Below are 137,395 nucleotides of genomic sequence, written 5' to 3' on the forward strand. Positions count from 1 at the left end.
ACCGCATCTTCCAGCCCAGAGGGAGAATGGGAGGGGGGGCTCAAAACCTCTTTCACCTTCTCCACTCCCCCATCCACTCCTTGCCCTGCCCCATTCACACAGGCAGCACAAGCAAGTGCTCAAGAAAATAGTGTTACTTTATTGGAGAACGCTCGGGAAGCACCATCCAGACCCGAACGTTGCTCTCACACCTCAACGCACCGCAGGAGAGTTAAAAAATACAGAGATTCGGGGGGGAAATGTTAATGCTACAAAGGTCCAATAACCCAAAAGCAGAACTGCTCTGTGGGAGCATCACAAGCGCAGGGGGCCCACGGCTGGTCCTGGGGGTGAGCAGCATCCTTTGCAAGCTGGGGATGGGGGGTGCTTTGTAAACAGTTCCTACACATCCAGGGTGCTTGCTTGGGGAGGCTGCAGGGCTTTTGTGTCACAGTGAGCAGATGGGAGGTTGCAGTGGGCGTCCTCACCACGAGAGCATCAGGGTTGGTGGTTTAGGACAGTCAGGAGAGGGAAAAGGAGGTGGCATCCCCCTGCGTAACAGTACTGGTGCCCAGTGTGGGGAGGTGGGTCCATGGGAGCAGGAGAGGGCCTGGAGGAAGAGCTGGGATGAGAGGAGATGGTTTCCCCTCTTCTTCTTCTGGACCTTCTCCCCCAGTTTGCTCCTCCACCATCTCCTCCCCACAGCCCCGATGCCGAGGGTCTTCCCGCAGGATCCTTCCGGCCGCATCCCTCCCTTTACCAGGATAAATAAATAATCAAGTGTCCATGGGCTGAGGGCAGCAGCACCCGGCCCGTGTTATCTCACGGCGATGGACATCTTGGGTGTCGCAAAGAGCGGTTGGTTGAGGGGGGGCCAGGCCGGCTGCTGCTGCCTCAGCTCCTTCTCCAGCCGCTTGAAAAGCTTCTTGGATGGTTTCTTGCGGCGCAGCCTGCGGAGGCAGCCGAGGAGGCCGTGGTCCAGGGCGGTCTGCAGCGAGCATGGGGGGAGAACAGGCGTTGGGGATGCCAAAGGGAGAGCGGAGCCGATGGCAAGGTGAGCCCGGCTCCCTCCACGGCTCCTGGAAAAGGGGTTGCTTGGACGGACCCAAAGGGATGACGTTGTTCCTTGTGTGCCCAGTGCCCACCTACCTCCAGCACGAAGGCAGCGAAGAAGTTGAGGGCAGCGATCCCCAGCAGCAGCAGCTTGAAGTTCAAGTCATCGATGCCCTGCAGCTTCAGCAGGGTTTTGGGGAAGCCCAAGGGGTAGAGGGTCAACCATATCATGAGGCCAAAGAGGAGGATGAGGACCACCAAGAAGAGCACTGAGGAGGAGAAAGAAGAGGGCTGAGGAGCAGGATGAAGGTTTGATGTCTCTCTTCACCCTCACGACCATCATCACCCTCACCATTGGTGTAGAGCGGCTCCCGGAATGGGTACCCCTTGGACATGGCGACGGCCAGGATGAGGTACTGGAAGCCCGTGACACAGAAGAGGACTGTGTTCTCGTAGTTGGGCAGGTTCTGGGGAGCTGTCACCGTGCTGTTCAGTGGCACGTACCTGAGCCAGGCAGGGGACAAGGCAGAGGGTCAGCCAGGGCCACGCAGCGTGGCTGGATGCATCCTTGATGCCAAAACCAAGGCCAACCACTTGGGCTTCGTTGTGATCCTTCCCATCACCAAAGCCAGGTGAAGCTGGGTCCCTTACCAGCCCTGTGAGACAGTGATGAAGTAGCTGAGGACCTGCACGGTGATGAGCAGAGCTGTCTGAAGGAGGAGGCTGCCCAGCACCAGGACACTGATCAATGCCCCTTGGGGACGCTCCACTCCCAGCTCCTGGGCAGGACCGGTCCGACCCATCAGCACGGCCACCGTGGTGGTGATGATGAGGTCGAAGAAGAGGAACTGGAAATCGCTCAGGTTGGTGTTGATCTGGGAAGCAGAAAGCTCAGGTCTCAGTGTGGGGATAGGAAAGGGGCAGGATAAACCCCAGGTGGGACGAGGTGACCCAAAGGCATTTGGGCAACCGCAGGACTCACGGTGTAGAGCAGCAGGACGGACACGAACTGCACCAGGCTGTACAGGGCCATGTACTTGAAGACACCAAAGGAGGTGACCAGTGAGCACCTGCCCTCCCTGCAGCGATAAAGAGGGATTCACCCACCAGGCACAGCACCCTTGCCGTGAGCTGTCCCAAAGAGGGGTCGGAGGCACTCAGGAGACCTCCCACCCTGGCTGTATCCCCCAACATATGGGTCCCAGCAGCTCACCGGATCACAGTGGGCACACACTCGATGTTGGCCACACGGGAGGTGAAGGGCGAAGCCACTGATGCCTCTGCCTCCGACAGCGAGATGCCCACGTCGGCCGCCTTCAGAGCCCCACAGTCGTTGGCACCGTCCCCACACATCCCCACGCAGTAGCTGTGGTGAGAAGGGATCATGAGCGGATGGGGGAAAAGCGCTGGGGCTGCAAGATTGAACCCCCCAGGGATCACCCCACATCTGGGAGAGGGCAGGATGTGATCCGCAGCTGCCAACAGCTTCTGCACTAAGCATAGGATCCCAGAGTCTCAGACTGGTTTGTGTTGGAAGGGGCCTTAAAGCTCCTCCAGCTCCAACCCCTGCCAAGGGCAGGGACCCCTTCCACTAGAGCAGCTTGCTCCAAGCCCCTGTGTCCAACCTGGCCTTGAGCACTGCCAGGGATGGGGCAGCCACAGCTTCTCTGGGCACCCTGTGCCAGCGCCTCAGCACCCTCACAGGGAAGAGCTTCTGCCTAAGAGCTCATCTCAGCCTCCCCTCTGGCAGGTTAAAGCCATTCCCCTTGGCCTGTCCCTACATCCCTTGTCCCAAGCCCCTCTCCAGCTTTCCTGCAGCCCCTTCAGGCACTGGAGCTGCTCTCAGGTCTCCCCTTCAGGAGCCTTCTCTTCTCCAGGCTGCCCCAGCCCAGCTCTCTCAGCCTGGCTCCAGAGCAGAGCTGCTCCAGCCCTCGCAGCATCTCCATGGCCTCCTCTGGCCTCGCTCCAGCAGCTCCACGTCCCTCTGGTGCTGCTGCCCCAGAGCTGGATCAGGGCTGCAGGGGGTTCTTCCCAGAGCACAGCAGAGGGGCAGGATCCCCTCTATGACTGCTGCTAATCCCCTCTCCCTCCATCCATGGGGGGACTCACTTGAGCTCCTGCAGGCTGCAAACCAGCTGAGTCTTCTGCTCGGGCAACATGCGGGCGAACACGGTGGCTTGGATGAGGATCTGCAACGACGGGAACGCTCTGTGTTTGTCCCACAGCATCCTCATCCCTGCCCATCCTGGTTATCCTGAGCTTTGCCAGCTCAGCAGGGCAGAGGTACCTTGCACCAGCAAAGAAACCCCCCCATGGCACTCAGTTATGGGGGGTTCCCAGCCATGGGACTCACCTTGGGCAGCAGCTCAGCAAAGTGCTCACAAACCACAGCGAAGGATTTGCCGTTCAGGGCGAAGTGGCAGGGCTGAGGCTGCAGGACACATCCATCCCTTGGCTGGGACAGACCCTGCAGGGGAAAACAACTCCTTTCCTACAGCTCCAGCCCCGGGGCAAGGCTCTGAACCAGCATCCTCAACGCACACGGAGCAGGGGGTAAAGGAACTGCAGGTAAAGCAGTGTCGCTTAAAGCTTCACTTCAGGCATATAAATGATGGGATTTGGGATAAAGAGCTCGTGGGAGCAAGCCCTTCATGTGAGGTGCTGTCTGCTCCTGCTGTTTGGAGCATCAGCTCAACCACATGATGTACCCATAGGGAGAAACAGGAGCAGGGTGTCTCCTAACGGAGGCTTTAAGGGACAGCTCTGAGGGATGCTGGAAGAGCCCCCCGAGCTCACGGGCGCTTTGGGCTTCACACCCCCCCCCCCCGAGACGCTGCCCCGGGACCCACCTCCGACTGCTCCTCGCCCTGGGAATGCTCGGCCGGGATGAACTTGAGGGCAGCGGGCTCGTGGTGGCTGGGAGGGGAGGCGCTGATGAAGATCACCCGCTCCTTGGGCTCCACCATGCGGCAGCTCCGCGCCACGTTGATGGCTGTGAGCATGTTGTCTCCTGGCAGAGAGAGACCCAGGCGCTGAGCAGGCACCAGCAGCGATTGCTGCGCAGGGTCCTGCGAGCCGTGTCCCTGCCAACCTGCCACGGCCCCTCTCCCAGGGAGCCCTTCGCTTCCCTGTGTTTTGGGGGACAGCTCGTTCCTTACAGGCTGGGTGCGGAGTGGATGGAGCAGCCTTGAGGAGAAGGGCTTGGGGGTGCCCCATCCGTGGCAGGGTTCAAGGCCGGGCTTGGAGCAAGCTGCTCTAGTGGAAGGGGTCCCTGCCCGTGGCAGGGGTTGGAGCTGGAGGAGCTTTAAGGTCCCTTCAACCCAAACCAGGCTGGGATTCCGTGATTCCTGGTGGAGAACCCTCCGCCCCTTGCACCACATCAAGGGCTGACCGTGTTCCCATCTCTTCCCGAGCCCTGTGTCCCCATTCCCCCTGCAGGGTCACCTGTCACCATGATGGGGCGGATGTTGGCGTTGCGCAGGAGGTGAATCACGGGCGCAGACTCCGGCTTGAGCACGTTCTTCATGACGAGGAAGCCCAGGAAGCCCAGGCCGCTCTCCACAGCTTCCCTGGTGGACACAAGGAGCCCTTTCAACACCACCTTCAACACAAGCATCAACTGCTACAAACAGCTAAAACCCAGGTGGGTTCAGAAGGAATTCCCTGCAGGCTGCTGGGATGGAGCATCCCACGAAATGCTTGGCGCAAACAAGGTCCAAATGGAGACAGAAGTTGTTGGCACCAACCTGGGGAGCTGCAGGGCCTCCTCGAATGTGGTCACTGAACTCAGGGGTTTGGAAGCCAGACCCAGGACCCGGAACCCATCCGTGGTGTAGTGCCGCAGCATCTGGGAGAAATCCACGGGCACTGCCAGCCACGAGGGGAAAACCAAGGTCAAGATTGCTCCTGGATGAACCTGGGCTGTGTGGACCCAGGGCTCAAGCTCCCAAAGGACTGGAGGGCTTTGGCTGCTCATCCAGCCTCCAGTCCCCATCTTCTAGCTCCTGTTTTCTTCCCCCCATGCGGCTGAAGGTCTTTAAGGGTCCTGAAAGTCCCTTCCAACCCTATCCATTCTATGATTCTATGAAGCTAATCCAAAGCCCTGTGCCTCTGGGGACTGCCCCACAGCATCACCAAGGAGAATTCCCTTTGGGGGTGAGCCGCAGGGATGCAGATTGATGACGGAGCAGCAGGACCAGGGCAGTGACAGTGAACCCCCATCTCCATCACGTACCAGTCTCCTTCCTGCAGAGGCTGGCCACCATCTCTGGAGCACCCTTGACATAGACATGGGCTGAGGCTTCACTGGGCAGCTTCACCAGGACACTCATCCTCTGCAAGGAGGAGGAGAAGGGGAACCGCCGGAGGATCCCCACAGGTAACTGGTGCTTCTGTGGAGAGGGAGAAGGTGTCAGGGCCAGGCAGGACCCTCTCCGGGAGGTACAACCCCCCTCCAGGGGCTGCGGAGCACAACCACCCTTTGCTGTGTGGGGAACCGGAGCGACTGCTCCATGGGCTGTACCCTGTCCCGTGGCTGCTCTTCCTCAGGTGGAGGCTTCACCACAGCCAAGACCTTCATCCCAAACTGCTGGGAGGCAGGTAGGTCGCCTTCCTCCTCCTCCATCATCTCCAGGCGCTGAAACCCAAGGCATGCTGAGATAGAGAGACGCTATCCACCGCATGGATGGTTTCAAACACCCCTTCTCCTGCTGTGTCCCACCTCCTTCTTTCCAGACAGGCACCTTGCCCATCACTTTGCTTACCCAGCCAGTGGACTCCAACATCTTGAGGTCCACAGGGTCCCCGATGGGCTGTGCCCGCAGCACCGACACCGTGTGGCAAGTGGCCAGCGAGTAGAGCAAGGGACCAGCGGGCAGGCAGCGGGGCTCGTGGACGATGGGCATGAAGTGGTTGTTCTCCAGTGGAACCACCCCCCACACATCCAGCCCTTCCTCCGTGAGGGTTCCTGTCTGTGGGGATGAGGATGGAGGGTCCACAGCAGCCCCTGGAGACGGGAACTCCAGCCCCGTGGTGATGTTCAAGCCTCACCTTGTCGAAGCAAACCAGGCGGATCTTCCCGCAGAGGTTGATGCGGGGAGGGCTGATGCAGAAGATGCCCTGTTTCTTCAGCCTGTTCTGGGCATAGATGGTGCCCACGGTCATGGCAGCCGGGAGAGCCGGGGGCACGATGACAGTGATGAGGTCGAGGGCACGGATGATGATTTGCCCCACGGGGACCTGGCAGGTGAGGAGGAGGAGGGGTGGGCATCCTGACAGCGCTCACCCATCTCCACCTGCATGTGCTGATGGTCCCAGGCTGTGCTCCAGGACTCCCAAGCCCCTACCTGGTTTTTAACCAAGATGAGGATGCTGTAGAGCGTGCCGATAAAAGCTGTGCAGGAGGAGGGAGGAGAATGGGCTTGGTTACAAAGCAAAGCAGATGAAGGGTGAGTTCACCCATGGCAGAGGAGTTTGGCTGCTCCTGGTCATGCCTCTGCGCTCAACCTACCCAGGACGGCGAGGAACAGGACGAACTTCACAGCATCCTTGTAGAACTTGAAGCTCACGGGTTTGGGGTAGAGGATGGAGCTGATGAGATCCCCTTTAGCTGTGCAGAACCCTGTGGGAGAGGGGCAGGAGGTAACCATGGGCAAAGGCATAGAATAGAATCATGAAATCATGGGATCAACCGGGTTGGAAAAGCCCTTTCAGCTCATCCAGTCCAACCATTCCCCAGCACTGCCAAGGCCACCACTAACCCATGGCACTGAGGGTGTGTGAACACTTGCAGGGATGGTGCCTCCAGCCCTGCTCTGGGCAGCCTGTTCCAATGCCTGAGCACCCGCTGGGGAAGGAATTGTTCCTCAGCTCCATCTAAACCTGCCCTGGTGCAGCTTGAGGCCGGTTCCTCTTGTCCCATCCCTTGTTCCTTGGGAGCAGAGCCCAGCCCCTCCTGGCTCCATCCTCCTGTCAGGCACTTGTAGGGAGCGATCAGGTCCCCCCTGAGCCTTCTCTTCTCCAGGCTGAACCTGGGCTTCCTCAGGTCCCTCAGCCCTTCCCCATCACACTTGTGCTCCAGGCCCTGCACCAGCTCCATTGCCCTCCTCTGGCCCCAAAGGTCCCTTTCCCAAAGGACGCAGCTTAATCCCGGCTTTATCCCTTAATCCCTTACCTGTGCGGGTCACCACGGCCAGCACTTCCCTGCCCACATAGGACTTGGCTTGGATGACGTGTGTCCCACAGAACAACGTGTGCCGCCGGTGCTCCTCCGGGGAATAGATGGTGCTGCCAGCCGGGAGAGGGGTCTTCATCACTGGCACGCTCTCCCCTGCATGAGGAACACCATGGAGGGAAGAGGAACATCATGAAGGGAGGAGGAACATCATGGAAGGGAGGAGGAACATCATGGAAGGGAGGAGGAACATCATGGATGGAAGAGGAACATCATGGAAGGGAGGAGGAACATCATGGAAGGGAGGAGGAACATCAGGGAAGGGAGGAAGAACTTCATGGAGGGAAGAGGAACATCATGGAAGGGAGGAGGAACATCATGGAAGGGAGGAGGAACATCATGGATGGAAGAGGAAGATCATGGAAGGGAGGAGGAAGATCATGGAGGGAGGAGGAACATCATGGAAGGGAGGAAGAACATCATGGAGGGAAGAGGAACATCATGGAAGGGAAGAGGAACATCATGGAAGGGAGGAGGAACATCATGGAAGGGAGGAGGAACATCATGGAAGGGAGGAGGAACATCATGGAAGGGAGGAGGAACATCATGGAAGGGAGGAGGAACATCAGGGAAGGGAGGAAGAACTTCATGGAGGGAAGAGGAACATCATGGAAGGGAGGAGGAACATCATGGAAGGGAGGAGGAACATCATGGATGGAAGAGGAAGATCATGGAAGGGAGGAGGAAGATCATGGAGGGAGGAGGAACATCATGGAAGGGAGGAAGAACATCATGGAGGGAAGAGGAACATCATGGAAGGGAAGAGGAACATCATGGAAGGGAGGAGGAACATCATGGAAGGGAGGAGGAACATCATGGATGGAAGAGGAACATCATGGAAGGGAGGAGGAACATCATGGAAGGGAGGAGGAACATCAGGGAAGGGAGGAAGAACTTCATGGAGGGAAGAGGAACATCATGGAAGGGAGGAGGAACATCATGGAAGGGAGGAGGAACATCATGGATGGAAGAGGAAGATCATGGAAGGGAGGAGGAAGATCATGGAGGGAGGAGGAACATCATGGAAGGGAGGAAGAACATCATGGAGGGAAGAGGAACATCATGGAAGGGAGGAGGAACATCATGGAAGGGAGGAGGAACATCATGGAAGGGAGGAGGAACATCATGGAAGGGAAGAGGAACATCATGGAAGGAGGAGGAACATCATGGAAGGGAGGAAGAACATCACGGAGGGAGGAGGAACATCATGGAAGGGAGGAGGAACATCATAGGAGGAGGTTTATCACCCTGGGGGGTCAGGATCCAACCAGCCTGCATGGGAAAGGGATGGAGGAGGACACAAGGAGATGCAGGGCTTGCTCCGTGCCCCCAGCTCCAGCTCTCACCCGTCAGCATGCTCTCGTTGACCATGCACTCGCCCGTCAGCAGCGCAGCATCGCAAGGGACCAGCATCCCATCCGCAGGGAGGCTGATGCAGTCACCCGGCACCAGGTCTGCAGAGCTCACCACCACCTCCTCTGCAAGAGAGCAATGGCCACGCTCAGACACCTTTAGGAAAAGGACTTGGAGGAGGGCATTAGGGAAAACTAGGACCTAATGGAAGTTGGAGCCTTAAGAAGACTTTGTGAGGGTGAAATAGAGCTGCTGCTTCCAGGGTGTTGGCACACACACTGTCTGCTCCCCTACAGCTCTCCAGGCAATGCAAGCTGCACCTTAGCACATGCTAAGAGGAGTAATAGAGGGTGGAGTGGAGACCCCACAGCCAGGCTCTGGTGTAATCCCTGCAGGAATGGGAACCAGATGGTACCATGCAGCTGATGAACCACAGAGCAGCTGTCCTGGAATGAACCTGGAAAGGTTTGGGTTGGAAGGGACCTTAAAGCTTCTCCAGCTCCACCCCCTGCCATGGGCTGGGACCCCTTCCACTAGAGCAGCTTGCTCCAAGCCCCTGTGTCCAACCTGGCCTTGAACACTGCCAGGGATGGGGCAGCCACAGCTTCTCTGGGCACCCTGTGCCAGCGCCTCAGCACCCTCACAGGGAAGAGCTTCTGCCTAAGAGCTCATCTCAGTCTCCCCTCTAGCAGGTTAAAGCCATTCCCCTTGGCCTGTCCCTACAGGCCCTTGTCCAGAGCCCCTCTTCAGTGGTTACAGTCTGCTTGCCTGTTGCTCCAGGCTGGTTTCACAGTCCATGTGCTACCACTGACCCTCATCCTGTCACAAACCTGCCTTTTGTATAAGAGAATCCTTCAGCTGAAGCCCTTTTTTGTGTAAATCTCCAAAGATTTGAAGAACTGAAATAAGGGACTTGGTGACGCTGTCACTGCAGGTCCCAACAGGTCGGTTGAATCCCCCCCCCCGACACAATGGGCTGTCCAGTAGGATCCCCACACCAGGTTGTGGACAGACTGGGACACTGACAGGCTGATCCAACAGAACGGGTTCAAGGAACCCCCTGTTAACAGGTCTCACATCATCCCCATCCCAAATCCATGCCGGGAGCCCTCACTCATCGCAGGCATCACACTCACCTCCGCCGGAGCGATGGACTCGGACACCCACTGCCATCTTGGCCATGTTCTGCAGCGTGGTGCTTTGCTGCAAGGGAGGGAGCAGTCAGCTCAGAAAGCACAGCAAAGCATCCATAAAACAGGTCTGGAAGGCTCAGGATCACAGAGGAAGGACAAGGAAACCTGCTGCACCACTGGGAACATGGGCTGTCCTCACCCAGCTGGGCTCAGAGGGAGTTCAACATCAGCACAGAGGTCAACCAGCAGCAGAGAATAGGTTGTTTCACCAGAGCTGCTGGTCCCAAATAAGCCCAGCACCAACCTTCCTTGTCTCGTAGAGGGACAGCCCTAAGGAGATGGTGGAGATGAGGAAGATGCAGGCAGCGTAGTAGTAGTAGGCGTCACAGACCCACAGCACGATGCTGAACACTTGGAAGATGTAGAAGGGATTGAGAACCTAGAAGGGAACAAGGAAGGTGAGAAGGGTTTGGGGTAAGAGCTTCCTCCAGCTCATTGTTGAAGAAGGGGATCCTGCCCCTCTGCTCTGCTCCCACGAGACCCCACTTGCATCCCTGTGTGCAGTGCTGGTGTGCCCAACGTAAGGACATGGAGCTGCTGCAGCAAGGCCAGAGGAGGCCACAAGGATGCTCAGGGGCTGGAGCAGCTCCTGTATGGAGCCAGGCTGAGAACATTGGGGCTGTTCAGCCTGGAGAAGAGAAGCTGCGTGGAGACCTCAGAGCAGCTTCCAGTGTCTGAAGGGGGCTGCAAGGATGCTGGAGAGGGACTCTTCATCAGGGACTGTAGAGATAGGACAAGGGGGTTCAGACTGAAAAAGGGGAGGTTAAGGTTGGAGATAAGGCAGAAGCTCTTCCCTGTGAGGGTGCTGAGGCGCTGGCACAGGGTGCCCAGAGAAGCTGTGGCTGCCCCATCCCTGGCAGTGTTCAAGGCCAGGTTGGACACAGGGGCTTGGAGCAAGCTGCTCTAGTGGAAGGGGTCCCTGCCCTTGGCAGGGGTTGGGACTGGGAGAGCTTTAAGATCTCTTTCAACACAAACCAGGCTGGGATTCCATGACTCGATGATTGTGAGACTTCCAGCTCCTTGAGGACCAGCTGCTGATGCAGAGGAGCAGCTGGCCCTTCCCTGGGGCTGGGGATGCACCAGCTGACTGCTTGCAAACCCTCCATCCTCCCTGGCCTGGTTTATGGCTGATACTCCTGAGGATGCTCAGCCACCTCTGCAGCCAGCTGGGATGCTCCTGTCTGACCTAAGGGGCAGGATGGGTCCCCTCCACCTGCTCTGCCTTCTCTGATCTCCTCCCTACCCAAGAGGAAGGACCTGCAAAGCCCTGGCAGGGAGGGACCTGGAGCAGGATCTGCCCTGGGACAAGAGGCTCTTTGGAAGCACTGTGGATGCACACACACCTCCTCCACCAACAGCCTTGCGTAGGACTTGACCGGCACCTCGATGAGGTTCGCTCCGTAGATCTTCCTTCTGCAAAGGGGACAGGAAAGCAAATCCACGCTAGGAAAAGCTGCATTTCCATGCTGAGGGACCCTCACACTGCCCGGACCTCCTTGGGAGCTTGGTTACATGGAGAAGTCAAGCCAGGGCAATCCAGCCCACTTCTGCTTTGAGGTCTGAATGCAGGAAGAACCCAGGCTCTGGGATTTGCTGGCCCCTGGAAAAGCCTCATCTGTGCTCCCCACATGGCCCATGGAACTGGTAGATCCCTACCTGGTGTTGTGGTCCTGTTGGCTGAGCCCAGCCTGCGAGAGGTGCAGATCTGCGCAGGTCCAGCCTTCATCCAAGATGCTGGCAAGCACCAGGGGAAAGGAAAACAGGGAAACGGAGTCAAAACCAGCAGGAGCCTGGCCCAGAGACACAAACACCACGTCCAAGTCCTTGCTGACAGAAAAGAACCCTTTGGGAACGGGAAAGGATCTTGTTCCTCGGCCCCTGCTGCAGCACGCGGGTGCCAAGGAGCAGGAACAAAAGGGCACAGTTCAGAGAAGAGCATCCAGCACGGGGCAGCTGCCAAAGTGCTTTGCCTGGTTTCCTCTGCCCACAAAGACAGGCAGCACCAACAGACCGGGGGAACAGCAGCGGCTTCCTTGACCCAGCACCCTGGGATGGTTGCCAAAGGCTCTGCAGTGCAGAGAAAAGCTCCAGCCCCAGTGGTTGTGTGACCTCCGGATGGGTCAGGACCACATGGAGGGGGCTGAGGGGCCAAAGGGAGCAGCAGAGAGATCACAGAATCCCAGATTGGTTTGGGCTGGAAAAGACCTTAACCCCTTGTCCTGTCGCTGCAGCCCCTGATGAAGAGCCCCTCTCCAGCATCCCAGCTTTGATGCAAGGAGTTTTGCTGTGGCAAAGGGGACAGGGGAGTACCTGACTTTGCAGTACATCTGCCGCCGCTCGACCCAGACGTAGCGCATGCCCTCGAAGAGGTAGTACCGCAGGATGTTCTTCTGAGGACATGAGCACATGGTGTCAGCAAGACACGAGGGAGAGGCATTGCAAGGCAGAGGTGGGAAGGGTCACCGGTGTTACCTCTTCCTTCTCATGGAGCCGGATGGTGTCCCGGCTCTCCTCCTCTTCCGACACACCGATAGCGATGCTGGTCCTGCGGTCCTCCAGCCTGGCCCCGGGGTGATGCTCCAGGCTGCTTGGGATGGAAAACAAGGGTCAGGCCTTCCCCATCCCACCAGCTCTGCTGTAAACGGCCCCGCTCTCTGGAAGCCAAATGCAGATGTGAGCCCCTCGCCATGTCCAGATGTGAGCCCAACTCACCTGCCCTCGCCCAGCGCCTCTGTGCACACACGCGTGGTGAAGCACTGTCCGAATTTGTCCTGCAACAAAGACACAGGGGCTGAGCAGAGGGAATGGGGGAGCTCCCCATGGATCCCCCCTGCTCCTGCAAACAGGGACAGCAGCCCAGGTAGGGAGCCCCATTCCCAGGTGCTGGCTGGGCTGCAGGGACAATGAAGAGAAACACAAGGCCAGGCTGGTGGCTGCGGAAAGCAGGAAGGAACAAGCCCAAGGACATCACATCCTGGGAAGCCAACAGCAGAGCCCAACCCCAGACCTTCCCAGGACTTACTCTGATGATGACCCAGTCGGCCTGGCTGAGGGCACAGGGTTTGCACTTCACCTGCACCTCCAGGCTTGGCTTCCAATGGAAGAGGACGAGGAGCAGCCCTGCTGTCAGCACAGAGCCAATGTGGCACAGGGCCACCCGCCACGTCGTGGTCTGGTAGCCCGTGACCTCCTGGAAGAAAGGAGGAGACCTGTATGGGAATGCTTGTTCATAAAACAAACTGAAATGAAGGTCAGCAAGCACCTGCATCCTGCACTGATGGAAGCCCTGAGTCCTGGCACGGTTTAACACCAGGCAGGTGACAGCAATGTAAATCTGGGGCTGAAAAACCATTGTCTTGTGCCGGTGTTGGACAGGACAAGGGGAAAGGCTTTAACTGCCAGAGGGGAGACTGAGATGAGCTCTTAGGCAGAAGCTCTTCTTGGACGGGGCTTGGAGCAAGCTGCTCTAGTGGAAGGTGTCCCTGCCCGTGACAGGGGTTGGAACTGGAGGAGCTTTAAGCTCCCTTGAACCCAAACCCAGTTTTGGTGCCAGCCCAGCAGGGCGCTGCCTCCCTCCCCACACCTACCATGCGGGATGTGTCCGTGTCCGTCTGCAGCGTCCCGTATCCCGGCCGCTGGTTCCCCAGCAGCCTGCTGCTGTCTGCAAAGCCAAAGAACAGGGAGGGGAGGAAATAAAGAGATGCTGATCCCGGGGGTTATTTAGGAGCTGCCACGGTGATGGGCTCCCGGCTGCAGCAATGACATCCCTGGATCAATCCCAGGAGGTGGCTGGGCTCCGTGTCCCCTCTTCCATCCGCGCTCCCGGCGAAGCTGCTTTGGGAGGGGGATGCTGCGGGCACGGGGCACCCCAGGACCTCCCAGTCACCTGCCTGTGGCACGTGATGGTCACACGAACGATGTCAAAGGAGCCCAAGGAGAAAAGCTGGCACAAACCCAGTGGCTTAGCAGCCAGGGGAAGGGAGCGGGGCTGGTCCAGAGCCAGGTCAAGTTCAGGGAGAGCTCTCTCAGGCACTTTTCATGCTTGTTTGCTCCTTGTGTTCCTCCCTGCATGGAGGAGGTGGCCACAACATTGGTGTTTTCCAGTTTTAAGGATGCCCAGAGTGGCTCAGCACCTCCAATTGCTGCTGATCCCCAGCTGGGGAGATGGGGATCGCTGGAGGCATCGCCATCATCAGACGGGTTTGGGTTGGAAAGGACCTTAAGAGCATCCAGCTCCAACCCCCTGCCACAGGCAGGGATTATCCCAGGTAGATTTTAATCATTACTCTCCATGCCATGAAGCTGAACTTGCTCATTATCCCTGTATCCACATGGGATTACGAGCTGTGGCGTCCCAGCTCCGGGATCTTAGAGCAGCAGCAGGGAGATAACACGTGGCACAAACACCAACCCAGGAGCGAGCTCCCAGGCCTGCAGCATGTGGATAATTTCCTGGTTGGGGCAGGTTCTTGTTTCCAGGTGACTGGATTAACCAGCCACATGCCAGCTGGGAGCTGTGCTGGGAAAACCACCCCGGATGGGTGGATTTAAGCTTAAACAAGGGAGATTCAGGTTGGAGATAAGGCAAAAGCTCTTCCCTGTGAGGGTGCTGAGGCGCTGGCAAAGGTGCCCAGAGAAGCTGTGGCTGCCCCATCCCTGGCAGTGTTCAAGGCCAGGTTGGACACAGGGGCTTGGAGCAAGCTGCTCTAGTGGAAGGGGTCCCTGCCTGTGGCAGGGGCTGGAGCTGGAGGAGCTTTAAGGTCCCTTCCAACCCGAACCACTCCATGATTCTACAATCCAAGCACAGCCACGTCTCCACCTGCACGCTGCTGTTACCAACACTTTAAGACCTTACAAGCAGCAAAGCTTTAGGGGTAGCCGCAGCCAGCTCCATCCTTGCACCATTCCATCCCCATCGGGCTCCTCACCTCCTGCTCCCATCCCGGGTGCTCCCCAGAGCACAGTGAGCGATAGGGCTGTTGCCTTGACTCACCCCACCGGCTGCACCGGAGCCGTCGCGGCTGGGACGGGATGCGGGGATGGGATCCCTGCACCCGGGAAGGAGCTGCGCCACGGTTTGAATCCTGGAGCAGAGGCCACACCTCGTGGGCAAACAGCGCAGGGCACTCGCTGAGCCTCTATGGAGAGCCCTGGGACAAGAGCTGCTGCTCCCTCTGCTGCTAAGCAGGGATCAAGAGGGATACAACAGCCAGGAGTGGCTGCAAAGGGAAGAGGGGAGCCAGGAACTGGATGCTGGAGAGGGACCTCCATCAGGGTGTGCAAGGACAGAACAAGGGGAATGGCTTTAGCCTGCCAGAGGGGAAACTGAGATGAGCTCTTAGGCAGAAGCTCTTCCTTGTGATTCAGTCTGGGATTCTGTGATGCCCTCACATGTAGCACATGCACTGGCATCCAAGCAGAGCTGGGAACCTCGAGACCACACATTTCATGGCACTGAACACCTCCTGCAAAGCAGCCCCAGCCAAGGACCATTTGTGAACACTGGCACTGGTCCCTGCCCCAGGGTTCTGCCCCCAGATGCAGCCTTTCTCCCCAGCAGCATGTCCATCCTGGAAGCAGATGTGTGCTGGTCACAGAGACCTTCTCCACAAGCTCCCTTTGCAGCCACAGCCCTTTACAAACACCTTTCTTGAAGCAAACAAACCCCAAAAGGACTCCCAGATCTCCCTGTGCTCTTCTGTTCCCAGCTCGATGCTCCATAATGAGCAGCGTTATCCGTCCATCCATCCTCCATCCATCCATCCATCCAGCCAGCCAGCCAGCCACCATCCATCCACCCATCCATCCATCCACCATCCTCCATCCATCCATCCATTCTCCATCCATCCATCCATCCATCCGTCCGTCCGTCCGTCCGTCCATCCATCCATCCATCCACCATCCTCCATTCATCCTTCTCCATCCCTCCATCCACATGGTGCTGCCTGATCAATGGGACAGGGTTGGCAAGGTCAATCTGGGCCCTTGGAGACACAGCAAAAGGAAGGAAGGAAGGATGGGGAAAGGAGAACTGTGCTTGGGTCCTGCAGGACAACATGAGGAACTTCCAGAGCAGCCTTCAGGCTTTCCCCTGGGATGGGAGACGTCATGGGCAGGGGCATGCCCAGACCCAAGGAGGGCTGGGATGAGATGGCGCTGATCCTCCTGCCCTTCCCACCCAGCCAGCATCAACTCATCCACACGAGCCAAGCGATGAGAACACGCCAGAGCCGGAGCAAACGTGTTCCACCAGGAGGTCTGGTCCTACCCGGACCTGGCAGCAGCCACCAGCGGGAACAGACCAAGGCTGAGAGAAGCAAAAGGACATGGCTCCATGCAAGGTGGGGATGTGGAAGAGGGAGATTCGGGCTCTGCCGTCACCGGTAATCCCAGGGGAATCGTGCTCATGCATCCAGCCCTGGAGATGGGTGAGGGAATCAAGTCCTTGTAGGGAAAGTGCTCACCCAGCAGCTCTGTTCACCTCAAACTGGCTCCTGGCTGGATTTGCAGGGAATCATAGACTCATGGAATGGTTTATGCTGCAGGGACCTTAAAGCCCATCCAGCTCCACCCCCTGCCACAGGCAGGGACCCCTTCCACTAGAGCAGCTTGCTCCAAGCCCCTGTGTCCAACCTGGCCTTGAACACTGCCAGGGATGGGGCAGCCACAGCTTCCCTGGGCACCCAGTGCCAGCGCCTCAGCACCCTCACAGGGAAGAGCTTCTGCCTTATCTCCAACCTGAACTTCCCCTGTTTCAGTCTGAACCCATCACCCCTTGTCCTATTGCTACAGTCCCTGATGAAGGTGGTGGCACAACCAGCGTTTGCTTCACCACACGCTGACACCACCAGCTAAGGCAGTGTAATGTGGTCAAACCCTTCCAGCAAGGCAGGTTTCTGCCCCACGCTGGGCAGGGATCACGCTGACCTCTCTTTACCCAGGCTTGCAGGACCTCCCTGTATGGCACAAGCCAAAGAGAAGCACCCAGTGCTTCAGGGAGCATCCTCGCTCAGCAACCACTGGCCATGCAGCAAGAGGTTGTTTAGAGCCAAACCCCACGTCTTCCCCCTATCCTGGTTAAATAAAGGGCTCTATCACACTGAGGAAGAGGAGGGATGTGCTCCTTGCAGCCCAGCACCCCTGTTTTGGAGTGTTAAGGCAGGATTAGAGCATCTCCTGCCTCTGGAGCCAGCATCTGTGGCTGGCAGTGTTCAACCCAGGTGCCCCCTTGAGAAATCTGGAGAGGGGCTTTGGACAAGGGCCTGTAGGGACAGGCCAAGGGGAATGGCTTTAACCTGCTAGAGGGGAGACTGAGATGAGCTCTTAGGCAGAAGCTCTTCCCTGTGAGGGTGCTGAGGCGCTGGCACAGGGTGCCCAGAGAAGCTGTGGCTGCCCCATCCATGGCAGTGTTCAAGGCCAGGTTGGACACAGGGGCTTGGAGCAAGCTGCTCTAGTGGAAGGGGTCCCTGCTCTAGTGGCAGGGGTTGGAGCTGGGAGAGCTTTAAGTGCCTTCCAACACAAACCAGTCTGGGATTAAGAGGGTTGAGGTTTAACCCCCCCGAGTGTTGCTATGCTGTGGATCTGGAGTAAAAGATGGGGCAAAGGGGGTCTGAGGGGCTGGAAGTGGGGTGGCCACACTGGCAGCGACCATGGTGGCAGGGACCACAGCCATAGCACGGCCAGGCACCCAAGGAGACCTGCAACGGGTGCTGCCCTCTTCCCTTTCCTGCCACAAAGCTCTTCCTTTCTCATTCAGACGCTCCTCCATGTCAACCAGGGCAAATTCAAAAGGAAACAAGGTCGGAAGGGCTCCACTGGTTCTACACGGAATGAGAAACGCCAGAGACACAAGGATGCTTCCTCCAGCTCAACACTGCATTCCCCAGCCTCTTCGGAACACCTGGGTGCATTTTCCCCACCTTCTAAAGGGTCTTTTGGCTGTAAAGCCAAGCCACAGCCAGCCCAATCACTGAGGCTTCACTCACCCGACATTGCATTACGTCCGTTCCCGACGGGAGACAACCCCGGGGTGCTCGGTTCGCAGGGTCAGCCAAGCAGCGCGGTCCTTTGTAACCTCAAGATCCACCTCGTCTGCACGATGATCCCACCAAAGGCTCCTCCGCTCCAGCTGCGGGTCCCAGCGAGCTCGGAGGATCCCTAACACCGAGAGGGAATAACCCGCTGGCAGGGAAGCGGCTCCCGCTGTGCCGCAGGGATCCAGCCGCAGGCTTTCGGAGCATCCGAAAGCGTCACTTCGGGTTTCGTTTCCCCTCGTTCCGGGTGGATTCATCAGCAGGAGCCTCTCCACACGGTCCCATGGAGCGGTGCCGGCCGGAGCGGGGCTGCGCGCTCGTGTCCCGACGGGATGTGAAGCCAAACCGGTTCTGCAGTAAGGAAGCACCCATTAAAAGCAGCAGCAGCTCCCCCGTAACAGCACAAGCCCAGACCTCAGGATCCGAGCTTGCCAGACCCACAGCACCCCAGAGTGCGCTAAAGGCTCCTCGGGGGTGATGCTGCGCTCCTCTCTTCGCTCTGACCCCTCATCAAATCCATGCGGGGAGGGGCTGCACCCCGCTCTGCATCATCCCCACCTCCTCCCCCTGCTGCAAAATAAGGCCAAAAAAAGGCAAAATAACGCCGAATAGAGTGAGGGTGCGCTCCCCCCTTGCACCCTAATGCAATCCCCGACCCACACAACCCAAGGCACCCGCACAGCAAAGTGCAACCCCGGAGCCACGCACGATGTGCTAACCCCTATTGGGTAAGCGAGGCGGGGGGGGGTGTGTGTCCCTGCATCCCTTCTGCACCCCTAAACACCCGGCGTGGGACCCCCCCGACCTGAGCTCATGGCGGGCGGACACGGGCGGGAGCCCCGGAAGGGCGGAGCATGTGGGATGCTGGGACTCGTAGTCACTTACCCCCCCCCCCCCCAAAGCAAAGCAGCATCCCAACATAACCTGGGATTAACTCCTATTAGGGTTTTGACCCCAGAAACTGCCAGGAAATGCACTGGCTCTGCCCCCAGAAGGGCTTTGTACTCCCACATCTTTCAAGGAAAGGCAAAGGGCTGCACCCCAAAAGTGCTTTTAAACCCCACATCCTGCAAGGAAATGCACCAGGCTCTGCACACCAAAAAGGGGTTTTCACCCCCATATCCTGCAAGGAAATGCACTGGCTCTGCCCCCCAAAAGGTTTTTTTTACCCCCATATCCTGCAAAGAAATGCACTGGCTCTGCCCCCCAAAAGGGGGTTTTCATCCCCTTATCTTGCAAAGAAAGGCAAAAGGCTGCCACACAAAGGGTGCTTTGTAACCCACATCTTGCAAGGAAATGTACTGGCTCTGCCCCCCAAATGAGGCTTTGCACCCCCATATCCTGTGAGGAAAGACAGGGCTTTGCACCCCCATATAAGGATGCCCCCAAAAGGGGGTTTGCAGCCCCCCCCCCCTTTTCTCTCCACTCATTTGCACACTGGTGCAGGGTTTCCTCCTGGAAAGCTGCTCCAAAGGGGATTCTGAAGCCATGACCTGGGTGCAGCCCCAAACTGCTTCCCTAGAGCAGAGCACAACCTCCCCCCAGCCAAAGCTCTGCTTGTGGGGCTCCAACCACTGCAAACCAATGCTATAAGCAGGGCTGCTCTGACCCCCTCACCCCAAATGCGGCTGTGCCCCCATCCCTACACAAGGGAGCTTTGGTTTCTGTGCCAGGAAGGGAGATAAAGCCAATGTTTTCCCTGGCTCCTCCCGTTCCAAACCCTGCCATGGGCAGGGACACTTCCACTAGAGCAGGGTGCTCCAACATTCAAGACACAGAAAAGATGGGCAATTCAGTGACACAGAATTGCAGCCCCCCCAAGTATTCCTACAACTATGAAGGCAGCAACATCAGCTGAGCTTCCTGAGGCAGCCAGGAGGTTCCATTGCTGTGGGATAGCTAGCTATAGGGAACAACCATGGTCATTTGGGGAGTAAACCTTGTAGACAGCTTCTTCTGCCACTTGTGTCTTCAGCTGCTGCCCGCTGGCAGCATCCTGGGGAGCACAGCACATCTCAGAAGCAGCATCACGACACTTCCAGAAGCGTTTAACTCCATCTAGATACAAATTTATCTATTAGAGGGCAAAACAAAGCACTTCCCCTCTCTCCATCCCCCTAAGACCAAAAACTGCTGCTTCAAGCAACAACCCACCCTGAGCATCACAAGCTGGGGTAATCAGGAGCTACAAAACCACTTGTGCTGGAGCACAGAGGAAGATTCAACCCTGTTCTAATAAATCTACTTCAGGAGCTGGAATAGAAAATAAGCCCAACAAGCAGTGCAGTGGCAAGACACCTCTGTTCTAACAGCACTACCACTGGCCTTTGACCCTGGGAGCTCCAGATCCTCACTAAGGTGCCCAAGGGATTCCCAGGAGATTCCAGAACAGGATGAGATTCTTCCAACATCCCCCTTTCCCAGCCACTTCCATCATTTTCCTGCTCATTGCCACAGGGCTTATGACTTGCAGGTCTCTTCCCACACATGCACTCGCTTTCAAGACATGGGATCAAGGTCACCACAGATATCCTGTCTCCATTCATCTCTGCCATGGGGCCATGTTCATATCCTCATCCACAGCAGAGCCCCAGAGGTGACCCCAACTCCTCACACACTCAAAACCCCATCCCAGAGATCCTAAGGATGCTACACCAGAGGCAGAAGCATCAGTTCAATATTGTTAATAAAGTAACAGCTCTTTTTGGTTCTTTACAGTATTTATTGTACGTGCAAACCTATAGGGAAAAAACCAAACTGCCTGCTGGAACCTTCTCTTGCTCAATCAGGTATAAATTCCTTTCAGGTAAAGCATGTTTGTGTGTTCCACTTCCAGTTAGGGAGCAGCATTACGCAGCAGTTGCCTTCTGTTTGTAAGTTGCCATCATCTTCTTGATCTCAGCAATTGCTTTACCAGGGTTCAAACCCTAAAAAATAGGAAAATCAGCACGTTAAAGCCCCCACCTCCTGCTTCACCCCAATCTAAGTCATGGTAAGGTCACAAATGTGCTGCTACTCACACAAATAACTGGCAGAGGAGGTGCTCAGCATCCTTTCCCCCCCCCAAAAGCTGGAGTCCAGCCTAATCTTGCGCTTCCTTTTCAACGCTGGGAGGTTAAAGCATAATGAGAGGCAGCTCTGAAGAGCTGGCTCCAGGCAGGCCAGGCACCATGGCACGTAGAGCCATGGGTTTCAGCACGCTGCTGCAGGTTTGCTGCACTCCAGCTCAATTTACAAGGGTAAAAGGCAGTGTGGAGTAGAGCAGCAGTGCTGGGAGCTCACCTCCTCTACCTGCAGGCTGAGCCAGCAGCACTGCCCACTGCTCATTTGACTTTGGAGGACTGGTTTTGAATCAGCAACGCGAGGATCAAAGAGAAGTGAGCAGCTGAGGGACAGGAACTTCTAACAAAGCTTAAGCAGGGTGGAATTCAACAGTTTTATAGGGGTTATAATGAGTTCTGGAGACAGGAAACCACCTTGTAAAACCTGACAGTGATGGTACAAGAGACCATAGAATAAAGAATGGTTTGGGTTGGAAGGGAGCCTAAAGCTAATCCAGTTCCAAACCCTGCACAGGCAGGGGCACCTTCCACTAGAGCAGCTTGCTCCAAGCCCCTGTGTCCGACCTGGCCTTGAACACTGCCAGGGATGGGGCAGCCACAGCTTCTCTGGGCACCCTGTGCCAGCACCTCAGCACCCTCACAGGGAAGAGCTTCTGCCTTATCTCCAACCTAAACTTCTCCTGTTTCCTTGTCCTATTGCTACAGTCCCTGATGGAGAGTCCCTCTCTTGCATCCTTGCAGGCCCCCTTCAGACACTGTAAGTTGCTCTGAGGTCTCCATGCAGCTTCTCTTCTCCAGGCTGAGATGGGGAAAAGCTGATGCGGCTTTTCTCCTTACCAGAAATAAAACTGTTTTGGAGAACACTGGGGAAGTAACCAAGAACAAAATTGCCAGCTGTAAATGCTCCCCACACAAGTCAGCCAAGCTTTCCTAAGGAGGTTTTCCTACAGTACAGACACGTCAGGTCACAAAGGCCCTTCATCCTGCAGCACTGCTACCACACTGATCATGGCTAATCTCAAGATAAGAATATGGCTGAGAATGGAACAGGAACTGCCCCTGGTGCAGAGCTCACCGTGCAGTCTGTCAGGGCTGATGAAGACAACTGACAGGATTAGAGCATGTGAGGGGCAGTGTGTTATCAACCACAAAGGTGTCTCAAACTGAAGGCCAAGAGCTGTTTCCTCACACTGTGTACATTCCTACATACAGCCAGATCTTCAAGTTGAACCTTCACCTTCAGCTGAACAGCTGACACTGATCAGGAGCTAGCTCCCTTTACAAAGGGGGAATTGTCTGTAGTCAGGGCATCACTTGAGAAACACACAGAGAAATGAGCATGCACCGTGTCAGCCCAGATCTCAATCACCTCCCCTTCCCATCTGTCATCTGCTCAAATATTTACCTTCGTATTAGTTCACAGCTCAGGAATTACTCCACCACCAGGTGCAAAGGCTGTGCAAAGCACAACTGGCAGGAAAGCAAAACTCACTAATCTGCCCAACAACAGGCACAAGGTCATTGCAAGATGAGGAAGAGGCACACTCTGGTTTGGGAAAGCTTACTCAGTTCTCAAAAGAAATACCAGAGAACCAGACCATCTGGGAAATGTCCTAACAGCAGGATGTCAGCATAAAACACGTCCCTCTGAGGTGTTGAAAGCTTGTTGCAGCCTTCTCCATTACGCAAGTTGCACAATACACCAGGGATAGTTGCTGCTATTGGAGTTTAAGGCTGCACTGTGGAGGGTTAAGAGTATTGTGGTGCTCAGACCACTGACTGGACCACACAGCACAAACCTCCCTGCACCATTTCTGTCAGTGTCCCTCTCATGACCAGCGCCCTATTGTCACACTCTAAAGCCTGGAAACAGGTTCTTAAAGTCACAGCCTTGCTCACAAGGAAGAGATGTTCTTGCAGTGTGTAATACAAACTTTGCCATGTCCTCTTGTACAGCCACTATTGTAAGCACAGCTGCTGGTAACTTGCTGTGTTCCAAGAGGCTGAACAAGCCAAGGCAAGCTTGAGGAAAAAGAGCCAGCTTAAGTGAGTGTTTCCCTGTTGGTTTTCAAGCAGGGTGCTTGGAAACAATCCAGGAACCCTACAAGGGACACAGACAGGACACACACATACCTTAGGGCAAGTCCTTGTGCAATTCATGATAGTGTGACAACGGTAGAGAGAGAACGGGTCTTGAAGCTGAGCCAGACGCTCCTCTGTGTAGTCATCCCTGGAGTCAATCATCCAGCGATAGGCCTGGAAGTCAGAGCCATTGACACACCAAATGCTTCTTCAAGGTGTTGTAACCAGTGGGAAGCATTAAAAGCAACACCTCCCTCAGGAATTCCAGCCCAAAATGTGGACTGTGCAATACTGTCCCACCTATCTGTCCTGCTTTTAGGCAGCCCCATGTGACAAACAGGATCCATCCTTACCTGCATCAGCACAGCAGGACCCAAGTACTTGTCCCCGTTCCACCAGTAACTGGGGCAGCTGGTGCTGCAACAGGCACACAGGATGCACTCGTAGAGCCCGTCCTGCATGGGGTAGGAGACCGCAGCCAAGTCACTCCAGAAACCCATGACAAAGCCCTTTTAAAGAGGGGATTTACAGGAGCATGTGCTTCCCTCGCCACTTTTCCCCCCTAGTGACTTGGTGCAACAGAGTGGCTCTGAAAACCTTACACTGAAGCAGCGCTGCTGGAAGAAAGCAATTCCTACGTGCAGGTCCTCCCCACGTTCCATCCTCCCAACTGAACCCATATAATAAACCAGGGGTTTGTGACAACAGGGGGGAAAAAGCATAAAGTGAAGAAAACTGAGGAAATTGCTTCATCCTCTGGCATTCACATTCCATCCTTCCAGCCTGTCCCAGAGAGTGGCTAAGGAAAGGAATAAATGTGCTACCAAGTAATGATTCAAGGCTGTGTTGCAGAAGAGAAAAGAGCACCGTCTGCCCCACAGCCTCAGGGAGAAGAGCTCTAGGTTAGCATGTGCTTCAAGGGCATCCCCAAGCACTTAGAGAATGGGAATGGTGCGAGCCTTGAGCCATGTCATCATTTATACAGAGATGAAGGCACTGAAGACCTACATGGAAGTGGCACTGGGCAGAACACAAACTCTCCCAAGCCTCCTAGTAGCTCAATCAACCCCCCAGGGTAAGAGCCAGAGTCGAGTCCAGCTTAATTTATGTACCTGAATGTTGTTTTTCAGACAAAAGTATCATTACATTTAGCTTTGAAAAGTACCTGATGCCAGAACTCCCAGAGCTTTAACAAGTCACCTGCATTAGTCTTTCAGAAAGCTTTGCCAGAACTCTGCAAGCCAGAGTTACCTTCTCACCTCAAATTTGTCTTATTTCTCACTGTAACATTTCAAATCACTGATGATGCAAAGGAAAAGGTGAAGGTTTTCCAACTGTATCCACACTTCTCCTGCACTGTTCTCACAGCAAGAGGAACTTCAGCAACAAGATAAAACAGATCAGATAACATCATGAAGTGGTGCAGGAGAACTATCTGTTGCCCTCAGATAAAGATTCTTTCAGACTGTAAAACCCTGTGGCTGTTGAGAATGTCACAGCACCAGTCTCATGACACCGCCGACATCTGGGGCACATGATGGGTCTATTCACTGCCCTGTAGCTTTGCAGCAAGCACACCCCTCATAGAAAACCTTCAAGATGACTGCAGCTCATGGGTTTTATTGCATCTCCTTTCATCAGCCTTCCTCTCTGCTGTTCATATTCACCTTTAACCACTTGCCAAAACGGAGGCTGCCTGCCCGCTTTGTGCCTACGCAGCGACAGGCTGAGCTTTGATCTGTGAGGCGATGGATCAAGACGGGTCAGAGGCAAAAGAGAAACTGCTGATTTACTGCTACCTCCTGGGGCAGCCAAGGAAATCCAGACAAGAACTTACCCACACTATCAGCCTTTTAAAAAGGCTGCTATGTCTCAGCTGTTCCTCAGACACCCTTCAGCTTTCTGCAGAAGCTTTGGATCAACACCACTCTATTTCCAGAAAAATCCCCTCAAAGGCCAGACATTTAACTCATGCACAAACACATCATGCTTGTGCCCCACATCCAAAAGGGTTTAGCTGTTTGCCATTAGTTTTTAGGGTAAAACTGCTTTTAGGGTAAAACCCAGCAAGCAGTAACATGAAAGCACTGCTTAGCATGCTGCAGCTAGACAAGAGAGCGCCAAGCCTGACAGCCTGCATACCAGCATGAACTGCAGTGCCTTATCTCCACTAGGATATTACAAGCCTGTAGCTTTTATAGTGTTTTTACAGACAGTGGAAATGAGATCAGAGTCCCCATCACAACCATGACTGCATTTCATTAGCAGATGTTATCCTCAGCAACACCAGCATGCCAGGATGCTGCATTTCAGGAGCAGATTCCACCCACGTGGCATTTTGCACCAGACAGCTTGGTCATTAAAGGAACTAGAAGCTACTGCATGTTAAGTGTTTAACCCAGGTCTCATCTGGAAAGGATTTCAAGGGTAGAAAAGAAGCAGTGACCAGTTTCTGACGGTCTTCTATGGACTGCAGGTACTGCTCCTTGCCCTCTTTTGACTCATCCTTCTTCTTCAGGTAAGGCTCGATGGATTTGTACTGTGCATAGAAGTTACTCAAGTCCTAGAAGTCAAAAGAGGTCACATTTATTAAGCTAAATTGATGCATGACATTGAACATCTGCTACCCCTCCAATGGAAGGTGGCATTTTCAACCTCAACCTGCCATATTCCTCCAAGTGAGGCCAGACTTAGTCACTGCTGTGAGGCTCCGACCCACCCAAGCCAGAAAACAGGAGTAACATGTGAACTGTGAGACCTGATCTTGTTGGCACCTCCCTTTCCAACCCAATCCAAACCCCATGCTGCCTGGAACAGCACCATCCTGGGTGGCAAGCTGAAGGAGGCAGATACTCACTGGGACAAGGTCCTTCACCACATACATGTGGGGGAGAGGGTAGATTTTAGTGATCTTGTTGAGATCAGGGTCAATTTTTTTGATACAGGCCAGCGTGTTTCCACCAGCAATGTTCATGGCACAGGAGCCACAGATGCCTGTGTGGGAGAAAAAGAGTAAAGCATCAGATATTTACCCTCTTATCCTACTCAAGAAAGATCTCCTTGGCCCCAAGCATGCCCCCAGGCTGTCTTCAGGAAACTGTACGTGACAAGGAAAACGCCAGAAGTTGCCATTGGCCCAAACATGTTGCTACTTAAATAAAGAACAAACACAGGAGTCACTTTCATTAAAGCCAAAACTCATTCTCAGTGTTGAGCTTTCTTCCACAGCAGAAAACAAGTAGCTTGGACACCTCATCCCTTTCGCATCACTCATTAGCTGTACGTGCTACTTAGGGTGGAGAAACCATTCGGCTTCATTCACAGGTTTGAAGCACAAGCTTGTATCGATGCGAAGCAGCAAACACCAAGATTATAACATGGGAACCAGGTGCAGCCCCCATCTGCCCTACAGTGATGGTCTAAAGCATCCCTGAAGGTGAGGAACATAAAACAAGGCCAATGACACTGAGCTGTGGGGTGCAGTTGACACGCTGGAGGGAGGGAAGGGATGCCAGGCAGAGGGATCATGACAGGCTGGAGAGAAGGGACGGTGCACACCTCATGAAATTCAACAAGGCCAAGCACAAGGTCCTGCATGTGGGTCAGGGCAATCCCAGTCACTGCTACAGGCTGGGGGAGACGGGATGGAGCAGCCCTGAGGAGAAGGACTTGGGGTGCTGGTCAGTGAGAAGCTCCCCATGACCCAGCTTCAGTGAGTGCTTGAGCCCAGAACCCCCCTGTGTGCTGGGCTGCACCCCCAGAGCGTGAGCAGCAGCTCAGGGAGGGGATCCTGCCCCTCTGCTGTGCTCTGGGGAGACCCCCCCCTGCAGCCCTGATCCAGCTCTGGGGCAGCAGCACCAGAGGGATGTGGAACTGCTGGAGCGAGGCCAGAGGAGGCCATGGAGATGCTGCGAGGGCTGGAGCAGCTCTGCTCTGGAGCCAGGCTGGGAGAGCTGGGCTGGGGCAGCCTGGAAAAGAGAAGGCTCCTGAAGGGGAGACCTGAGAGCAGCTCCAGTGCCTGAAGGGGCTGCAGGAAAGCTGGAGAGGGGCTTGGGACAAGGGCCTGTAGGGACAGGCCAAGGGGAATGGCTTTAACCTGCCAGAGGGGAGACTGAGATGAGCTCTTAGGCAGAAGCTCTTCCCTGTGAGGGTGCTGAGGCGCTGGCACAGGGTGCCCAGAGAAGCTGTGGCTGCCCCATCCCTGGCAGTGTTCAAGGGCAGGTTTGACACAGGGGCTTGGAGCAAACTTCTCTAGTGGAAGGGGCCCCTGCCTGTGGCAGTGGTTTGGGACTGGACAAGCTTTAAGGTCCCTTCCACACAAACTATTCTATGATACGATAAAGTCTCTAAGCCAGAAGCTTCTCTCTGTGCCTTCTGTAGCAGGGTAGAGCAGTGTCACAAACTGTATTTATTAACTCTCAGAGGTGAGAGGACAGACACTCACCAGAACAAACAGCATATAAATAGCTTAACAAATGGATTAAATGACACCAATAATGATCTCCCAGTAACAGAAGGATCAGATGAAGCCCAGGAAAGGCCAAGGTTTACAAGAAAAAAGCAGCACCCCAGAACTGTCACAGATACTGCTCAGGTCAGGAGCTCGGGTGTCCAATTCCAATCAATGCCTAAATCATCATATTAGAAGAAAGACAAATGTCGAAAGGGCAAAATTCTAATTTCAGGGGATTTGCCACATATCAACTGATATGAGTCAGAGAAATGCCACTGCTCCTCACACTGATGAGCCTCAGACACACTGGCCTTCCCTCGCTGCCAGCTAAAGGCTGGCACTTGAACAAGGTTATTCCTCCCACTCGAGAGATGGTTACAAGTATTTTCCAGTCAACTGGAGAGGGAATTGGGATTGCAGACACAGGCCCACAAGTATGCAACAGGAATGTGGGATCAGGTGGTTTTCTTAACCCCACGTGGCAGAAAAGGGGCAAGATTGAACCAGCCCAGCTTGAAAATCTGTCTTCAGGTTCTCAAAGTAAAGTATTCAGGGCAAGTCAGCTGCTGACTATCTCAACATCAGACTCTGAGAACAACCACACTGCATGGAATTCCTCCACCTGCTATGCAGATCCTAGAGGAAACTGCTGCTTTAAAGCAACTTTTCATTGAGATCCAAGTCAAAACATCTGAAGGCATCAACTGCACCTCAATTTCTCATACTCCCAACCCCACCTAATTAAATCAGAAGTCAAGCTATAAAGGAATCCTCCCTTCTCACACTTCCTCAGCTAGCATTTTAAGCTGAGCTTCCCAACATTACCCATGAATCGGGATAGTTTTTACAGCTAAGTTTTAATGCAGTTTAAGCAGACATGTTGAACTGTACCTGTCTGAGGACCAGCTCTGCCACGGAAAACCACCAGATGGCCTCTTCCTCAATCAGTCCTTTCACTTAGTCAAAGGGCCAAAAAAAGATTCCTGAAGCTATTCCTAGAAGTCCTAAGTACTCTTCCAGTTACACCCTTCCTTATTGCCACAGCAGCCCCTAGGATTCAATCCCACTCATGTCTGCCCCTCCAATTCTGCTGCTGTCATCTCCCTGGCTGGAATTCCCGATGCAGTCTGTCACAGGAGGGCAGCAAGATGAACAAGATTAGGACAAACTGGAAGGACTGGGGCTGTCTAAACACACTGCTCATGGCTCAGTGTGGTGTGATTACACCCTACAAAGATGAGCTTTGACTTTACTACTTGATTCATTGGGAGCTTCATATGCAGCAACTGAAGAGGACAGCAGCACACTGCCATCTGCCCTGGACTTTTCTAGTGGTTACATGGGTGCTGTCACAACAAATCAAGGACAAGCTCCAGTGTAGCAGGGGGAAAATCCTTCTTACCTTCCCTACACGACCTGCGGAAGGTCAGAGTGGAGTCTATCTCATTTTTGATCTTGATGAGAGCATCAAGCACCATAGGTCCACACCTGCAACAAAAAACAGAGTCAGTGAAGCTGTGTAATTCCCCCTCCCCACCTCAGTGCTAGATCTCTGGCACCAACTAAGCAACACTTTTCTCAACTACAATTAAAACCACACTTGTTCTTCCAATTCCAGGCATCAAGATAGAAATCTCTTGATCAGCACATGCCCATGTGCCTCTGGTGGAAGAGAAGCCCTTTCTCTTGCCAATGCACAGAAGACCTGGCTCAGCTGCAGAGGGTTCACAGGGCACAACTGGAAAGCGAGCACCTCTCTACCTGTCCTGTCCTTTTGGGTGAGGTTTTAACAAGCCTGCCTGTCCTTGTTGGTCACGAGAGGCAGTGCTGTGCACAGAAACACACTCCCAGACAACTTACGTGATACAGCAGAGAAGGCACCCCCCACAAATGATTAACTGGTGCAAGTCACCCCAAAATTTGAGCTCTCCACCATGTGCTTCTTAAGCAGGGAGCTGGGTGGCTCTGTATGTGGAGCTTTCAGAAAGGACACAAGGGGAATCCCTCTGGCAGGGGCACAGCAGCAACTGGAGCGCACGGAAATCAAGGCACACGTGCCCATGTGAAGGTGTCTGCACCACAGATGAGATTGCACCCCTTCACAGGGCCACAGAGAAGAGCTTTCTGGGTGACAGCCACACCAAGGTGTGCAGGTCATTACTGCAAGTTCAATGTGATCTACGTATCAGAAGTAACTAAGTGGGAAGAAAACTATGTGAAGAGTTGGATGAAGCTTCCATCTTATCTGCAGGTTTGGGACTGCCAGCTATACATAAACCAGTTTCCCTATGAAACACACCCCAAGAGTTTCCATGTAAATAAAGCTTAACAAAGCCACAAACACCTTCAAGCCTTCAAAACAACTCAGGAACACAGCAAAAACCTCATGGAAGTGACAAAACAAAGTGACCATGTTACTGCTGACAGCTAGAGACACTGGCCTTCAGGGCACAGCTGAATTCATCACACCCAGCACTGACAGATGAGGCAGGGGAAATCATCTCACATGATGCTAGTAAGATTTATGAGGAAACAGTGATGATCTCAACTGTGCTGAGGACAAGGTGCCCTGTAACACAAGCTGAGGCGCTACCTTCCTGCCTACTCCACCACAGTTTAAGCTTAATGAGACTGCTGACACCTTCAGCTGCCAGCTCAAGCGCTGCTCCGTTACCACTTGTCAGGTACCTGCGTGCCCAGGCAGCCCCAGCACGTCTGCCTGGCAGCAAAGCTTCTCCCTCCCGGGCCACACTCACTTATTCAAATCCACTTCATAGGTCTGCATGCGGGGCTTGTCCCCAGGCTTATCGGGATCCCATCTGTAGATGGCAAACTTCTTGAGACGGGGCGATGCCGCGGCTGCCGTCTGCGCTCCCCGGCACACCTGCATTCAACAAGCAAAGCAGCCCTGAGGTCCCTTCGGGTGGCTTTTAGCCAGGCACCAAAAGGACCCGAGGCCACACGGTTGGGGTGAGAGCCGCAGGAGCCATGGCTGCGTTGGATTTGGGCAGTTTATGGGATAGCCTCGCAAGGCTTTGCTGCAGCACTGGATCCTAGCGCATGCAGCTGCCTCCTTCATGCGGGAGAGGAGACAGTGCTAAAACAAGGTGCCTGCAGGCATTCCTTCCTGCCCCAAAACTGCCCTCAGAAGCTCCCAGGCACTTCCCTACCCAGCTCCAGGCTCACAAACCACCTCCTCACGGCACTCCCACTCCAAGCCACCTGCCCCTACCCACCTCTCCCCAGATTAACCCCCATCCCTATTCCTCCTGTTCCCACATCTCTTCCCAACCCCCGTCTGGGCCTCCCACAGAACCCCCATTTCCTGACAACCTCTATCTCCCCATAAACCCTTTCCCAACCCCGCTCCCACTCTATTTTGTCCCCAGATCTTCCCCAACATTCCCACCACATCCTCTTTCCCCAAGGTCCCCCTTCTCCTACCCACTCGGAACCATCTTCGCACCCTGTATTGCGTGCTGGACCTGCTCCTGCTCCACAGGCCCCTCTGTGACCCCTCACAACCCCCAGCTCCCCTGACCCCGCTGCACTCCCCTCTCCCCCCAGCTCCTCCCCGGGCCCCTCTGCACCCCCTCCTGCCCCCCACGCCCCTCTGAGCCCCTCCTGCCCCCCACCTCCTCCCCAGGCCCCTCTGAGCCCCTCCTGCCCCCCAGCTCCTCCCCAGACCCCTCTGCACCCCCTCCTGACCCCCAGCTCCTGCTCAGGCCCCTCTGCACCCCTCCTGCCATCCCAGCTGCTCCCCAGACCCCTCTGGACCCTCTCCTGCCCCCTAGCTCCTCCTCAGACCCCTCTGGACCCCCTTCTGCCCCCCACCTCCTCCCCAGACCCCTCTGCACCCCCTCCTGCCCCCCAGCTCCTCCCCAGACCCCCCTGCACCCCCTCCTGCCCCCCAGCTCCTCCCCAGACCCCTCTGCACCCCCTCCTGACCCCCAGCTCCTGCTCAGGCCCCTCTGCACCCCTCCTGCCATCCCAGCTGCTCCCCAGACCCCTCTGCACCCCCTCCTGCCCCCCACCTCCTCCCCAGGCCCCTCTGAGCCCCTCCTGCCCCCCAGCTCCTCCCCAGGCCCCTCTGCACCCCTCCTGCCATCCCAGCTGCTCCCCACACTCCTCTGCACCCCCTCCTGCCCCCCACCTCCTCCCCAGGCCCCTCTGCACCCCTCCTGCCCCCCAGGCCCTTCTCTGTCGCCCCAAGCCCTCAGCCCCTTCTCCCGTCGCCCCCCACCGAGGTCCCTCCACCCGCTGCCCCGCTCACGGCAGCTCCCCCCCCTCACCGGCCGCGGCCCGGCCCGCAGCAGCCGCGCGGGGACGCCGCGCCTCAAGGAGACTCCCACCACGGCCGCCGCCATCTTGGCGCTGCGCAGTTCCGAGGCGGAAGGAAGCTCCCGTGCTCCCTCAGGCGGGGAAGGAGGGGCCGGGCGCTGCCCGCCGCCATCTTGGGAGTGGCGGCGGCCTGAGGGGAGGCGCCATGTTGAGCGCGGCGCGCCCTGTGGTACGAGGCGGGATGGCGGGGCCGGGATTCCCAGATCCCACCTTTTTTTGGGAAGTGGGAAAACAGTGCGTCCTTCTGTGCATTCCCAGTCTCGTTCTGTTTGCAGGGGAGGCGCTCAGACCCCCCCACCTACCCCAACCCCATGCCAAAGGCGAAACGGCATTCCCCTGCCTCACCATCCCCGAGGGCTTCCCTCCCTTCCCCTTACAGTTATCCCCCATTATTCTTTAACTTCCCTCCTCTTTCCTCACAGCAAATTCATTTATTAAGCAACACACACGGAAGAAGCCGTTCGGGGTGGGAGAAGGAGCAGGAGGAGGCGGCGGAGCGGCTATGGCGTTACGTGCCACCATTTGAAGGCGAAGGGCCGGCGCTGGACGTTGGTGCCGCAGCGCACCTCCCCGAGCCTGCCGTGGTAGGAGCACACGTCCTCGAGGAAGCGGCAGCGCAGCCCCAGCGGCTCCAGGAGGCAGCGGGTTTGTCGCTCCAGGCAGCACTCGCCCCCGGTTATGGGGCCGAAGGGTTTGGGGATGCCCAGGTCCTTGGCCAGGACGATCATGGTGACCTGCGGGGGTGACATGAGAGGGGCCCCGGTGGCGCTGGGGCTGATGGAGCTGAAGGGAAGGTGCTCATCACCCTCCTCCGGCAGCCTCACCCCAAAATGGGGCATCCACAGCGCTCTTTGCAGCTGCTTTCCCCCAGGATTCCAAACCCAACGTTGTTTTCCCCATTTTTTATCATTAAACTCACTCCATGCTGTGTGATTTTCCCTCTTTTTGCCCCAAAATGACACAGTTTAACCCCGCCACGAGCAGATTTGAACTCATCTGGGCCTGGCTGAGGATATTTTCTCTTTCCAGGCAGGTGTCAATATTGTGCTTTATGGGGACAAATTGGGATTCATCCTGACTGAAAAGCTGGGTTTTGGAGAGGACCCAAGGAGCGGGGCTCCCCCTCACCATGTTGGGGAAGTACGGCACGGCTTTGCCCTGCTTGTCAAGCTTGAAGAGGGCCGGCAGGTCGATGATGTCCTCCTCCAGCAGCCCCAGCTCCTTCTTGAGGACATCCCTGTTCCAGTCGATGCAGCGCTGGAGGGGATGGAGAGGGGGACACAGGTAGATATGGTCCCCAAAGCATCTTACCACAGGAGGAGAGCCAGAATTCAACACCTCCCTTAAGGGTTTGCACCCCCCTGGGGCAGTTATTGCAAGAAATAGCAATTCTTACCAGAAATATCACTTCTTACCTGGACGTACTGGTTTTGCTGCATCAGAATGTTGTTGGAAAGGACCTTGTTAATGGTGACTCGTTTTGTGTCTGTCCCTGAGTACCCTACAAAGGCAAACTCCCTTCAAATGAAGCGGTGGTAGTGAAATTCCGGCTTAAAATAGGGAATAGAGATGGGAAAAGTCCCCAGAATCCCTATTTCCTGAGCTTGGGGTCCCAATTCTTAGTTTATTGGGAAACTGGGTGGGAAGAAAACCTTTGGCTGTTGGAAAGTGCATTGGAAAGTTCCTGTCGTCCCACAGGACTCATAATCTGCTAAAGTTCTCCATTCAGCTCCATTCGGAGCTGCCACCTCCACAGAGGTGCTCCTTGTTTGGGGATGGCAGTGACCCAGAGAGACCCATGGAGGTATGCAGACCTTCTCCCCACACCATGCAGGTGCATGATGTTCAAAACCACAATTAAAGGGTGCTCAAACTGGTGACCAAAATGTCATTGCTGCAGGGAGGGAAGGACAAGTGACGTGGGAGTGCTCATCCTGCTCCGTGCTGGCATTTACAGATGCTCCATCCCACCAAGCAAGCATCCCCTCCATGCAGAGGGCTTTATCCCTCCCATCCCACTTGCTTTCCCAAAATAGGGCTTGAGGAGGCTGGGAATGGTGGGCAGGCATCCCGCCTGCCAGCACTGAAGGACAATGGGGTGGGAAAAGGTCCCCATGTCCCCCAGTCCCCGCAGTCAGACAGGCGCTGCCGCCCTCAGCCTGGCTGCTCTATGGGGAGGCTCCAGTTGTCTCAGTTGACATCAAAGCTCAGCCAAAGCCACCCATTGTCCCCTTGCCTTTGAACATGGTGGCTTCACCCTGGCCTTCCTTCTGCTTCTCCCGAAAGAGCTTGTAGCACGCCGCAGGGCTGGCCATCAGCATCCGGAACCGCTGGGGTGGAGGATAAGAGAGGGAGGGAGAGCAGTCACCAAAACTGGCTTCACTCCAGGGACCTCAGGGGCTTATTTCTGCAAGGAACCTGAGCTCAAACTCTTAAAATCAGGTGTCTCTGATGTTATTCAGTGTCTTTTTTTAATGCACGGTGACAGGTTATATCGGAATGAGGTTCAGTGATTTATGCTGTTGGCAAATATGGACCAGATCACACCCTGAGGGGTTAAACTGCTACTGGGGCAGGGAGGAAAACTGCAGCCTGGCTGCAGCTGGGTCCAATCCTGCCCACCTCAAGTGGGGTTTGTAAACCCCCTGAGTGAGTTTGATGGAGGTTTGGGTGAGCTGAGATTGAGGGTGAGGAGCACTGCTGTTGTTAAGCTGGGTTTTGTGTCTTGTTTCTGGCATTGCAGTTCAGGGGGAAGGATGGAACAAATGACTAATCAGGCTCTGACTTCCTCAGGAGAAGCCAACAATCATTATTAAGCTAATCCCATAGGAATGATGGATTTGTAGGGTCTGAGTGCCATGTGTGACCTGACTTGCTTCCTACTAGTTGTAAATGGTCTCCTTAGTGGAGCACTAGAAGCTGCTTACTGCAGTCTTGATGGCATCTCTTATGGGGGCTTAGTACAGTCCTGGGGAGGGCTAAAAGCTTGCATGGAAGGTTTGGGGGTGGATGTGTGTATAAATACTCCCTTTCTGAACCATCCAGGTGAAGGTGGGTTTTTTTCCTCAGGTGGAAAATTCTTGTATCAGAAACACTAAAACCAGTGACAAAGAAAAATGCTTCTCAGAACACCTGGGAGGTGCTGAGCAGCTGAGAGCCCTGGCCAGCCCATGTGGATCCTGAGCTTTAAACTTCTCGGACTGCCTTTGCAGGTGCCTTTTTCTCCTCTTTGTATTGATTATTACCTCAGCAAGTCCCTTTTTACTTTCAGAATCCTCAGTTTTGGAGACAGGAGTGAACCCCCAAGCAAATACTGGCTGGGTCTATCAAAGAAATGTGCTTTGGGGTTTTCCTTAAAGGTGTCCCAATGGGATTAGTATCTCAGAAGAGACAGCAGAGAGTGGTGTGGGGGTTTTGGGGTACCTTTTTGTCAGAGGTGGGCACAAAAGTGACGAACTCATCAACGTGGCCCACAGCCAACCAGTCTGAGTAGAGCTCCACGGGAGCCTGCACTTGCTGGGCACAGAGGAAATCCCGCACTATTCTGGTCATTCTCCTCCCTGCAGAGCTGGAGGGGGGGAAATATCCCCAAGAGAAAGGGATAAGGGGGATAAATATGAATGCATTAATATGTATGTACACATAAATCACTGCTGAGGTGGAGAAGAGAAAGGAATGTGCAATATGATGGCAGAGATTGAGCACTGGTTGTTGAGTGCCCCCATCCCATAGAGAACCACATGTGCAGCTCACCAGGGAATAGCTAATTCAGCCCATTAACATGATTTTGAGGATGTTTAGGAGGTACCTGTGGTTCCTTTGCTCCCAAATGGTTTCCCAGCTCTTACGTGGGGAAGCAGCTGCCAATGAGGATCCTTCCCAGGGGATACTCCTTCCCTGCCACGGTAATGGGTGGGCTGACCTCCAGGTTGCCAAAGGAGTCGAGGCTGGTGATGGCTTCAAAGAGGGGCTCTCTGCTCACGTAGCCAAAGTCAGGGCCCTGCAGGAAGAGAAATCACTGTGAGCTTTGCCCTGGGTCTCCCCTGCTTCCATGTCTTTAGTTTTTTCCTTCCTGCTGGGGTCAGACCTACTCCAGTAGGAACAAACCATGAAGAGAGAAGCCTGTCCATGGATGGGGAGAGGCAAGAAAGTGTCAGAGATGAGGCAAAGAATAGAGGAAAGGTGAGAGGATAACGGTCTCTGGATTGTCTGGGCTCAGTGGTAAGTGGCAAATGCCAGGGGCAGAGGTGGGACAGGTCTCTGCTGTCCCAAAGCCAATGTTTTTGTGTCTGCATTAAGCTAATTAGGTGCTGGGGTAGCCCTGAAGCTGAGTTTCTGGGTGGCTCTTGTTGAGCTAGAGGAACTTCAGCCCCGTAGGGGAAATCCACCCCAGGCATCAGGGCTGCACTTCACTTAAATCCTACTTAAGCTCTGATTTTCAGGACTTAATGTATTTGGGGTTTAAGGCGTTGTGCATGCAGGGGTAATGAACCCTTGTGGTGATGTGGCTGGAATGCCCAAGGGGCAGATTGCAATGCTAAAAACAGGGTGAAAATGACAGAGGTGGGACAAAAATCCTGCCTTGAACCTGTCCTTGAACTCTGGATCAACTCAGTATGGGTTTGGAGCTCCCAGGAGCCTTGGGATGAGATCAGGTGTCTGCTGAGTTTGCATTAAGTCCCAATCACTTGCCAGTGTTGGGTTTCTGTGGGGTAAAACAGATATGCAGGTTCCTAAAAATGAGCAGAGAGAGCTGAAGGTGATCTAGAAGTTGCTTTTTGTTATTCAAAGGTGTTTGAGAAGCTGGGATTGGGAAAGTGCACCAGGATTGCCTTTCCCCAAGACCTCCTGTGCATTTTTGGGGTGCATGTCTGAGGATTAAATCCTTTCCCTGGGTGCTGTAGGGGGGACTGATTATGAAACACAAGCTCTGAGCTTGTATCAGTGTAATAAACAACGGAGCTGGTATGGTTTCAACTGTCAAGGTCCTGGTTCATCCCAGGTTTGTGGGTCACATCCAAGTCCTATCAGTTCCAGACTGATTTTGAGGGGCTAATTCCCTCTCATCTCCTTTTCCCTGGCACAGGGTCCCACCGGCTTTGGGCTTGGCTGGGGTGAGGACAGGACCAGTATGTGTCATGTCTGGCTAAATATTCCTAACTGGAAAATGAGATGGGAAAGAGAAGAGTGGGGATTAGAGAAGCCTTCAGAGCAGCAATTGGAGTATAAAGTGTTAGCAGCTCCAGAGGCTGAAATTGCTTCCTAAATATGAAGCAAAACAATTCCTAATGAGGATGGATAGGAGTGGATCAGTGTGCTATTCCCATCCTGCCTGATGGTTCTGGGACTGGGTGTACTCATTTCAGGGATGAGAAATGATGCATTTCAATGCTTTAGAAAGCTCTTCACCTTCCCCAAAGTGGTGTGCAGCACAAAGTGAGCTGCCCTCTTCTCCCCTTACTGCTGCTGCCTGGCTGGGTCTATGTGGCAGCAATCTGGGGATGCTCTGCCCTTTCTGCATGGTGGTATTCCAAAGGGATCGTTCAATCCATCATTTTCCCCTGCTTGTCTTTCCTGGTCTCTCCCTGAATGCTCACTGCTTTCCCAGACAGCTTGCTTTGCACACTCTGCCCATGGCTGGCCCTTAGCCTTGGCAAAGCAGCCCCACAGGGATGTTTTTGGCAGCTGCCTGCATCTTGTTCTCTTTCAAGGAAGTAAATTGACTCCTCTTGTGTTTTCCCTTCCTCTCCTGCTTGGGAGCTGCTGTATATTCACAGGCATAGAGGAGGAAAAGAAAAACCAGCCCATTGCTGGGATACTTAGGGTGAAGAAATCCACTCTCCTCCTGGAGCTTGGCAGGAATCTTTCATTCCCAGAGGCATGACAGCCTCCTTTTCCCTCTCATCCTGCACCTTCTGGATAAAAGGCTTTCCAGATGGGCTGTGGGTTAGGCTCTGATCTTGGTTTGAGGGGTTGAGGCTGTTGGCATCCTCCCAGCTGGAAATGGGTGGGGTGGTATCTCCATGCAGAGGTGTTAAACTCTCATGTTTCAAACAAATTCACTGTAGGCCCTCCAAGGAGCCAAGTTCAAGTAGGGTTTTAGGAGTGGTGGAATAGGCTCAGCTGCTGCTCAGGGAATACAAGCAACTGTCCTGCTCTTACCAGTAGATCCTTGATGGGGAATCGCTCCAGCCCTCCATCTTGAGGGGAGTCCAGCACCACTGGGAAGCTTTTGTGGGGAGCATGGGTATAGCCAAACTCAATCTCATCCTAAAAAAGGGAGGAAAACCTGTGTGGGGCACATCAGCAGGTTGGGAAAGCTTTGTCCCCACTCCAGTGCCCACCTACCTGCATCCAGCGGTCCCCACGGTTGATGTAGCCAAAGCAAACCTTCAGCTCGCAGCCAGCCTTGTTCACCAGGTTTTTTATCTCCTTGATGAAGAGGTAGTTATCCTTCATACTGGGAAAGTGGATGGCAGGAAGGATGGGGATGAAGATGCCTTTTCCCCTGCCCATTGCCTCCCCACTTTTCCCTTGGCCTTTACCTGCAGACAAAGACGTTCACTGGTGCCAAAGTGTTGGGGGTCATGATCCACGGTGCTACCCTGAACACGACTGTGTCAGTGAAGATTGGTGCATGAGGGATACCCTGGGGGAGGCAAGCAGAAACTGGGGAGCTTTCATACCCTGTTTACCACTATCCCCCCTAAATAGAATCATGGAATAGAATCATAGAATAGTTAGGGTTGGAAATGACCTTAAAGTCATCTAGTTCCAACCCCCCCTGCCATGGGCAGGGACACCTCATACTAATACCCAATCCCTGAGGTCATTTTTGGGGTAAATTAGTGGGGACCATTCTCCATTCGATCCCCATCCCCTTCTCCATGCCCCTGTTGCAGCCTCCCACTTTCACCCCTTCCCTGGAGCCCCCAGACCTCAGCCAGTGTCTCCAGGAGGCTGACATGGATGGAGATCAGCCCAGGAAAGGTGTCATCAGGAAAGCGGAGCCCCTCGACAAAGAAGTCGAGCTCAGCAGCCCCACCAGTGTACTGCACCGTGTGGTAGAGCTTCCTGCGGCCCAGCACCTGCACGTACCGCTGCCCGAAGAAGGGGTCTGCAAGAGGAGAAAGGGGATGGTGGCAACCTCCAATGTTTCTGTGGTGGTTTCAAGTGTGTGCAAGGAGGTACCGCGATCCCTCTGTGCTGGATCTTCTCTGCCTCTATGGGTGGATACAACTTCACCTGGAAGAAGGACCTTAAAACCTTAAGGGGCTTTCAGTTTGGCAATCATGCACCAGAAGGGTGAGGAAGAAGTGTCTCAGCCTTTCCTTGGATGGAGCGGTCGCTGGGAAGGTGTTTTCATGGGGTTTCTGCTGTTTCAGCCCCCACTGACAATGCCACCACCCCTCCTGATGAAGGACTACCTCTGCATGGAGGGAGAAGACCCACGTTTCTGGGCTGGATGAGGGCTTTGGTCACAGGAAATAAATCACTGTGGCCACAACAAGGAACAAGCAGGGGAAATGTGTTGTAGAGTGTGTTGTGATTGTAATAAAACATCTGGGTGGCAGGACACATGGCTTTTTCTGCTACTCCTGTGCTGGATGAGCTTGATAAATGGCTTTATGGCTCTGGGCCTCTGCTTGTTCATGTCCAGTTTTCCATTTGGTAGAGAAGAGAATATTCAGCGCTGGAAAAAAACTGGAAAAGGGATGCAGAGGCCTTCAGAAGTGCCATTTGAAGAGCATGGAGAGGACAAGGGCAGAGATGGAAAGCAAAGGGCTTGCAGGAGTCTCAAAAGCACCACAAGCAAGGAGGAAGGGATAGAGGAGGAGGTGAGGAAGGACTTACTCTGCACATAAAAGACCCCAACTTTATCAGCTTCGGAGACAGCAATATAGAGAATGATTTCATACCCCCGGGGCAGGCGCTGGGGCCCTTCAGTCCTCAACACCATCCGAGACATGTCCAGCAAATCTGGGTGCAAAGAAGAGGAACTTGGATGATGGATTGTTGCACCATGCAGCTCTGGCTGGTCTGCACCCTCCCTCCTGGGCTTTGCATCTCCCCTACCAAGCTCTTCCCTTGCTACCAGCCTTTGCAAGCTGGAACAACAAGCTGCTAACAAAGCCTGGGGCTTGTGCTTTGAAACAAGTGCCCCTTTCCCTCCCCTCACAGCCCTGGCACAGCCAGTCCTTGGCCTCAAAAAGGTGATGGGCATTGGCTCCGTGTGGTTGGAGTTTTCCAGGAACCTGGGTGTGTTCCTGCCTCATGCCTTGCCCCAAGCTCCTTTCACCCGTGTGAAGCATCCCTGGGCCAAGCTCTGCTGTCAGTGGCACCTCTGCTGTGCTTCTGGCTGGGTTTCGTGCCCTGCTTGACCGCAATTAGTTTGGATGGCATTAAACAAGGAGAATTCCCATGTAGGAAGCTTACTCAGCAGCTTGGTAGAGAGCAGCTCACGGACAGCTGGTTTCCAAGCAAGATTTCACCTCCAAAAGGGTTCAAGAGGGGGAATAACATAGCATTTTTTGCTTTCTATGATACCTTCTTTATATATATATGTACATAGAACGTTGTAGTTACCTTCTCTGCTGAACACCCTTTCATCATCGCAGTCTGATGCCACAGTGAAGGGGTTCTCCTTGTCACAGCTGACGAGTAGGATGGCCCCATGGCCCTCAGGACCCCAGGTCCAGCTTGCCTGAAACACCTCACTGGGCTTTAGTGAGCTCAGGCTCTGCAAGCCCATGGACTTCCCATGCAGTGCAAGAGGGTGAGTTACCTTGTTGGGGCTGTTCTTCTCCACCACGCCATCGCGATCCGCGTCGACATCCAGAGAGATCCCTGGATGGAGAGACCTCACCCTCATCCCAGGGTACAGCAAGGTTGGGTACAGCAAGAGCTCCCCAGATCCAGTAAACTTGGGTCCATCTCTGCCCCCCACATCACAGCACCTTCCTCCAAGGGATCAAGGGGGTGAAGATGGATTGCTCCACAGAAGCCTTTGTACTCACCAATGCCAGTGAGGAAGACCCCAGCTTGGTTGATGGGCTGCCCTCCCTCTGCGTAAAAGCTGACTGTTACCTGCAAACCCCCAAATCCCTGGTTTGGGAAGGAAGTTCTCCCTCTGGAGATCCCACACCCCAACACCCCACTTCTCACCTTGTTATCATTGACCTCAGTGCTGGCCCGGCTCATGCTGAACCTCAGCACCGTCCCCTTGTCCAGCGGCCACCGCGTCCCACTGCCAGGGGCTGGCCCGACCTCCGCTGGGCTCTGGCATCTCACCTCCACACTCACCCCCTCCGTGTGCTTCACACTGAAGGAGACTGCCCCGGCTGGGGCCGCCCTGCCAAAACCACGCTGGTGTAAGTGCTTTGCACCAAAATCACCTGGTTCTCACTGCAATTAATTCCACTGCCCAGAACACAACCAAGACCGGGCACGCTGGCGTCGCCACGCTCCCCGCTGGCACCTTCCTGCCCTTTCTCCCTGCCTGGGAATGCTTCAAGTGTCTTTATACTTTTGCTTTTTAGGACTGAACATGCTATTTTAACAAAATGAGGGTATTTTATAGCCACGGGTGCAGATTACAATCTGTAATAACCCCAGTCCAAAGCACTCAGAGCTGTTGGAACTGACCTTGGGTTTGTACTTCAGGGGAGAAATCCATGTTTATTTTCCAGCTGAGACAAACCCAGCATTTAACAGCTCATCCTGACAGTGGGACAACCCAGCTGGACTTCACCATGGGAAACTCTAATTGTGGGGGTGATTTTGGTCAACCCTGAAGCAGGAGTTGCACCACTCCCAGTCCAATGAGCCCTTGCTCTGCACATCTCTTTCCCCTCTCCTGGCTCCTTTTCCCTAATGTCCCTATCTTTCCAGGGTTGTTATTTGCAGCTCATGAGGTGCAGGCTCCCTTTGATCCCAACACCCAAGGGCTAACACTGTATCACTGTTACAGCATCATTTATTGGGTTTCTGGATGCCAACAGCCCCCCTCCCCCCAGCCTGCACTGGGAGTGGGGAGAGGAAATCTGAGTGCTCCTTTGCTGCTGCCTGGGTGTTTCTGAAGTTATTAAATTACATTTAATTATGCATGGAAAAACTGGTTTGGTTTCCTTGTTTCTGGGTTTTGGGAATCCCACTGGGAGGAGATTTCACCTGGAGAGGTGCCAGATGAGTTGTAACTGTGCTGCTTGGCTTGAACATTGAGGGTAAGCTTTGCAAAAGCAGCAAAGACCAGAAACAACCTTTGGAGAGGGGGAAATATATCTGGAGGTAGAGGGCTTGGTTTGACTTAGGGGAGCAGGGTTGGTGGTGTGGGGGTGCTCCTTGGTCACTAACTACATCTTGTTTCCCTCCCCTCTCCCAGCTGCATCTCCTGCTCTGCAGCCCATCCCCTTGGCTCCTGCTGCAGCAGCTTTCCAAGATGACACTGGATCAGTTGACCACAAATGGCTCAAACCCATCACCATCAGGTAAGCACCACATCATGCAAACACTGATGCTTGAAGCTTTCCTGGGTCTTGTCCAGCTTTGCAAAGCCCAGGGAGCATTTTGCCCACAAAATGCATTAAATCACAGTGTTGGGGCTGTGGAGTTTGGGGAAGCAGAAGGAAAAACGAGGAGGGGGGATTTGCAGAGGGATAAATGGGGGGTGAAGACAGGCAGGAAGGTGGGGTGCAGAGATGGAAGAGGACACGGGGGGTTGGGGTGTGCCACTCACCCATAGACATCAGCTGAGATGCAGGTGCCCAGCACACACAGGGCCTCGATGCGGTTCCCGTGCTGCAACCGGAGCGTGCGGTCCCCCGGCATCTCCCCTTGCAGCCGCCCAGACACCCCGACGATGGGCACACACACCCTTTCCCACCTGCTCTGTGTGGCACTGAGCCCCCCAGCAGCACCCAGCTGCTTCTCCTTCCCCCTTAGCAACGCCTCCCTCCTCCTCCTCAAGTGACCCTGGAGCAAATCAAGCTGCTTTGGGAGCCCTTCAGAGTTTGGAATGACAACTCTGCAGCCCCCACCATGCTCCGAAGGAGAGAAGCAGTTGGATTGGACCCTCTAAAGCCCCATGAAAATGATCTCCAAGGGGAGGGAAGGGATGGAGGGGGTGGGCAGCCAAGCCCAACCAGCTCCCAGCGCTATGCAAGCAGCTCCCCCAGCTGTCCCCGGCTCCCCTCCAGCATCTCCCTGACCCCAAACAGGGACGAGCAGCCCAACACGGAGGTGATTTTGCAGTGCTTTGGCTGGTGTTTGCACCTGTGGGTTACCCATTCTTTATATACACTTTAAGAAGCAGCTCTGGCTGCTCTTGGGAAGAAAGAAATACAATTTTCCAGCCCTTAGGCTAGAGCAGGACGCTCCTTTTGATTTTTTCCCTGCTTATTTGCAAAGGGAAGCAGGGAAGCACCTGCTGAGGTGGGGAAATCAGAGGTGGTTTTCCACACGTCAGGAGCAATTGCTGCCCACGCAGGCCTTTGCATTATATATTAACATCAAGCTAAATACTTATTTTAAACCCCAAACTTCTGCCCCAGATTTGGAAAGCCACAAGCAATTAGTGAGGAGCAGAAATGTTCAGGTTGATGTTCCCTATTTATATCCCTTTTGGGCTTCTCTTCCCTCTTCCTCTTAGTGCTCTCTCTTCCCTCCGTGGCTGGGGTGTAGGAAGGAAACTCAAACCCTGTTTCCCATCTGAAGCAGATCCTACTTTATTGGGTTTGGTTGGTTTTGGAGGGTGTTTGCCATGACCTGAACAAATGTGAATGAGGACTTTGTGTTGCTAAGCACAAAAAGAGGCAGTTTCGCTGGGTTTCTGCATGTGAAAATGGAGGTCTGGGCAATGGTGGGGGGTGCATGGGGTGTGTGTTAGTCAAGGCCATTCCATTCTCCCTGAGGAATAGAAGAAAATAGAAACCTTCTATTAACCTTTTATTCTTCTATAGAAGAAGATAGAAACCTCTGTGCCTTCCATGGAACATCATGGTCAGGGCAGCATCACTGCTGTGTATCTGGTTTAGACACCATAATCTAGCTGGAAAATATTCCTTCTTTAGAGAAGCATCATGATTTATCTATTTACTGCCTATTTAAACCACCAGTAGTAAAAAACACTGGTGAAAGAGGAACCAGGAAGAGAAATCATTGAAACTTAGAAAGAACCAAATGAAACCAAACCCACATAATGTTTGCACAAGCAGGCTCTGTTTCCAGCACTCTATGGGCCTTATTTTCCCTCTTTTCACCCCAAAGCAGAGAGAGCAGCTGGCATTGCATGGGCTGGGGAGGCCTCACCTCCCTCTGCTCTGTGGGGACCTGTGGGCTGGGAAATCAAGGTATAAACCTGTCCGTTGGGAAGAAGATGAGCAAAAAGCAGCTTCTCTTTTGACCATTTTCAGTTCCTGATTTCTCTGGTTTAGTCTTTCAGTTGTCAGTGAGGAAAACACATGGTATTGAAATCCTTCTTTCCTTCAAAAACAACCCCAAATGCCTCCTATCTTACAGAGAGATGCCAAGGTCACTGTGACTTCTAAAGCAGCATGACTGGGGGGTTGTTTTATATATCCTATGTAAGCGTATTTATATCCCCATGGCCTGGCTGGTGTGATGGTGCTGGCATGGGTAGAACCCCTTGGAACTTGCCAGTAGGAGGAAACCTGTGGAGCAAGTGTTATCTGCTGGCAAAATGGGATTGAAACCATACATGCTCTGGGGATTTTTGGGTGGCCCTGAATTCCCAAAGGGAGGAGCCAGGCTTGAGCTCACCTGCACCTCCTTGGGAGCACACAATGAAACAAAGAAGAGGGGAATGCCCTGTTTTGGGGGAAAATTGGAGGAGAGCTGGACTGTGTGGGGAAGGGGCTGCCAGAGCCCATTTCCCCTCCACTGCGCTGGTCTCTGTGTTTGAGACATTAGTGTGGAAGTAAGATGAGGTCTTTACCAGCTTCCTGGGGTTTTTGGAAACCAGGTTTGCTCTTTGCAAGCCATATGGGGTCTTTCAAAGCTTCTTGGGGTCTTTGCAAGCTTCTGGAGGTCTCTATGGAGCTGCTGCAGCTTTGGCAAAGCACCCACTCATTGCAATGTCATCTGTGGGGAGGAAGGAGAGAGGTAGATGAGGTATCCTCTCCATCTGGTGTTGGGGACAAGTGCAAGGACCTGCCTGTCCCCATTGTAATGACAGCCTGGGTGACTCCCCTGTGTGTTGCTAAATAAACCTTGGTTTATGCTGCAAGAATGGGATTTTTCAGGAGGCAGAAGTGCCTCATAGCAATGCAGGTTCTGCCCCATGCTATCAGGTAGGAGATCAGCCATGGTAAACCATCACAGGACATGTATAGAGAGAGCTATATTTATACACACACACGTAGATGTCTGGAGGCTCGTGGTTTCATGGCTGGAGTCAATCTGGTCAGGGGAGTTCTCCCCTTTCTTTTTAAACATCAGATCTGGCAGCTGACGAGCTGCTCTGCAGAAACTGCCCTGTGCTCATGGATCCCTGCTTGCCCTCATTTCATCCCAGCTCTGGTGCTTGCAAACAACCCCAGCGAGCTGCTTCCTGAGGGTTTTCACATGCGCATCACCCAACATCTCCTCCCCAAGCAGCACCAAGCTGCTGGCTTCATGCAGGTTTGAAGCTCCATGGGTGCTTGCTGAGAGGTTTTGGGGGTTGTTTTGTGGCTCCTTTCTTGCAGGCACGTGCCTTCTTGCGAAGAGTGGGAGGGAAATGTTTCCCCTATGGAGTCCTTTCAAGCTGACCTTTCATGTTTAGGAGGTGCAAACAGGTGCCTGGCCTCATTGAGCCACGAGGCACTGCCCGTTCCTGCCCATTCCTGCCTGTGTTGGCTTTGTTTTGGAGGCGAAACCAACCCACTGGTGAGGATGAAGGAGCTTGGGTGAAGTAGATCCCATCCATGGCTTTATTGCTCTCTATGGAGGAGGCATCCAGCACGCCTCAGTGAGGCAGATATTTATAGGGCAGCACATTTAATGAAAAGCTGGGGGGAATGTGGGCGGGAGGAGCACAAGTGAAAGAGGAGTTTTATGGGGTGCATTGCTCTTGCATTGCTAGCTATGAAGTCTTCCAGCAAGCAAACACCTTTATTTTGGGAAGAAGAAAGGATAAAAGGGGATTTTTTTGTTGCATTTAGCAGCTTTTAAAACATTTTTTGCTGGTCCAAACTAATCTCCTGCCCTTCTTCCGAGTGGGATGGGGAATGCAGGTCCTCGGGAAGGAACTGCATTGGATACTCCTGCTCTGCTGTTACAGCTACATGCCTAAAGCAAATAAACCCTCATGTAAACCCAAGCGGGACTTGATAACTGGTTTGATGCCTTGTCCTATTGCAAGTAATTAGGCTGACATGGCTCTTAAAAGTTCCTGCCTGCAATTACACATGCAGGGTAATAAATAAGGTGTAATTATCAGCTTAGGGAGACTATCAAACTTTCCTTGACAGAGTGGTGGTACAGGATGGGTGAGGAAGGAAGAATCCAAATGGGGTCTGGCCTATTAGTGGGGCTCCTGGGGAGCACTGGGGCATCAAGTCTTGCTCCATTATGGTTAGAAACAGGCTGAAATTGGGGACAAAAAGCTGAAAAGAGCTCCCAAACTCAAGGCTGACCAAGCTCACTCAATCTGATGGAGAGGCAGGGTCCCATCTGTCATGTACCAGGGATCTAATAGCAACTTTCTCAGGACAAGGTGTTATTAGGAAGAAACACTCAGCTCTGAATGGGCCAGATGACTTAAAATCATCATTCTGCCTGTGCACGGGCATGTCGGTGCTAATAGCAGGTGGAGGAGGAAGAAGAGGTGAGTGTAGGTACCACCCAATGAAGATGAGGTGCTTTGGGCTGGAGCGAGCATCCGCAGTGACCGTGGTGGCTCCAAATGTGCCATGACTAAACTTGCCGAAATAAAACCCCAAGCCCAAAATGAAGATGAGGTTTCAGCACTGTGTCTCCATCCGTTCTGGATGGGTGTGATCCTGTCTGGGTTTGGAGAAGCACATGCTCTTAAACCCTCTGCTGAAGCCCTCATGCTCGCTGAGAGTCCGAAACCACCATCCTCCACCTCCCTCCAGATTACAGACCATACCAGCCTGACCCCGTGAGGATTAAGGTGTGTTCCCTGTCCAGCACAGGGCTCAAACCAGCCGAGCAGGATACAATGCTAAAATCACAGCAGGCAGCAAGCTCAGCACCATGCCCAGTCCAAACCAGTGTGACCAGCAGCCACGAGTGGGAAATCCGACTTGCAGCTCTCTTTGGTAGAGATGCTGCCATGGCCGGCCTCTTCCTGAGGGGATGCAGGTAGCTCCTCACCCACCGTGCTGGCTCTGCTTCGTCCCAGAAGGGTCTTAGGGATGAAGCAGAGGCATGTGTGAAGGCTCGTGCACCCCTAGAATGGCTTGAGAACCAACAGAATTCCCAACTCTAGGAACATCAGCAGTTTGGCTCGTGCTGGGTTTCGCAAAGCAGGTTTTTATCTTAATCTCAAGCAAGGATTGGTTCTGGAGGGCCTGGAAATGCCACTCTTGTTCCCCACTAGAGCATCCTGGCAGGCTCCCAGTGTTATTAAAGCCGTTCTCGTGTTCGAGACACGGTGCTGAGTTTGTTTTCCTGCTGCAATTAAAGGTGGAAGGAGCCCTTTAATGTAGACAGGAGATGTTTAAAGCAGGTGGTTTGATCTCACAGGGGGTGGCTGCTCCTCTGGCTGAGGACGTGCAGCTTGGTGCAGTGGTGGGGACCAGCCCTTCTTGCTCCACTCAGCTTGCCTTGACCTTTTCATCTTCAAGGGGTCCTGCTGCTCACAAAAGTGTGATTCTCCTGGCTCCAGCTCTCTTGGGCCCCTTGCATCACTGACGTGACCATGTCACTCCATATCCTCCTTGCTATGAGGCTGAACCTTGCAGTGATGGGGTTGTTGGTGTGTTCTCCATCCCTGTGTTGCCTTTTCCCTCCATCTTTGCTGCTGCACCATCTCTGAGTTCAGCAAAGACCTCTTTCCTGGCTTCAGCAAGATTAATTCCACGTGGTTTCCTTCTTCACAGGCAGGAAAAGCCTCCTGGGATGGCCTGGAGAGAGATGCCTATCTTCTCTTCCAGCCATAGGGATGTTTCCCGTGGGAGCTTTGCTGCCTGCCCCAAAAACCCCAATACCCCTGAAACACGAAGTCCAAACAAAACACTGTGGACTTTTAATTTCCACTGAAAGGCTCTTGTTGTGTTGTTGTTTGTTGTTTGTTGCTTTCCCCTTCCCTGCCTGCCAAATAACCAGTTTTCCCTGCACTCGTTTCTGCCCGTCGTGCTCTCAGGAGTTGTTATGATGGGAAGGACTGACCTGAACAAACATTTCCTTTTGTTAGGCTTTATTCAGGTATTGCCCTAATGGGATAACTGAGGCCATGAGTCACCTGCAGAGCGGCCAGATGGAAAATTTGGGTTGTTTTAAGGAAAATGCTTTATATTAATGATAGCATGTATTGTAATAACCCTAAACAACCATATTGCACTCCAGGAGGAGTGGAAATGTTTAATGCATTAAGCTTTGGAGTCCTTATATGGAGCTGTAAGGGAATAAAAAGGTGAGAATAATCCCCCATGCTAAGCATCCCACGTCACCCACCCCGTTCTGCCCCTCTGCTCTGTGTCCCCTCCCCAAACCTGCCTGTCCCCCCCTCCAGGGGCTGCCTTATCACCTCCATCTCCTTGAGCGGGGCGGCAGCTTGCTGGGTGGTGGAGGTGGAGACATCAGGGTCCCCTGCCTAAACCCCGTCATTGAGGGAAGGAGGAGTTAAATTCCCCTGCCTTTTAATCCAGTCCTGCTGGTTTACCTACCAAGCCAGGCAGCAGCTTCCTTCACATGCGGCCGCAGTCCCCGGCACATCATGCCCCAACGTCATGTCATGCAGATGTCCACCAGCCACGCCACCTATGGCGTCTGCGTGTTGGGTACCGAGGTCTTCCTTGACATGCGCCGGTAAGGCTTGGGATGGGGGGATCCCTATGGTTTTCCATAGGGTTGGTGAGTTTGGGGAGAGCCCAGTGGTGTTTTCCCTCTTTGTTTGGAGGAGAAATGGGTTCTGGAGGGAAAATCAGTGCTCATTTTGAGCCTGCATCATGAATTCATCCATGGGGTTTGGGAGATCCCAATGGTGTTCTTCCTCTTTGTTTGGAGGAGAAATGGGTGCTAGGAGGAAAACTGGAGCTCATTTTGATTCCTCATCACAAGTTCATCCACGGATGAACTCAAGCTCATTTGTTGCGTGGTGGATATATCCCACTGGATCTGGTTTAGGAGATGATGTCCCATGGGAAGCTGCACCCAAAGAAGGGATGTTGGCTCTGGCACACAGGAGGTGTCAAAGCGTAGCCGAGCCGTGACGATTTGCAGGCAAAAGCCCATGCACACCCTGGCTAAGAGAGGTCTATTTCTGGCTTTGAAAACATTAGGCAAGAGCCATTCAAGACGAGCAACTTGGACAGAGCTAAAACGGGGTAAGGAATAAAATGTGTGGCTCAGGCAGAAACAATCCAGCAGCAGCAAAAGAGATTTTTCCAGCATGAAATCTGGGGGTTGCTTTATTGGCCAGATAGGAGGCTGTACTTACCCTGCTCTTACACTGTTATTATTTAATAAATCATATTTATAATGATAGAGACTGCAGGACAAGCCAGTTGGCATAGCATGCGGGGCAATTACTGGGGTTGTGTGTTGGAGCTGGGCCAGGATGTGCTGCTGTCCCCCCAAAGAGCTTTGCGTTGAGCTTTAACTGCCCTAAAATAGTGTTATATTTCCCATCTAATGGGTGGGAATATATAAACCCTATTATTTGCAATTATTTCCCCTGGATTTGGACTTGGAGCAAGCTCAGACCCGTTCAAACATGGAACCTGAGCCCCAGAATGGGCTGATTTTGCTCCTTGGTAGCAAATTTGAGGTTTGGTCTAAAAAAGCAGACAGAGGATGCTCTTTCAACTAAAAGAAATGGATCATTTTATTCCTGGAGAGCAGTGACAAGGGGGAATTTGGTGCTGGATGAGTCAAGCTTTGACTGTAGTTTGGGCTGGTTTGGGGCAGATCATGGAGTACAGTGGGAATGCGGTGGTGATGCTGAGGTGTGAAGGCTGTAAAATCAGGGCAAATAGACCCAAACTGGAGAAGTCTTGGTGTGCAACAGTGTGCAGGTGGATTTATGATGTTGCATGATGTTCAATACACGGGGCAACAAGCGAGATGACATTTTAATCTCCCCTTACAAGCCACTGCAGGCACCAGGAATCCCATGCCAAGGGCAGCACCAGGAATAAATCTCTTGTGTGGGTGGTTTTTGATTCTCACTGTAAAAATTTACCACCCTCTGTCTTTTTGCACGGCTGGCTCCTGATGGCAGACAGGTCGGAGCACTCATGCTCCTGGGATGGAGGTACTGGGCCTGTAATGAGCAGGTAGAAAGCACTTCAAAGGCGAGGGATGTCATGCAGGTGGGGTGCAGGTTCTCCATGCTCGGATTCAGGCTTCGCTCCAGTTTGAGCCTCTCTCAGGTCAGGGTATGGTCCTGCAATACCCATCTCCCTGCACAGCTGGCATAAAGAACCATCCTGGCTCTTTGTTGGGGTTTTGTTGTGGGGTGTTGAAATTCTGGGGGTTTTCTTGCTGTTGTGGAGGGAGGTTGGATGTCCAAACTTCAGCAATTCACAATCTAGGGCTTAACCACAGCCAGACGTGCTGAAGCTCCAGTGGGAGCTCTGCTTGCTCAACACCACCACAGAGATAATACATATAACATCCAGGCGATGCATTTCATCACCCAAAGATGGTTTGAGTCCTTTCCATCCAGTTAAAGCTGGATTTTAATTCCAGGTTCAAGGATCTGGCTCCACAGAGGAGAACAGGAGGGACAACTTGGTCTCTAACCCCACACTGCTCTCTGTTTCAGATCTACCCCCAGAGGTGCCGCATCATTTGAAGTCCATGCCACCTCTGGGGTTACGGTCCACATCATCCACAGCCCCATGACAAAACCTATGATTAACTCCAGATGGCCCCTGGATCCCGATATAGAGGTCATAGTGACCATTGATGTCATCAGCAGGACTGTCAATGACAATAAGGTTAGTTGTTTTTCATGTACTAAAACTGAAAAGTCAGGCTTCCTAGGAAAGAAAGGAGGATTATGGGAAGACTCAAGAACTTCTGAGTAGTGCTAACATCATGCTTATTTTCAAGGGAAAACCCTCAAATTTAAACAGAATTGTGTAATTAGCGTGTCCGAAGAAAGAAACTAAGAAGGAGAAGGAGATCATGTTTCATGATTGCAAAAGCTGCTGCCAGCAACCTTGTGCCAGGCAGCGAAAAATACTCCAACCTTGGCTTTTTCTGTGCCTGTTTTTGTGCTGAAGCAGGCAGAAATGGTTCAGCTGAACTATGATTAATGGAGAATGGCTTGGATGAACCCTCCAAGAGCTGGTTGTATAGCGTTGGTTGGTCAACCCAATGAGTGGAAAGACCTACTCAGCATGACGGGACATGGGACTTGGGTCATGATCTGGTGGTGTCTTCACAGGTTAAGATTTCATACTACGGATGGGAAGACAATGAGCTTTCAGTGGCTTGGTTGTACCTCACCTGCGTAGGTAGGTATTACAGCAACGCTTGTCCAAACCCAGCCACACTTTTGGATGCCAAGATCTAGTTGGGTTCCTGGGATGGGAGTTAAGTGGGGGGCGCGGGCTGCCCATCTGTGATGTGCAATGAAGGGTTTGGGTGTTGACTGATGCTGACAAGCAAGAGGGAAATAATTAAAAAGCTATTATACTGCCTTACATGGTGCAAAAGAGACAGAGGCTGGGCCGTGTCCCCACCCAGTGCACACACCAAGCATCCTCCTCTGCTTGCCAACACCATTGCGTTAGCGGAAGAGGAGACAAAGGGGACCATCTCCCCCAACTTTGCCTGGTGTCCTCCTCATCGACCTGTATCGCAGTTAGGGGAGAGGAATAGGCACCAAAGTGTAGTTGTCTGACCTATTTTAGAAGTTTAGGATAGAGATGAATCATTCCCTTGAAATGCCTATTTTCCTCTGCTGACTACAAAGGGAGTCTAGACAACCAGTCTGGATACAGAGCCTTACACCTGGATGGATTAATTACCCTAAACTTGGGATTTTCACATGGCAGACAGACCTGTGTCCTGAAGTCATGCATATGCCTCCCAAAATTGCACCCGAAGATGGTTTCCCACGTCCCATGACTGATGGCCTCATCCAGAGCCACCGCTGTCTGCAGGGCTTCTGCCTGATAAATGCTCTTTGCTTGCTTAGATGTTGAGCTGCATTTCCAGGTTCTCTGTGTCCTCCTCTCTGTATCAAGGATAAAGACAATCTTGGTTTCCATGCCTGTGTTTTCCACATACTATAGATCCCATTTGGAGGAATTTCTCTATTAAGATAAGCTTAATACAGATTTAGGTAGGGTTTGGATGAGGTTGCTGCAGGTAAACCTCTACTTTGTTGCAGCAGAGGCAGAGATTTGGGGCAAGAAGAGCTCTCTAAAGAAAAGTTCTTCTCAGACATTGCATCAAGCCTAATTTTGGTGCCCACTCACCCATGGTGGAAACACTGTCATGTCTTCACCATGTTTTGGGTTCATGAAAAACACTACAGTCAATATGAAATTGGTGAAAACACAAAATATGCCATGAAGTGGGTATGTCCCTGCTGGTGAAACAAGATGCATGAAGACAGCTGGCAATCAAAGGGGAAAGCCATGAAAAAGCCGTCAGGTTGGCTTCTCTATCAGCAATTTGACTTTCCTATCAGCATTTTGGAGGTCTGCAGCAGATTTGGGGTGTGAAGTTGGGATTGCTGTTGCTAATGCCAAGGATGAAGCAAAATGCCACCAAGAGCTCATTCCCCTGCCAATGGCTTCCTTCTCTCTTGATATTTCAGATGTATCCCTGGACGTGGACTTGAGCCGTAGTGGCAGAGTGAAGAGCAAAGGGAAGGACAAGGTAATGAGAAGCTTTGCTGTAAGCAACGTATAGAGGGTCAGTGTTGGGTGTACCCATTTGCAGTCTCTTCCCTAACAACCTCCAGGAGGGAGATGGACTTGGCTGGTGTTACTGGCGTCTGAATTAGGGCAAATAACCTCACAAATGCTCAACCTAAACATTGAGGAGGAAAAGGTTATTTTCTTACTCCATAATCTCCTACATTTCCAATCCAGCCCCAGGGATCATGTAGGAGAGAACAGTCTGCTTTTTTCCTTTTCTTCTTCTTCCTTTTTGAACTTGAAACATGCCACTAAATGAGTCAGCTGCAACTTTAGCAGAGCTTTCCCCCTTTGGCAACAGATCTGCATCTGCCCCAGCACTTGCACCCGGGTAATTACCTGCAGCCCAATCAGCACCGAATTGCGCATCAGATGAGATGCATTTCTAGAAACAGCACAGTGTCCGTATGAGTCCTGGAAGGTACTTTCTGGCTTGTTAGAAGATAAGATCTGTTTGAAACAGTCTTTGCTGGCCCTACTAGAATCTGAGATTAGGAACTTCAGTGGCTTGAAAGCATCACTACTATCTCCCCACCAGCCTCGGCTGCATGTTGCGGGTTGGCCTCCAAGCCTGGCTGCGGTGGTGGGGTTTTCCCATCCGTGGTTGGGATGGGGGAAATCTAACTTCCATTCCCTTTGGGTGTTTCTCCTCCAGGCCAAGTGGACGTGGGGTCCGAATGGGCAAGGTGCTGTGCTGCTGGTCAACTGTGACCGGGACAGCCCCGGGACGGTGGGGATGGACAGTGGTCAGGCAGCCATACGGACCACTGCAGGTAGGGTGTGATATGCAGGGCTCACTGGGGTGTTTCCCCCTTGCAAGACCTCCATGGTGTCTCTGTCTTCATCCTTCCCTTTCAATGTAGACCTTCAGGACATGTCTGTCATGCTGCTGCGGACTCAAGGTCCCAGCGCTATCTTTGCTGACTACCAGGTGGTTCTGCACGTCCCCGAGTCGGATGCAGATAAAGTGAGAGTTTTCCATGCTATCCGTAAGTATTCCTTCCTTCCTTGCCAGATATCCCTGTAGATATCCTAGATATTCCAGACCCTGAAGCAGATGAACCCTGAAATAAAAGTTCATTGTGGCTAAGGGCTGGGCACCTCCAACTGCTGGAAACACTCGTGTACCTCCAAAGCAGTTGTAGAAGATGGGGTTATATGGGAAAAAGGGTTAAATAAAGCTTTTCTCAAGGAGCTTGCTGAGATTTTGACATTCCCACGGGGTGGATAACTCCCACGTGGCTCCCGGCATCTTTTTGGCTTGGGCAATGACCCAGCCACCAAAGCAGCCCATCTTGTCAGGCAGCACCTTTTGACTTTGAACACCCTGGCAGCTGGATCCCCAGCAGCTCCCTGCCGAAAATCAGGTCAGGGAACCCAAGTATATCATTAGATGCTTAACTCGAGCCGTGCACCTTGAAAGGGTTGGACCTGAGGGTACAGAGTCCTCTTTGTACAAGAAAGATCAAGTGTGTTCCCCAGAGAAGAAGAGACACACCCACTCCTCTGCAAACCATGCTGGCATCAGCCACCTCCTTGCTGGTGCCTCCTTCCAGTCTGGTGGACAGGTTGGTCACCCCATTTTGGGTTGGGTATTTCGGTGTTTCTCCAGGGACTGACTCGCACCCCCAGTACATACCCGTGTTGGGCCCGGACAGGCTCTCCTACGTGCTGGACCACTTTGGCAGTGGAGAGAACACCTTCTATGTTGAAGGCTTGGCTTTCCCTGACAGAGGCTTCTCTGGGTTGGTTTCTTTCAGCGCCAGTTTGCTGGAGGTCCCCCATAAGGTATGTGAGATCTGCCCCATCTCCTGCCAAGTCCCCTCGTGGTGGGATTTTAACCATGACTCCTCACTGGTTTCGCCCCTCACAGAATTCACCAGGCACCCCGATTTTCACGGATACGGTGGTTTTCCGCGTAGCACCCTGGATAATGACGCCCAACACCCAGCAGCCTACGGAGGTTTTTGTCTGCAGGTAGGAGGGATGTCACCCCACTGCTCTCCTGCTTTGGAGGACTCTCCCAGGAGGAGTTTTCAACCCTTCCTTGCTATGTAGCTGCTGTAGGGTAAGCCAGGCTTTATGCGTGTTATACTGGAGGCAGTATTTGGGTAGGGACTGCTGCACTCATTGCAACCCCAAGGAGAAAGGCTGGAGGATGCTCTCTAGGTCTAACCTCATGCAGGACTATTGCCCAGTATAGTTAGGAATGAGGAATGGGCTGCATGGTTGGAGATTGGGGTGCTTCTCATGATCCCCTATTGCAGCCTTCACTCTTTCCTCTTCCTCCAGCATCCAGCGAGGCTCAGATTCCAATGAAGTCTTTTTGGAAGGACTCAGGGTCCTGTTAAAGAAAGCCAACTGCAAACTGACCATCTGCTCGGAGGTGGAAACCCGGAGTGACCGCTGGATCCAGGTCATCAATTGATGCTTGTAATATTGCAGCTCTTCTGATCCTTTACAGGCTCCTGGGGCATGTAAGGTGCCATCAATGGGGGTGACAGTCCTGGCAGGGACTGGCTGAGTTGCTGAGGGAAGCACCTAGCTACTAAGAGATGAGCCAGGCAGCCATGAACTAAAGCATGGGGAATGCTGGTGGTGGTGGCCACTGGCACAGACAGGGATGTTGCAAGAGGGATCCCAGTGCAAGAGAGACTCCGTGAGACACTACAGGAGAGACCCAATGGGGGCATTGCAAGAGGGACCCTATTACAAGACAGACTCCATGGGACATAGACCCAGGGGTGACTTGTGCCAGGCACTGTGGTGTCACCCCCCAGGACAGCAGGGCAGCTGTCCCCCTTGGGTTAAGGGCAAGAGCCAGTCTTTGCCAGGTTTGCCCCATTTCCTGCTCCACCCTCACCACATGCCTCATGGAGATGGCTATCACCCTGCCAGGAGCCTTCCTCTTCCTCTTCTTCTTCCCACAACAGGACGAGCTGGAGTTTGGCTATGTGGAAGCACCACACAAGGTCTTCCCCGTCGTCTTCGACTCACCCAGGAACAGAGGCTTGAAGGATTTTGCTTTTAAAAAGATCCTGGTGTGTTGTTGTGATGCCAACCCCTCCTCCTCCCCACAAAATCCCCCATCCCGGGCATCTCTGTCACTGCTCCCCTCTCCCCCAGGGCCCGGATTTTGGCTACGTGACCCGTGAGCCCCCCGGGAGAGAGATCACCAGCCTCGACTCCTTCGGCAACCTGGATGTCAGCCCTCCAGTGACAGTGCGAGGGAAGGAGTATCCCTTGGGCAGGATCCTGATTGGCAGCCCCCTGCCCTGGTGAGATGTGAGGGGGCTTGAGCCCTTTCTCCCAGGAGGTGGAGAAGCACCAAAAATCCTTGTAGGAGAAAGGGTTGGACCACTCAGAGTGGGAATGTGGGGCCAATTCCCATCCAAATGGGAATTTGAGGCCACTTCCCATCAAATCCCAGTTTTACCATGCAGACCACATTGTTATCCCTTAAAAAATCATGCCACAGCCCTGATGTTTACCCCTTCCCAAACTGCTGGTGCTTCTGCTTGGATCTTACAGCACTATAAGCATCTGGGTCCTTAATTTTTGTATTTCCTATTAAAAGGAAAAGCAGGGAAATCCAGGAAAGGGTAAAATCCTGAATAACTGAAAATTGTTTTGCTCTGGGCAGGCAGTGCTAGGCAGCCCTGCAGCAACAAGAGCACCCTGCAAAATCCTCCACAAAGGAGGTTATTTTCCCAGAGAAATAACAACGAGGGCCAATCCAGATCAATGAGGTCTGAGCGGAGATAACAAACGGGATGCTCCCATCCCGGTCCCTCTGCAAGCCGGGGGGGTTGCTTTGGTTACAGAGGAGGGTAAATGGTCTTTTCCCAGCCTTGCTGGGACTGTAATTATCCCTTATTAGCAGAGGTTTAATTAATGCTTTCCCAGCCTGCTGCTGTCTGTCTAAGAAAAGTTCGCCCCCACGCAAAGCACTGCTTGCAGGAGTGAGTTAAGATGCACCAGGACAGGGGACATTAAACCCAAAGGAGCCTGAGCAGAACAGGGCACAATTGCCTATAGATGTGTTTGACCTAGATATATATGAATACATAATATAGGGATATATTAATACATAATATAAATATAATAATACATAATAGAGGTATTAAGATGGGTATCTGTCTTATTAATATATCTAGGTATTACATATATATATATATTAGATATTATATATAATACAAAGATATATTTCTCAGATGAAGAGAAGCTGAGTGGAGACCTCAGAGCAGGTTCCAGTGTCTGAAGGGGGCTGCAAGGATGCTGGAGAGGGTCTCTTCATCAGGGACTGTAGCGACAGGACAAGGGGTGATGGGTTCAAACTGAAACAGGGGAAGTTCAGGTTGGAGACAAGGCAGAAGCTTTTCCTTGTGAGGGTGCTGAGGCGCTGGCACAAGGTGCTCAGAGAAGCTGTGGCTGCCCCATCCCTGGCAGTGTTCAAGGCCAGGTTGGACACAGGTCCTTGAAGCATCCTGCTCTAGTGGAAGGTGTCCCTGCCCATGGCAGGGGATTGGAACTGAATGATCTCTATGTCCTTTCCAACCCAAATCAGTCTGTTATTCTGTGATTCTTCCTGGTGTTTCCCATAGGAATGGGATGTGTGAATGCGCCTTCTCCCTGTGGCGTGATGTGTGGGGGAAGGATGGGGGTAAATCTTGGGGTGGGGTATGATGGCCCCCTGCTTTCTCCTCCTCTCTCTGCTCCAGGGCCTCTGGCCGGCGGATGTCTAAGGCTGTCAGGGATTTCCTGTATGCCCAGAAAGTGCAGGCACCGGTGGAGGTTTACTCGGAGTGGCTGAGTGTGGGCCACGTGGATGAATTCCTCACCTTCGTCCCAGCCTATGATAGGAAGGTACCAACCCCTGGAGCCATCCCTGCTCCTGCAAATGCAAAGAAAAAAGCTCTTTTGCAGTTGCTTGTCTTCCCTCCTCCTGCTGGCTGATGCTCCTTCTTTTTGGGGTGGCTTCCCTGGGTAGCACCCCATGCAGCCTGTGATGCCTGAGGCTGGCTTTGGGATCTGTGTGGTGTCTCTCAGCACGGTGGTGGGATAAAATATGTCACCAACAGCAAAGTGATGACTCCCAGACTCCCTCCCACAGGGTTTCCGGCTCCTTTTGGCCAGCCCCAATGCCTGCTACAAGCTCTTCAAGGAGAAGCAGAGGCAGGGCCACGGTGAAGCTACACTATTTGTTGGTAAGGATTTGAGCATCCCTGTGGTGCAGTGGGGACCACCAGCATCCCTTCCTGTTGTCCCTCACCTCTCTTCTCCTATCCCCATGCAGGGCTGAAGAATGCTGAGAGGAAAAGCATCGATGAGATCCTGGCAGATGAGCCGTTGAAGAATGACAACAGGCACGTGCAGGTGGGTCTCTGCAGCTGTGGATTTGGGTGCATTTGCTCTCTCCATGTTTGCATGTTTCTGCCGGATAATTTCTGGATCCAGGGAGCATTTGGGGAGATCCTGGGGAATAGCAAGAAACTGGGGCATGAGTTGGACCATGCTGTCTGAAAGCAGGCAGGCAAGAAGAGCAGCTATGAAGGAGCAGGCACCCTTGGGTGCTGGGTCATCCCAAGCTCGTTGTCCCAGTGGGAGATCATAGAATCATAGCATAGTTTGGGTTGGAAGGGACTTACAAAGGTCATCTGGTCCAACCCTGCTGCAAGGAGGAGAGAGATCTTTAACTAGATCAGGGGAGATGCCCCAGGTGACTGCAGAGATGTCAAAACCAACGGAAAAAGAGGTTCCTTGAGTTGGGAATGGGTCAAGGAGTGGGATGTGATGGAGCAAGTGAGGATCCAAACAGGATGCAGTGGGGCACGCAGGGATCCATGCGTGGCCAGGGGTGGCAATTCCAGGTCCCCTCTCTCCACAGCGCTGCATTGACTGGAACCGTGACCTCCTGAAGCAGGAGCTGGGGCTCAGTGAGCAGGACATCATCGACATTCCCCAGCTCTTCATCCTGAGGGGCTCCCGTGCAGATGCCTTCTTCCCGGACATGGTGAGACCCTGGTACCTCCTCCCCTCTTTTTCCACCCACACCTGATACAAACACCCCTTTTGGGTGGAAAACACTGGCTTTTGGTCTGGCTGCAGGTGAACATGCTGGTGCTGGGCAGGCACTTGGGCATCCCCAAGCCCTTTGGACCGCAGGTGGGTGGGCAGTGCTGTCTGGAGGAGCGGGTGCGGGCGCTGCTGGAGCCCCTGGGCCTCACCTGCACCTTCATCGATGACTACTTCTCCTACCATGTCCTCTCTGGGGATGTCCACTGTGGCACCAACGTCCGCCGTAAGCCCTTTGCCTTCAAATGGTGGCACATGGTGCCTTGAAGCACCCGGCAACGGGCCCAGGTCCTGCAACTGGAGCATAAAGGTGCATTTGCTGCATCAGGAGATGCAGAAAAATCGAGGGTCTCACCAATAAAGCTGCATTAACACCAAAGGTGCAGCTCTTCCCTGTCTCCCATCCTTTATCTCTTGGGTTGAAAGTATCATTTGAAACCTGGCTTTTCTTACAGGAGTGCTGGTTTTATGGGGTAGGGACAGCACTTTGGGAGCATGGTGCATGCGAGTCAGCAGGCTTTGGGGTTTTGAGACCCCATGCTGATATTAAAGGGTCTCATAGTCCCAAGTTTGTAGCCAATCCCTCCCAAATTCCCCTATATCCACCAAAAATCCACCTCTGGCAGGGGAGACCAGCTCTCCAGCATGACAGGGATGCAGAGCCCCCTCCCTGTGCAAATCCTTTTACACTTTCTCCCTTCGCAGCCGCCCCGACTGCTCCAGGACACCTTTTCATCACAACCCAAGCACAGCATTTCCCTGTGCCAACCTGGCCCCTCTGCCCTCACCCAGCAGGAGCCAGCACCAGGAACTGAAACCTGCCCCTGCCTGGGGCATCACTTAGCCCTGTGCAACCCCGAGGGCTATTATAGGGCTAAAACCACGCTTGGGGGGGGCTATTTCTTTCTAAGCAACACTTTCTTGAGGTGTGAAAGCGCAGCTGCACCAGCTGCTGTGACGCCACAAGGATGCTGGAGATGGAGAGGGAAATGCTCCCAAAAAAAGGTCACACATCCCGCTTTACACCCCTCTTTTTGCCCCAAAGATGATTTCTAACCCCATTTCCCCTGCAGTTATGGCTCTGTTGTGTTTCCCCTGCCCCAAAGGAGCGCTATTGAATTCCAGCAGCGCATGACCCTGCAGGGAGTTGGTGGGGGACAGCTGCATCCACAAAGGGCATCCCATGCCAGGACAAGACTTTCATGAAAACAAAGGCAATTAAAGCCGTGGCTGTCCCCACTGCAGGTGACTTACCCACCCCCTGGCCCATGCAGCACCCAGGGGATGGGGCAAGCACCCAGCTTGCACCTTCCACCCTCCCTAAAACAAGAATTAAAGCCACATTTCCCAGCTAAGCAAATGCAGCCCTTCAGGAAGGGAAATAAAACCCCACCGAGCCCGGCGCTGGCACGGCCCCAGCTCGGCTCCTGTGTCGCACTGAATATTTTACAGCGTGGGTTTATGGGTGGTTGGTCACATCAGTGTCTCTTTGTGCTGAGGGGGAAAAAAAAAACACACCCCCGAGGTTCTTATAAAAGCAACCCCCCCTCCCCTCGTAGGTGTCTTGGGGTGCTTTTCCCCCTGCACTGATTCATGCTCCATCACTGGGAAGCACGGGCGGGCATTGCTCACACCCAGCCCGGAGGCTGAAAGCCTGGAGGTGGGATTAAGCCAGGCTTTGGTTGATCTCCTCCCAGCAGCCAGGCTTTATAAATCCCCTCGTGCCACCCGTCACAGCACCCAAGGGTGCCCCAGGGCCCTGCCAGCATGGCGCAGCAGCGCCGCGTCCAGCTTTCCACCCAGCGTCCCACCAGCACCGTCTGCGTGCTGGGCACCGAGCTCTCCCTGGATGTCTGCGGGTAAGCTGGGAGGGGGGAAACACATTAAAACCTTTTGCTTTTATCCCATTAATCAAGCTGATAAATCAGCTCAGGGCAAGGAGGGGGGGGGGATGCTCCTGCGTGGGGTGTTTTTCTCAGGGGATGCTGAGCTTTGGGAATACAGGGATGCTCAGAATTGCGATGCATCCACCAAGCAGTGACCCCTCCAAGGGGGATTTTGTGTTGCAAACCTCCCTGGGAGCTTTAAGTGATGCCTCGAGCTGAGTTTCACATCCCAGCCCCAGGGCCTCCTGCAATAAGGAATTATTTCCCTGTTTCTGGGGAACATGGGGTGAAACCACCATGGAGCTGCTGGCCGGGGTGTCACCTCCTGGCGCTGGGTGTTTCAGCTGCCTCACTGGCTCCAGCCCAAGCTCAAGTGCTTTTCAGCAGCTGGCTTTGCTTTTTGTTTCCTTAAAGCCCTACCCGAGCTTCCTCAAACCCCAATTTGAGGTCTGAGTTTTCCTCTAACACATCCAAACCCACTGCGCCACCACTGCTGACAGCTTCCCATCCTCTCCCGCTGCCCCTGGGGTGGGTTTTGCCATGCTTCCCTCCTCACAGGTCAGGATTTATGCTCCTTGGCCCATCGCCCGTGGTCTCTTGCACCGGGGAGGAGCCATGCGAGCTGCAGCCTGCGCGGCCATGCAGCGTTGCTTTGCTCTTAAGGGGATGCAACTGCTCAGGGCATGGAAATGTGACTATTTGGGAAGGCCAATGCCATAAAAAACAACTCCCAAACAGCTCCAAGGTGCTGCGATGGGAAACTGCAGGATTTGTTGGAATTGCATTGGAAGTTGTTGTTGCATTTGATGCAGTTGAATATTGCAAGGTCCTGTGTGTGTCGCAGGGGTTGTTGCAATGTGCATTGTGGGATTTGCTGCTCTCCAGGATTTGTTGCCTCCAGCAGGATTTGCTGTAATCCCCTTTGCTGGGATTTGTTGCAGTTGCCTTTTGCGGGATTTGTTGTAATCACGTTCTGTAGGATTTGGTGCATATTGAAGGACTTGGAGCACTTGCCTGTTGCAGGATGTGTTGTGTGTTGAAGAACTTGTTGCAGTTGTGTTTTGCATGACTTGTTGCCATTGCACATTGCAGGATCTGCTGCTTATTGAAGGGTTTCATAGAGTCGTAGAATACAGAATGGTTTGGGCTGAAGGGACCTTAAAGCTCCTCCATCCCCAACCCCTGCCACGGGCAGGGACCCCTTCCACTAGAGCAGCTTGCTCCAAGCCCCTGTGTCCAACCTGGCCTTGAACACTGCCAGGGATGGGGCAGCCACAGCTTCTCTGGGCACCCTGTGCCAGCGCCTCAGCACCCTCACAGGGAAGAGCTTCTGCCTAAGAGCTCATCTCAGTCTCCCCTCTGGCAGGTTAAAGCCATTCCCCTTGGCCTGTCCCTTCAGGCCCTTGTCCAAAGCCCCTCTCCAATGGTTACTCTGTGGGATTCCTTACCTAGTGCAGTATTTCCTGCTTGTGGCAGGATTTGCATCACCTGCAGATGGTCGCACACTGCAGCATTCCCTCAGTGCCCCATGTGGGGCTCTCACTTCGCTTTTCCCTCCCCAGATCCGCACCCAAAGACGCCGTCACCTTCCATGTGCAGGGAACACCAGGAGTGAAGGTCTATGTGGTGCATGATACACAGAGCGTCAAGATGCCCTCCAGCGTGAGCCGCTGGCCCTTGGCTGCCGGTGCCGAGGTGCTGCTGTCCATGGATGCTCTCAGCAAGGATGTGGGTGATGAAAAGGTGGGTGCTGGTGCCCCCGCAGGATTCAGTCCCACTTTGCATCATGCTGAGCATCACGCTCCTTGTTGCAGGTCAGGATTTCCTATTTTGGGGAGGCCGGCGGGGTGCCCGTGGGCAGAGCCATGCTGTACCTCACCTGCGTGGGTAAGTGAGTGTGGGGAACCCCAAACTGTGGTGCTGGTGGGGATGTGCCCCCTCAGCACCCCTCTCCCTGCAGAGGTCTCGCTGGATGCTGACACCACCCGTGGTGGTACGGTGAGCAGGACGTTGCTGGATAAGGTACAAAGCGGGCTGGGAGGCCCCAAGGACTGCTGTGGCATGGGGAATGTGATGACTGACCCCCCAAGCCCTGCTTTGCCCATCCCTTTGCCAGGCAACATGGACATGGGGTCCTGATGGACATGGGGCCATCCTGCTGGTGAACTGCGACCGAGATGATCCCACAGCCAAGATGCTGGATAACAGTGACACCGCCATCCGCTCTTACGACGGTACCATCCCATGAAACAAACCTCCTTTTCCTACTTTTTGCCCCCCAGATTTCCCTTTCTTACACCCCTTTCCAACCCCAGACCTGAAGGACATGTCACAGATGGTGCTGCGCACCCGAGGGCCCCGCACCATCTTCACCGGCCACCGCCTCGTCCTCCACGTGGACTACAGTGATGCTGATAAAGTCGGTGTTTTCTACGGCGGCAGTGAGTGCCCAACACTGGGGTTTGGGGAGGGGAAACACCCCTAATTATTGGGGTTCAAGCAAAATCCTTGCAGCAGAGTGGGTACCACTTCTGCAGCATTCATCCTACATCCCATGCTGGGTTTATCTGATGCACTGGGTGATGCTCCCCACTGTGCATTGCTCCCTGGGATCAGATGCAGCCTTTTGGGAAGGTTTTAGCAAGGAAAATAGTGCTAAAATCATGCAGAAAAGGAGGTTCAGCTGCTTAAAGGGGTTGTACCCACAGATAGTGTTGCACTGGAGGAGTACAAGCACGTCCTGGGGGGCTCAAAGCTCGCCTACACCATCAAACCCAGCCGGCATCAAGAGGAGAGCATCTTCTACGTGGAGGGACTCGCCTTCCCTGATGTTGGCTTTTCAGGGCTGGTGGCTTTCCATGTCACACTGCTGGAGAGCCCGGAGAAGGTACCAGCAGTGGTGGGGTTGGGTTGAGCCGTGGTGGAGGCAGCAGAGCCCAAACACTGTCCCTCTGCCATGCAGGGGCTGCTGGAGACTCCCATTTTCACGGACACTGTGGTATTCCGCATGGCTCCGTGGATCATGACCCCCAACACCGCAGCACCGCTGGAGGTCTTTGTCTGCAGGTGGGTGCTGGGTGGGTGGCCGCATCCTGCCTGATGCTGGATCAATCCTATATGCTGTTTCCCTTCCCAGTGTGGACAACAATGAGGATTTCGTGGCGGCTGTGGGTGCTGTGGCCGAGAAAGCCAAGTGCCCGCTCACCGTGTGCCCGCCGCTGGAGAACCGCCAGGACCGCTGGATCCAGGTGGGTGCAGGATGATGCCCAGCCCCAGCCCTGCTGCAGCAGCTCCTGCCCATCTTCTCCATCCCTTCCTTCTCCAGGATGAAGTTGAATTTGGCTACGTGCAAGCTCCCCACAAGACCTTCCCTGTCGTCTTTGACTCACCCCGTGACCGGGGGCTGAAGGATTTCCCTGTCAAGAGCATCCTGGTACCTGATCCCTTCTTTCTTCCTTCCCAGAATGCATAAAGCTTTGCAAATCCGTTAAAAAAATGTGACCAATCTCGATTCTTCTGGCAATTTTGGGAAGGGAAGAGCCAACACAGAGGATGATTTGGGAGTGATGCACTTTGGATGCTTACAGACTTTTCCTTTTAACCTTTATCACCTTTTTTCCCCCCTATCCAGGGCCCTGATTTTGGTTACGTGGCTCGGCAAGCACCGGAGGGTTCTTCCAGCCTGGATTCCTTTGGGAATTTGGAGGTGAGCCCACCCGTGACAGTGCAGGGCAAGGAGTACCCCTTGGGCCGCATCCTGATTGGCAGCAGCTTCCCCAGGTGAGATGCAGGATGAGGGGGTCAAAGCAAAGGAAAAACAGCTTCCAAAAAGACTTTTATGGACCGTTTGAGGTTGGATACAAGCAGAGCATCCCCTTGGGCACCCCAGAATGTCACCTGCCTCCTTGTGCCCCCCCAGATTCGGTGGCAGGAGGATGGCAAAGGCTGTCAAGGACTTCCTCACTGCGCAGAAGGTGCAGGCACCGGTGGAGCTGTTCTCGGACTGGCTCGCTGTTGGCCATGTGGATGAGTTCCTCAGCTTCGTCCCTGCGCCCGATCGGAAGGTAACGAGTCCCATGATGGGGAAGAAGTGGGGTGGAACCTTTATATCCCCCCCCAACCTCATCCCTTCTCCCTCCTCAGGGTTTTCGGCTGCTCCTGGCCAGCCCCAGCGCCTGCTACCAGCTCCTCAAGGAGAAGCAAGAGGAGGGCTTTGGCGAGGCAGCGATGTTCCATGGTAGGGGAAGATGGAAAACAGGGCTCAGTGGGTTCGTTTTTCCCTTTTCCCTGCAATGTGCAGTGAGATGGGTGCACAACCCCCCTAAACCCATCTGATGGGTGGGAAGTGCTGCCAGCAGCAAGGATGGGGACAGAACTGAGTATAAAGCTGCACAGATTTGATGTCCTGGGTTGGGATGGAACTCACTACAGTGACCCTGAAATGGGGGAAGCTCCTGGATGAGAGCCGGGAGTCTCATCCCAAAGTGTTGGGGGAGGAATTCCTGCCCAGTTATTGTGCTGCAGGGCTGGAAGGGGTGCCCAGGACAACCATAACCGAGATCCTGGCTGATGAAGGGCTCCGGAAATTCAATAGTTATGTGCAGGTGAGCAATGGGAGCAGGGGGCTCCTTTCCACCCATCCCTATCTCCCTCTGTGTCCTTCCATCCCTCTGTCCATACTTCCATTCTTCCCTCCCTCTTCTACCCATCCTTCCATCCATCTCTCCATCCCCTCATTCGTTATTGTCCATCCCTCTGTCCTTCCACCACCCCATCTCTCCGTTTGTCCACCCATTCTTCTCTCCACCTCTCCATTCTTCCACCCGTCGCTATGTCCATCCTTCCAACCCTGTATCCATCCATCCATCCATCCATCCGTCCATCCATCCATCCATCCATCCATCCATCCATCCACTTTGTCCATCCATCCATCCATCCACTTTGTCCATCCATCCATCCATCCATCCATCCATCCATCCATCCATCCATCCATCCATCCACTTTGTCCATCCATCCATCCACTTTGTCCATCCATCCATCCATCCATCCATCCATCCATCCATCCATCCATCCATCCACTTTGTCCATCCATCCATCCATCCATCCATCCATCCATCCATCCATCCATCCATCCATCCATCCATCCATCCACTTTGTCCATCCATCCATCCATCCATCCATCCATCCATCCATCCATCCATCCATCCATCCATCCATCCATCCATCCACTTTGTCCATCCATCCATCCATCCATCCATCCATCCATCCATCCATCCATCCATCCATCCATCCATCCATCCATCCATCCATCCATCCATCCACTTTGTCCGTCCATCCATCCATCCATCCATCCATCCATCCATCCATCCATCCATCCATCCATCCATCCATCCATCCATCCATCCATCCACTTTGTCCGTCCATCCATCCATCCATCCATCCATCCATCCATCCATCCATCCATCCATCCATCCATCCATCCCTTCACTTCTCTGTTTCTCCCTCTAGCCCTTTGTCCACCCATTCCTCCCTTCATCTGCCCATCCCTTTGTCCCTCCATCTCTCCATCCCTGTGTCCATCCCTCCCTCCCATCAGAGCTGCATCAACTGGAACAGGGACATCCTGAAGCGGTCTCTGGGTCTATCCGAGCCGGACATCCTGGACATTCCCCAGCTCTTCCGAGGTGACACTGCCCATGGCGCTGAAGCTTTCTTCCCAGACATGGTGAGACCCTCAGCACCCTTCTCTCTGCTGCAAACACCCGTTTTGGGTGGAAAACACTGGCTTTTGGTCTGGCTGCAGGTGAACATGCTGGTGCTGGGCAGGCACTTGGGCATCCCCAAGCCCTTTGGACCGCAGGTGGGTGGGCAGTGCTGCCTGGAGGAGCGGGTGCGGGCGCTGCTGGAGCCCCTGGGCCTCACCTGCACCTTCATCGATGACTACTTCTCCTACCATGTCCTCTCTGGGGAGGTCCACTGCGGCACCAATGCCCGCCGTAAGCCCTTTGCCTTCAAATGGTGGCACATGGTGCCTTGAGGTGGCTTCAGCCCCCGCATCCCCATCCCCATCCCACAAGTGCCTTCAGCGGTGGTGGCCGTTGGCCTGTCCAAAATAAAGCAGGGCTGCAGGTTTCTCCTCTTGCTGGTGCAGGGTTTGCAGCTGGGGCCTCAAGGGGAAGGTGTGCTCCTGGGGTGACTCTTGGTGGTGGTGCAGCACGTGGGCATCGCGCTCCCGGTACAGCCAGGAAGTGAGGATGGTTAAAGGGGGAGATGAAACGTGGAGAGTGGGGTTAGGGTGCCCTGGGTGCTGCTGCGGTGCTGCAGGTGCAGAGTGCACATGGGTATGTCCCAACACATGTGTGCAAGGCTGCGTGCATGCCAGGAACGTGTATGTACAGAATGCACATGCATGGGTGCACAAAACCATGTTCATGCACTAAAAAGCATGTTCATGGTGCACAAAACCATGTTAATGCACCAAAAAGCATGTTCATGCTGCACAAAACCATGTTAATGCACCAAAAAGCATGTTCATGCTGCACAAAACCATGTTAATGCAGAAATGCACGTGTGCACAAAACCATGTTCATGCATCAAAAAGCATGCACATGGGTGCACAAACCCATGCTCATGCACCAAAAAGCATGCGCATGGGTGCACAAAACCATATTCATGCACAAATGCACATGCATGGGTGCACAAAACCATGTTCATGCGCCAAAAAGCATGATCATGGTGCACAAAACCATGTTAATGCACCAAAAAAGCATGTTCATGGTGCACAAAACCATGTCCATGCACCAAAAAGCATGTGCATGGGTGCACAAAACCATGTTCATGCAGAAATGTGCACAAACCCATGTTTGATGTCCTCAAATGCACGTGCATGTGTACAGAAACAAGTGCATGCACAGAAATACACACGCCTGTGCACACAAAACCATGTGAATGCAACAAAATGCACATGCATGCGTGCACAGATCCATGTTCATGAGCTGAAACACACATGCATGTATGCACAAGCCCACATACATGCAATACAATCACCTCTGCACAGAGCTACAGGCATGCAGAAATCACTTGTGCATGCAAACCCACCATGCATGCATGCATGCAATCATGCCTGTGTGCCCTAAAGCCAAAGGCATGCACAGAAACACGCACATGTACATGTGTGTAAAGCCACATGCATGCACGAAACCACGCGTGCATGCATGTCAATGCTCAGCTGTGTGCGCAGGATGTGTCTGCATCCTGCCCATGTAATATTACAGGGCAATACAGAATATTGGATGGGGAGGGAGTATTTTGGGATGGAGGGTGCTGTCCGCAGCAGGATGATGCCCTCTAATGGTTTTGGGGAAGAAAAGGCATCCCCCTGCCCCTGTCCTTTGGGTTCAATGCGCTCCATTGAGCTCTGCTATCACAAGCAGGGGGGAGCGGGGGGTGTACACAATGACAGCCTTTATTTAAACATTTCCTCCAAGAAATATAAAAAACCAAACCATGAAGAAGACAATTCCAGCACTAACCCAGGCCCTGCTGCTAAAGGACGCGGCATTCCCACATCCTCCTGCCTTGGGATCACGGCTCCTTCCCGGAGCCTCCTCCGACCCGTGGCCGGAAAGGGGAGTTTAACCAGGCTAAAACCATGTCGCCGTCGGGCAGGATGGAGCCAAAACGATGCTTTTTGGAGGGGTAAAATTGGGGTTTGGGGTGATTTCTTCACCCCATTTTACTGGGGCTGTGGCTCCACTTGTGCCACAAGCCCCCAAAAATGACTATTGCTAAAAAAGTGGAATATTTCACTTTTCCACCCAACTGCAATCCCAATCCCGGATCTTTGCTCTCTAACCCCCCAAAACAACCCCCAATCCCAAAGAAAATGAAAAAAAACCCACTTTGCTTTACTGTAAAACTCCCCAAACAGGGCAAATGCTGCCCCTGACACCCCCCTCCCCCCCAATAACTCAAAAGAACCCCTAAAAAGACAGAACTCAAAGTTAAAATCACCCTTGGGTTGCGCGGAGGCAGAGCCAGGCTCTGCTAAAGGCACCTCGTTTCTCCAGCACAGTGCACAGCGTCGTAGGAGGGGCTTTGGGCTTGAGACCAGGCAGAGTTAACAGGAATTAAACCCTAATGAATCAATAATGCCAAGAACGAGCTTTTAGGGGCTCCCCTCTTCATACCTGAGATCTCCCTGGGGTGGGCGAGGGCTGCGATAGCTGGAGGGGAGCCCCAAAAGGATGCTGGGGATGGGTTTGACCCATTGCGGGGGGTTAGATCCGTATCCTGAATCCCTCCGGGAACAGGGATGCTGGAAGAGCAGGGGGGGGAATCCCCCAAAATGAAAGCACCCAAAGCAGGGGGAATATGGGAAAAATGCTAAAAGATTGGGATATTAGAGGGGGGGAAAGAAGCATTTTGCTGCTGCTCTTCAGGTCCCCAACGGTATCCTGAGCCCGCAGCCAGGGAATGTGGCGCAGCCAGGGAATGTGGAGCGGGGAAAAGGGAAAATAAAAAAAGGTGGGGAAAAATACAAATAAAAATCAAAATAATTACAAAAAAACAAAAAAAATAACCCCCCCGAAACTAAGCCTGGATGTGCCAAAAGATCCTGCTACGGTCGGGAACGCAGAAAGCCATGGGAAGGGGGAAATAAACCCCCCAAGGCTTTGGGAATGGGATAACAGGTAGTTAAATCCGTGGCTGGCTTGGAAAAGCGGGGTTTGGGGGGGGTCCCGGTGAGGTTTGGGGTCCTGGCTGGGTTTGGGGGGTCCCGGCAGGTCTGGGGTCCCTCAGATGGTGCGGGGGTTGTACTCGGGCAGCTTGCGGAGCTTCTCCTTCTCGGCATCGGTCTCGTCGCGGGCGATCACCAGGGAGTGGGCATAGCCCATGGCCACCTGCGGGAGGGCAACGGGGAAACTGAGGCACGGGGCCACGGCCTCCTGCCCCCCCTTTCCATCCAGGGCCATGTCTGAGCACCCCATCGCTGTGATGAGCTGTGCATGGCCTCAGCTGACACGTTTATGTACAGGGAGGCTCCCACACACTCTGCCTCCGGCACCCCATGGGTGCGATGAGCTACATACAGCATTGGCTGCTGTATGGATTTCAAGGGCCGCCCCCCCCCCCCCTTTAATGCATCCCATGGGTGTCATGAGCTGTGTATGGCCTCAGCCCTCTTTATTTAAGGGGAGGACTCCCACACACCCTGCCTTTAGCACCCCATCACTGTGGTGAGTTGTGTATGGCCTCAGCGGACACATTTACTTAGAGGGGAGGCTCCCATGTGCCCTCCCTTCAGCACCCCATGGGTGTGATGAGCAGTGTGCTGCCTCAACTGCTGCATTCATTTAATGGGAAACCCCCCCACCTCCCTTTAGCACCCCATGGGTGTGATGAGCAGTGTGCTGCCTCAACTGCTGCATTCATTTAATGGGAACCCCCCCACCTCCCTTTAGCACCCCATGGGTGTGATGAGCAGTGTATGGCCTCAGCTGCTGTATTGATTTAAGGGGAGGCTCTCACATGCCCTCCCCTCCAGCACCCCATGGGTGTGATGAGCTGTGTACGGCCTCACCCACCACCTTTATTTAAGGTGAGCCCTCCCACATGCCATCCCTTTAGCACCTCATGGGTGTGAGGAGTTGTCTCCAGGCTCAGATGACATTATTTAAGGGGAGGCCCCCCCACACCCTCCCTGCAGCACCCCATGAGTGCGATGAGCTGTGTACAGCCTCAGCCACTGTAGCTATTTAAAGGGGGCCCCACACACCCTTTAATGCATCCCATGGGCGTCATGAGCTGTGTACGGCCTCAGCCCTCCTCTTTATTTAAGGAGAGGCCTCCACACACCCTCCCTTCAGCGCCCCATTGCCGTGATGAGCTGTGTACAGCCTCAGCCACCTTATTTATTTAAGGGGAGGCTCTCATGTACCCTCCTTCCAGCATTCCATGGGTGTGAGGAGCTGTGTATGGCCTCAGCTGCTGTGTTTATTTAAGGGGAGGACTCACACAGCCTCTCTCCAGCACCCCATGGGTGTGATGAGTTATGTACAGCCTCAGCCACTGCAGTTATTTACTGGGGGCTCCCCCCGCTCACCTGCTCTGTGTAGATCCCATCCAAGGTCTTTACCTCCTGGGCAGCCGTCGAGGATTTGGGCTTGTGGTCCCCATAGCCCTGTCAAGTGCATCCCATAGAGAGGGGGGAAAATCAATGCAGGAGTTGTGGGAAGCACCCAGCCCCTCCCACTAGTGGCTGAGGGGGGATTGGGGATCAAGGGGGTGGGGGGGTCCCCACTAAACCCTTCTCACCAGTTCCCCGAAGGTGGGTGAGGGCCCCCAGCTGATGGTGCTCTCATCCGCTGCCACGATGATGCTGCTCTTCCTGCAGTGGAGCCGAGGCAAGGTGACCCCGTGTCCCCCCCATTCCACCCCACACCCCCAAACCCCACGCAGCTGGGGTGGTTTGGGAGGGGGCTGGACTTACCCACAGGCCAGGCTGCGGATCTTCCAGCCACAGAGGTCCTGCACAGCCTTAGGGTACATGGTGGACTCCCGGGAGGTGTTGGTGGCACCCCAAAAGAACAAGCCGCCTGCAAACCCCAACATCAGCGGTCAGCGCACCCCCAAACCACCCCAGATTGATGCTTTAAACCCCCCAAGGCCTGACCTGTCTCGCTGACGGCGAAGGAGCACGTGTACCCAGCGTAGATCTGCGCTGCTCCGCGCCCTGGGAAGTCGAAGAGCTTGACCAGGCGAGGCACCATCTCGTCCTTCTGCTCGGCGTGGCCCAGGCGCCCGTAGCCCCCAAAGCCCCAGGAGAAAACACGCTTCTGAGAGTCCAGGACGAGCTGGGGATGGAGAAACATCACCTCTGAGCGTGAGCAGCTGAGACCCAACCGGCTCGGTGCAGGGAAAGCTGCGGCAGCCACAGCAAACGGCATCGACGGCAGAGTATGGCAAGGGCTGGATGCAGGCTGCAAATCCCAGTCCTTAAACACAGGCTGCAAATCTCAGTCCTTAAACGCACGCTTCAAATCCCAGTCCTTAAACGCAGGCTGCAAACCTCAGTCCTTAAATGCAGGCTGCAAATCCCAGTCCTTAAATGCAGGCTGCAAATCCCAGTCCTTAAACACAGGCTGCAAATCTCAGTCCTTAAACGCACGCTTCAAATCCCAGTCCTTAAACGCAGGCTGCAAACCTCAGTCCTTAAATGCAGGCTGCAAATCCCAGTCCTTAAATGCAGGCTGCAAATCCCAGTCCTTAAACGCAGGCTGCAAATCCCAGTCCTTAAATGCAGGCTGCAAATCCCAGTCCTTAAATGCAGGCTGCAAATCTCAGTCCCTAAACGCACGCTTCAAATCCCAGTCCTTAAACGCAGGCTGCAAACCTCAGTCCTTAAATGCAGGCTGCAAATCCCAGTCCTTAAATGCAGGCTGCAAATCCCAGTCCTTAAACGCAGGCTGCAAATCCCAGTCCTTAAACGCAGGCTGCAAACCTCAGTCCTTAAATGCAGGCTGCAAATCCCAGTCCTTAAACGCAGGCTGCAAATCCCAGTCCTTAAATGCAGGCTGCAAATCCCAGTCCTTAAATGCAGGCTGCAAGTATTTATACTTATATGGACAACACGAATCTCTATCCATAAATGCACACAGCAAAACTTTATCCTTAAATGCAGGCTGCAAATCTCAGCCCTTAAATTTATGCTGCAAATCTTCAGCCTTAAATTCATGCTGCAAATCTCTGTCCTTAAATTTGTGCTGCAAATCTTCAGCCTTAAATTCATGCTGCAAATCTCTGTCCTTGAATGCAAGCCGCAAGAATGTAGCCTTAAATTCATGCTACAAATCTCTGTCCTTGAATGCAAGCCGCAAGAATGTAGCCTTAAATTCATGCTACAAATCTCTGTCCTGAAATGCAAGCTGCAAATCTCAATCTTTAAATGCAGGCCTCAAATCTTCAGCCTGAAATGCACACTGCAAGTATTTACACTTATACGCTCAACACAGATCTCTATAAACGCACAGTGCAAATCTTCATCCTTAAATGCAGGCTGCAAACCTCGACCCTTGAATGCACCCTGCAAATCTTAAGCCTTAAAAGCACCCTACCAATACCTATCCATAAATCCACAGCACAAAACTTTACCCTTAACTGCAGATCTTCATCCTTAACATGCTCGCTGCAGAACTTCCTCTTAACTCACGCTGCAGATCTCCAGCCTCAAGTATGTGCTGCAGATCTTTATCCTCCCATGCACCCTGCGGATCTTTATCCTCACATGCCCTCTGCTAACGTTTAGCCTTAAAAGCTCCCACAAGCGTTTTCCAGGCCTCAAACCTTTATCCACGCCATCCCTTAGTGCTGCAGCAGCCAATGCCTACCGTGTGGTTGGCCCCGCACGCCACGTCCCGCACCACCACGTTGGGGACGGGCAGGATCTGCCCATCTTTGGTCTTCTCGATGAAGATGGCCACGCGGCGCGGCACCAGCTCGCAGTCGTACTCGATCCGCTGCGCCCGGGCAATGAACTTCCCATCGGAATTATGCCCTGGAAGGGGGGATGAGTACTGGGATGAACACGGGGTATCCCCAACCCCGCATCCCACTACTCCCAAACCAGCTGCATTAATCCTCTTCTCTTGCAAACCCCTTTTTATTCGCAGCTCCCACCCCACTGCTTTTGCTGGGGGTGAATGGGAGGAGCGATGCTTTGCTTGCCCAGATGGGGAGCTTTTCCCCCTCTTCCAACCCTGTAATAGCCCAAGGAATTAGCAAACCCCACCCCAAAAGAGCACCGTACCCAGCTGCCCATACTCAGGGCACCCAAAGGAGTAAAGGTTTCCTTTGCAATCCATGATCATGCTGAATTCGGCACCACAGGCCAGTTTGGTGATGGGCTGCCCGTTGTACATGATCTGCGGGAGAAGCCAAGAAAAGAGGGTAGGAAAAACAAGCAGAGAAAGGCAAAAAGCTGATTTCCACACAGAAACCCCCAATTCCTCAAACCTTGGGGAGTTATTTTAAATTACTGAAGTTTATTCTCCAACTGCAGCTGCAAATGGACCTCTCCCGCAGTGGGATGCCCCAAAAGGGGGTTGGCCTCTGCTAAGGCTATTTTTCAGCGGAAAAAAAACCCAAATCTGCTGTCTTTTCACCCAAAAAGGTGAGGGAAAGCACAGGAAGGGGCAGTGATACCTGTGTGGGGCTGGGCACGGCGTCTGTCTGGTTCCCCAGCCCCAGCTGCCCCATTTTATTCTCCCGAAGGCAAACACGGAGCCGCTCTCTGCAAGGCAAAAACCCAACTGAACACCCAAAAAGCAGAGGTGTTTGGGGCAAAATGAGCTGATTTCAGCCAACTGATCCTAAACACGAGAGGGTTTTCCTTACCTGTGAGTGCCAGGGTGTGATTTCGACCACAGGCTGCCAGCACGATGGCTTCACCCCCCAGCACCTCGATGAGCTTTGGCGCTTCCACCCGCTTCGTGTCCCCATGTCCCAGCTGCCCCTTTTCATTGCGACCTAACCCAAAATCAGTGTTTTTTGCAGCAAAACGGGAAGACGAAGCCTCCTGGTGTGCCCAAAGGGGAGGCTGGGGGTGGTTTTGGGGTACCGGTGCTCACCCCAGCTCCAGAGCTTGCCCTCGGTGGTGATGAGCAGGCTGTGAGCAGCGCAGGGTCCTGACACCACGCTCCGCACCTGAATACCTGAGAGGCACCCGTACCTGTGCGGCCCCCACAGGTTCTGGCCCAGATTCCGATAGGCAACTGCAAAGGGAACCCAAAACAACCCCAAAGCCATTAATTAACGAAACAATAATTCCAATTAAGCGCATCAAAAAGGAGCAGGGAATGTACAGTTCAATCGAAAAGCATCAAAAACCAGCAGCGCCTTCATCCGGCTTTGGAGAAGATGGGTGCACCCCAAGTTGTGGCCCAGCTTATGACATGCAACTGCAACTTCCCCTCCCAATTAGTTAATCAAGGAATTAATCAGGTCTAAATGCACTAAAAATAAGCAGAAACAAAGACATGCAACCGAACTGCACTAAAATGCAGCAGGAAAAGTAATGAACTAGAAATGCCCCCCAAACGAGCAGCGCCTTTAGTTCACGCTGCAGGGGATGTGGCGCACCTCAGCTTCTGGCCTTAGGCTGCAGCTGTAAAACAGCCCCTCCAAGATGCTAATTAATAAAAGCAATTAAATAGAAGCACATTGGAAATGAACAGGACAAAGAATTCCCTATGAAGGCATCAAGAAGCAGCAATGCCCCCGTTTTGCTCTGCAGGAGCCCCAAGTGCTGGCCCTGACTGCAGCAGGAACAACCCCCAGGTATCAATTCAGTCACAATTAACCATCAATTAACAACAGCGAGCTGGGAAACGGGACCCAGGCACAGCCCTCACCTTGCTGCTTAGGCACTTCCTTGCGGCCGATCAAGTCCCAGTTGGTGGCCCCGAAGATGAGGAGCTGCCCCCGGCTCTTGGAGCCCTCGAGCTTCTGCAAGGAACCAGGAAACCATCAGTGCCCCAGGGAGAGGGGACATGGGGGACATCGGGGACATGGGGGACATCGGGGACATGGGGGACATCGGGGACATCGGGGACATGGGGGACTCGGGGACATCGGGGATGGGGGGACATCAGGGACATGGGGGACATCGGGGACATGGGGGACATCGGGGACATCTGGGATGGGGGGGACATTAGGGACATGGGGGGACATTGGGGATGGGGGGACATCGGGGACATGGGGGACATCAGGGGGGACATCAGGGACATGGGGGACACTGGGGATGGGGGGACATCAGGGACATGGGGACATCGGGGACATGGGGGACATCAGGGGGGACATCAGGGACATGGGGGACACTGGGGATGGGGGGACATCAGGGACATGGGGGACATCGGGGGGGACATCAGGGACATGGTGGACACTGGGGATGGGGGTACATCAGGGACATGGGGGGACATTGGGGATGGGGGGAATCAGGGACAAGGGGGACATCGGGGATGGGGGGGACATCAGGGACGTGGGGGGACATCAGCGACATGGGGGACACTGGGGATGGGGGAAACATCAGGGACATGGGGGACCAGGAGGACACAGGGGACATGGGGGACACTGGGGATGGGGGGGGACATCTGGAACATGGGGAAACATCAGGGACATGGGGGACTGGGAGGACACAGGGGACATTGGGGACATTGGGGATGAGGGGGACATCTGGGACATGGGGACATCAGGGATGTGGGGGACATCAGGGATATGGGGGACTGGGAGGACACAGGGGACATGAGGGACCATCAAGGATGTAGGGGACATGGGAGACATGGGGATTATTTGAAATATGGGAGATATCAAGGATGAAGGGAACATGGGGGACCACAAGGGATGTAGGGGTAGGGACATGGGAACAAAAGGGATGGGGGGGCATGAGGAACAATCAGGGACATGTGGACATTGGGGATGTGGGGGAACATGGGGGATATCAGGGATGTGGGGGACAAAGAGGATGCAGGGGACATCTGGGACAGAGGGGACACGAGGCACATCAAGGACAAGGGAGATACTGGGGATCTGAGGGACGTGGGGGACATCAGGATGTGGGGGACAGAGGGGACACGAGGCACATCAAGGACATGGGAGACACTGGGGATCTGAGGGACATGGGGGACATCAGGATGTGGGGGACAGAGGGACACGAGGCACATCAAGGACATGGGAGACACTGGGGATCTGAGGGACGTGGGGGACATCAGGATGCGGCGGACACCAGGAGACATCTGGGATGTGGAGGATGTAGGGAACATGGGGGGAAATGTGGGACTCTGGGGACAAGGCAGATGCAGGGGATGCTGTGGACATGGGGGATGTAGGGACATGGGGGGGGGAACATTCTGCAGTACCATCCCCAAAGCCAGGGCACCCCATTCCTCTACAACCCGGCTCGGGGGGGGGCAATGAAGTGGGTCAATAAGAGGGAGCACTGGGTGCAAAAGAAGGGGTGCAACTTTGGGGGTGCAACTTGGGAGAGGGGCTGGGGGCACACGATGAAAGGCAGGTAAAGGGGGGGTGTATTAGGGGGGTGTTGGAAGGTGTTAACGGGGTGCAGTGGGGGTGCAGGGGGAGGTACATCATGGGATGCTCTAGGGGAGAGCTATAAGAGGGTGCAATGGGGGATAGGATGGGGGTACAATGGTGGGATGCAATGGTGGGTGCACTGGGGGTGCTAAGGGGGTGTCATATGGGATATTAGGGTGCAATGGGGGGGTGCATTGGAGAGTGTATTGGGGTTTCAGTGGGGGGCTGCAAGGCAGGGGTACAAGGGGGGCTGTGCTAAGGGGTGCATTAGTGAGTACAGAACAGGGGTGCATTAGGGGTGTGCAAGGGGGTACAATGGGGTATAAAGGAGTACAGAGGGGTATAAGGGGGTGCGGGGGGTACAAGGGGGGTTATGAGGGGGTACAGGGGGGATAAAGGGGAGACACAAGAGGTATAAGAGGGTACAAGGGGAGTTTCAAGGGGGGAGATGCGGGGGGTACAAGGAGTGTGCAGGAAGGTACAAGGGGGGGTACCAGGGATACAAGGGGAGGTACAGGGGGGGATAAGGGGGTACAAGGAGGGGTTACAATGGGGGGTGCTGGGGGTACAAGGGGACGTTACAAGGGGGGGGTCCAGGGGTCACCAGGGGGGGGTGCGGGGGTCACAAGGGGGGTTCCGGGGGTCACAAGGGGGGGGTGGGGGGGGTCACAAGGGGGGGTTCCAGGGTCACAAGGGGCTCCGGGGGTCACAAGGGGGGGGTGCCGGGGTCACAAGGGGGGGGTGCAGGGGTCACAAGGGGGGGTGCGGGGGTCACAAGGGGGGGTCCGTGGGTCACAAAGGGGGTTCCAGGGGTCACAAGGGGGCTCCGGAGGTCACAAGGGGGGGGGCACGGGGTTACAAGGGGGTGTCTGGGGGTCACAAGGGGGGTGTGGGGTCACAAGGGGCTCCGGGGGTCACAACGGGGGGGTGCGGGGGTCACAAGGGGGGGTGCGGGGGTCACAAGGGGGGGTGCCGGGGGTCACAAGGGGGGTTCCAGGGGTCACAAGGGGGGGGTGCGGGGGTCACAAGGGGGTTCCGGGGGTCACAAGGGGGGTTCCGGGGGTCACAAGGGGGGTTCCGGGGGTGACAAAGGGGGGTTCCGGGGGTCACAAGGGGGCTCCGGGGGGTCACAAGGGGGGTTCTGGGGGTGACAAAGGGGGGTTCTGGGGGTCACAAGGGGGGTTCCGGGGGTCACAAGGGGGGGTTCCGGGGGTGACAAAGGGGGGTTCCGGGGGTCACAAGGGGGGTTCCGGGGGTCACAAGGGGGGGTTCCGGGGGTGGACAAAGGGGGTTCCGGTGGTCACAAGGGGGGTTCCGGGGGTGACAAAGGGGGGTTCCGGGGGTCACAAGGGGGGTTCCGGGGGTCACAAGGGCGGTTCCGGGGGTCACAAGGGGGGTTCCGGGGTGCCGACTCCCTCACGATGCGCTCCTTGCTGTGCTCGGGCTCGCAGATGACGACGCTCGGTCCCCGTCCCGCCGCTCCCGCTCCCCCTCCGCCGGGCCTGCCGGGCCTCCTCCCGCCGGGGCTCCCGTCCCGGGGCCGCCGCTCCCGGGGCGCCTCCTCCTCGCTGCTGCCGCCGCTGCTGCCGCCTCCTCCTCCTCCTCCTCCTCCTGCGCCGCCGCCGCCGCGCTCAGGCCTCGGCCTGCGCCGCGCTCCCGCCGCCGGGCCCGGCCGCCGCCTCCCCGCTGCCGCAGCCCCGTTCCCCGGGGCCGCTTCCCAGGGCGGCCCCGCCGCCTTCCTGCGGGGCATGGAGCCTGCAGCGGGAGCCGCCGTCACCGCCAGGCCCGGCCCGGCCCGGCCCAGGCCGTGCGGAACTGAGGGGGAGGGGGGAACCCCCAGACCCCAACTGCACTGGGGGGGAAGTGGAAAGGGGGGGAACGGAGGATTTTGGGGGGCAAAGGCGGGGTTGGGGGTACGCTGGGAGGAAGGGGATGGGGGGGTTAACGGGGGGATGGGAACAAAACGTCCCGGAGGCAGCGATCCCGCCCCCCAACAGTGCACGGTGTGGGGGGATGGTGTTGGGGGTCCCCGCTCCCCCCAAACCCCACCTGCTCGCGGGGGGGACCCCGCTTGTGCTCCGGCTGCCGCTGCCCTTTGCTATTGGCTTGGGTTGGCGGAGGGGGGGGGTTGGAGGGGTTGGTGTTGGGGGGGGGGGGGGGGTCCAAACCCGATCGCGGCCCCGCTTTCTCCTCCCCCCCCCCCCCCTTTACTTTAACTCTTTGATTTCCCCTTTATTATCGCTGGGGAACAATGGGATCCCTGTCTGGCCCCAGCACCACGTGGATCCGCCTTCCTTCTCCTTTCTTCCCTTCCCCATTCCTTTTCTTTCCCAGGATTTTACCCCATCCCCCATCCCTTCTTCCCCCTCCTCCTCCCATTCCCCCCTTATCCCCCCCCCAAATTCCAAACCTGATTTTAGGGCGATGGGCGCAGCATAAAGCAAGCAACACCTCGGGGCCTCGGCAATGTTTGTGGCGGTGTTTCCTGTCGTAGAGAGAAAGGAGGTAAATCTTCCCCTCGCCTTCCCTTTTTCCCCCTTCGCCCTCCCTCAGCGCCCACCCACCAGATGCACTTGCAATGTAAATACGAGCCTGCAGCGCAAAACGCTGCGATACAAAACAGAAACACATGTACGGGCAGGAAGGGGAAGGGGAAAGGGAAGGGGGGGGCAAAAATCGCCCTGCTTTAGGGAAGGAAGAGATGCAGGGTCCGGCGCGGCACGCACAGCTCCATCTTTAGGACAGGAAGACTCGGCGAGGACGAGAGCGGAGGAGGAAAGAGAGCGAAAAGGGGGGTTCGCAAAGGGGAAAGCGCAGGAGTGGGTTTGGAAGGGGGAAATAGGCTCTGTTGCAAAGGGATTTCACACACCCCCCCCCCCCCAATGAGCACATTGCCCCTAGTGCAAAGGGGTTTTCTCCCACGACATAAATGGACATATCGCCTTTATTGCAGTGATTTTTCCCTATAAATAAACGTGTATATTGCCTTTATTGCAGTGATTTTTCCTTATAAATAAATGGACATATTGCCTTTATTGCAGTGATTTTTCCTTATAAATAAATGGACGTATTGCCTTTATTGCAGTGATTTTTCCTTATAAATAAGTGGACATACTGCCTTTATTGCACTGATTTTTTCCATATAAATAAATGGACATGTTGCCTTTATTGCACTGAAGTTTCCCTATGAAATAAATGGACATATTGCCTTTATTGCACTGATTTTCCTTATAAATAAATGGACATATTGCCTTTATTGCACTGATTTTTCCTATGAAATAAATGGACATGTTGCCTTTATTGCACTGATTTTTTTTCCTATAAAATAAACTTGATATATTATCTCTATTGCAATGTTTTTTTTTTCCCTATGAAATAAATGGACATGTTGTCTTTATTGCACTGATTTTTTTTCCCTATAAAATAAACTTGATATATTATCTCTATTGCAATGTTGTTTTTTTTTTCCTATGAAATACATGGACGTGCTGCATTTATTGCACTGATACTTCCCTGGGAAATAAATGGGCATGTTTCTTTATTGCACTGATTTTTCCCTATGAAAGAAAATGGACATTTTGCCTTTACTGCAGAGTGTCCCCCCCATAAATAAATACACCCACTGCTGTTATTGCTGAGTGTTTCCCCCCCCAAGAAATACACATTTTGCATGATTTGCTTTATTGGAGGCTGTTTTAGAGGAGCAAAGTCACGTTCATCTCCTTGCAAAGCAAGGGAAGATTCCAAGAAAGCTGTGGCTGCCCCATCCCTGGCAGTGCTCAAGGCCAGGTTGGACACAGGGGCTTGGAGCAAGCTGCTCTAGTGGAAGGGGTCCCTGCCCGTGGCAGGGGTTGGAGCTGGAGGAGCTTTAAGGTCCCTTCATCCCAAACCTTCATCCATAGGATGGATATTTGATGCATTTGCACTTCGTGATGCATTTTCAAACGTGAAGGCCCAGGCCCACGGGATGCTGGTGGGCACCATTTGCGAATCCCACCCTGAAATTCCCAACCGCTGGAAAACCCTGGTGTGACTTCAGAACAGAACAACCTCCTCAGTGCTTTTAAAGGGGAGAAATAAATGAACATCTACTCACCAGATCATCCACGAAGCATCTCAGCGCGGCAACCTCCGATGCTCCGGCTGGGTTGGGAAGATCAAAGGTTGGATGAGGTAAAATCTGGGATGTATTCCCAAGGGAAGGAGGGAAAGAGGCGCCTCAGACCTTCAGCATCCCAAAAAACCTGGTGGATTTAAAAGGGTTTTTGCTGCTGAGGAGTAATTTGGTGGTGAGGATGCCTCTCACCTATGGGATGTGTTGCAGCCTGCAGCCCGAGCGCCCGGCCAAATTCCCCTCCCAGGCACCTCCTTGCCCCTTTCCCTGAAAATCTGGGATATTTTGGGAATTACTTGGCAGCTTTTAGCCCTAATTCTGGCCAAAAAAAGAAACTTAAAAGCGTTGCTCCCAAGTAGCAGATGGGGGACTTGCTTTATTTAGGGGTTTGTCATGACATCGATAGCAGCACGGTGTAACTCAAACGCTGCCAGTGCTGCAACCTGGGCTGTTGTTCCTAAAAATGGGATTCCCCCCCCCCCCGAATGGCCACTGGGTTGGACAGGGTGGATGGGAAGGTTTGGAGGCGGTTGCATCAGGCTGCGGGTTAAACTGGTTTGTAACTTGGATAAGGAAAAACTGGTCTTACCTGTCAATTCCCAAGGGAGTCTGGGGTGGGGAGCGACTCACCTTGGGTAACCTTGGCCTTGTTTCGCCTTCTGCAATCCCCGATCCGGCCGCGTTTGCATCCCCAGCCAATGGTATTTGGGGTATCCCTGGGGATGGGGGTGCTTGGATGCGCCCACAGCAATGGGAAAAGGGGGTTTGCAGCAAGAGCTCTGCAGGAATCCCGCTGTCCAGGGGAGAGGGTGCGGCGTGGGAATGGGATCCAGGGGTATTTGCATGCCCTGCCCGCAGCCAGGGAGCCAGAAACGGGCTGGTGCATCCCATGGGAGGTGCTGCAATGAATCCAGGTCCCTTTCCAGACTCCTTTTGCACCGCCGAGGTCTTTAAGCGAGTGTTTTGGGTGCTTTGGGAGGGGATTTATCCTCCGGGTGAAGCACACCCCGAGCTCTTAGGTGTGAGAGGGGAATTGAAGGTCTGGTTTGCCTCCGGCCAGCGGGATGCTGACGGGAGATGGGGCTCCAGGAGGATTTTGCTGGGCATTGCATGGCTGGGAGATGTGGAGGAAGCAAGGGATGGGCTGAACGGATGAGTGCGTGCTCCCAAGCTTGCATCCACACGCCCTGCAAGGCGGGTTTGTGCACCTCCGAGGGGGTTTTCTTGGGACACCGGTGGGAGAACCAGTCCAGCTGCTCTGCTGCGTCCTTGTGCCATGCACCGAGAGCTCCGGCCCCTTCATGGGCAGCAGCTTTTGGGGCCTCCCTGCAAGGCTTTCCCAAGGAAAAAGCTCTGGAGAAGCTGGGAAACCTCTTGGAGAAGGTGTCCCAAAGCCTTACAGGGGAGGATGCCAGCAGAGGGCATCCCTGGACCGGCTCCATCACCCCAATTACATCGATCTCTATAAATATATATATATATATGTATGTATTCACACGGATTGATTACATTTAAGCCACCACCTCCCTCCGTGCACATCACCTGAGTCACACACAGCACCCAGTGCGCTCCAGCGGATATTTAAACACCGAATACTTCAAGTTCCTTGAAAAAGCCTCTGTGCCCACCCATAAAAACAGGTTTATTGGGTTCCTCTGCTAGGTATTGTAAAGCTTTATGGGGAGGGTGTGAACCTAGCGAGGGAGGAGGGGTAATTTACATGGGGTTTGCATTTTAAACCCGGAACCAGCAGCTGGGGCAGGATGGGGGCAGGATGAGGGTCCATCAGCTGGGCTCCATCAGCATCACTGCAAGAGAGGGAGGAGGCTGATGCTTATTTAAGGGCTGAGAACGGGTGTAAGCTGTTTGCTTACCTAAATCTCCTATGGAGCCGTCTCTGGAGGGGTGAAGGTCTGGGTCCTTGATGCAAAAAGCACCCTTTGGTAGGCAGGGGTAAATCACTGGGGGTGACTCCAGCCCCGCAACCTCCATCCCTGGTGTCTTGTGGGGTGCATAAAACTGAGTTGATAGACTCCTTTTGGCTAAAAGGAGGTTGCTCTGTGTATAAGCAGGAGGTGCATGAGATTCCTTCCATGCAAGGAGCTGGAAAAGCACCCTTAATCCTTGCAGGGTGCAACGATGCAGCCCTGCAAGTGGGGTTTGATGGGGCTCTTTGCTGGTCCGAGCCCCTTGGCTCGCAGAGGAGATGCTCTGCAGGGTGATGGTTTATATTTAATCTACTTTGATTTAGAATGGGTTTATTCTGGGGGGGTGTTTCAGCTCCCAGCACCCCAGGGTGGCCCAGCCCTGCTGCCACTGGCACCCAGCCCTGCCTGACTCAGTGCTCCCAGGCACCCACACGTCGGCTGTGAGCACCCAAATCCCAACTTGCTCCCAGTTTTGCTGGGCACGGGGTGAGTGTTTGGGGGTTCAGGGTGGTGAATGCACCAGGGTGCACCCTGGTGAGGGGGGTTGCAGGGTGCTGCTGCGGGTGTAGGGCACCCAGGTGGGGGGGGATGCAGTCTAAATCGGTGCATGCATAAACTCACTCCTTTTGCCAATGCAACCATGGTGGCAAACTGAGTAATTGCCAGCCAGCAGTGACTCACTGGAGGGTCAGTCCCTGTATATCTGCATAGATCTGTGGGTACATGGTACCTATGTAGAGCTGTGGGTGCACTGAGACCTTCCTCGGTGCTGTCTGCACCCCATGGATGCATTTCTGCCTGCAAAAGGGGTGGGCGCTTTGGGTGCTCTTTGCTCCCTCCTCTTTCGCTGTGCAGAGCTGGTTTTGGGGTGCAATGCCCCCCCTTTGCTCCTTTGGGAGGGCTTGATTCACGATTCAAATGCCACCTGAAAACCTAGAACTGATCGCTTCAATTTCTATCAATCATTGCCACTGAGATGCTTTTCCTGCTACCCAGACCCCAAGAATGGTCTGTGGAGGGCCTCCCCTTTCCAGATATTGGGATAGGGGGGATAAAGCCCTCTCCACCATGATGCTGGGGTGCTGTTCCCTCTGGCAAAGAGGTTTTCCTGGCAGGGCTCAGCCCCTCCATAAGCAGCAATCCCAAAGGAAAAGGTGGGCTTTTCCGGCTACCTGCAAGCCATGCGAAGGGCACCAGGATATAGGGATATATATATATATATGTTTATTTATTTGCTTACTTCTGCCTGGCTTGTTTGGCTGGTTCCAAGCCGGAATAAACCTGACAGCTACTGAATGTGTTTGCCAGGGGTGTTTTCCAGCAGGGCTGGGCAACAGCAGCTGGGGTGTGCTGGCCTTGGCAGCAGCAGGAAACTCCTTTCCCAGTGGGGAAAACAGCCCCAAACACCGATGAAATAGGTAAGGTGGGGGCAGTTTGTAGCCGGGATATTGCCTTTAAGTGCATACAAACGGGGGGTCCTTGCGCTGATTTAATATATAGTGTATTTTGGGGTCTTTTCTTAGTGGTGTGGGGGAAATGCAGCTGAATGGGGATGTGGAGGCACCTTCCGGGACTTTGAGCCCTGCAGCTGATGGCTTTGGTGTAAAATATCCCGGGGAAATGCCTCTTTTCCTGGCCATTTTGGAAACTCCTGCTGCAAAATCCCCCCCCCTCGGTCCAGGCTGGTTTTGCACTGTTGGCAATGAGAGGGTTAACGGGTTGCTCTGGCGTATAAGGGGTTAAAAGGCAAGGACGGGGCTGAATCCTGCTGGGGGTTATTTATCAGGATAGGGAACACCAGGGGTGTAAATCAGAGCTGGTTGGGAAGGAGGAGAAGGCGGGGGGGGAGATGCCCAGAATCCCGGCATCCCTCGGTGCAGCCGCTGGACCGCGGCTGCCATCCGGCTGCGAGCCCTCGGCCGCTGGGATCTGGGGGTGCTGGGGTGGGTGCGTGGGTACCGGTTGGGTGTCACCCACCCTGGGCACCCCATTGGAGGGGTCTGTGGGATCCATCCCTATCCAGGGGGGGATTTCTCCTTGTTCTCCCTGACGCTGCCTCCCCGCCGGGGGCCTGCTCGGCCGATGCGGATACAAAGCCGGAGGAGCCGCGGCCTTCCCAGGTCAGCCAAACCCCATCTCCCCTCCCTTGCTTGCCCATAAAGCCCTCTCTCCATATGCATAAACCTCATATCTATAGGGGCTCACATCCTCTTGCAGGAGGAGGAGGTCGCCCTTTGCCTCCCCTCGGCCGCCAGGGCTTCAGGGCTTTGGTTTTCTATAGAAATACCTTAAATCTGTTAAATTGCTATTAAATACCTAAGCCCAAAGCAGCAGCAATGAGAGAGGAGGTGGTTCCTGCTGCATCACCCTAATTCCACACCCATTCCTGGGCTTTTTCACCCCAAATCTGCAATGGGTGCAAATCTCTCCTGGGTTTTTCCCAGCTGGGATTTGCGGCACCTGCGGGAAAACACGATTTCGGGGGGGGTTGAGCTTCCTCCTGGATAATTTTGATGGCAAATCATGGGAATTTCCCCCTTTTTGGTGATTTATTTGGATATTGGTTGCACTGGGGCACAAGGTTGCGTTGCTGGAAGGTTGCAAAGGGGGTGAAGTGCCTGCAATATCATTTCCCATCTGTTTCAAGGGGGTTGTAATGTATTACATGTGGTTTAGGGAGATGGCAGCTTGCAAAGAACAGATTTTGCCCCAAAATACCGCCTAAAAAGGGGCACAAATGCATTTTGAAGGTGAAAAAAACAATATTTGATAGTTCAAGCAGAAGGGGGTTCTGCCAAACAGGGTGAGACATGAAGCATAGTGGGGTCCATGAGCTCAAATCTGGTGGTGCCAATGCCTGGTGCTGGGTTTTGCGTCCCTTTTTAGCCATAAGAAGGTGACCCCTGAGCAGTGGGAGGAGTTAAAATCACTTTTAAAGGGTGCAAAACCTTTTAATTTGGTGCTTTGCAATAAAGCAGACCCCAAAGTGTTAGGAATTGTTTGGGAAGCACTAATAAGGGGGGGGGGGAACCCCATTTTTTATGCGTTTGTTGTTGTTTCTGTTTAAATTCTTCCCCTTCCAAATTCCTTTCCAGGATAGTTTTGCACTGGGTGAACTTTGCAATTGCTTTGCAAAGCATTAAAGGGCGGAGATTGGGATAAGCATCAAACTGGGGAGGTTTTTGGCACTAAATTAGGCTTTTTCTTGCTTTTGGGGTTTCTTGATAAGAAATCTTTGCGGAATGGGCTCTTTTTTCTTATTTAAGTGCTGTAATTCTGAATTTTTACTGATTTTTTTCCCCCCTTTTCCCCTGCATTTGCACTCACGGCACGAGCTGGGCGAGGGATAGATTTTTTCCGGTTCATCAGTGATGTTGAAAAGGAAAATCAGGAGGAAAACGGTGGCAGTTTTCCAGGGTTTGGGTCTTTAGTTGGAGTATTTGCCCAGAAGAACCATTTTGAGGTGAAAGAGGGAAACACGGTGTTGAGGAAAAGCTTTTCCTGGAAGATGATGCCTTTTGGTGGGAGTTTTTCAGATATCATCACAAAATTGCCTTGAATCTTGAATTTTCATGGAGTTTTTTAGTGGGAATTCCCTCTTTTGGCTTTTTTTTTTCTGGGTAACCCCCTCTTTTTTTTAGGGAGGAAAAAACCATCTTTTGGCTTATCTTGGGGGGAAAAACCCCATCACTTTGCTCTTGTTTCATTCCCACCACCTGCTGAGCCATCCCTTATCGCTGCCAACCCCAACTGCATCAAAATGCCCAATTGGGGGCAATCTGGGGGATTGAGGATGACTTTTCTTCATTGGAGCCCCCATTCCCGCTGTGCCAACTTCAAATCTCCACAACTGATTCCTTGGAAAACTGGGAAATAAACCACTCAGCCCTTGGAACACAGATAACGCTGCCGCACAGACCCGCGTGGGCTGGGGAAACAACTTACCTTGGAGCAAATACTTGCTGGCTTATTTAAAATCATTAATGTAAAGGACTGGGATTTAGGGAGAAAACATTCCTGCTTTACCCGGGCTCTCCCTGGCACCCTGTGTGCTGGAAATCATCCAAATAGTATTCCTATGGTCTCTATTCCTATGGTCTCTATTCCTATAGTCTCTATTCCTATAGTCTCTATTCCTATAGTCTCTATTCCTATAGTCTCTATTCCTATAGTCTCTATTCCTATAGTCTCTATTCCTATAGTCTCTATTCCTATAGTCTCTATTCCTATAGTCTCTATTCCTATAGTCTCTATTCCTATAGTCTCTATTCCTATAGTCTCTATTCCTATAGCCTTCTTTGGCTAAGGTGATGGTAGAAAGTCATCCAGGTGGGGAAATAAGCCTTGAAGCTGCCATTGGGATGTGAGGTCATCGTTTGGAGAAATTATGAGGAATTGGGGGAAACTTTGGGGAGAAAAAAGCTAATTCTTATTTCTATTTCCTGCCCCCCCCCCCCCCCCCCATCTGTTATAAATAGCGCCAGGGTTATTTATAAGGAGGGATTAACGTGGCGGGGATGCAGACAGAAGCAGGGGGCATTCCCAGGGTAAATCCTGCTGTGTTTCCCTGCTCTGATTTTATGGGGTTTTGAACCTGTTTTGTCTTCTGGGAGCCCCTTTATTAAAGAAAAAGGGGATTTGGTGGGAAGATGCTTTCCTGGGGGATGACTCCTCAGGGCTGGCACCCATCCCTACCAGTTGGGACCTGTCGCTCTGTCCTGGTGGCTAAATATAACCAAACTAAAGCCAAATAGTTGTTGGTCGCTGGGCTCTGCACATGCTCCTGCTTTTCTGCTTTATTTAGACCGGGATCTATTTATTTTCCCTCCCCACCCAGGTTGGGAGGGAGACGGGGCTGAACCAGGGCTCGTGATGCTGCCTCCAGCTTGCTGGCAACAGGGTGAGGACCCAGCAGCTCCTGCTGCCTTGAAATCCGTATTTCCGAGGATGATCTCATATCCCCACATCCTTCTTGGGTTACAATTGCATCCCCACGTCCTTCTCGCATTATTCTGCATCCCTTTTTTGCTATCTCAGCCTGGTTTGGAGCAGCTCGCTGATGTAGGGCACGCCACCAGCTTTCCCCCCACCCTTCCCCATCCCATGGGATGCATTTTACTACTGGGATGTTCCTGCCCCTCATAGCACTTTTGCTGTGACAAATGATGCCAAATAACCCTTTTCCTCTTAATTTAGCCAGCCCCAGTTAAAGGTCATGGGGGTTGTTTTGGAGACCTGGTGATTCTCCTTGGAAGCAGCCGGGAAAATAACCAGCCCTGGGACAAAATTGGGCTGATGGGAGCTTATGTCAACTGTCAAAATGGGATGCGACCTTCTCCTGCCCTGCTAGTGGGATCAAATCGGGATCGAGCTGCAGGGACCTGGCTGTGCCTCGTCCTCCTCTTCCCCTCTCCGAACGCAGAAGCCATCGTGTTGCTGGAAGGGTGACCAAAACCAGTAAGCAAACTGGTTTCTGGATGAAGCCCGTCAGAATCCCTCTGCTGGGCTTGTTTTACCCATTTATTAATGCTTTTAACTTGCTTTGCTCTTTTTTTTGGAGGCACTGCTGCGGGAATAGTGCCCCTCACAGTGGTGGGTTTATGGCTTGGGTGGCGTCGCATCCATAGGGATAAAACCCGGAGCTTGCGAAAGGGAGGGTGAAGGGAATGGCCTGCTCCCACCCTCATGGGAGGCAGGTTAGGTGACATCTGAGAGCAGCCTTGGCTGCCAGCTGCTTTCTGCTTCGAGGGGCAGGCAACAGCGTTCAAGGAGGAAAAATAAGTGTCCCTGGGTCCTCCTCCCAAACAAATCCCTATTAATGTGTTTGTGGAGGCAATGGGCTCATTGCAAGGGTGGCTGGAAGAGGATTTGCAGCAGTAACACGGGTCGAGGAGGGGAAGAAGAGGTTTATCTTTAATTTGTTTGGTGTCTGGGCAAGGGTTGGATGAGTTTTAGCTCGATGCTTTGGGGGGTTTGCAGTGGGATGGGGTTGGGGTTGCAGCATCAGCTTGTGCATGTGCAGTGATTGCAAGGGCTTTACCCCTTTTCTAGGGGTAGATGCATTCTACCTCCCTACCTGCTTTAAGGGGTTTCAGTACAGGGGGAATAAATAGATCCTTTTCTTAAGGATCATCCTGGGTCAGTGCATCCCCTCTATCCACTTCCCAGAGGGAATGAGGGTCCAGGCAAGGGAGAAATGGTTGCTGGGGGTCAGGCTCTCTGCAGCAGGGAAGTGGCATCCATCGTGCACCAGTTCCTGCTTCCAGTAGGAACAAGTCAGCAGAGTTTGGTTCTTTGCATCCCCTCTCAGGGTCATTTCTCTCCACTGCATCCTCCCTTGGGCATGGGGGTCCCAGCTCTGTCCTTCCTCTTCCTCTTGGTGACCTTCGTGCCAGGCGTCTCTGGTTACGGGAGCGGATGAGCCATCGATCCCAAGGAGGATTTGTGGCGCTTCCCAGCCTCCAGGACCTTCAAGCTTGATGCTCGGAGCTGGATTTGCCACGCAGGGGATGGATTTGCTGTGTACAGGGTGGATTTGCTGCACACGAGCTGGATTCGCAGTGAAAACTGCGACTTGGGACTGACTCTTCTGCTTCCTTGCAAGGTTTTGCAGCAGCTGGAGCCGGTTCCACCACACTCGCAGTCTCCCCATGTTGACTCCTCTTGCAGGGATGGATTTAGGGGTGTTGATCCTCCCTCACAACCCATTTCTCCTTCTCTCCCACAGGAAAGCCTCAGGGAAGGGCCCAGGTGGAGCATCTGGACCCCCTGCGCTATGGCATCATCTGAGCTGTCCCCTCACCCTGCAGTAGGTACTGTCAACCCATGGGAGCTGGGGTGATTTTGGTGGGGGGACACCCAGGTTTGGGCAGATACAGGGTGCATCACCATGGGGCACCTTCCACATCCCCATTGGAGCCTTTGGGGATCATGAAAACTTGAAGGGCTGCTGAATCTTGCATGCTTTGGGGATGATGCTCTTTTCTGTCCGCTGCAGCCCTCCATCGCTGTGTCCCCACAGGGGGACAACAAGTGACAAGGTTTCTGCTCACAGGTGACCATCTCGCCCCAGAGACCCCCAGCCCCCTGCCCCACGGGGAGGAGGACCTCGGTGAAGCCTTTGACTTTGAGGATACTGAGGAAGAGGAGGAAGAGGAGGACTCAGCGGCTGATCCCAGCAGTGAAGTTGTCCTCCGGGCACCCCCTCGCAGGCGCCGTGCAACCAGCTCTGGAGGTGGTGAGGAACACAGGCCGGGGGGGTCCTCAATGTCCCCACCATGTCCCCTTCGGATGCCCAGGGTGGCACTGCTGCAAGCCTGGGTGCCAACACCATTTCTCTTCCCTTTCCCTCTCTGCAGATGGGCTGGTGCTGGAGACCCAGGAAGGGTATGTGGGGGTTTTGGGGGAGAAAGATGCATGCATGGGGTTGCAGGAGGAGGGGCAGGACCCCACCAGGGATGGGGGGACCCTCTCCCTGCGCTCCCCGATGCTGATGCATCCTCCTGCCCTGCAGCAAACGACACCGGAAAAGCTGTTTTGGGGTCTTGTGTCATTCCCATGTGGGATGCTTGGATCTACTTAAAAAGCCGCTGTGAGCCTGCAACCCAGGCCCCCCCAAATCCATGAAGAAGGAGGCATGCAGTTGGGGGGGGGGGGTGTGTCACAAATACAAGCTTTATCTTGTGCCTGTGAACCCCAATAATAGGGATAGAGGGTTATGGGGGGGGTGACGGCTTGGGTGCACCCCATTTGCACCCTGAGGGGCTCCCTGACCCCTTCCCTGCAGGCTGCCAGTGGGGGTGAGCAATGGGGAGGCTGGTGGAGACCCCCACATCGGTGCCCAGACCTGGAAGAGGAAAAGCGGCCCCGAAGGTGGGTAAAATGCTGGGAAAAGGAGGCTGCCGAGGCCTGGGAGACGTTTCTCCATCCTGGTTTGATCCTTGGGCTCTGACCTGAGTCTCTGGGGTTGGATTTGTCCCCCCAAAGGTGAGCGCTTCGAGTTCCCGGAGGTGGAGGATGATGTGATCTACGATGATGTCCCCTGTGAAAACCTCGATGCTGAGCAGGATGGTAGGGACAGACCTATCCCCTCACCTTGATTCCCCATTTTCCGTGGGTTCCTGTGGGATCACGAGCCCATTTTCCAGCTGGGAAAACCGAGGCATGCTCTGCGAAGGAGACGCACATCCTAAAGGAGGATGCTGAGGGGGATAACAACGGGAAAACCACTGGGGTTTGGGTGGGATGAAGGCAGAAGTGTTACCAGCAGGGCTGCAAGACCCTGAGGATCTGGGGTCCCTGGGGAGAGGGAATTGCCTTCCTGGATGGAAAAGGAGCTGGTGTTTGCTTGCCAGGCCTGGGGACGGAGCACAGCCTGATCTACGAGGAGGTGCAGCGCGGCGAGGGGACGCGCCTGGGGGAGGACTTGGGCTGGAGCTCCAGCGAGTTCGAGAGCTACAGTGAGGATTCAGGCGAGGAAACCAAGCCAGAGGCCGAGCCGGCCAAGCAGCGGGCGTCCTTCCAGCCCAAGGTAACACTTGACTTTATTTACTGTGATTGTTTCCCTTCTATTCCCCTGGGTTTGCTGTATGAAGGCACCGGAACAGCCAGGCTTGATGGTGACGCAGAGGATGCTGCGGTTCCCCGGCTCAGCCGGTCTGAAGCCAGCCTCAAACTTGGGGGGTTCATTTCTTTCTGTTTCTTCTTCCTTCCCTTACTCTTTTCCCCTTTGGTTCCGCATCCTGGCACTGCTGGAGCGTGGCTGCTGCCCTTTCCCTGCGCTTCCTCCTTTCCCTGCTCGAGCGAAGCTGGATTATGGGGAAGATCTGCCTGTACTGTGCTGCTTTGGGATGATTTCTCCTCCTCTTTTTTGTGTTTTGGCTGCTTACCTGGATCTCTTCTCTGCCTCCTCTGCCTTCTCCTCCTGCCTGGTTTGCTTTGGGCTCAGCTTTCTCCAGACCTGAATAGACTAAAGGAGAGATACGCCAGGACTAAGAGGGACATCCTGGCTTTAAGAGTTGGGGGGAGAGACATGCAGGAGCTGAAGCAGAAGTACGATTGGAAGGTACTGTCCCTCCTCTGTCCCTTGTCCCCCAAATCTTCCCAGGGGTGGGAAAACACTCTCATGGAGATTATCCAGGCTGAATTCATCCCGTTTTATCCCCCAGAAGAGAAGACCCTTGAGTTAAACATCACAGAGCTGCCTCTCGTGTCCATCTGTCTTGCAACTGCCCAAACCATTTGCTTTTTGGGTGTTTGTCTTTTTCTTTTAAGGGGCGTTTGGACCAAGCGAGGTTTCCTGTGGGATAGATGGATCTGAGAAGGTTTTTCCCCCTGATAACAGGGTGGAAATCAGGTGGGAAAGGAGATTCCTGAGCCTTTCCCAGCCCCAAACCATCCAGGCTGGTACTTCACGGCCAGTTTGGGGTTGGGAAGGAGACGCTGATGTCAGCTTGGGCTAAACCTGCTCTGATTTGAGGTGTGAAAGTCCAACACCCCCAGCCTTTGCTCTCTCCCACATAAAACCCCAGCCAGGAGAAGGGGATGGATGCACTTGTGCCTCCCTTCCCTCCCTCCTCTTTGCTTTTGCTGCATGCTCATGCTTTGCCCATGCCTGCTTGCTTGCAGTTGTGTCCCTGCAGAGGGAGGAGAGATGCTGGAGCCATCCTCCTTCCTCAGCCACGTGCCTCATCTTCCTCCCCATCGGGCTGCATGGGAAAATGGGGATGATGCTCAGAGGGGATGTTCCCAGGAGGATGATACCACTGTATCAGAACCCAAAATGGGAATGATGCTCGAAAGGGGTGTCCCCAGAGGAATGGTAACAACTGCATACGAACCCAAAATGAGGGATGATGCTCAGTGGGGATGTCCCCAGGAGGATGGTACCACTGTATCTGGACCCAAACTGAGGGATGATGCTCAGAGGGGATGTTCCCAAAGGGATGGTACTGCTGTACCCAAACCTGAAATGGGGGACTATGCTCGGTGGGCATGTCCCCAGGAGGATGGTACCACTGTATCTGGACCCAAAATGAAGAATGATGCTCAGAGGGGATGTTCCCAAAGGGATGCCACTGTACCCATACCTAAAATGGGGTCCTGGTGCTGCCTCAAGCCCTCCTGCTCCCTCTCATCCCCCTAACCTAGATGACCCAGCTGATGAAAGCAGCCAAAAGTGGCACCAAGGATGGTTTGGAGAAGACCAAGATTGCAGTGATGAGGAAGGTGACATTCCTGCACCGGAAAGAAGCGCCAGGTAGGTGGGATAACCCTCCCCTTGCTTTTGAGAGCCAAAAAACTCCCTTTTTGAGGGTATTTTCTTAAAAAAACGCATTACAAATCCTATTGCTCTCATCTTTGCTGACCTGTTCTGGGCATTTTAAGCTCTTACTCGATATCTTTTCACTCTTTGCCATCCCCATGCAAGCTTGGTTGGTTTGTCTCGCTCCAAACACCCTTGTCCTTTCGGGAGCAAGGCAGTGACCCCTCCACGCAGCACCCATGGGTGCCCCCTTTGGACACAGAGCAGGATCTGCCCTGAAACCCTGATTTTTGGGGGTGTTTTCCTAACCCTCCTGCTGTCGTGTAGGGGATGGGGAGCGGAGGAGGAGGGTGGTGGAGGCGGAAAAGCACCGCCGGAGCTCAAGGGTCTCCCTGGAGCATCACAGGGGAGGTAGGATCCTGGTGGGCAGCCTCATGGCTCAGCTGGGGCTGCCCAGGGTATCCAGTGTGTGTGTCCCAGCCTTGCTGCATGGTCCCAGCGTGGCTTAGCTTAAATGCTTTTGGTGTCCCTGGGATGCTGGAGAGCATCTTGCCCCCAGAGTGCTGTAGGGCATGGGAATGCCCTGTGCCCAGGGCATGGAAATGGGGAGAATCAGAATCATGGAATCAATAAGGTTGGAAAAGACCTTTGAGATCAAGTCCAACCTTAAGCCCAGGACCAAGTCTACCACTAAACCGTGTCACTAAGGACCTCGTCTACATGGCTTAGAATCATAGAATAGAGTTGGAAAGGACCTTGAGATCACCCAGCTCCAACCCCTGCCACGGGCAGGGACCCCTTCCACTGGAGCAGCTTGCTCCAAGCCCCTGTGTCCAACCTGGCCTTGAACACTGCCAGGGATGGGGCAGCCACAGCTTCTCTGGGCACCCTGTGCCAGCGCCTCAGCACCCTCACAGGGAAGAGCTTCTGCCTTATCTCCAACCTGAACCTCCCCTGTTTGTTTGAACCCAACACCCCTTCTCCTATCACTACAGTCCCTCTCCAGCATCCTTGTAGCCCCCTTCAGATGCTGGAAGCCTATGTGAACACCTGCAGGGATGGTGCCTGCAGCCCTGTCCTGGGCAGCCTGTTCCAATGCCTGAGCACCCCCTGGGGCAGGAATTGTTCCTCAGCTCCATCTAAACCTGCCCTGGTGCAGCTTGAGGCCGGTTCCTCTTGTCCCATCCCTTGTTCCTTGGGAGCAGAGCCCAGCCCCCTGGCAGGTAGCTGCAGGATCTCTGTGGAGCCGAGGGCAGTGATCCTCCCTGCCAAAATTAGGGAAGGAAAAAGGTCACCCGGCACCAGCGCCCTCCCCTCCAGCCCGGTCGTCCCCGTTACCGGCTATTTATAGGCGCCGGGATGGGGCCGGGGCGGCCGGTTGGGGCCATGTGGAAGAAGCGCCCGTCCCTGTACCGCGATGCCGCCCTGGCCCGCTCACCCTCCTCCTCCTCGGCTGCTTCGGCCTCGGGTAAGGGGTCCCCGTGCCGGGCACCAGGCACCCACCTCTCGCCTTCCGTGTTTCCTTCTGCGTGCTGCTCTTGGCTCCTTCCCCCCCCCCGTTTTCCTTGCTTGCACCCACCCTTGGAGCGAGGACGAGGGCGCTCTTCCCCCATCCAGGGTGGTCTTTTGGGGACAAGGAGCCTTTTTGTCCCCTCCCTGCAGGGAGCTGGCTCGGTCCCTGCTCGCAGCCTGACTCATGCTGGTGTCCGGTGACAGTGGCCGGCCCTTGGGTAGGGACATGCGATGCTGGGAGGACGCTGGGTCCATCTCCAAACCCGGACGCATCCCCAGCCGAAGCAGCTCATGGGGCTGCAGGCTTTACTTTAGACCCCAAACCAGGCTAAACCGGGGTTTATTGGGTGTGTGGTTGTGGGTGTTTTCCCTGCAGGGGACTCGGAGGAGGAGGACACGGGTTTCCTGGAGGTCACGGTGTCTGACATGAAGCACCCACCACCGGAGCTGGGCCCCATGCCCGAGGGGCTGAGCCCCCAGCAGGTCTGTGTGGGGCGGGTTGGAGCTTTGGGAGGGTAAACCACGGCTTCCCCTTGGTCCCATGATTGAGCAACCAGGGAAAGGGCAAGTCAGCAGAGAGCGATGCTGCTGTGTCAGCACTTCTGCAGCACGCTGTGCCCCTCTTCCATCCTGTTGTTTGGGGCTGGCTGGGGGGGGGGGGGGTGCATCGTGGCTGAGCCCCACTGTTGTTGTAGGTGGTCCGGAGGCACATCCTGGGCTCCATCGTGCAGAGCGAGCGGAGCTACGTGGACTCCTTGAAACGCATCCTGCAGGTGGGAGACCCCCTTGTTTGGGATGGGGAGCACAGGGGCTCAGGGATGCTGATGCACCGGCATCTCCCACAGGATTACAGGAACCCGCTGATGGAGATGGAGCCGAAGGTGCTGAGTGCTCGGAAGTGCCAGGTGGTGTTTTTCCGCCTGAAGGAGATCCTGCAGTGCCACTCCATGTTCCAGATCGCCCTCGCCTCCCGTGTGGCTGAGTGGGACTCAGCAGAGAAGATCGGGGACCTCTTTGTGGCCTCGGTAGGAGGGAAAGTTGGGGGACCACTGCTAAACCTCCCCCTGGACCGCTTTCAATGATAGCGGGATGGGTTGCAGGGTTTAAGTGATGCAATCACAACGTGGGGTACAACCAGCATCCTCAGCATCATATATATGTGTGTGTATGCATATACATATATATATATATATATATATATATATATATATATATGAAGTCATGTAATGGTTTGTGTTGGAAGGGACCTTAAAGCTCCTCCAGCTCCAACCCCTGCCATGGGCAGGGACTCCTTCCCCTAGAGCAGCTTGCTCCAAGCCCCTGTGTCCAACCTGGCCTTGAACACTGCCAGGGATGGGGCAGCCACAGCTTCTCTGGGCACCCTGTGCCAGTGCCTCAGCACCCTCACAGGGAAGAGCTTCTGCCTAAGAGCTCATCTCAGTCTCCCCTCTGGCAGGTTAAAGCCATTCCCCTTGGCCTGTCCCTACATCCCTTGTCCCAAGCCCCTCTCCAGCTTTCCTGCAGCCCCTTCAGGCACTGGAGCTGCTCTCAGGTGTCCCCTTCAGGAGCCTTCTCTTCTCCAGGCTGCCCCAGCCCAGCTCTCTCTGCCTGGCTCCAGAGCAGAGCTGCTCCAGCCCATCACCTCTGGGCTCACTCCAGAAATAGATGAGAATCCCCTACTTTGCCAACCCCCATTTCTGGGGGAGCCCCACGTTATCACAGCTCTCCTCCCTCTCCCCAGTTCTCCAAGTCGATGGTGCTGGACGTCTACAGTGACTACGTCAACAACTTCACCACTGCCATGTCCCTCATCAAGAAGGCTTGTCTCACCAAACCCGCCTTCCTTGATTTCCTCAAGGTCAGCAGGACCCACACGTGGGTGCACGGTGCTGCTGGTCACCGTTAGGGGTGACAGCTCCTCTCTATTGCCTTTTCCCCCCTGCAGAAGAGGCAGATGGCCAGTGCCGACCGGGTCACGCTCTATGGGCTGATGGTGAAGCCCATCCAGAGGTTCCCTCAGTTCATCCTGCTCCTGCAGGTACAGGTGATGGGTTCCTGCACACATCCTGTTTTGCAGCCTGGGTGCTGTGAGAAAGGGTTTAGCAAGGGATATGCTTTGGGGTTGGCAGCTTGGTTGTGTCTTTGGGGACCATCCCAAGGATCATCTCCCACGCTTTGATTTTGGAGGTGCTGAAGGTGCCTCCAGTCATCGCGTCCTCAACAGGGCTGATTTTCCTGGGGTGGCTTTTGTCCCCCATCCTTTCCCTGCTCCAGGACATGCTGAAGAACACCCCCAAGGGCCACGCAGACCGCTTGTCCCTCCAGCTGGCCCTTACCGAGCTGGAGACGTTGGCAGAGAAGCTCAATGAGCAGAAGCGCTTGGCCGACCAAGTTGCCGAAATCCAACAGCTCAGCAAGAGCATCAGTGACCGCAGCAGCCTCAACAAGGTGGGTCCTTCAGCCTCGCCTCCTCCTCCTCCTGCTGGGTGGATTTTGGAGCTGGTGGTTGAGTTTTGCTGCTTCCACCTTCCTCTCCGTGTCGGGGGCTTCGGGAAGCCGGGACCCCTGTTTTCTCCAGCAGGGCGTTGAGCTCAAGCAAATCTTGAGGTTGGCGCAGGGAAATTCCTCTCCACGGAAAAGCAAGGACCAGCTGCTTGGTTTTGCAACCATTGGTGGAATAGAAGTCCCCTAAATTAAGCTATTGCGACACATCCTGAGGCTGGGGACTGCCCTGGTGGCAAAAACCACAGCAGGGCACCCGTGGAGCTCATCCTGGCACCGGGATTTAGGGTTGGGGATTGAAAGGAGACTCAAGAGGGGCTGCAAAAAGGGCTACGTTGGTCTTTCATGGCTCTGCTCTCTTGGTGGTTGGACATCCAGGGTGCAAAGGAGTTTGGCATCTTGTGGCTTCAGAGCATGTTGCACACCCGTCCCTGTGGAGCTTAGGGATGTGCATGCTCCTGGTTGGAGGAAAACCCTTGCAATAGGGGAAAGGCAACCCAGATGTGGGGCAGGAGGCTCACAAGAGCCCCCGGGCTGACCCTCCATCCCCCCTGCAGCTCCTGAGCTCGGGGCAGCGGCAGCTCCTGCTCTGTGAGACGCTGACGGAGACGGTGTATGGGGACCGCGGGCAGCTCATCAAGTCCAAGGAGAGGAAGGTTTTCCTGCTCAACGACATGCTGGTCTGCGCCAACATCAACTTCAAGTACGTGCTGGTGGCCCCAGACCCCCAGAATCACTTTGCAAAGCCACCAACATGGGTTTTGCTAGTGCTACCCAAAGGACTTGTAAACCCACTTCACCTTACAAGCACAGCATCAACCAGGTTGGAAAAGACCTTTAAGATCATCAGGTCCAACCATTACCCAAGGGACCACCAAGACCATCACTAAACCATGTCAGACCTTGTTTTGGGGGGGAAGCTCACTTGGTTTGGGGGTTGTTTGCCCCCCATTTTTGGCATACCTCCACACAAAGCCTCCATCCCCTGGTGCTGTGGGGTCCTGGAGCTGGTGTGGGGTTTGGGAGCCTGCTGGGACCTCAGGGCTTGGTGGAGGTTGATGCTGCAAAGGGGGAAACCTTTGAGTTCCCCATAATACCTCTTTATTAATCATTTTTTCCCTCTTCCAGGCCGGTGAACCGAGGGTAGGTGCTGAGCGTGGTCTGCTGTGGTTGCGTGCCCCATGTCTGGGGGTTCAGGCATGGTGTGGGGTTGCAAATGGGGCTTGGCTTGCACAGTGCATTTTGTGAGGGCTTTCAGGACGAGTCATGGTGTCTGCTGGTTTACTTACGTGTATCTTTGCATCCTCCCTTGGCAGAGGGCAACTGGAAATCAGCAGCCTGATGCCCCTGGGTCCCAAATACGTGGTGAAGTGGAGCACGGCCCTCCCGCAGGTGCAGGTGGTGGAGGTGGGACAGGAGAGCGGTGCCTATGACAAGGACAACATTGTCATCCACAACGCTGGTGCCAAGAAGCACGCTCCAGCCGGGCAGGCTTCCCACAGTGAGCACCCATCCTTTGAGCTGGTGTTGGGCTGGTTTCCATGGGGTGGGATGGAGCATCCATCACGGACCTCATTTCTCTGTTTTTCCACCCAAGATAAAGTCTACCTGGGGCCACCACGGCTCTTCCAGGAGCTGCAGGACCTGCAGAAGGACCTGGCGGTGGTGGAGCAGATCACCCTTCTCATCAGCACCTTGCATGGCACCTACCAGGTATCTACATGCCAAAACATGGTGGAACTTGTGGATTGGGTAGAACGGAGCTTGGATGCTTTGCAGTAACCATGTGGCTCCTCAGAGATCGCTGGACACTTCATCCTCCTGAGCCCCATGGAAGGTTGGGGATGATTCAGGCTTGTTTTGAAGGCACTTCCATCGTTTATGGCTTTTCCCTTAGAACCTGAACATGACGGTGGCCCAAGACTGGTGCTTGGCCCTGCAGAGGATGATGAAGGTGAAGGAGGAGGAGATCCACTCCGCCAACAAGTGCCGTCTCCGTCTCCTGCTGCCTGGGAAGCCGGACAAGTGAGTTTGTGGATCATAGGTGGGCTCTTCCCACCCCGAGGAGGAGGCTGAAGATCAACCTGGTGATGCTTTCCCTATGCAGATCTGGCCGCCCCATCAGTGTCATGGTGGTCTTCATCACTCCAAACCCCTTAAGCAAGATCTCCTGGGTGAACCGCCTGCACTTGGCCAAGATAGGACTACGTGAGTAGCTCTATGGGCATCACCCTTGCTTTGGAAAGCCAAATTTGGGAGCTGGGGGGAGCTTTGCATCCCTTCAAGCCTCCAGATGCAAAATGGGGTGGGGGGAAGAATCAGAGCAAGGTGATGGAGAGCATTTTGGGGTTTGCACACTGGAAATCACGGGGATTGGTTCATTCTGGCTCAAAATACTTCGCGTTTTGCTGCTGTTGGGTGGCATCTCCAGGTTGGCATCACAGTGATGGATTTCTGTTGGCTCTCATGCCAATGGTGTCAGGGTGACCTGTTTTCCATGAAATAGGATGAACTTGTGGCTGCCCCATCCCTGGCAGTGTTCAAGGCCAGGTTGGACACAGGGGCTTGGAGCAAGCTGCTCTAGTGGAAGGGGTCCCTGCCCGTGGCAGGGGTTGGAGCTGGATGAGCTTTAGGGTCCCTTCTGACCAGTCTATGCTTCTATGAATAAGCAAGGGAGGAGCCATCCCTCCTGCAGCTTCCCTATTCCTATTTAACTCCACCAGCCACTGCAGCAAAAAAAAAAGAGAGATAAGTTTAATGGGAGACCAAAATAAATCCTTTGAAATCCTATTTGAGTGCTCGGGTGCCTCCGGCCTGGAATGATTTTTGATTCTCTTGGTTTAAACAGTTTATGTGTTGTTTGGCTTTTTGTTTTCTTCTTTAATCTGGGATGCCTCAGGGATAATCCTGTAGCCGTGAGTTAGAAATGAAAACACATTAAAGCCTAATGTGAAGAAACACATCAGAGTGATTTCCCCCCCCCCCCCCCCTTTGCATATACATTATCTGGGTTTTGGGGGCTTTTTCTGCTGCTGCTCAAGGTGGTTGCTTGGCTGTGTGCTGCTGTAGGGTTCAGTTGTTGATGGAAAGGGGTGAGATGTACCCCAGGTCCACAGATGATGGGGATTTGGGGCTGGAGATGAGAGCCTTGCACATAGAATTCCTCATTTTGGGGTCCTACCAGGGAGGGAAGGGATGCTGGGGGGTGTCTTGGCCATCCTTGATGTCCTTTGCTTGCCGCAGGGGAGGAGAACCAGCCGGGCTGGCTCTGTCCTGATGAAGACAAGAAGAGCAAAGCTCCTTTCTGGTGCCCTATCCTGTCCTGCCACATGCCTGCCTTCTCCAAGGCCCTCGACCTCCAGGTAGGAGCGATGGCCAACCTCTTCTCCACCCTCTCCAGTACCTCCTTTCCCTTTTACATCCAGCATTTTGGGACATAAAGGCAGAAATCCCATGATGGATGGGCCGGATGGGGTGGCCATGCTGGTTGCAAAGGCAGAAGTTGGCGTGATCCACCCTGGAAAACTGGAAATGCTGTGGCTGGATCCCAGATTTTGAGGCACACACTGATACCTTGCATGTGTTGGGGTAATTTGGGGGTGCTACAGCCCCCTGTATCCTGGTCTCTCCTGCAGCTCAGCGCTGCGGTGCACAACCCTGTTCAGTCCTCACTGCTGGGCTTCTCCGCCGTCAGCACCTCGCTGCCACAGGGCTACCTCTGGGTAAGCAAAACCACCCCAAAATGGGCCAAAACCCACTCGGTTTGGGTCACTCTAGTTGCAGACCCTCTCTGCAGCACTGGTGGCTGGTGCTAACCTCCCTTCCCCGCTCCACGCAGGTTGGAGGGGGGCAGGAAGGGGCAGGGGGGCAAGTGGAGATCTTCTCCCTCAACCGCGCTGTGCCGCGCACGGTGAAGTCCTTCCCGGTGGCATCACCGGTGCTGTGCATGGAGTACATCCCTGAGCTGGGCGAGGGGGACCCATCGGGAACCCAGGAACCCCGACTGAGCACCGAACAGCCCCCTGGATCCCTGCATCCCACCGTGTGCTTGGGATTACAGGATGGCAGGTGAGCCCGCGTCTTGGGTGCCATCACCAGCACCGAACCTTGAGGACCAGCATATGATCTCCTGCATCTTCCCCTGTTCCCTCCCCAGCATTGCAGTCTATGGCAGCGTGGACACGGGGACACCGTGCTTGTTGACCTGTAAAAGCCCAGGACTGCAACCCGTCCTCTGCTTGAGACACAGCCCTGAGTACCTGTTTGCGGGGTTGCAGGATGGGACCGTGGCTGCATACCCCAGGAGCAATGGTGAGGACACCTCTGAGTGTGCTTTTGGAGCAGGCTTCTTGGTGGGACACCCAAAAAACATGAAACGGGAGGTTCTTCATGCTAGTGAGAGATGCTGGCTGCTAAATAGTGCTAAATCTTAGGTTTTAATGTGTTTTCCCCTCTGTTTCATTTCTCCTCGCAGCCCATGCTAAATAATAGCCCAGGTATTTTGCATTGCCATGATAAATGCAAGAGGGGCTTGTTTTTGGGGGAGAACATGGAAAACAGTCGTGGTGTAAGGGCTTGATGTGGCAGCAAAGGGTTTGCTTGTAGGGTGGCTGCACGAGGGGGCTGCAGGCTGAGTCTAACAATGGGATGAACAAGGTCTCACAGCTTTTGGCTTTAAACCCCCACCTTTTTAGTGCTATAAACTGAGCCCCTCCAAACCCCATGCATACAAAAGCCCTCTCCTTTATTAGCTTCACATTGGGTTTGTTTTCCCCGGCTCCAGCTCAGGCCGAGGCTTGCAGCTTGCAGGGGCTCCTCGGCTGTTAAGTACCTTTGCTTCATCACTAGAGGGTAGGAAAGAGCCTCAAATCTTGTGTTGCACCGGCCTGATTTTGGACAAAACCCCTCATTTGAGCTGCGAGGACCTGCAGCGAGCAGCACCCAAGTCAACGCGAAGCCAGTAAAGCCACTTAAACTGCATTTTGGGGTACTGCTCATCCCCTTTCCCACCAATTAAAGCGGCTTTCATTTAATCTGTGTTGCGTAAATGCACATTGAAGGCAGCAAGCGGCTGGCAGGGCTGCGGGGTGGAGGTTTTAATCTTATCCCCATCTTTTTGGAAGGCAAAAGCTTTCCCAAAATAGCTGGTTTTGACGATGGGAATTGGGATGTGCTGAAAGGCGGCTCGGTTGCAACCCCCTGCGGATGGAAGCAGAGGTCTGAGCGCCCCAAAAGGGCCCTTTTATCCCTCAGATCTTACGGTTTTAGAGAAAGAAAAACTGTATTGGAGCTAAGAAAATGAGAGCAATTATCTATTGAAGCTGCTCAGCCACTGGTGGTGGTGAATTCATCCGCATCCAGGTTGGATGCGGTTCACAGGGACACTCCAGATCGGTCCCGGATGAATCGGCTCTGGAGAGTCACTTCAAGAGCAACTAAATTTAAAGGGGAAAAAGGGATTTTTTGGCTTTTCCTGCAAAGAACATGCCCAAGTGTTGCAGGTGGCCAGTTGTTTGCTGCTAAAAAGCTGTTTGCATGGGGGCAAAGGAGTTTTGGGGGGGTTGAAGCTTTGGCTGCGAACTCCCCTCATCCTTTTGGTTGTGGCATTGGGATGCTCGGAGGCATCCTGGGTGACACTGGGGACATTGAGGGTGGTTTCAACTGCATCCGAAGATGCTTTTTCCCTTTTGCTGATCATTTTATGCCCCTCATCTCTGCTGCAGGGGGGCTGTGGGACCCAGCGGAGCAGCCCACCCGCCTGGCTGTGGGTACCGGCCCCGTGCGAGCTCTCCTGACGCTGGATGAGACCCTCTGGGCCAGCTGTGCCAATCAGGTCACTGTCCTCGATGCCACCAGCCTCCGTGCCCAGGTAGGGAGCATCAGCAGGACCCCTGTGCCACATCCATGTGGGGTGGCTTTGGGGGGGAAGTCACACTGGGTTAATGCACGTGCATGGGCACATCCCTGCCTGTGTGATGCCCAAACCAACCCTTCTGGGCTGGTTTTCGTCACTTTTGGGTCCCTTCCCTCCCACGCTGGGTCATAGGAGGAGGATGCCGAGACGTCTCCCGCAGCTGCATAATCAGGGAACGCTGAATAGTTGCTTTTTGCTTTAAAAAAAAAACACCCTCTTTCTCCACCTTTAATTTTCACATTTAGTGCCCAAATTTAGTTTGCATGTATTAGCTGTCGTAAATCCAGCCTAACGGCGGTGCCGGGGATGAATAATGCATCGAGGGCTGGATTCGTTTCCAGTCTCTGGCTTTATTTATGACAGGTGGGAATTTCTGCAGAATGAAAGTGATGGGGGGAGGCAAAACTAGGGAAGGGGGAAGGAGTAAATAGTGTTTGATGGAGAGCTGGGGAATAGGGTCTTGGGTCTGCCTGGATGGGATTGGTGACTTGGGAATAAGCCGTCAGGGGGTAAAACCCATGTGGGGTGGGGAACAAGGAGGAATAGAGACTTTAAGGTATGTTAAAGGTGTCTATTCACCCCTGTTTTGGGCAGGATTTGGTGGGGAGAGGGATGCTGTATGCTGGGTCCAGGGGATCAATGCCAGCTCCTGGTTTTGCTGCTGCTTTTAAATCCTGAAGCAAAACCACGTCTCAAAGCCATAGGAGAGAGGAAGGTGAAGTTGCTCCATGCAGGTTTCTCCCCGAGTGGTTCAATTCTTTGATGCCAACATGAGTTTTTACAATGGGCAATCCCTCAATCCTGCCCAGGCTGCAGCAGGGGGGATTTTTGATGTGGAAAAGGTGGTTTTCCTGCAGGCTGTATCCTGTATCTGACAGGGAGATGCTCAGGCAGGGAGCTTGGGAAGCAGACGGATCAGTCTGTGATCCCCACATAGCTCTTGTGGAAGGGCTGAGCCTTTGATCGCTGACTTTTGGGGTTCGAATCATAGAATGGTTTGGGTTGGAAGGGACCTTCAAAGCTCATCCAGTCCAAAGAGCAGTGACATCTTCATCTAGATCAGGCTGCCCAGAACCACATCCAGGCTGGCCTGGAATGTCTTCAGGTATGATGGAAGCAGGAAGGTCCCGTCGCATCTTGGGATGGGTTTTACAAGTACATTTAGTCTGGCAAATGAATCTTTTAAAGAAGAAACCAGCCCTGGAGGGGTGGGAATGACTGTGTCCTTATCCCAGAACCACCCAAGAAGGGTTTGGGGATGAGCTGCTTTCAGTGTCCTTGGCCAAAACCAGAGCTGGCGAGGTGGGATGGGACCTCAAAGTCACTCTGGACCCCTCCCCATGCAGCTTTGTAGCCCTAAAGCTGGAGACAGCCCCAACCAGCAGCAATTTTAGGGAACAACCCTTTGATTTCCTATTTGCCATTCCCCATTGGCAGCAAACCTTCGAGGCCCATCCGGACACAGAGGCCAGTGTCACACACATGATCAAGGCAGGCAGCGGGGTCTGGATGGCCTTTTCCTCGGGCTCCTCCATCCGCCTCTTCCACACCGAGACACTGGAGCATCTGCAGGAGATCAACATCGCCACCAGGACCACCTTTGTCCTCCCAGGTGAGCTCCCCTTTCCCTCTGGCTCTTAACTGCAACGAATGGGCATATTGGGGCATCACCCCATAGGCATGTTGCTTTGCTTTCTGGCTGTGCTGAATTGCAGAGGAACTGTGCAAGGAATTGACCTGGTTAATGGTGTAAAGCTTGGACCAGTCTCTCACTGACTGCAGAGGGAACTGGTGGCATCTTTGCACCCACGTGTACATCCATGCATCCTGTCTGCACCCATGCTCCTATGCTTCTTATCCATACGTCCCACCCTTGCACATGTGAGTGCATCCCATCATTGCATTTGTGCACCCCGTGCTTGCATATGCGTGTGCATCCATGCATCCCATCTTGCATCCTTGTGCCCCATCTTTTGCACTTGGGGGCATCCTTGCATGAATCTTCATACCCTATCTTTGCACCCATCTTCATCCCCATATGTGCATCCATGCGTCCCATCTTTTCACCCTTGCCTGCATCTATGCACCTCAGCTTTAGACTATGTGTGCATCCTTGCGTGTAGCCTTGCTCCATCTTCATCCCCGTGCATGCATCCTTGCACCCCATCTTTGCTCCTCTGTGTGCACCTTATCCTTGCACATGTGTGCATCCATGCACCCTTTGCACCCTTCATGCACCCACACACCCCATCTTTAGACCGCGTGTGCATCCTTGCATGTAGCCTTGTCCCATCTGCATCCCTATGTGCGCATCCTTGCACCCCATCCTAGCATTCATACATGCATCCTTGCACCACATCCTTCCATTCATACATGCATCTTTGCACCCATACATGCATCCCTGCACAAACCCCACTGCCATTGCCCTGAGCACCCCTATTTCCTCTAACTCACCATCCAGCACCATCTCCCATGCTGCTTTCACCCCTGCCGGGCTCACAAGCTTGTCTCCCTCCTTGTTCCAGCTCCATAATTGTGTAATTAGTCAGGAGCACGATACTCCTGTACAGTCACTTTTCCTCTTGCTTTTTAGGGCCTGTTAAAATATTTATCACTTCCTTTTCTTGCTGGGCAAGTGCGCGCAGCTATTAATGCGCTTTTGAACTTGCTCTCCCTCATCCTTTTTAACTCGACAGGTCATTAATAAAGTCCTCCCAGAGCAACCAGAGTTGCATCTCCACAGATAGATTGCTCTGACGAGGCTGACGCCGTGCAGCCTTAAGTCTTGGCAATAAAATATTCATTTGCCGTTAGAAATCTTGCTTTATTATTTTCCTCCTCTTCTTTTGATTTATTTATACCTGGAACGCTCTCCTTGGTGTGAAGACCTTCACCCAAAGGCACTGCTTGGTTTTAGGGGGCTCTGGAGTATGTTCTCCATGAAGAACCCATTGGTGATGGGTTATGTGGGAAGATGCTGCTGTAAAGACATCCCTCATCCTCCTTTTTATCCCCACAGGTCACAAACATGTCCGTGTCACCAGTCTCCTCATCTGCCAGGGTTCGCTTTGGGTCGGCACTGACCAGGGCATCATTGTGCTGCTGCCCGTGCCTCGCTTGGAGGGCATCCCCAAAATCACTGGTGAGCACCCAAGCAACCCACCCGACATGGATTCAACCTGATTTAAGGGCTTGTTTTTAGCAACCTCCCTCTTCTCGTTGGCAGGAAAAGGCATGGTGTCCCTCAACGGGCACGGTGGCCCCGTGGAGTTCTTAGCGGTGGCATTGAGCACGTTGGCACCTGATGTGCTGAAGGGTGACCAAGAGGAGGAAGAGGAGGGCGAGGAAGAGAAACCCCCGGAACTGGATGGACCCCCTCCTCGGGAAATGAGGAAAAAAGGGATTTTATTACAGTATCGCCTCCGGTCCACGTCCCACCTCCCGGGGCAGCTGCTGTCCGTGCGGGAAGCGCCGGTCGGCGGCTCGCCGGCACACACCGAGGAGGATGGCTCCATCTATGAGATGGCCGATGACCCCGATGTGTGGGTGCGGAGCAGACCCTGTGCCCGTGACACCCCCCGCAAGGAGATCTCCTCCGTGGCCATCATCTCGGGGGGCCGGGGTTACCGTAACTTCAACGCCGAATCGCCGCGCCGGGGCAGCGATGCCGACAGCACCCTGCTCATCTGGCAGGTCCCATTGATGCTATAGCACCCCAGGACCGGCCCCCTCCACCTGGCACCTACCTCAAAAAGCCACCCAAAAGCTGCCGGGGGTGGTCCTGCCCTGGGGGCATCACCCTGGATGTTTTTTAAAGAGGAAAACTGAAAAATGGGCTTTTTTTCCCCCAAAAATCCAGCTCTGGAAGGGGAGTTTTTAACGGTGGGAACGGTGACCTCCCTGCAGGCTTTGGAGGTGCCGGTTCTTCAGCCGAAGGCGTCTGTGTGTCTGCGTGTGAATATCTCTCTATATAAATATATATATAAATATGATGTATATTATTACCTGTATAAAGACAGAATCTGTATATATTGGGGCACCTGGAGATGCAGAAATAGTGGTGGGAGCACTCAGTGGGTGCTGGTTGCGCCAAAATGGGGGCTGTTGCTGAAATAGGCATTTTTTGACTGTGAATTTGAGGAGATTTGTTAGAAATCCCCTGCTTTTGGGAGCTGAGTACAAGTGGCTTCCAGAGGAAAGGAAATGTTGGGAGCGTGGAAATAAACCCTATAGGAATCAGTGTGTTTCTTTGCAGTGCTTTTGGTGCAAGTGTTTTCTTACTCTTGTTTCAGCGACAGCATCACAAGGGCTTGTTGAGATGTTCACATTTGAGGATGTGCAGATCATTGGAGCTAAGTAGCAATAGGAAATCCCCAAATGCCTTTTTCTCCCTGCAGAAATGATGTGGGATAGAGGGGAAAAGGGGGAGAAGGATGTACCCCATCGCCTCCATCCCTGGTACCCAGACTTCGCTCCATCCATAGTGGAGAAACCCAGGGCCAGGGAGGTGGAAACTTGTCTGAGGACTAAATCAATTTATAATGCCATCCTCTAACTGGCTTCAATTTGATTTTCATTTGTAGCATTACAATTATCAGATTGATATTCCTGACTGCTCAACCTTGAAATGGGACCGCGTGGCTCCTGCTGCCAGGGAGCTGAGATTATCCGCCTCGCACTGATCTCAGTCGTTTTCTAATTAGCCATCAAATGTGCTTTGCTGGGGTTTTCTTTCTTTGCCCTTAAAGTCTTTTCTGATTAAGTTTTTCCCCCATCTCAGCTGCATGAACCAGCACAAATTGGGTGGTGAAGGCTCTGGACCAGCCATGGTTGCAGCCGAAGGACCGTGAATACCCTCGTCAGCATCCGTGATGCCCATGGGAAGGGTGGCAAGGAGCTGGTGGCTTTTCCCATCTGTTTTTCTCTTTTCCTTTGCAATTTTGGTACCTTTGGGGTCGGTGTGTGGGAAAGCAGCTGGTTCTCAAGGGATATCAACCCGTGGCATGGTTAGGAGGGAGTTTTCATGCTCTGTGATTGCAATTGCAGAGTTAAATACATACATACTTATTGCAGTGCTGTATGTAATGCAAACCATGGAGTTTGCACTTGATTTAGCAGGGGGACATTGTAAAAAACAAGTTAATATCCTTCAGTTAATGAGGGTGCTTCTTGTGCTGCCTGCCAGTGGTGGGTATTGTCCCAGAAGTCCAGGGGCATCACCAAAGCCAATGGCTTTTGTTGCTGCCACCGTAATGAGCCACGTTATTAACCCAAGTGTGGTCCTATGCCAAGCTCACCCCACTGGGGGACAGCCTCAGGCAGGGTCACCACCTTCTCCTATGCACGGGAGGCAAACCTTCTGGTTTAACCACAGATGGCATTTAATTCATTAAATATATATCTTTATTATAAATATATCTTTATATCTATTTCTATGCTGGCATCCTTTAGAAGATGCTTTTTTTTGCAAGCCTTGAGCCCTCTCCCCTCATTCAAGCTGTGTGTCTTGCCCCAGTGCTCACCTTCCCAATCTGCTGCTTCTTATTATTCCATTTTTCTTCATTATTCCCCCTTTTTCTTCTCGATATTCTCTGTATCGATCCCTTTCCCAGCCTCATCATCCCACCCGGATGCTAACGTGCCAGGGCAGCTGGTGAGCTTGTTGCAGGTGGTTGTTTGCAAACACCCAGCAAATGCTGTTAAGCAGAAGCCTTCCTTTAATGACTGTGCAGGCAGAGGAAGATAAAACCCCAGGACACTGGTTTAGAAAAGAGAGTTCTTTGCTTTATTCTCTGATAGATGCTGCCTGGGGTGGGGGTGTCTGAGGGGCTTGAGGCAGCCCCTTAGCTTCCGAGAGCTTGCAGGAGGAGGGTTTGGGCTTAAAATAGAGCTTTTTTGCTGCCTTGAAGGGTTAGAACTGGTTGGGGTGTGTTGGTTTTTACTTTAGGGAGGACCAGGCTCAGAACCCTTATCCCATGGGGATGCATTGTGCATGGTGCATCTCGCACGCAAGCATCATTGTGGTTGCATTTGCAGTTGTTCACAAAGGATTAGAGGAGGCATTTGCCAGCTATGGGTAACTGGGAGCTTCTTCCATCATGCTTTCAAGCCTTGAGGATGCAGAGCCTCTACCCAAATCAGGCTCTTTCCCCATCTGTACACAGCTGGAGTTCTCCTTTCCTACCTTCTTCCATCTTGTTTGGTCTCCACCAAGTGCTGCCCACAGCCTGGTGGCAAACAGCCTGCCGGGCCCTCATCCGTATTGCAGAGGATGGAGAGCGATGGCTTCAGGAGCAGCCCCTGTTCCAAAGCCCCTCTGAGTGATCGAAAAGCTCCTCCTGGTTTGGGGTGGCTGATCAGTGGGATCTCTGTGGCTCTTTCTTCCTCTTAAAGGCCCTGCTCTGCTCACTGCACGTCCCTTTGCAGAGAAAGAAGTGTGGCTGAAGCAACTGTGTCCTTCAAACAGGCAGTGCTTGGGTGGGGGATAAGGTGCATTTATGAGGTTCCTGAGCCTCAGGAGAGGAGAGATTTCCTTTATCCCCTGAAATCTGGGAGTGGAAATCAAATCTGAGAGGGTTCTAGGAGGGGGCTGTGGTCCAGCAAGGGGAGAACAGTCTTGCGGTGCTTCCCCTCTGCTTCTACCCCAGAAGATGCAGGCAAAGCTGGTTCTCTATCTCCTTATCCATCATCCCCCTCTGTTGCCTTTAATCAAGCTGGTTTGATTCCCCTTGGATTCTCCCCCCCTCCTTCCTCTTTGCAAGATGTGGGTAGAAAAGAAATAGAAATAAATATATAATAATAATCATCATCATAACAAGCAGCGTGGGAGCCTGGGGGGAAAGGAGCAAAGAAGAAATTGCTTTGAGCTCCAAAGGCAAGGCCCCGCTCTGAAGATGGGCTCGCCTGAGATTTGGGATGAGAAACCTGCCTTGAAAGGAGCAATTAAAAGAGGAAAGCAATTAAATTGCTGCAGAAGAGCGGGGTCCAGGAGATGGGGTGGGATGGAGAGGGCTGGGGGTTGCGCTGGGCACTGCATCTTTCCTCAGCCTTTAGGAACACTCAGATGCTGCATGTAGATGCATCATGTGCTTTAGATATATACGTATGTATGCAAATATATATATTTTGCATATATATAGTGTATATTTGCATATAGATAATCTTGCATATATGTATATGAAGCAGGGAAGGAGAATATTGTTTCCATGGGATGAAGTCTTTGAGGGTCTTTCTGAAGGCATTTGGTTATAAAGCCCTGAGGAGCCATGTCTCCCGGAGAGCTTTCGATGTAGAAGTTATTCCATCAAACACAAGTGGCTGGACAGGAGGAAAACCAACCCTGCTGAACTTTAATACTGATCAAACCAGACCCCATCTGGGAATGTTTTCCTGCCCCCAACAAGCACTGAAGTCCCCTGGGCACAGTTTTCCTTCCCTGTTGGTGGGTGCAATCACCACTGCAGGGGGATATTTCCCCTTTGCTGGGCATGGGAGGGATTTAGGGCTTAAAATCCTTGCTATTAAAAGGATTATTATCCTTTTTGGTTATTTTTAGTGTTGCTTGGTTTTTGCATGCCCCTTCCTGGGTTATAGGGCACTTTCCCCCCATCCCTTTGCTTTTGGGGGATGTGACCCCATCTCTTGATTTCTATAGATCTCTTAGCACTACTTAGACCACAATTACAGCAATGAATTCATCTTGGGTCTGGTATTCATCCAGTCCCTCTCTGCTCAGTGCAAGGAGCCTGGAGCCAGTATATACGCGTCTATAATTATATATATATTTATAGACTTACTTATAAATATATATATATATTTATATATTTGGGACATATTCCTCCAGAATTCACCCAATTTAGGGCAAATCCTTCAGGATCCTTCCCTTAAACCCCCCTAAAGCCAGGCTCTGGGGTGGCAGAGGCTCCACCCTGCTTTTTGCAGTGGCCCTAGGGGTAAGGGCATCGTCACACACATGTTCCCTATGGCAAAACAGGGATTTGTAGCACTTTACATGGGAATCACCTGGGGTTTTAAAAGGAAAGCGTATCCTAGGAGTGGTTACACATGTAAAGCAGCACTAGAGAGGCTTATGCAGCGCTACCTCCCCCTATATATAGACTTATATATATTCCATGACCATAATGCACAAATGAATAGGCTGGCAATTGTCATTCAGAGGGAGAAGAGCTCAGAAAGACTGGGAAAAAAACCATCAAATCCCTTTTTTCTTATTTTCCCTGGAATGGGAGCTCTGCCAGAGAGGAGAAATGGCATTTCCTCTCCTCTCCCTCTTCCTTAATGCCATTAAAACAGGTCGGGAAAGCTGCAGCATCCCTATTTTCCACCCGCACCCCGCTCTTCTGGGGGGTTGCAACCCCAGTGTGTTGACCCCCCAACAGCACCTTCCCCACAATAGCTCAAAGCATGATGATTAGCCAAATCAAACTTCCATCTGTGGAAGGTTTTCCGGGAGTTATTACTGCAATAAAACCCATAAGAAGCAAATGATGTATTCAAGGGGTAAGTGCCTCCATTACAAGGAAAAATGACTTTTAAATAAGGTTACATCCTTCCTTAGCAGCCTGAAAAAAAATCTATTTTGAGCTGACTGGAAGGGACATTCCCTAAATTCTGGGGAAAATCCCACCGGGAATGGCTATCCTAGCGTGGAGTGTGGAGGAATGCAAGGAATGGGTTGCTCCAGCTTGCTGGAGGAGGTTTTGGGTGTTGGGATGCTTCTGCAGCTCTGGGCTCCCTTGGAATGCAGCACCTTTTGGGAATGGAGCTTGCAATCCGTGCCCACGAGCATCGCTCCATCCCCTGAATCTTATTTCCCTTCATAACAACTCAAGGAGCCGGCGTCCTTCCTTCATCCCTTATCTGACGTGATTGAAGCTGCTGGGTTGGATGTGCAAATCCTCACCCCCCTGTTCATTGAAGAAGAGGGTTAATGGCTACAGCTCTTCACATGCTCTCCCGGCGGAGAAATAGCTGCCTGCTTAGAAAGGATGGGATGCAGAGCTGCTTCCCAACCCCTTCCTGCTCCACAGGAGCAGGTAGCAACATGCAGAACCCCAGAAGGGCGGGTGGATGCTCCGTGAAGCCTTTGTAAAGCAGGAGGAAGGACTGCATGCAGCAGGATGGGTGCCAAGGTGCAGAGCCTGGTGCAGGTGGGTGCTGGGTGCTGAAGCCAGCTGTATTGCAGGGCGATTTGCTACCCTGCAGCTAAAACAAGAGGGATATTAAAGGATGCAGCTGCATCTCCAGGTTGTCTCCCCTTGCACATGTGCACACATCGGGCCGTGCTTGGCTTGCATCGTGTCAGCTTAAGTAAGAACTTAAGATCTCTCAGGGTGTTTGCACAGAAAGGCTTCAGGAAAACAAAGTTGGGAAGGGGGACACACACCGATAGCACTGAGAGCAGTGGGATGGAGCCGCCTCCTGCGGCTAACAGGCAATATCCATGCCCCTTTAATTCCTCCAAGTGCATTTTGCCTTAGCAATTTGGAAGGATTAAACCCAACGGAACGGCAGGTAATAATCCCAGCACTGTCAAAAGCTGGACCAGCCCGTAGCTGGCTGCAGCCTCAGCCTGGCAAAGGAGGGTTTTCCCCTGCCCAGGGCATCTCCAGTGCAGGCACGTTGTATCTTAGTTTGCTCCCAGAAGGGAGCTGTGTGGGATGCTGCAGTTCCCAAGGATGCTCTTTACATGGACCAAACAGGGAGCAATTTCTATCTCTACACCTTCAGTTTCTCACCTTTGCAAGAACTGAAGGGCAAAGATGCTGCAGCACGAGCCATGTAGTGTGGTTGGGGGCTGTTGGGCATCGCAAAGGGGACAAGCAAAGGGAGGTGGGGTTTGGGGTTCATCCCCCAAACCCCACCTTAGGAGGTGTTTGGGGGCTTGCCAAAGCCACACTGAGGCTTGGTGCTAACCTGGTTGGGGTTTGGCTGCCAGCCTGGTGCCTGGCCTAGCTGGAATGGCATAGAGACCCTGCTCAACTCAATCTGATTGCCTTGAAACTGTCTTTATCCTCCCCTTGGAGTTGGGCTTTGCTCTTCCAAAGGAGCTTAGGCCTGCCCGGTATGCCTCATTTCCTTCAGTTGTGCCACCTGCATTGATACAAAAGCAATTGGGGCTCAACCAAGGCTGGGTTTGGGGGTTTTAACCCAAACAAAGGGTTGGGAAGGGGGGGGGAAAGGGATAGCCCTAGGAACATTGGAAAACATGGACTAACCTTCCCCATCAAGCTATGACCCCTGCCAGCATCCTCAGCAAGGTATTTATTTGAGCTTTAATGTGGTTGTGACACGCCAATGGCTCTTCATCCTGCCATTGCCCTGCCTGGGACATTTCCAAAGCCAGTTTAAGGCAAGCTTTTTACCTTGTAGTTTCTCTCCCCATGGCAATGGGGGTTTCTCTACATTACTGCTCTGTGGGAGACTGCAAGGAGCAAAAGCAGAGCCTGGCTTTTAGTGGACCAGAGCCCTGGAGCCAGGCTGGAAGGGGTTTTACTCAGAGATAACTGCTACCACTGGTGTTTGCAAGCCCCATTGCTGTGAACACTGAAGTCCCCTTTGCAGAGGGACAACCTGGAGCTTTGCTCCACGCTTTGACAGCTCTCTCTGCTTTTTGTGCCTGCTGTTAGGGTTAAGGCAAGGCCAAGTGCAGCTTGAACACTCCCTCCTTGCGCTGACAGCCACGGAACCCAGCTGCAGGCATCGCCGGGAGCAAACGCAGATGTAAAACATCCCCTGTGGTACCTTTGTGTCTGGCTTCTAAAGCAAGCAGGGGAGGTAGCGACCTGCCGGGATGCGGCTTCCGCTATCAAAGCCCAGCTACACGGCTCCAGCACAGAGAGCAGCCGCCTCAGCCCTGGGAGCGATGATAAAACACCTCCAGACATCCGTGCTCATCCACAAGCTTTCCTCCTGGCTCTGACCCTGGAGAGCTGATGAGTGAGATGTCAAATATAGCAGCAGAGCAGAGGAAATATGTTCTTGTGAGGGCTGAAACTGAGTTTGGGTTCAGGTATAGCAAAGCTGCCGTAGAGATCCGCTGCGGCAGCACCTGGGATGGAGATGGGGCTCTGGATGTTAAATCCTGATTTTCTGCCTCATTTTTCAGCTAGGAGCGATGCAGCACAGGTAAAATAAATAGCATTTGCTAATTGCCTCTGCAGTGCAATAGTTGTATTTAAGCCTTAATGAAGTGACTAATGCTGGAGCAGCAGGACAGACCTGACCTCTGTTCTCAGTCGACTCCTGCCATCAATAAAGGATTGAAGGAGCATCTTTAGCACAACCTCAGCTGATGGGGCTGGTTTTATCACTCACCATTGATTTTTGCTTTAGAGACACCTGACCACCAATACTAACCCTTCCCCAGCTGCTGCAGCTTCAGTCTTAGCTTAATAAAGTGCAGTAATGGGTATAAAGCAGAGGGAGAAATGAGTTCCCATCCTGCGCATCCTCCTCTGGTTTTCCTGCTCCATGTAAGATGGGTTTTGCAGCCCCAAAAGTGGCTCCAAGGAAGGGATGGATATGAGGGAGGTGATGGGGTTATCCCTATTAGCATAATTCCTGATGCCTCGACTGGCTGTTTCTCAAAGCAAGGGAAAGCCAAGCTCCAAAGCTCTTACTTTGCTCTTGGCTTGGAAACAGTCACCTTGAGTTGGGCAGAAGGGAAGCAAAACACTTGAGAAATGTCAAAACACGGGCTGTTCAAAAGTAATTTGCTAAACTAACAATTTGGGCTGCGAGAAGAGCCGTGATTGCCCTCTTCAGATAGCTTGGATGGGTTTGTTTTTCCTCCTGGCTCGATGCCCTCCAAGTAGGATTTCAGTTTCTGATTCCTCTTCCTCCAAAACCATGGGGATGAGGGGAGAGTGCCCCCAGTTTCTTCCCTTTTTAGCCAATAAATAAAGGTTCCAAAGCCACCGTGACCCTCTTGGATGCTCATCCGGGAAATGTCACTGTGCCTTATCCCTTGCAGGGCTGGGGGATGCCTCTCACAACATCCTTGGGATTGAGTGACTTGTAATTGTTGGAGCCATTGCAGCCCTAGTGAGGGTGGCCCAGCCCCAGGGGCTTATATTACCCTAAAAGAGCAGTTTTTCTGTTCCCCTCCTTGCTTGCAATGCCCATGTGTGCTGAGCTAGGGCCTGAGCACTTGTAGCTGCCCGTATTTTGCTACGAGGGCAATGCTGCCTTTCCTATTCAGGGCAGAGATGCTATAGGTGCCCTGCCAGGCTCTGAATTAGGGTTGGCAGATTAATTTTGGGGCAACACTCACTCCTGACCAGGTCTAGCAGGGCTGGATGCTGAGGATGCTGTTTAACAACAAGGGCTTTTTATTCAATGCCCAGTTTCCTAATATCAGGTGCCATTAAATGGCACTTAAATGCTTTTAACATTTCACCCTGGCACAGCTCAGCTGCTTGTTTGCCCGTTCATGCTGACAAACACAACTAGTCTGCATCCAGCCAATTTCATGGTCTGATTCCTGTGCACAAGCACAATACAATAGTGTCCCTGGCTAAAAATAATGCAACGTACGCTGGATGAAAGGCTGATTCATGATGTCTCTATGAAGCACTTGCTTCAGTTCCTTCCATACAAAGAGGGAGTGGGAGAGAGGTGCAATAGCCAAAGCGTATGCAACTCATATGGCCTCATCCTGGTTTTCTTTGAGCAGCACCACGGGGATGCTGAGTGAAGCTGTCCTACTTTTGGAGGATTCACTTGCCATGCAAGCACCTTCCTGGGATGCAGGGAAGGGAAAGGTGGACCTGAGATGCTTCACGTCTTGTTTCAACGGGAGCTGGAGCTGCTGGGAAGAGTTTCCCCTTCCCAGCGGATAGGATGTTAGGCAGCTGCCTTAATCAGGCATCATTGTTTGCTAGAGCTGGACCTCCGCATGCATTGCTATTCCTGGGGATAGGGCTCTGCCAGCAAAGGGTGCCAAGAGAAGAAGTTGGGCGAGCTGGGAAGTGGCTGCTGCCTTTGGGGAGCTTTGCTACAGGCAAAAGGGGAAAGGAGGCAACGGGGAGGGTGAAGCCAAGTGTTGTCTTCAGTTCCTCTATTGCTTGGATGGGACTCAGGGTCCTGGCAGTCTCCTCCAAAGAGGTGGAAGGATGCTCGGTGACGTACAACAGTGCTGGTTGCATCCTGTGCAGGACCAGCTTCTGTGCTTTAACCCGACTCACGGATGGTCCAAAACAGGACCAGTAAAGCTGGAGAACTGGGCTCCCTCTTTGCCGAGCTTGCAACACCAGCCACAGGATTTGAGGGCTTAAATCCACCCAAGCCAAGTCTCTCCTGGCTGGCAACAGGGACCTGTGGTTTCACCAGCTAAGGAGGCTCCGTGAATTCCTGGAATCCCAATGAGGAAGGAAAAGATAACTCTGGGATTTATTAGCCTAAGTACATTTTCCTAATGTGGTTGACCCCAGCCGTGCAGGGAAGTACCTAAAGCTGCAATCTCCAATCCATTATTGGACTCTTATTAAGAATTCGTTGCTGGATTGGACACAGGTGTCCCCAGGGAATGCCATCACATTCCAGCAGCGGTGCCTTGGCTTCGTATCCTGGTGCTGCTGCAAGGGGGTGCAGAGCTTTGGGGGTTTGAGCAAAGATCAGGGAAGATGGGATGGGTGGGATGGGGATGAAAATGCTTTGCATGGTGAGGGTAACCCCCTTGGGTGTGGATTTGGGGGTTCTGAGTTGCTCACTGTGGGCTCATCCCTGGCTCAGGGATGAAACCCGTCCTAATAGGATTGCAGCCTGCAAAGAAGTGCTCTCTCAGGAGCCTCTCGCAGAAACAAGGCTTAAACGCTCTTTGTGTCAGAGCTTTTTTTGAAGTCCTTGTCAGAAATGACAACCCTCAGGTTGTTAGCCAAAAACCTGCCTCTGACAAACCCCAATCTGTCAAGTGGACACGTCCTTTCCCTTGACAAAGCCATTTTGATCCATTGCCGGTGCTGAACGCTTTCACCGGCGCAAAAAGCTGCTGGCAACACCAGGTCATGCTGGATGGTGGGAATCTGGGGGTAAAAGAGGATTTAAAATGCTGTGGGAGGTCAAAAAAGCATCCCCAGGAGATCAGGGGGTCAGGATGTGCCCAGGCGGAGTTGGGATGCAGCAGGGCTGGCACCTCCTCAGCAGGGATTTGAAGCCTGGGAAGGTTAAATCCTGCTCAAGGGGAGGAAAAACCCTCATTTGAGAGCTGCCAGGTCCTTTGCTCTTTGCTAATGGTGATGCTTTGCCCATGTCCAGGGGTGAAGCATGCTTGGGTTGTACCCCCTGCATCTTCTGCTGCCTATTTACCCATGATCGGGACAGAGGTTAATGGGAGCTTGAACCCAGGGTTGAGCATCGTGGCTTTGCCTCCTTCCAGCCCTCTCCAATTAAAACCAGAGGAGCAAACAAAGGTGCTGATGCAATAGGAAGAAGCTCACCCAGGCTGGCCTTCATCCCCCAGCATGGGTCTGGGGCTGCATCTCCCCATTCTCTGCAGCCAGGGGAGGGGAAAAAAGTGTGGTTTTGTTTTGGCAACTGCTTGTTTTTAATCTGCTGACTCGTTTTGGGGGGTTTAAGACTGCAAAGATCCTGCCTGGCTCCGTTTCAGGTTGCCTGACAGGCTATAATCTCCTCTTCTCCAAACAATTGACAATCTCCGCAGCAGCACAAAATAGCCATCTGCAACTTTGGGGGGCTTTTTCTCTCCCACCAGCTGCTGCTGGTGCTGGGAGAGCGAATTTTCCTCTTTTTCCCCCCAAATAAGCTGTTTCCTGGGGGGTCTTGATGCTCACTGCAGCCCAGGAGGGTGAATGCATCCATTGGCTTACTGGTTTATAACAGTTTTGGATGTACCAGTCAGTAGATGCCAGCTCCAAGCCCTGCTCCAGGTTGTGGAATCCATTCTCACCCCTTTTGGCTTGCTGAGAAAAGCTCTCCTGCCCCAAAATACCTCTCCTGGAGGATGCTGTGACTGCATCTTAGCACAGAAATATCGGGCAGGATGTGGCCCTTTGAGTTGAAAATGCTCCCATTCCGTGCCTGACCCCTTCCTTGGGCTTTCCAAAGGATGCAACATCATGGTGGTGGTGACAAGCAGCCTTTTTGGTCTTTTTAGGCTATTTTTTGTCTCACTTCTTAAGCAAAAGGGCCATGGAATAAGATGTTATTGAATTAGTTTCCTCCAGGCTGGTTTCCTCCCGTCTTTATTTCCCTGTCGCTCTGATCTCCCTCGAAACCAGCTTTAAGGCTGGTGGCTGTCCCAGCTTAAACTCTCCCAAAGGCTTATCCCTCCCTTACCCCCATTTTTGACAACCCTTTCAAGCCACTCAAAAGCTCCACATCTCTCTTTTCCTTTGATAATGAGATTAATTGCAGCCAGATCTGTGTTCTCTGCTCTGGGCTTGGAGGAACTGGTTATATGAGTTGATGGCTTTGCATTTCCCCTCTTCCCCCCACTGTTGGGCTCCTTAATAACTTTGCTTGGGGCTAATTAGGGATGAGGAGGGTGGAAGATGATGGTGTAAAACTGGAAGGCAGAGAGCAAACTATGCTGAGCAAACAGCTCTGGCAAAGCTAACACGGGATGTTGGAGTGATGGCCACACTACAGGGCAAAGCCAACCCGTAACAATCCCATGGGATTTAACAATGCTGATCCCAACCACCCTGCTGGGGTACAGGGCCATGTGCTGCAGCAAGCCCTCACCCCAAGCTTGGGAATGTTGGGTCTAGGGCCATGCTGCTGGGCAAAGCCAACCCATAGTGATGCTGACCCCATGACAAACCCCCAGTGATGCTGACCCCAACCGCCCCACCATGGTACAAGACCCTCAGGGATGCAAAGCAGCCTGCTAGCGAGATGAGGTTGTCCCTACCATACCCTTGACCTTCAGGACATCCAGGTCCACCACCAGCCTCATCCTTGTGCACTAATTATGATGGCTGTGTTCTCATTAATGCTCAAGCCCAGGCTATTTCTCAGCACCAGCATCCAAGCTGTGTGCAGCTGGGGAGGAGGTTAGCTGGTCCATTCATAATTACAGGGCCAGAGCCCGCGTGAACATCAAACCATTAGTCTAATTTGACTATCTAACAAGGAGCTGTGATGTTTTATGCATGGCGCCTAATTTTACCCTCGCAATCTCCTGCTATATTTAACATCATTAATCATTGATTCCCATGGGGCTGGAACCCTGATTAGTGTCAGATGTATTATGGGAGGAAAGGGATTTAAAATAAAACCCCCTGCCTTTCTCCTGGGGGAAATGAAACTTGTTCAGAGGCATTGAGCTGCCAGTCCTTGGCTCGCTTGAGTCTGCTCATGTGGCTGGAAGAGCTCGGTCCCTTAATGGCCTTCTTGAGGATTTTAGGGCAAGAATGAAGAAACAGAGGTGATGTAGGACCATTTTCCCCCTTTCTGCTCCCTACCTTAGTCTTATTAGCTATGTTTACATGGCAGGGATGTCAAGTGATTAATTTTTAATGGCTTGGTTTATTGGGGGTTTGAACGGTTTATTGAGTAATTCCCACATTTAAGTGATTAATTCCCCAGGGTTGGAAGCAACTGGTTAGTTTTACATTCATCAGGCCGTCAGGATGCCAAAGGAGAGGCGATCGATCAATCCCCACTGCCAGCACCAGGGATGCTGAAGTACCTCAGGGTGCAATGAGGTTAAGAGAAAGGAGTAATTAAAGCTCGAGTCCCCTTTGCGAAGCTGGTGCCTGGCCAGCAGCAGTCTGCTCCCGCTTTCCTCCTGTTTTCCAAGGAAAACCAAACCCCCTTCATTGATTTGGAGACCCAAGTGTAGCTCAATATGGTTCTGTGGGGTGGGCAGCAAGATCGGGGGGGGGTGTTCTCCGTGCACATGGGAGAATTTGCTGCTGTCAAATCCTCCAACGCCTGAGCTGAGATCGATGTAAAACCTCCTCAAGGTCGAGTGTTTTAGGTAAATGACGCTAATTACAGCGAGACTACTTCTGCTTTTGGCACTAATTGCCTCGTGCCCGCGATGTGCCGGCGGGATGGGGAGGTGCTGTCATGGTTTAGGGGGACAACTGCCTTCTGCAGGCAGCTGGTCCTCTCGGGTCAACTGCCCATGAGGATCTGCCCTGCCAAAGCTGTCCTTGTGATAAATACCTAGTTCACAGCCTGGGATGGGAGATTGCTTGGGGAGATGCTTCAGGTCTAGTCCATCAAATCTAATCTTTATTCCCTGTGCAAGCACAGATGGAGACTTGGGTGATGTCAATGAGCCTCTTCCAGCTGGCAGAAACACAAAGGTCTTGCTTTTCCACCATCCCACTTGGTTTAAGAGGGTTTCCCCCCCTTACTTAGCTCCATCCCTGCTGTTTTGCATGGAGGTAGCTCTCTCTTTTCCCACACTCTTTTTCCTCCCCAAAGAGTGTAAAACCCACCTGCAAGGGAGGTGGGAAAGCAGCAAACAGTTGCTTTGCAGCACATCTCCCATTGCTCCGGGGCTGGCAAATAAAGCAAATGGCGCAGGTTTCTTTATTTTAATAGATTTTCCTCTCTTTTAGCACCTCTGCATGGAAAAGGAGCCGTTTGCTGCCAGCCAGGCAGATGTGAGCTGCTAATGATGGCTGCTGAAGGCACGGGGAGCCGCTGTCTCCTGCCTCATCAAAGCAGGCAGAGGTATTTTTAGCTAGGGCTTTGCGCTGAAGCTTCACTGGTAGAGCAAGAGATGTGAGAGTCTTTTCCCCCCTCATGGGGCTCTTTTGGCAAGGGATATTTGGAAATCAAGCCCTTAACAGGTAAAAAAGAACAGGTTTTTGATGCGGTCACAACCACATCATTCACGGAAACACAGTTTTGCTGCTATGGGTGAGGGAGGATGGAGATGCTTTTTGTCACCTCCAGTGAGAATTTAGGTGATGCTTTTAGGAGCACTGACTCTTCCGGGTGCTCCAGAGCCCCTCAACTCCTCCATCTTCATCATGTGCTGGGTGTGTTGTGAGCAAACCTGTGTCCAGCCAGCACCAGGCATCCTTGCCACAAATTTGCTGCTTCTGGCCCCTTTTTGGCCCTGGAAGCATCGTGGTCTTGCTTTTGGGGGAGCATTGCTATGGGACTGTGGGTCTGTCCTGTTGTGACAAGGGGGGATCATGACCCAGGGATGTGCATGAGGGCAGGGGGGACAGTTGGTGCAGCAGGGTTTCACACCCCATTGGGTACTGCTTTGGTGCTCATTATGTATTTCCCACTGACCTACACCAAAAGGGAGATGGAAGTCTTTGGCTGGTAGGTCTGCGTATCCAAGTTCTGGGGGACACTGGGACTTGGGGGGGACACTGGGATTTGCAATCAAGTCAGGAAATAGAGGAGGTGAAAAAAACGAGCAAACCAAGGGATGCAGTCGCATCTTCCCAACACACAGATGGTGCAATTAGAGGACAAATCCTTCGCTGAAGATGATACCAATCCAAGAAAGCAAACAGTTCCACGGGGGGTCCTTTGCCTGGTTTAACAGGCTGCCAGCAGCATGTAATTCCTTGATGGAAATTGTATATTCAAGTACTTGAGATAGTTATGAGAACAGCAGAGGACACGGAAATGAGCATTTTCCACCCTGCAAAGTTCAACAGAGCATTGCTCTTGGGGTGCATGGACTGCTGGAAAAGGGGGATGAACCCCACACATCATTTCAACCCCACACAGATCATTACAAGAAGCCAAACATCCCAGGAAAAAGGAATATTCAGGTGCATCACCACTCAATGCAATGGCTGCAGGTGGATTTGGGGTTCAGGGGCTGGTAGGCACAGCCCTACCTCCCTTCTTGCTTCCCTTCATCTTCTTGGGTTGCTGATTCAGGCTCTGGAGACCAGAAACAATTTCCCAACGCTTTAAATTAAGTGCTTCCTATATGAGAGTTTAATTAGCACATTACAGGCCAGTTCCTGGGCATTAGGAATTTTTATATAATTATTAATATCATATTAAACAATGAATTATCATGAACAATTAAAATTAATTACATTGCTCCAAGTTAATTAAATTATTCCTGTAATAGGGAGACAAGTGTGCTCCACCATAAAAACTCATGTCCCTCATGGGAGAGTTGGATAACGTGTCATCGACAGGAGCAGGGAGGGAGGTTGGTGCTCCCATATTTCATACCTCACTTGGTTTCCCTTGTTTCCCTGCTCATCCCTATCCCATCTCCATGTCCTCCCAGCACCTTGCTCCACAGGCTTGGATATGGTGGGTTTTCCAGGTATTTGTCCATGGAAAGGTTTAAAACTGGCACCTTTGCTGGGTTGTTCTGCAGGAAAAGGGATTTTAAGATAAATGATGGATTTTGTGGAAGTGCTGGAGGCAGGGCCTGAGTGGAGGCAAAGGGACATGCCCAGGGTCACGCAGAGAAGGCTGTAGCAGAGCATTGCTCCATGGTCGTACATTTCCAGTGCTGCAAGCCCCAAAACACCCCTAATTCAGGCAATTTTCCCCCTTGCATCACCCAGGCTGGCTTTTCCCCTCACCAACACTGGTTTAGGGAATTCCTCTTCACCAAAGGGATGTTTTCAAAGGTTCAAATTCCCCATTCCCCATGGAAGGAGCTGCAGAGCACTAAGCTCAGCAGCAAGGCTGCTTTGCACCAGGAGCAGGTCGTTTGACCTTCCTTGTTCTTGCCTGTAATAACTGTTATCCTCCATAATCACTCGGAAATCACTCGGGGTTGTTGTGCACCTTCTTGCAATTTTCCTCTATTTATCCAACAGTGGTTTCTCCAGGCTGGATAGGGATGGGATGTAACAGCTTTATTGGATATGTTTTCCTCTTCCTTTCTTATCTGGATTAACCCTTCGTGGGTTCAAAGATGGGCTATTGAGGTTCTCCATTGTGCTCACAAGTTGGCCAGTCCTCTGCAAAGAAATAACCTTCCTCCTGAGTACATTTGTAACCAGGACCTTAACATGGAACAGGAGCAAAAGGGAAGGTCTAAGGAATGGGAAAGGTCATTTTTTTCCTCTCTCTAAGTCTATAATATCCCTGTAGATTAATGTATCTATATAATATCTATAAAAATCCTTCCCTGTGAGGGTGCTGAGGCGCTGGCACAGGGTGCCCAGAGAAGCTGTGGCTGCCCCATCCCTGGCAGTGCTCAAGGCCAGGTTGGACACAGGGGCTTGGGGCAAGCTGCAGGGGTTGAAACTGGATGAGCTTTAAGGTCCCTTCAACCCAAACCTCTCTGGGATTCTATGGTCCAAGACGGAACATTGCAAATTCCAATGGATGGGATGCTGTGATGAAATGAAATAAACTCTTTTTGGGGGAGTATTTAGTAGCTGGCGGGTATCTCAGCCTGCATCCAGCCTGTTTTATCTCCCTTGCCTTGCTCTGAGCTCTTCCCTTCCTTCATTCCCCTGCTCTGGATTCATTTACTTGACAGACTTTTCAGCTTAATGTCTTGCTCTAAATTGTCCCTATATGTATCCCATCTGTAATGTTCCCATTACACAGACAAGGAAAAAAACCCACAAAACCCATGGATTCCCAAAAGACACATAAATGCAGCAAAATGCCCCTCAAACCCAGCCAGCAAAGCACTTAAGTACCTCTGTGGGGGTGCCAACACCACTGCAGTGATTAGCAAGGAGGCAATGCCTAAATTTTGTCTGGATCCATCCCATTTGAAGCTGCTGTGGGATGAAGCAAGGACCATGGGAGCAAGTCCCTGTGCCCGGGTGACAGCTGGTCCTTGTTTTACAGCTTGACCTATTTGTTTCTCTCCATTGCACTACAAGAGCATCCCTTTCCTATTTGCATCGGGGTCACCGAGGCAGTGACACGAGTCAGAGTCAGCCTGGGGAAATGAAAAGGAAACTCTCTTATTAATAGAGTGTTGGGAGTGCTGAGGATGGCCGGGGTTCTGTGACAAACCTTGCCTTTATTTCAGCAAGACATTGCAATATGGTGTGTTTTGCTTTGCAAGAGGTTTGAAACCCAAGGAGAAAACCCCATTTATTGCAAGAAAACTCTTTCTTTTCCCTGCTCCCCTTTATCGTACTGAGGTTTGACCCCCTTAGAGTTGCAATGGGCACCTCAAACATGTACACCGAGTCATGCCATGCTGCTCCCACCTTCCTAACCTTTTAAACTCCATTGTTTTACAGTGCAATAAGAGTTAAGAGTTTTGCAGCAGGAGAAAAGGCAAGAAGAGGAGGGCAAGGAGCTACGTTTAGCCTAGGTTGGATTTAGATGCTGGGTTTGACCTCAGAAGGAGCTGGAAATCCTCAAGGGGCATTTGTAAGATTGTGAGAAGCAGCAGCTTTTTGTAGTTTCCCTGTAATTTTTGTATTTTCCCCTTATATTTTCACTTTCACCTTTATTTTTAAAGCCAAATATCAGTGGGAGGCAGGGCCTTATTTGCCCCAGGTGGGCCATCAGCTGTGGCTCATCAGGAGTAGATGGTATCTCAATGGTTCCTGGGATGGAGAGGTTATGTGGTCTCCTGCTGCTCATCCTCTCAGTCTTTTTTACCCCAAAACTAGGGAAAAAGTAGTTCTGCCAAGCATAATCCTCACCACATTGCTTTGCCCTGGCTGTGGGCTTGTGCATGGAAGAACCAAGATGCTCATTTTGGAGAAGGAAAGCTAGGATTGTCCTGCAGCCCTTCACTTGCACCAAAGGTATCTCTCCTAAATCCTGGCTTTTTGTGAAATGATGGTTTTTAAGGAGGTTATTTTATGAAGTCTTTTGGCACATACAGGCTTGTGCTTTGTAGGGTTTTGGAGAACGTGGGCTTCAGAAAGGTGGGGGTTTGACCTTCTCTCAAGGGCTTTCCTCGCTGTGATGGGTTCAGCACTGGTTGCGTGTCCTACCAAGAAGGCATTTGTATCGTCTGCTTGAGCTGCTCCATATATCCCAGCCTGGCCTGGAGCTTTTCCAAGCTGCTGGAACACTTCATGAGTACATGGGATAGGGGACACATCCCTGCGGGCATGTTTGACGTCCAGACCTGCTTTATGGGGTCCCCCCCACAACATCAGTGTCCTGGTTTTTCACCTCCACTCTACTTTGTCCTTCCTCTGGTCCGAGAAGCAGTTTAATTAGTGAGCTCTGTAATTAGGGCATTTATTTGGGAGGTGGGGAATGCTGCTCGGTGCCTGCTCTATGAGGATACATCACATCCCAGGGCTGTGCACCCCTTCATCTATCTCCTGCATGCAGCCTCCCATGCACCATCATGCTGCATTGCACCAGCTCCCTCTTGCAGTGTGTGCAAAAAAACCCTAGATTTGGGTAAAAAACTTTAAATCAGCCCTTTTTGCCCCATTTCCATCACTTTGAACATGGGTGAAACATCAGTGCTGGATGAGGTTCAGTGGGGCAAAGCTGAATGTGTCCTGAAGCTCATCCCAGGGTAAGGAAACAAAGATTCCATGCAACCTTTAGGTTTTGGCAATAAAAGCTTGAATTGGGCTGTAAAGGGGGAAAATGCTGCATTTCCTGCAAATTTAGGTTCCTCCTAAATGCAAAACATCCCAGGGAATAGATAGATGGACTGGAGCCGGTCATGTCATTTAGAGTCAGGGCTAAAAGCTGAATTTGTTCTGCTAATGGGTGTGAAGGGAAATGGAAAGCAATGAAATAGTGGGGAGGAACGAGTAATTAATGGGATAATTGTGAGGGATATGTAAGCTGGCTAATGGAGGGGTTATGGCACAATGGGCTCATTTAAGACTTGAGGGAAATCGGGCTGTTTTTTTCCCCTTAAAATAGCTGTAAGGTTGGTGTATTGAATGGGGCATGAGTTAGCAGAGCTCACAAACATCTGAACTCCACAGGCTGGATATGGGGCAATAATTTGAGAGAAAACCCTGGTTTTCTGTAAGAATAACCATCCTTTTATGGTATTGTCTCTGCGTCCTTCATCGACCTCCCACTCTGCTGGGTTACAGTTTAGCTTTGTGGTGCAATTTTCCTTCTTCCAAGCACAAGAAGGGATGAACAGGGGGATGCCTTTCCAATGCCTGAGCTTCCCAGCTCCTCAGGATATTTGCGTCCACAGGGGTGCTGCAGACCCCATATTTAGGTTGTGCAGGGAAAATAGGCACAGCCTATTTGTGCCCAAAGCATCTCCCATCTTCTCCACCTGCCAAATCTGCTTTTGATTATAAAGCTGTTTTCTCACCCTTATTTCCCATCCTTGCACTCCCCCCTGGGTCTGGGAGATGCTGGGACCTGTTTCTATCCCATTTTCCTCCCTCACTGCCCATTTATACCCTTTGTGCCTTTCTCTTCTTCCTTTCTCTTCCATTTCAGCAGAAAACCTTGTACTTTGTTTGCTGCTAGATCAGCACAGGTGTATATATAGATACAGATGGAGTTAATTTATAGACAGGCTTTCTCATCTCATCCCTGACCGCCAGCACTTCTATTGGCATTCCCTTGCTTGTACCATCTAACTTGCAATCCTCTATTATTGTCTGCTTTCATCCCCTACCTATAGGATAAGTGTTTTATACTAATGTCCTCAGTTCCCTGGTTGAATTGCTTGTTTCATGTGTTACCAGGTGATGGCAGGAAATAAATGCAAGAACCAGGCTTTTAAGGGGGGAAAAGGAAATGTCATTTCATTATATTAAAATCTACCCATATAAATACATTTTCATTATCAGGAGGAGAACTGCAGGCAAGGCAAAGGAGACTTTTTACACATGAAAAGGTCTTTGTTTGAAGGTCTGTGTGCTCCTGGGGAAGGGGAATGAGGATTACAATAGAAGAAGCTGTTGCTGGTCCTGTACAGCTGGGGCTGTATTACTTTGGGATAGCTTGGAGCAACCTGCTCTAGTGGAAGATGTCCCTGCCCATAGCATGGGGGTTGGAGCTGGATGAGCTTTAAGGTGCCTTCCAATCCAAACCATTCCATGATTCTATATTCCTTACTGCTCCACCTTGCTGGACCCCTGATGGGGTTTTCCTGGCGCTCTGCATATAAGGAACTAAAGGTTTTGGAAGGGTTGAACCCAAGTGGTGGACACCAAGGCTTGGTTTTCTATCCATCTGGATGGAGGAATTGAGGTCTGGGGTGGCTCTGGAAGGGAGCTTGGGTGCCCCATTGAATATATCGCGAAGCTCCTCTTGGCTTTGATGCTCAGCACTGGGGATACATACGTGTCTTCTTAACCTTAAATATCCCCTGCCAAACCCAGAATGGGCTCTCAGCTGTGGGTCACCAGCTTGCCCAGGAGGTGCTGGCCATGGTGAATGCTGGATGGGATTACTGGTGTGCTGAAGAGCTGCTTTGCCTAATCTGGTTAGAGGGAAAAGAACTAAACAGTCCCTTTGGACGTGGTGTTTCATGAAGTAAATGGTTTAACAGCTTGGTGGGAATTAGCTGGGCTCAGAGATAACAAGGAGGAATCGTGGCACGTGGAGGGTCTCCCTGTTTATCTTCCAGCTGGGGTATGTTTTGGGTTGAATTCCCAACATTTTCTTTGCAATCACAACGGGGAGAAATGGGTGTTTTTTCTTCCCGAACCCTGAGCCACTTGTGCAATGATGAGATGCTGGGAGGCTTAGAACTCCAGTAATCATGAGAGCTGTCAAACAGCACATTAAAGTAAGTAATTACAAGTGTGGAAGGTTCCCAATTCTGCACAAATTTTAACTGAACATGGGGTTTTTTACACAAAAAATACCCAAGATTAAATAGGTTGTGACTTGCTTGGCTTGCAGCCTGGTCTACACCTGTGTGCCTGCTGCTCCAGGGACCCATGTTTTCCATTGCTGCCCCCCATCAGTGAGAGCTGAGGTGCTGTGGCACATAATCAGGAGGAAAAACCACAGGGGTTTTGGGGTAATTTTTAGCCTTTTTGGTGATGAGGAGCTTTGGCAACAGAGTTAAGTGATCCCGTGATATAAAAGAAACACCTCAAATACACACTGATGAGTGGCTCAGCTTCCATAAAAGATGTTTTTGGGATACAGAAAAGCAGCTTAAACGTTGTCAGTGGTTGTGGATGAACTTTTTCTCTGCAGAGTGCCGTTGTGGAGGTCGGAAAGGGTGATTGACTGGCAGCAGTGCTGCTTTGAAGACGTTTCAGGGTGATTGCAATTGGGTTTTATGTTCTGAAATTGTCAAAATGGAGCAGTTTTGTAGTTACAAATTATTTGCTTTGGAAAGCAAAGCTGGTGATGGGAGGAAATTGAAATGGGGAATGAGCAGGAACACGGCTGGTTAGCTGGCGTGCCTCTAACTGATGCAAATTCATTGCCCATCATGGTCTTTTAATGCAAGTCTGGGTTTACCTGTTGGCTCAGGAGCTACCCCTTTCCTTTTTCTCAGGATGTTTCAGGTGCCAAGGGAGTTTTCATGATGTCAAAAGCTGTGATGTGGCTTGCTCATGGCCTTTTGGTCTCTCTTATGGCAGTGTCAGCAAAGAACCCCCTGGCAAGGCTGTGGGGAGCTGCTGCCTCCTGGTTGCACATCCAGCCCTGTTATTTATTCCCAATTTGGGGACATCTCTGCTCATGGCAAGGAGGTAGCCATGCCCTTGCCTCCTCCGCCTTGATTTTGCCCAGAGAGTCCTTTTTCCTTTCCTCTTTTCCAGCAGAAAGAGGTTTGCTGGTGCTCAGAGAGCAGAAACCACCTTCTTTACGATGTTGCAGGCACTGAGGAAGATGCAGCTCGGTAACACGATGATCTACCAGCTTGTGTTTTGCCCCAAGGTCCCAGCATCCCAAAAAAGCTTCATGCGTCTGAGCTCAAGAGTGTTGATTTAGTGTTCAACCATTGGAAAGGCTCCTGGGTGACCTTGCTTGTCTCCTTCTCTTGCTCAGCCTCCTATTTAGCACCTGGAAAGGAAAGAAGGGGGGAAATAATCCTCTATAATTTATGGACAAACCCAGTAACAGGGTCAGAAGCTTCAGGAGGGCCCAAGTACCCCCTGGGATGCTCGTGGGATGGGAGGCAGACCCCATCTCCACCTGCACTGAGATCATTAAGGACATTTTACGTATATGCAACCTTCCTGTTTGCATTTGCTCAAGAAACAGGGAAAATAACATTAAGTTGAGAGGCTTTTGAGTACAAGCAGCATGAGGTGAAGCCCCGTTCAAGGCTGTTAAATGGTTTTGTGGGAGGAAATATTGGGGGTGAAGTGTACTTTTGGAGAATAGTCACTCTGTATGGTGCTTGTGCTGCCTGGGGATTTGTCCCATTGTGTGCTGGGTCTCTCCTCTCTGCAGTATCCCTCATTTGTGGCTTGTTGGAGTTGCTTGTTTTGTGCAAACTACCCCATGCTGCACCTAATGCATCCTACAATAAGAGCTATTTCCTTGCGTGGGGAGGGAAAGCTCATCCCAGAGCACTGCATTCCAACATGAGGATGCGCCTCTGGGAACCATTGCGAATGCTTCCCCAAGCCAAAACCTGCTAAGGAAAAAGCTCTTTGCTGTGAGGGTGATGAGGCACTGGCACAGGCTGCCCAAAAGTGGTAAATGCTCCATCCCTAGCAGTGTTCAAGGCCAAGTTGGGTGACATGGCCTAGGGTGAGGTGTTCCTGCCCATGGCAGGGGTTGGACCTAGGTGATCTTAAGGTCCTTTCCAACCCAAACCATTCTGTGATTTATTTGTCATTCTTTAACCTTTTCCTTCCTTTCTTCTTTGGCAACCGGTCTGTTTGCCAAGTGCTTTTCATCCATGCTCTGCTCCAACACTGCTGCCGGACCCCATGGGATCCCTGCCACACGCGCTGGCGATGTCGCATCGCTCTCTGCATCTTGAGCATGAATTATTCACACCCTTTGCAGGCTGCCTTGTGCATCCCAGAGTCGTCCCACTGTTGATTTTAAGGCATCGTGACAGGTTGAGGACTGGATCAGTTGCGTTAATACGCAGACGTGGAGCACGGAGAAGATGTCGTGTAAGTCACAGTGTGTTAGTGCTGCGATGAGGCATCGTGGTGATGCTTCAAAGATGATACTGCCCTGGAGAGTAAATGGGGTGTAGTGGTAATTAAGGATGCTCTGCGCTGTGAGCATCTCTGATGGCCACATGCCATTAAATCCAGGTGAGGACCTGATCCCTGAAGCTTTAGGAGGGGGGATGCTGCTGGAGGAGGGTTTAGTACCTGGGGTGAAGATATCGGTACCAGAACAGGCTGTGCACCTTTCTTTAAGGATCAGCAGAGAGAAATAAGTGCCTTTAGGGTGCTGTTACCTTGGGTTAATGTCCTTTTTCTTTGAGTTCTTTCTCATACATCTTGTTTTTTCTCAGTTTACTATTAAAAGCATGAAGGTCATGGCCTAGATGTGATTATCTAATAGGCATCTTGGGTGGTGAAGGTGAAGCTCGCCTTGGGTTTCTCTTTCAGTAGCATGCCAGGATGGCCAAAAGAGTCAATGTATAAATGTTCTGCTCTCCTTACTGCTTGTAAACTGCCTGTGTCCTGCTGGCATCTTTGTGAGGAACAAGTCAGCTGGAAGGAAGCAAAATCTTGTGCTTGGATTCAAAGCAGAAATGAAGCGCTGCTGGTGCCAGGCTTGGAAGCGCTTCCTTCTGTCGCAGTGTGGGGGTTTGTCTTTGCAGTCTTCCCTGCCAAAAAAGAACCACCCTAGGATTACTAGAGACCTCACACAAGATGGCTCATGTTATTTCCAGCTCCATCGCAGGAAGATGGGATCCCATCCAACATCCTTACTAGCATCCAGGGCCCCGTTGAGCATCTCCAATTGGGTTTGGGGTCTGTTGGAGCACGGTGAGCTCCATACCTGGCAGAGAAGGACCTGAGGAGAAGAGAGCATGTGGTTTTACTCCACCTTAGCCGGCGTGCCAAAACCCATATTAAAACTGCATGAGCTTGGCAGTATATGAATATGAAACTTGGACAGAGATATGGGTTTTTCCCCTCCAAAGTACGATCAATTCCTTTAGTCTAAGTAAAAGCATCTATATATAGTGATGGGAAGATGCTTAAGTATTTCAAAGGGCTGTATTTGGAGTGTAGCATGAAGAAAAGCCTCTAAGGGCTGGAAATTGGGGGCTAAACACCCTTTTCCTTGCACGCTGGCTTTGTAAAGGCTGCTGTGCCTTGTCTAGCACCCGTGGGGATGCCTCTTTGCTTTGCTATGAGAGGCTAAAGGAGCCCAGCCGTTCCCAGTATGGAGAAACTGGGGGCTTGGGCTTTTAAAGAAAGGTTTTTTATTGCAAGGAGGGTGTCTGTGAGAAGCAGGAGTCCATAATGGGGTTAATGACTCAGTTGCTGGTTCCCGTGAGCTGGCAATAACCTGATAAATTGCTGAGTACACTCAAGCTCGCTTCGCCCGGCTCCCGGCTCAGGTTATTTCCTGCACGGTGGAGACCTCCAAGTAGGTCATTACTGCCTAATTACTGCCTAAACGTTCTCATTTGTCCTCCCCTTGTCAGCCGAGGCGTGGGACCGTGCAGCCAGCACAGCGGAGATCCCTCCTGGCCTCAGCCTCCAGCATTTCCCAGGCCAGCAGAGAACAGGGAAAGGAAACTAAAAGCAACTTGAGGTTTTCTTCTTTATTGCAAATAAAATCCTTTCCATCCCAGCACATGCTAGAGCCTGGCTTGGCTTTTAATTCTCAGCACAAGCTGAGCCCCTTGTGCCTTGCGCGCTTGCAGCAATGCTCATCCCATCTTCTTGCTCATCTCCCCTCTTGCGCACTTGGGTGCGAGCAGCCGCCGTCATCTCCTCCAGCCAAAACCACTGCCAATGTGGGAATATATTCCCAAGTTCCACGTTATTGGCACGAGGCATCAAGCTTTGGGTGGGTTTAGATTATTAATATTTTATTTTCCTCTTCTTACTCACGGGGGTGGTTTTTTTTCTCACGTCACACTCGCAGCCCAGCTTGTTGTCACCGGGTGACAAGTTGATGAAAGCTGCTCCGAAAAGAGGGCGAGGAGATGGATTCATGCAGGATAAAAAAAGGGAAGAGGAGGGAGGGGAGGAGGTCACGAAAGGAATAACAAGACGTCAAGATGCCACTTCGCTGCCAGCGCTCGCCTTGATTATCCGATTGCGGCTCTTCGGAGCTGGAGTGCGCGCCGCCTCCCCGCTCCTCGTGCGGTGTGATTAATCCCCCCCTGTGCTTCTGGTGCCTTTTCCTATTTTTATTCATATATATATTTATACATATATGTATATATAAAAGCAAGAGCTGCTTTGGTGCCAGCTGCATCCGTGCAATGTGAAGATGGGGAAGGACAGACACAGGTCTGGGGTGGTCCCTTGCTCACGTCAAACCTGCGGTGAAAATACTTCAAGGAGGGCTGCTGATGGCAAAGTGAAGCTTTTGCCATCAATAAGAATAAGATTTTTTCCCTTTTTATCTGCCCCCATAGAGAGGGGAAGAGCTCTGCAAGCGAAGTTAATAAAGTTCTCTTATTAATAATACAGTTTTGAGCAGAAGCGTAGCTGCAGAAATGGGGTTTCAGGACTCAGGGTTTCCACCCACGGGGCAAGGTGTGCAGGGAATCATGGTCAAATCCAGGGTGTTATTGTCTCTACCCTTCCCTTGGGTGTCAATCAGCAGTGCCTAATCCTCCACAGGGTCCTTTTGCTTTGGGGCTCCTCAAAACCGAAGCCAGAGGCATTGAGGCCACCCCAATTTCACAACAAGAAGTCCATAAAGTCCAGCCTCCTATTCAGTGGAGTGATGCTTTGGCGAAAGATGGGTTTTCTCTGTGCGTGGATGAGGGATGATGCAGAGAAATGCAAATGTCTTTATACATACATATATATATATATATATAATTTTGTCCCCCTTCTCTTCTTACCTTGCACTTCCCCCAAGCTGTCACTGGCAGCAGATTCTCCCCACGGCAGCAGCACCTGTCTCCAGGATTATTTTTACCATCTCTTTTTGGCATCATTCTCTCCTCCCGCACAAACCCACATCCTATAAATAACTCCAGCCTGCGCTCGTGCTCGCTCCCCCCCATCCTTCATATCGCTACATCTTCCTTTATCCTTGCCTTGTCTGTCCCTTTGCCTGCGGAGAGGAGATGCTGTAAGAGCCTGGAGTGGGGGCTCATCTTATTCAATACCCTCATGAGCCTTTAAATCAGCTGCATCTATCTGGGGGGATACCCTGCAATTGGATTATACACAGAATAACCCACCCTGGTTTTCTCCCCAGACCCTCATAATGATCAATTTGTGCATAGGATTAATTCTACTTTCTATTCACCCCAATGCTCCCTGATCTGGGCAGCTCCTCCCTTAAGATTTTCCCCCCATCCATATAACTACCTGCTTTTCCACCCCAAAAAATACCTCTAAAAGTGAGCTTTTCTTGAAGGAAATTGGTTGTAATGGTGTTTTTCTGTGCGTAACAGAGCCTGGTTCAACCAGACTGGGAGGAGAATGCTGCACATGGATTATGAATGGGGTCCCTTGGTCCATGGGAATACTGATTTCCAGAAATAATTGCTGGGTCTGGCTGAGCATGTAAAGCTTCAAGAAGTAAAAATCACCCTGATGAAAGCATGTTAATTTTTGGATCCATCAGGAAAAGCTAAAATGAGCCTGAACTTGGGGAGCACGAAGAATAAATCCAGGTCCAGGTAGTGGAAACTTTGCTCTCTGTGCAACTGCAAAATCAATTTGTGAAGTCAACCAAATTCCTGGGGATTGCAGATTTGGCTTTTACTTTGGATTTTTCCAAAGGGAAATTTGCTGGGGATAATGGCGGGGGTTGCAGTAATGAAATGCTGCTCACGCGCCCTAATGAAGTGCCGAAAGACTCAGTGCTGGGCTCCCGGCAAATTAGATCTGGATTATTGGAGTACTGAGAATTGAATGATCCGAGATGTTATCAGAGCAGGCGGGAGCACCTCGCCTCGCAGCACCAAGCAGTGTCTATTTAATTACCTGGAAGAGAGTAAAAGGTAGAAAAACCCCTCCAAAATCTGGACTCCAGGAGAATGAGAGGGGAGGGACCATCATCTGCGGTGGTGATGCTGGGCTGAGCGGGGATGCAGCAACTGAGATGTGTAAATGGGGCTCTACAGAGCATCTCCAGCTTTTCATGGGCTGCAACACTCCAGATTTGTTGGCAAAAGGAGCTTTTCCTCCAGTTCCTGGATTTGGCTCTGTGCTCCTTTCTGAGAGGTCCTTGGACGCGTTTGCATCCTGATGAGCGGTCCAAAAGCAGTATGTTTGGGAAATACAGTGCTTAAAGTATGTACGATGCTTGAGTTTCCCAGCAAAAACCATGTCTTCATCAAATTTGACCCCTTTGACATATGGGTGCTCAGCCATGCATCAATGTGATTGCAACAAGCCTTTCCCCCCTTCTTCTGTGTTACTGCAGGAAAGAGGACACATTGGAGCATCCTTCCCCTCCCCAACAATGGATGCTCAGAGCTCATTTAAAAACAGAGAACAAGCAGATTTAATTAAACATAACCTTCCCTTTAACAAGAAAATAAACCACCTTCTCCTTATAGAACAATTAGTATTTACAGCCCCCCCTTTGCTGTGCTTCCTCCCTCTTTTAATACCTCTTCTTTATTATCTCTGGCTGGGAACAGGCGCCGTTTGATTTCCATAAATTAGCATGAGGAACTGGGGAGGGGATGGAGAAGGGGGAGAGGAGAGGGGAAAAAAAGGTGGGGGGAGAAAAATGGCATTTTTTAAGCACTGAACTTGTTACAGAGAAAGAAACAACAACACGCCCCTCTTGGAGGAGGGAGATGGCAGGAGGAGGTGGGAAAGGATGCTTTTTCCTTCCTTTTTTAAAGTTCACCTGGTCCCTGGTGTTTCCTGGGAGATAAAGCTTTCACTGGCCTCGGCAGGGAGCCAAATTCCATGTTTATCTGAACACAAACATAATGTATGATCCGCATGACAGCCCCTAATTCTTTGGTTGGTTTGCTGGGTTATTTTGCTCTTCATGGGGAGGATCTGTCCCTCTCCAGCTTTTCCATGCAAGGGAAATATCACCCTGAAGGTCCAGGATGTTTCAGTGTGAGGAAAACCCCTCTGGTACCCATGAGGTCAGGGTCTGAGGATGGGATGCAACAAAACCTGGAGCTTTGGAGGTTCATTTTGTTTCCATACTGGGTTGTTCCAGGCATTTAAGTGAAGCCATATCGTGCGAGCATCACTAAGGTGGAGAGGAGGATGCTGAGCATCAAGGACCACAGTGGTCTCATCTATGATGTATGTTTGGGCGATGAGAGTTCGGTAAGTCAGATTTATCCAGGTATATACTGAGTAAAAAGGACTTCATGTCCAAGTCTGGACAGGTGGAGAAGGATGGATCCCAAACCTGCTCTGTAATGACCTAAATGCTATTTAATATCATTGTGAAGGTGACCTGCTTTGCTGGAAGATTTCACAGCTAATTGCTGGTGACAGTGGACCATCAAGATCCGGGAATTGGGCTCATTGTTTTTGGTTTCCAAAGCAGCTACACTGTAATTACAGAGCAAGGACAGGCTGTGGTCATCCCTGCGGCTTCATCAAGCCCCTTGGTCCTCAGTTTCTGGGCCTCAGACTGGATCTGGTGCATCACAGCTGATGCATTTCTGGAAGGATGCAGTTGTGCTCACATGATGTCCCCATGCAAAATGGTTGCAGCTGACGGCAAGAAATATTGCCATTGCTTCTCTTATGGGTCCTTCCAGCTGCTTTGCGATGCAGCAGTAGATAACTGCAAGGCACAGCTGGATATGCATTCTTTTTGGGGTAGTCTTCCTCATGATGATGGTTTCCAAAGGGCTCAACATTAATGAGATGCTGGGATGATGCCTGCCCCCACCCCTTGGACCCTGTCCATTACCACTAGCTGCATATAGATCATACATCTTTGCTTATCTAAAGCCTTGATGCTGGTAGACTGCAGTGCATCTCTAAGTCTCACATCTAAATCCCCTATAAAGCTTCTGAGATGTTTCACTGGTTGTTATTTGCATGCCCTGAGGAAAAGCCACTTGTAGATGAACAGCTCAGAGGGTGTTCCATCCTCAGTGGGAAAACTGTCCCTCAGCCTAGCTTATTGCTGAGAACTAGCTGGTTTTGGGGCAGAGATGGACACAGAGCAGCTTCGGGAGGGGGATTGCATTGAATAATCCGTTTCCCTGTTTTCTGTGTCTTAAAACTCTTGTGTTATTTGTTCAATTTAATATATAGAGAATCATAGAATAGTTAGGGTTGGAAAGGACCTTAAGATCACCCAGTTCCAACCCCCTGAACCATGTCACCCAAGGCTTTGTCCAACCTGGCCTTGAACACTGCCAGGGATGGGACAGCCACAGCTTCCCTGGGCAACCCATTCCAGTGCCTCACCACCCTTACAGTAAAGAGCTCCTCCCTTATATCCAATCTAAACTTCCCCTGTTTACCCCTTGTCCTGTCACTACACTCCCTAATGAAGAGTCCCTCCCCAGCATCCCTATAGGCCCCCTTCAGACACTGGAAGCTGCTCTGAGGTCTCCATGCAGCTTCTCTTCTCCAGGCTGAACAGCCCCAACTTTCTCAGCCTGTCTACATACAGGAGCTGCTCCAGCCCCTGAGCATCCTCGTGGCCTCCTCTGGACTTGTTCCAACAGCTCCATGTCCTTTTTTTCTTAATATCTATATATCTATATATATAGAGATATATAAAACCACTTTATGGATGAAAAGCACTCTCTGCACTCTATCTGTTTATCTACCTTATCCTGAGCCATCAATCAACTGTCCTGATTATGTAGGTGTGATGGACGGGTACGCAGAGGTGACATCAAATCTGCTCGCAATATTTGGAGGGGAATAAAGAATGGCTTGCAGTGATTTATGATGATGCTGCTCAAGGTATGTGGTTGAAAACCCCAGGGCTGTTGCTCAGCCCCTGTCTCGGCAGTATCCTTGAGACAGAATGAAATCTGTAAGATTGCCAGTGGTTCAAAACCAGCTCTGGTTTGTGTATTTTACTGTGTTTTGAGGCTGGGGGAATGTGTAAAACAGCTGGAACGTGTAACTGGATTTGAGGAATTCTTAGAGGAACACTAGGGCTTAATCTGCTCACGCCAAAGAGGAAGAAATTCCCAGCAAGTCAATTGAACTGGCACATCTGAATGAGTTTTTTTAGTTAAAATCGCATATAAATGCCTTTTTCTTCTTTTAAATGACCTAGATGAAAGACAGTTAACCTGACATCAGGTTTTTTCTTGCCTGGTCAAGCCCTTGCCTGTAGATGTTTAGAGACAGCAATTACTGCAGTCAGCTTCCCCCAGCCCTTGCTCATGCCGTGATGGAAGG

General features: G+C 52.7%; 7 protein-coding genes across 13 annotated transcripts; 3 read left to right on the forward strand and 4 right to left on the reverse strand.

Annotated features, from left to right (window-relative positions):
• Window positions 1–626: 626 nt before the first annotated feature.
• Window positions 627–18,421, reverse strand: ATP13A2 (ATPase cation transporting 13A2). Of its 2 annotated transcripts, none has more exons than XM_061479340.1 (29): window positions 17,796–18,421; window positions 13,398–13,471; window positions 12,833–13,000; window positions 12,523–12,581; window positions 12,283–12,394; window positions 12,121–12,197; window positions 11,467–11,544; window positions 11,154–11,223; window positions 10,055–10,189; window positions 9,754–9,820; window positions 8,611–8,742; window positions 7,205–7,360; window positions 6,542–6,652; window positions 6,378–6,424; window positions 6,082–6,270; window positions 5,796–6,002; window positions 5,555–5,668; window positions 5,267–5,423; window positions 4,779–4,899; window positions 4,477–4,601; window positions 3,882–4,042; window positions 3,386–3,499; window positions 3,142–3,221; window positions 2,246–2,398; window positions 2,015–2,111; window positions 1,684–1,907; window positions 1,385–1,536; window positions 1,129–1,301; window positions 627–967 (listed from the first exon to the last, which is right to left on the reverse strand). In XM_061479340.1, exons 1-29 carry the CDS (start codon window positions 17,800–17,802, stop codon window positions 797–799), a joined length of 3,531 nt encoding a protein of 1,176 aa, XP_061335324.1. In that variant the 5' UTR covers window positions 17,803–18,421; the 3' UTR covers window positions 627–796. The 2 variants fall into 2 exon arrangements, with proteins under 2 accessions (XP_061335324.1, XP_061335323.1); XM_061479339.1 differs by having other exon boundaries at window positions 12,121–12,200; window positions 17,796–18,420.
• A 2,123-nt stretch (window positions 18,422–20,544) lies between these two features.
• Window positions 20,545–31,872, reverse strand: SDHB (succinate dehydrogenase complex iron sulfur subunit B). The gene is made up of 8 exons (XM_061479345.1): window positions 31,733–31,872; window positions 30,197–30,324; window positions 28,843–28,928; window positions 25,845–25,981; window positions 25,434–25,550; window positions 23,341–23,442; window positions 23,039–23,161; window positions 20,545–20,770 (listed from the first exon to the last, which is right to left on the reverse strand). The coding sequence occupies exons 1-8, from the start codon at window positions 31,805–31,807 to the stop codon at window positions 20,693–20,695; spliced, it is 846 nt and encodes a 281-aa protein (XP_061335329.1). The 5' UTR covers window positions 31,808–31,872; the 3' UTR covers window positions 20,545–20,692.
• A 351-nt stretch (window positions 31,873–32,223) lies between these two features.
• On the reverse strand, window positions 32,224–42,774 carry LOC133282959 (protein-arginine deiminase type-2-like). The gene is made up of 16 exons (XM_061479348.1): window positions 42,517–42,774; window positions 40,947–41,133; window positions 40,799–40,868; window positions 40,567–40,628; window positions 40,368–40,485; window positions 39,636–39,761; window positions 38,720–38,898; window positions 38,327–38,430; window positions 38,130–38,241; window positions 37,944–38,051; window positions 35,630–35,781; window positions 35,205–35,349; window positions 34,018–34,111; window positions 33,197–33,282; window positions 32,910–33,038; window positions 32,224–32,515 (listed from the first exon to the last, which is right to left on the reverse strand). The coding sequence occupies exons 1-16, from the start codon at window positions 42,606–42,608 to the stop codon at window positions 32,282–32,284; spliced, it is 1,998 nt and encodes a 665-aa protein (XP_061335332.1). The 5' UTR covers window positions 42,609–42,774; the 3' UTR covers window positions 32,224–32,281.
• Window positions 42,775–48,649: 5,875 nt separating this feature from the next.
• On the forward strand, window positions 48,650–59,424 carry LOC133282958 (protein-arginine deiminase type-1-like). Its single transcript, XM_061479347.1, has 16 exons — window positions 48,650–48,773; window positions 50,734–50,908; window positions 51,361–51,430; window positions 52,744–52,805; window positions 53,502–53,619; window positions 53,710–53,835; window positions 54,459–54,634; window positions 54,720–54,823; window positions 55,139–55,262; window positions 55,780–55,887; window positions 55,973–56,124; window positions 57,568–57,712; window positions 57,960–58,053; window positions 58,143–58,222; window positions 58,734–58,859; window positions 58,955–59,424. The coding sequence occupies exons 1-16, from the start codon at window positions 48,682–48,684 to the stop codon at window positions 59,186–59,188; spliced, it is 1,986 nt and encodes a 661-aa protein (XP_061335331.1). The 5' UTR covers window positions 48,650–48,681; the 3' UTR covers window positions 59,189–59,424.
• A 549-nt stretch (window positions 59,425–59,973) lies between these two features.
• Window positions 59,974–66,947, forward strand: LOC133282955 (protein-arginine deiminase type-1-like). Of its 3 annotated transcripts, none has more exons than XM_061479341.1 (16): window positions 59,978–60,780; window positions 62,370–62,550; window positions 62,622–62,694; window positions 62,768–62,829; window positions 62,924–63,041; window positions 63,123–63,248; window positions 63,501–63,694; window positions 63,770–63,873; window positions 63,944–64,055; window positions 64,133–64,240; window positions 64,439–64,587; window positions 64,727–64,871; window positions 64,951–65,044; window positions 65,332–65,411; window positions 66,404–66,532; window positions 66,611–66,947. In XM_061479341.1, the coding sequence occupies exons 1-16, from the start codon at window positions 60,689–60,691 to the stop codon at window positions 66,842–66,844; spliced, it is 2,001 nt and encodes a 666-aa protein (XP_061335325.1). In that variant the 5' UTR covers window positions 59,978–60,688; the 3' UTR covers window positions 66,845–66,947. The 3 variants fall into 3 exon arrangements, with proteins under 3 accessions (XP_061335327.1, XP_061335325.1, XP_061335326.1); XM_061479342.1 differs by having other exon boundaries at window positions 59,987–60,780; window positions 63,516–63,694; XM_061479343.1 differs by lacking the exon at window positions 66,611–66,947 and having other exon boundaries at window positions 59,974–60,780; window positions 65,304–65,411.
• Window positions 66,948–68,804: 1,857 nt separating this feature from the next.
• RCC2 (regulator of chromosome condensation 2) lies at window positions 68,805–79,536 on the reverse strand. Its single transcript, XM_061479383.1, is given in 15 exon segments — window positions 68,805–69,710; window positions 70,913–70,990; window positions 71,125–71,197; window positions 71,300–71,405; window positions 71,483–71,663; window positions 73,197–73,363; window positions 73,616–73,730; window positions 74,011–74,072; window positions 74,075–74,098; window positions 74,203–74,334; window positions 74,436–74,579; window positions 75,219–75,312; window positions 78,317–78,651; window positions 79,307–79,381; window positions 79,461–79,536. Coding segments are annotated over 15 exon segments (1,758 nt in total). The 5' UTR covers window positions 79,528–79,536; the 3' UTR covers window positions 68,805–69,605.
• A 4,710-nt stretch (window positions 79,537–84,246) lies between these two features.
• ARHGEF10L (Rho guanine nucleotide exchange factor 10 like) lies at window positions 84,247–107,369 on the forward strand. Of its 4 annotated transcripts, none has more exons than XM_061479380.1 (28): window positions 84,247–84,356; window positions 89,666–89,750; window positions 89,993–90,175; window positions 90,297–90,324; window positions 90,725–90,810; window positions 90,925–91,008; window positions 91,293–91,468; window positions 91,886–92,002; window positions 93,088–93,196; window positions 95,091–95,197; window positions 95,410–95,487; window positions 95,560–95,739; window positions 96,456–96,572; window positions 96,660–96,752; window positions 96,989–97,162; window positions 97,774–97,919; window positions 98,533–98,717; window positions 98,814–98,929; window positions 99,114–99,241; window positions 99,324–99,424; window positions 100,460–100,578; window positions 100,852–100,938; window positions 101,055–101,284; window positions 101,373–101,527; window positions 102,940–103,085; window positions 104,568–104,742; window positions 106,150–106,272; window positions 106,357–107,369. In XM_061479380.1, the coding sequence occupies exons 2-28, from the start codon at window positions 89,714–89,716 to the stop codon at window positions 106,839–106,841; spliced, it is 3,765 nt and encodes a 1,254-aa protein (XP_061335364.1). In that variant the 5' UTR covers window positions 84,247–84,356; window positions 89,666–89,713; the 3' UTR covers window positions 106,842–107,369. The 4 variants fall into 4 exon arrangements, with proteins under 4 accessions (XP_061335364.1, XP_061335363.1, XP_061335365.1 ...); XM_061479379.1 differs by lacking the exon at window positions 84,247–84,356 and adding an exon at window positions 84,790–85,058; XM_061479381.1 differs by lacking the exons at window positions 84,247–84,356; window positions 91,886–92,002 and adding an exon at window positions 84,791–85,058.
• The last annotated feature ends 30,026 nt before the right edge of the window (window positions 107,370–137,395 follow it).

Source organism: Pezoporus flaviventris, unplaced genomic scaffold (assembly GCF_033815535.1).
Source record: "Pezoporus flaviventris isolate CSIRO_AGI_PZ_B2104156 unplaced genomic scaffold, CSIRO_AGI_Pfla_v1 ptg000148l, whole genome shotgun sequence".
Lineage (NCBI taxonomy): Eukaryota > Metazoa > Chordata > Aves > Psittaciformes > Psittacidae > Pezoporus > Pezoporus flaviventris.

Excerpts from the sequence above, each read along its gene's own strand:
- ATP13A2 (XM_061479339.1), bottom strand. Across the intron at positions 7,361-8,610 it reads CAACGAGAGCATGCTGACGG|GGGAGAGCGTGCCAGTGATG; the intron begins GTGAGAGCTGGA and ends TTCCTCATGCAG. Across the intron at positions 1,302-1,384 it reads GGAGCCGCTCTACACCAATG|TGCTCTTCTTGGTGGTCCTC; the intron begins GTGAGGGTGATG and ends TCTCCTCCTCAG.
- SDHB (XM_061479345.1), bottom strand. The coding sequence starts at position 31,807 with ATGGCGGCGGCCGTGGTGGGAGTCTCCTTGAGGCGCGGCGTCCCCGCG. Across the intron at positions 30,325-31,732 it reads TGCGGGCCGGGCCGCGGCCG|GTGTGCCGGGGAGCGCAGAC; the intron begins GTGAGGGGGGGG and ends TGTTGAATGCAG. Across the intron at positions 20,771-23,038 it reads GCACAAGGACTTGCCCTAAG|GGTTTGAACCCTGGTAAAGC; the intron begins GTATGTGTGTGT and ends CCTATTTTTTAG.
- LOC133282959 (XM_061479348.1), bottom strand. The coding sequence starts at position 42,608 with ATGCCGGGGGACCGCACGCTCCGGTTGCAGCACGGGAACCGCATCGAG. Across the intron at positions 38,431-38,719 it reads TCCTGGAGACACTGGCTGAG|GGTATCCCTCATGCACCAAT; the intron begins GTCTGGGGGCTC and ends TGCCTCCCCCAG. Across the intron at positions 33,039-33,196 it reads AGCAAAACCAGTACGTCCAG|CGCTGCATCGACTGGAACAG; the intron begins GTAAGAAGTGAT and ends CATCCCCTCCAG.
- LOC133282958 (XM_061479347.1), top strand. The coding sequence starts at position 48,682 with ATGCCCCAACGTCATGTCATGCAGATGTCCACCAGCCACGCCACCTAT. Across the intron at positions 53,836-54,458 it reads GAGAGTTTTCCATGCTATCC|GGACTGACTCGCACCCCCAG; the intron begins GTAAGTATTCCT and ends GTGTTTCTCCAG. Across the intron at positions 57,713-57,959 it reads TCCCAGCCTATGATAGGAAG|GGTTTCCGGCTCCTTTTGGC; the intron begins GTACCAACCCCT and ends TCCCTCCCACAG.
- LOC133282955 (XM_061479341.1), top strand. The coding sequence starts at position 60,689 with ATGGCGCAGCAGCGCCGCGTCCAGCTTTCCACCCAGCGTCCCACCAGC. Across the intron at positions 62,695-62,767 it reads GCTGTACCTCACCTGCGTGG|AGGTCTCGCTGGATGCTGAC; the intron begins GTAAGTGAGTGT and ends CTCTCCCTGCAG. Across the intron at positions 64,241-64,438 it reads TCCCTGTCAAGAGCATCCTG|GGCCCTGATTTTGGTTACGT; the intron begins GTACCTGATCCC and ends CCCCCTATCCAG.
- ARHGEF10L (XM_061479380.1), top strand. The coding sequence starts at position 89,714 with ATGGCATCATCTGAGCTGTCCCCTCACCCTGCAGTAG. Across the intron at positions 96,573-96,659 it reads CCTTCCTTGATTTCCTCAAG|AAGAGGCAGATGGCCAGTGC; the intron begins GTCAGCAGGACC and ends TCCCCCCTGCAG. Across the intron at positions 101,285-101,372 it reads TTGGGATTACAGGATGGCAG|CATTGCAGTCTATGGCAGCG; the intron begins GTGAGCCCGCGT and ends TTCCCTCCCCAG.